At 37.7% G+C, this 144,179-nt stretch overlaps 1 protein-coding gene across 1 annotated transcript; it reads right to left on the bottom strand.

Annotated features, from left to right (window-relative positions):
- Positions 1 to 47,081: 47,081 nt before the first annotated feature.
- Positions 47,082 to 140,648, bottom strand: TMEM38B (transmembrane protein 38B). The gene is made up of 6 exons (XM_043978781.1): positions 140,417 to 140,648; positions 105,542 to 105,698; positions 62,061 to 62,245; positions 60,983 to 61,070; positions 56,852 to 56,969; positions 47,082 to 49,114 (listed from the first exon to the last, which is right to left on the bottom strand). Exons 1-6 carry the CDS (start codon positions 140,526 to 140,528, stop codon positions 48,905 to 48,907), a joined length of 870 nt encoding a protein of 289 aa, XP_043834716.1. The 5' UTR covers positions 140,529 to 140,648; the 3' UTR covers positions 47,082 to 48,904.
- Between the last annotated feature and the right edge of the window lie 3,531 nt (positions 140,649 to 144,179).

Raw genomic sequence — 144,179 nt, 5'->3', positions numbered from 1 at the left:
AGAAACAGACTTCTAGACCAATATCATTAAAGAATAACAATGAATAATGGAAGATAGATACACACATAGACAGACATGTAGACACATAGATAGATGATAGTACACACATGCATGCATGCATGCATACATGTATAGATTCTAATCACATTTTATTTATACTGGAAGGCAAGAACAGATCAATATCAAGAAAATAATTAGCATAATAAATCATATTTCACAATAAAATCATGAACACTAAAAGATTATTCCAAAAAAAGCCTTTGGTAAAATACAATAGCTATTTATTTTTAAAAACTTCTCAAAAGCATAGGAAGGTAAACATTTGTTTGAATTGTGAGCTAGTTATCTGAAAAGATGAAACATTAGAGCCATTTCCACTGAGCACAAGGATTAAGGCTGATTATTTTATATATATATAATATATATTATATCTTTCACAATTGTGGAAAGGGGATAAATTGTTTTTAAAGCTTTACATTATAAGTAATAAAATATATGACTTTGATTACATAAAAATAAAAAAGATGTTACACAACAAGCAATACAACCAGAATAAGGAAAGAACAAAAAGTTTTATCAAACTCTTCTGATAAAAGTCTGACATAAAAATGAATAAGTAATAAACAGTTATATGAATAAAAGCAATTTCCCAAGAGATTAAAGATCAGTCGAATTATGAGCAGAGTCCTCAAAAGAAGAAACACAAAGAATTAACAATTGCATTAAAAGTGCAATGTTTCTAATAATCAGAGAAATTTAAGTTAAAATAACTCAGAGATCCACCTGACACCAATGAAATTGTCCAAGAAAATAAAGGATAACAAAATTCAATGCTGAGATAGCTATGGTAAAACTAGTAAAAATTTAGCCAACATTTTGGAAAATAATATGGAATTATACAATTAAATGTACAAAATATATATATACCCTTTGACCCAATGGTACCACTACTGGGACCACTACTACAGGGAAATGTCATTTTTAAAAAGACATTTTTAAAAAATAAAAATTTCTACAAAGAATATTTATAATTTTAAAAACACAGAAATCTAGAAACATACTAACAGTCCAGTAACTAAGGAATGGCTGAACAAATTATGGAATGTGTTGTAACAGAACGTTATTTTTAGGTGAAAAAAATATTAAGAATTAAAAGAAATATTCTAAGACATAAAAATGAATGCAGAGTGAAAGATGCAAAACCGAAAGAAAAATGCATACAGTGAGGTTGACAACCAGTAAATAGCAGTTTATAAACACATGCACAATCATTTAGAATCTCCATTTCTTTTATTGATTTTTCTTATTTTCTTTTCTTATGCTTATTTATGTGTGTGTACTTGTCAATAGAAATAAAAACAAAACTTATATATGTTATAAATGTTATTTATGTTTAGCTGTTACTTGTATATGTTAAAATATATTTATGTATTCATATAACTATACATTAATATATTATAAATAGCATTTATATATTATAAATAAAATATTTATATGTTAAATATATTACAGGAGAGGATTTAAGACTAAATTAAGAAGCTATAAAAAGAAAATAGTCTTTCTGTGTAGCTGTGCATGCATTTTAAAGTAGTCGAAAGAAAAAAATAATGTAAGAAAAGATAACAAAGGTGTTATTTTTGTTGCTCTAAAGCACTTCCTACCTAATATTTCATTGTTTATTTAATAGACACTTAGGTTTTATATTTTAATTTTTTAAATCTTTGATAAAGAGAAAAGGAATCTGAAGTTCATCTGGATCTTTCAATAAGTACACAGTTGGTAAAGTCTCCAGAATTAGAGCCTCTTACCTCCACCTGATGGCAGTGTATGTCTATTACAGGAGCTGTAGCTAAAAGGTAAAATTTAATACCTAATGTGCTGCAACCTCAATACAGTGATCAAAAAATTGACAGTTTGTGACATTTATACAATTTGCTTATTTTTTTACTTCTTGGTCTCCTCTGTTTTCTCATTCATAGTTTTTACATTCTAGCCACTTCTGAAAATATAAGAGCATGAACTTGGATACAAAGTTTCTTAACACTTCCTTCACATCTATTAAACCAAAAAAAAAAAAAAAGTCCTGCCTAGTATTGAACCAAGCCACTCTATTCTAAAACCCCAAATAAATTCCTTTTAGCTGATTCCTCTAGACAAATCTCGGTAAAGTTTCAAATTCTACAAACTTGATGAACAGTGATTATGCTTTTTTTGTCTCTTCCTCTCTCCAAGCTCCACTAATCTGTTCTTGGGCCACTTCTGTTCATTTTTATCAGGTACTTAAATGAAAGTAATCTAATATAAGGGAAAGAATTCTAGTTCTGGAATCAGAGGACCTGGATTCTAATTCAAGGGTCTATGTTGCTTCACTGCTTTGGACCTCAGTTTCCTCATGTATAAAATTAAGTGGTTGGAGAAGATGCTTTATAATATAAAACCCCTTCCAACTCTTAATTAACCTATGATTCTAGAAACCTAAGGCCAAGATTCTGTTTACAAATTCTACAGGGACAGGAAGCTAAGAGAGACAGCTAATAATGCAAGATTGAATATAATTGGAATAAATATAAAGTCCTGCATGTAGGTTCAAATTATCAGTTGAACTGTAAGTACCAGATGGTGAAAAGAAAATAGTTTGTCTAAGGAAGAAGAAAAAAAAGACCTTTGGGTTTTAGTGCATTTGGGATAAATCAAGTGTGACATGGTCATGTAGACACCAAAAGAGATAACACAATCATAGGCTTCATGAAGAAGAACATATCAGCTCCGAGAATGAGGAAAATGATAGGCCTCCTGTACCCTGTCCTGGTCAGACCACATCGGAGGTGATAACCACTATGGTTAGCTATGAATGCCATATTTTAGGAACTACACTGACAAAGTGGGACTTGCCAAGAAGAGAGTTAAGTGGGTAAGGGAACTAGAGACCATGAAGAAGGGAAGCAGTGAGTATATAATAGCAGCCTTTAAGTATTTGGTGACTATCACATGTCATATCTATTTCCCTTGGCCCCAGAGGACGGATCTAGAAGCCATTAAAGGATGTTTCAGGGAGGTAGATTTAGATTCAATATAAGGAAACTCTTCTTTACTATTAAAGCTGTCCAAAAGTGGAATGAGATGTCTCTGGATACTATGGGTTCTCCATCACTAGAAATCTTCAAGGAAGGCTGAATGACTACTCTTGGGTAATGTACAGGTCATTTCTATGAAGGTACAAATTGAACAAGATGTTCTCTAGGATCTCTTTCAACTCTGAGATTCTGTGACACTTCTTATTTGGCTCCCTGTCTTCCTGTGTAGTCAACCTTTCAGCCTATATACTCCCAAACATACCAAGCCTACCAGCTTCCAAAGGTCATTGCAGAAGTTTCTTGGCAATATACTCATACTTCAATGGATGCCTGATATCCACAATGTCGGTACTCCTTCCAACACCACAGAGCAGAGACCATCCATGCCTTCTAATTTAATACAATTTTTGTTCCTGTTCTCCCTCCTCTGTAAGGATACTGGAGGCCTGCCTAGCTAAAGTACTTGAAACCCCTCTCTTGGCCTTTTAACAAGTCATGAGACCTACAAACCAAAGAGATCAAAAAAAAAAAAAAAACCAGGAAAAGGACCCACATGTATAAAACTATTTATAGCAATTCTTTTTATAGTGGCAAAGAACTGAAAGCTAAGAGGGTGACCATCAATTGGGGAATAGCAGAACAACTTATGATATATGAATGTAATGAAATACTATGGTATGGTAGTAAGAAACAATGAAAGGGATGGTTTTGGAGACACCTGGGAATACTTATGTGAAGTAATGCAGAGTGAAGTGAATAAAACTAGCAGAACAATTTATACAATGACAACAACACTGCAGAAAGAGTTTTGGAAGACTTAAGAACACAAGGATCAACCATGTTTTTGGAGGACCCATGATAAAGAATTTGTCTCACCTGACAGGTGACAGAGCCAGACACACAATTTTTGACATGGTTAATTTTTTTTGACCATGAATTTTTTGACTATGCATATTTGTTACAAGCATTTTCTTTTTCTGTCAATGGAGGTAGGGAGGTGAGAGAGAAAATAAATTCCTATTAAACTGGAAAAAAAATAAAACAAAATTTAAAAAATTAAAACAAGCTACGGGGGCTAATGCTGTATTCAGGCTGTGCACAATTTTCCATAATGCCAGCCAGCCTGCCTATCTTCCTCCCATTCAATCAAATCCGATGATTAAAGCCTTACCTGTCTTTCAGCAGCAGCATTTATAGAAGTTCAATAATTAAGCAACTAACTTGATAGGCTGTTCATTCAAATTTGTGTCTTCATCAAGACAATAGGCAGTCTTCATCTGTTTGGTTTTTCAGTGTGGATTGCCAGGTCAATCTCTCTTGAGTGACCACTGGAGATGGCCCTGTGATGTTCTGGGGTTTCCTGTAATCAGCATAATCTCTTCTGAAAAAAGAGACATAGGGAAGATTCCTCAACCTATAGCAGGAACATTTAATCTATCTTGTTCTATGGATCCTTCTGGTACTCTGGGAAAGTCTGGAGGCTCTCAGAATAATGTGGGGGTTTTTAAATGCATACAATAAACTACATAGGATTACAAAGGAAGCCAATTATATTGAAATACAATTATCAAAATATTATTTTAAAAAAAAGTTCATCAAAAATCCATGATCTACTTTTGTCGCTGTTCAGTTGTTTCAGTCATATCTGACTCTTCATGACCCCATTTGGTGTTTTCTTGGCAGAGATACTGAAGTGGTTTGCCATTTCCTTCTCCAGTTCATTTTACAAATGAGGAAACTGAGGCAAACAGGGTTATAGGACTTACCCAGGATCACAGAGGTAGTAACTCTCTGGGACTGGATTTGAACGCAGGTCTTCCTGACTCCAGGTTGAGCTCTCTATCTGCTGCACTACTTAGTTGCCCATGATCCACTGGGAAATCCTTCCAAATTTGATGCCTATTCAGGATGTCCTCAATGATGGTTTCAAATGCTTTTGGCCAGGGAAGGGGAAAGGAAACAAATATTTATATATGTGCCAGCATTGTGCTAAATACTTTCTATAAATATTATCTCATTTGATCCTCACAACAACCCTGTGAGGTAAATGTACTTAGCCTCATTTTATAACAAAGAAAAATAGACACGTGACTTGCCCAGGGTCACACAACTAGCAAACTTCTTTCTAAGCCTAGGTTTGAATGAAAATCTTTCTAATTCCAGGCCCAGTGATCTATCTACTGTGTCACCAGCTGCCACCTTTTGTTCAATCATTGTTCAATCACTGTTTCAATCACATCCAACTTTTTGTGACCCCATTTAGTATCTTCTTGGCAGAGATACTAGAGTGGTTTGACATCTCTTTCTTTAGCTCATTTTACAGGTGAGTAAACTGAGACAAACAGGGTCACACAGCTAGTAAATGTCTAAACCCAGATTTGAACTAAGGCCTTCCTAATTCCAGGCCCAGAGCTCTAACTACTGAGCCACCATCTGCCAGCATATATGTCCCTTTAAAATGGGAGATAATACTGAACTAAACTAAACAATATAAACAAACTAAACAAATGGTTTCTGGAAAAGGGAAGAAAATTTCCTGAACCAATGAGATTTCAAAATTTTCAGAAACTCAGGTCTCATGACACCAAATTCAGCCTTCTTTCTACTATAGGACAGTTTTTGAGAGGCTCCCAGCACAACTGAGAGGCTCAAAGGATCATGGACTTTGAGCCAGAGGAGACCTTGGAGGGATCAAAACCAACCTCTCCATTTTGCAAGTGAGTAAACTAATGCCAGAGTGTGAAGTGACTTGCCCAGGATCACATGGCTTAGTGTCTGCGGTAGGATTTGAAAACAGATCTTTCTGACCCAAAGTCTAACATTCTATCCACTACAACAGAATGCTGATGGAGTAGAGCACTAGCCTTGGAGTCAGCAAGTCCTGTATTCAGTTCCTACCTTTGGCCTTTATGAACTGTGTAACCATGGGCAAGTCATTTAATCTCAATGAACCTCAGTTTCCTCATCTGTAAAATGGGAATAATAAATTGTAGCAGACACTTCATAGGCTCAAATTAGATAGATAGATAGAGAGAGAGAGAGAGAGAGAGAGATTTCAGCCATCCTTCCAACATTATACTTTAATAATTTTATTCCATGATCTATTTGGTCATAGGTGAAGATTGTCCGATCTAGGTTAATACCCTCACTTAACAGAGTAGGGAATTCAGACCCAGAAAAGGCCATTAGTTTGCCCACATCTCATTACTGACAGAACCAGATGTGATTCTCAGGCCAATGATATTTCTCCTACAACATAAAGTCCTTTCCTCTGAGCTTTCTGAGGTCTTTTATAAGTCTCAAATTTCATGATATAATACCTTTCCCTGAGTTCTATTCTATTGAACTCCCCACCCCCTTCTCACTAGCATCTGATAGACACCAACTCACATTTTCTAAAGTAAACTCATGGGAAAATGGAAGTTCAAAGAGTTTCATTTTAGAGCCAATTTTATTAATTTTTTTTTTTTACATTTGCTCAGTCTGTGAGGTATATAGAAAAAGAGGTCATCTAAGCAGATTCTTGTGGAGGTAGGGGAGAAATAGATGTTCTAAAACCCTTTCATAGATTCATAGAGCTATAAAGGACATAAGAGCTTATCTAATAAATTTTTACAAATGGGGAAACTGAGTACCAGAGAGACTGAATGATTTATTCAAAATCACCCAGGAACAAGAAGGAGAGAGAGAGGTTAAATCCAAGTCATTTGATTTCAAATCCAGTGTTCTTTCGATTATACCACACTGCCTCCCCAATATCTTCTGAAGAAAAGAATACTGGTGCAGCGGCAAGAGTCTAAACTAGGGATCAAGAACGTAACTTGTTCTGTGATTGATCTCTTCCCCAACTAAGCTTTGATTTCCTTATCTGTATCTAAAAGGGATGTAGCTCTACTTCTACCATATAACCCTATGAGGGTTTTTAACTTTTTGTTTAAAGTAGATGTTCCTTCCAAGCTTCAACTGCTAAGAACACGCCAAAAGAACCAAAGACCGTGTTGAGTCGATTCAAACTGGAGTGGAAATGAACAAGAGTTTTCTAAGGCAGAGAGAGCAACAAAGATGGCCATTTGCTTAGAGGGAGAATACTCCTGGCCCTGCAATCACTTTCCCACAACAAAATTATCAGGGTAAGGCTACTCTTCACACTTAAAGCAGGCTCATAAAGTGAGTAATGAATATGTATGGCTTAGAGAAGCTGGAACAGGCAAAAATGGAATGGGTGGAGATAAGATCTACTGGAGAGAGGTGATTTGAGGAAGAATTAGCATATTATCCAGATTGACGGTGGCTGCCCTTAAGGAAGAAATTTAGATTAGGCCTGGTGGATACCAGGTGGATACCTGGTGGATACTAGGTCATCCAAGTAACTAGACTTGGATCCTCCAGGAAATTTTGCTGTGAATACAACAGCTTTTGGAAATGTCTGCTGGCTCCGTGTAGGAACAGCTGAGAGGAAATTTTAAATAGAACTATTTCATTAAACTCTAGAATTTAGAAGCTTGCTCACACAAAAGAGTTTGAACTGCCTGATCTAGGAATGACTTGTACCTATCCCCATGTAGGGAGTGGTTTTTGTAATGTATGTGGTTTTTATTCCTTTTTCCTTCTTTGGTTATAGGTAAAGAACTACATACATTTATACCATGAAGGCCTGATGGAGTCTATTTAAACGCTGCAGCAAAAGGAATAGGGCAGCATTTCTTGGTTTGTGGAGGCACCATGAAGAGGAGTCTAATTGAATAAATCTGCATACACATTGAATAAATCCACAAAGATCAGGAAACTTGGAGGTGGAGATAACTAGCTCTAGGAGAATGATAGAGTTTGGTGTTACCCAAGAATGCCCTCTAGTGTTGAGTAGAGCATATTGCTTCTGAAAAGCAATGGCCAACACTTGACCCTCCTCTCTGAAAAGGGTTAAATATTTGTGAGAGGAAGTTGGGGGAAATGTTCAATATAAATGAAGAAGCCTAGGACTAGATGAGCTCAAATTAATTTTCAATGCCAACATTCTATCACTATGTGATTCTATGACTCTCTGACCTTTCTATGTTTATATTAATCTCTGACTGGCTTCCTCCTGACCTGAAAAATGAGTTTTTACTCTGAATGTCCAAAGTGACTCTACAAGTCTAGGAATTTAGAAGCCATTGTCCATGTCTTTACGTTCACACCAGATGTAACAGGGGCTCTGTGGCCCCAGTTCTATCTTGATCCTGCCCAGAAATTTCTTCAGAAGCTGAAGTGAACTGAGTAGGGTAGAGGCTATAGGTCATACTTTCCAATACATTCTGCTTTCAACAACCTCTGCTTGAGATGCTAACCACCAATACAACCCCTCAATACAACAAAATTCTTCAATACTCTAGGTTGTTCAATAAATGTGGGAAATGCACAATTTTAATCAGCCTCTCAGATTCTTATGTGTAATAAAATGTACCAATCTTCCTGACCTGGATATATTTAAACCCTTTCTTCTAATATAAAATATAACAAAAGAGAATTGTAGTAACTTTGACAATACAAGAATCACTGTGTCTGCCCTTTCCCCCTTTTTTTCTTATTGTTTTTTTGGCATTCTTGGCAGCCAGTGAACAATTCTAGGATTCCACTGGGGGCAATTTACAATCCATTGTCCAGGGTCAGGCTGGCTCTCCCAAAATGTGATGGGAGGTATATTGTACCCCAAGCACTACTAGCTTGCAAGATGTATGAAAGGATGCTGAGCTAGACGCCATTACAGTAGCACAGGGTCTCCAGCTGGGTCTCCAGCATGCCCATATGGACTTATAAATACCTGCTGTAAAAAAGTAAATAAGGAATTCATTCCATAGAAAGTTAAAAAAAAAACAAAACTTCCCACAAAGTCCTGGTGATTGGGAAATAAACATTTAAAACAGTGCCTAAGTATGATGCAATTCACAGAGCCAACTGTAATGATTTCATATATATTCATGATCTGGTCTCTTCTCTCTCACCCTCTGTTTCTAATAATGATCATAAAAAAAATAAGGAAAAGTACAAAAAAAAGATAAACTTTAAAAGTCCAAATTGAAAACACAACCTATGGTTTCTAAATTGCTTAGAGACCTTAGGAGGGAATGTCAAAGAAATAAAAAGGATTACAAAGAGTAACATTCCTGTTGAGGAGCAAGACTCTAAGCTGGACAAAAATGTCTGTTTGGAGGTGAACAGTTGAGAGATTCAATACTGCCTACATCTAAGGTGGAATCATGTTACCTCTTTTTAGACTACTTTTTTAGGCTACTTTTTTAGACACTACCATGGTTCAGTGTGGTACAGTGGATTTGGACCTGTGTTCAAAGCCTGACTCTGTCACTTGCCACTTTTGGGACCTTGAACAAATCGCTTCACCTGAATCTTAATTTCCTCATCTTTAAAATAAGGTTCGCCTAGATGATATTTAAATCAAATCAGAAGATGTGAGATCTAAATCCATGATTCCTCGATCTAAATCCATGATCTGATGCTACAAGGCTTTAACCCTGAACACTTCCTATAACCTTTAACGATAAGATATTCATGAAGTCTACACGGTTTTGGCTAAACAGAGAAGGCAAAGAGGGACTGACTAGCTCTTTGTATTTGTACCCCTAGTTCTTAACATAGTGCTTGGAAGACAGCAAGTACTTAATAAATGGTTGTTGTTGTTTTTTCCTTTCATGCATTCATAACAATAATGTCTATTTCACAAGATTGTTGTGAAAGGCAAATGAGATCATGTATAAAACCCTTTATACTCATAAAATGCTATATAAATGCAGTAGCAATATGAAGCAATGTGTTAAAGAAGTGTGAAGATAAAAATATAATCATGGCCACTTCAATCTTCAAGACCTAAATTGTGGACTTACGTACAAAAATAGTGTAAAAGAGGGAAAGAGAGAAGACAATATTTTTCTTCCAAATCAAAGGCCACAAGATGAATAATTCTGTGCAAGTGTGTATTATATACACATGCTCACATGGGATTCTACCAGCATTAAGATAGCACTTTGTGTCAGGCATGCAAATAAGCCCTATCCTTCTTCATTCATGGAGGATATCTAGGGCATATGCACAAAGAGGGATCTGTTTCTGAATATAAGGAACCATGTGGATGTCAAGAAGAAGAGATGGAGATGCCAAACTCCACACAGGACCTGGAGAGAGGCCTGCATAACCATATGGCCCCAACAGAAAACCATATGCACTGAAGAATCAGTACCAGATGAAGAAACTGCAAGAAGGACAGAGCCATGAAGAAAAGGAAAACCTCAGTAGACCTTGCCCTGGCTAATGCTCAGGTGATGTGTATGGCAAGGGAACCATGGGAGCTGAGGGGCAGCTCATCTGATGCTTTCTCAGCATTCAAGGCCATCCACAACCTGGCTTCCACTTAGCTTTCCAGTCTTCTCTCACACACTTCTCCAGACAAGCAAGCCCTCACACCAGAGGTGCTAGTCCTTTCTGAGTACCTTATACACCCCAGGAGTGCTCATCCATCTTTGGTATCCGCCTCTCACCCGTGGCTCCAAGAAGCTGTGGCATGTGCAGCATCCACACCTCAGTGTGTGCCATCTTGGCAGAAGTGCTATACTAGGTTGAGGGTAACCAACAGGCCTCACACTCCTCAGTGAGTTAGGGGAATGTCTACCTGAAGCATGTGAAGACTTCCCCCGGAGGAATGGGCAGATGAGAATTATTTGTTCCAATGGCAATGAAGGTGGCTGAGGCAGGTGCTGTGGAGTACTTAGAGTTTGGTCAGACATCAAAGATGCCAAGGTCATCCTCTGTAGCCAGGGCCATTGCCGGTCATCTTGACTTTTGTCTTGCCACTGGACTTTGATGACTCTGTAAGAGTGAGGCTGGGGGGCAGCTAGGTGGCGTAGCAGATAAAGCACCGGCCCTGGATTCAGGAGGACCTGAGTTCAAATATGACCGCAGACACTTGACACTTACTAGCTGTGTGACCCTGGGCAAGTCACTTAACCCTCATTGCCCTACTTAAAAAAAAAAAAGAGTGAGGCTGATAACTTTGTGCAACTCTGCCTCAATTAAATCCAGTTCACATGCAACTCAAGATATCATGCCATCATGTCATTTGTCTTTTTCAAAAATGAAGGACAAACAACAACATTCCAGCCAAACTGAGCTACTCGCAGTCAGCCATTCTCATCTGGTTCTACCTGCTTTCTATACCTTTGTTCATATCATGTTGTTCATTCCTGGACTGGATTTTCACCCCAATCCCTAACATCCCCTCTATTTCAGTCCCTTACTTCCTTCCAGATCAAATTCCATTGCTCCCTCTGTGAAGCCTTCCTTAATTCTCCCAACTGAAAGTGATTCTCCATCCTGAAATTTCTCATCATCTTGTCCTTGGACCTCTCCTTTGCACTCCTTAACAACAAGTAAAGTATCCTTCATAATAATGCCTCTGTATACACAGTGCCTTGTATACAATAGATGCTTAATAAATATTTGTTGAATGAATTAATGATGGGCAGGAAACACTTTGCAGAGAAATCAGACACCGAGTAGACAAGGGATCAGAGCAGGGAGAGTATTGTCAAATAGAGAAGAATAGGACAAACCTAGGTGTGGTGGCAGAAATATAGGTGGCTTGTCGAGGGGATGGTGAGACCCCATGTCAGGTTTTCAAGAGGAAGCTGGATGAGCATTTGTCAGCAGTGTATTGATATCCCCATTTTATGGATTAGAAAATTGAGGTTCAGAAAGTTTTGGAGGGTAGCTAGCAAAGAGCGGAATCTTCTGATTGGATTCCAAGTCCAGCACTCTTTCCACTAACCTATTATGTCGCTATAAAGTCACCTATCAAAAGAAATCTAAGTTGAAAGAACCATTTGACTGCATTTCTAATGTAGCCCTCTATTGCAAATTAGAGAATAATAAATCATAATTGGGCAAAGTATAGTTAGATAATCATTTGTCTTTAAAAGATCTAAATATTTTCTGGGCTGCAAGCTCTATCGAACAATATGGTCATATCAATAGCTAGAAATAAAATTTGGGGTTGCTTTAAGAGTGGTAATAAGGAGGTGATAGTCATTCCACACTCTTCTCTGGTCTAGAGGACTGTGTTTGTTTCTAGACCTTATTTTAGGTAGGACATTCTCCAGGTCCCTTTACCATGCCTGGTGAAATGGATCACTCAGAGTCTGAAGGCTCAAACAAAAAATTCCTTTAATAAAAACATCCAATAACCACCAGGTAAAATCCCCAAGGCTGGAAAAAGTAGTCCAGGAAAGTAAAAACATGTAAAAGTAATCAGATAGGAATTTCCCTGGGGCCCCAAGGACTCTCACATCAAAGTTTTAAACCTGATTTGATATCCTCCCTGCCCAAAGGGCACACAGCTGAGTCTCAGATCAATCCACTTGAGGGCACAGTTAAATCAGACTGTTCCAGGCCTTCTCCACAAGCTTGGCTTACAACAGCCCTATTGATGTTGCAGGAGTATGGGGTGTTAACTCAAGCCTCCCCTGTTCCATCAGTGTCCTGGCCCACAGCACACAATTGATGAACTAGAAAATGTCCAGCCAGGTTAGGGGATGTTTACTCACTTTGAAAAGAAAGCTCAGGAAAAGCTTGATTTGTTGTTGAGTCATGTCCAACTGTTCATGACCCCATTTGGGGTTTTCTTGGCAAAGATATTGGCATGGTTTGCCATTTCCTTCTCTAGTTCATTTTATGGATGAGGAAACTGAGGCAAACAAGGTTAAGTGACTTGCCTAAGGTCACACAGCTAGTGTGATGCCAGATTTGAACTCAGGAAAATGATGTGTGTGGGTTTGTTTGTTTTTCACTCCAAGTCCACTGCACCATCTAGCTGGCTAGGTTAGGCAGACAGAAGTCTTCAAATATTTGAAAGTCTTTCATGTGAAACAAGGGTTACACTTATTCTGTCTGTCTCCAAAGGCCTAAATAATGAGTTCAGAGTTGTGAGGACTCAAATTTAGGATTTATATCAGGAAAAATTTCCTAATTAGAACTATCCCAAAGTAAAAAGGGATGCCTTGAGAAATCATAACTTCCTAGTCATAGGGTTTCAAAGCAAAGGCTAAATAAACATTTGTACATATCATTGAGGGGTTTCTTTGCGTGGAAATGGGTTGGACCAGATGATCACTGAGGCGCTTCCAAAATTTTCAAACTCTGAGATTCCATAGTGCTTTAAAGTTTACAAAGCATTTTCTTCCAAACAACCACATAAGGCAGATTGTCCAAGGACAATTAGTTCCATAATACAGATGAAGAAACTGAGGTTTAGAGAGGTGATATTTTAACTGGAGTCATAAAACTCATGAGGTCTTTAGCTAGGACATGAACCCAGACCTTTAGACTGAAAGTCCAACCTTCTTTGCACCCCTGTACACTGCTTCTTGTCTTTTTTTTTTCTGGAAGAAAAAAAAGCAGCTCAGTTTTTACCTCAGACATCACAGTTTCTTAACAATGTCAGTATGCTCCCATGATCCACCAGTCACCATCCCGAAAACAAGCTGACATCCTCAGTCCAAGCTGAAAAAGCTTCAGGAACACAGCAGAGAGGGATTAAGAAGATAACAGTTCTGCTTTATTCCATCTGAACACCATGGATTTGTACCAGAGGGAAAAGTGAAGTCGGCAAAGCTGACTTGGGTGTCTGACAGTTCAGTATGTGTTGCCCTTCCCTCTGAGTTAATACTGACCCCGTGGCCCCATCATGCTGTTCAGGAGCTCAGGGCTGCTGAAGGAGCCATCCGTCAAAGAGGATACAATTGGAAGGTCATAACCATTTTTGTTCCTTAGAGATCTCGTGGCAGTTTCACTGATACCTTGGCCCAAGTCCAACTTGGATAATTAAATTTTACCTGCCTCCAACTCTCCTGTGATTTCCTATAGAGCAGGTATTCCTGCTTCTCCTTCTCTCACTCCTCCCTCCTGTACTAGCAAGCAGCTGCCTTCTCAAAGACCTCTACATTTTACTGATGGATACCATCAGGTTTCTTCCCTCGTGATGCAAATCTCATTATAAATATTCATTCATCCTTTTCCCTAACCATGGCTTTTTTTTTTTTTTTGCAATGTCTATAGATTGAAGCATTTTACCAGGTGAAATTGAGAAGGATGTCACATCTGGTTGTTCAGGGAGACTTGGGGGTCTTTATGTAGATTCATGAAGGGCTGACCCAGGAGAAGGTCATCTGGAATATCTCCTTTAACCATCAAAGCTTCGTAAGGAGCTTCTAACCATTAAGTACAAAGGAGGCAGTTTGGTTGCTAATCCACTTTCCATGCTTTTTTTTCTTTTCTTCTTTCTCGCTAAATGATGACACAAGCACAACTTGGCATCTCTCTCCCACATTACCCTTTCTGAAGTAGGTTAGCTTACTCCATGACCAGAATCTTCCACATCCTATTATATCATTAACCTCCGACAGTCGCCTGCATCTGATTCCAAAATTCTGCCAGAGCATTGCTGGCAACAGCCGGGGAGTGCAATAATCATCATTCAGCTTCTCAACAACCCTTGAGCATTGAACACTCAACAGAATGCTCAACAGAACGGGAGGGTCAAGTGGAAGACAACGCCCTGTAGTCCTATGAATGTGTTGGAGGATTTTCTCTGAAACCACCTGGGGGATACATGGACATTCTTGTCCTATTAGAATATCCAAGCCTCTCACAACATCTGTTCCAACAACATCTCTAGACAATACATGCAATGTCATCTTTAGAACACAATTTTTAAAAGCCCTAAACAATTGTTAAGATTTTTTTCATTCAAAAAAAAAAAAAACAAAAAACCATATATTTCCCTAGAATTTACAGACAAGAAGGAATAATAATAGCTAAGGTTTATGGAGAGCTTTTAAGTTTGCAAATGCTCTACATATGCTATCTTATTTGATCCTCACAACAACCCTGTGAGATAAGGGCGATTATTACCCCCGTTTTACAGATGAAGAAACTGAGGCTGAGAGAAGTCAAGATACTTGCCCAGAGTCACACTGCTATTTGTTTCTGAGGCAAGATTTAAATTCAGATCTGACTCCAAGTCCAGAGTTCTATCCTCTGCACCACTTACCTGTCTCTCCACAGCTAATTGGCAAGTAACCAGAAAGAGCAACAAGATGGTTAAAATGATGCAGTCAGTTGGTAACACCAAAGGAAAAGAAGGAAAGCATATTCATAGCCAGAAAAGAAGATTCAATCACAGTGAATGAGTGACTGGCAGCTATTAGCATGTTCACACAGATTCTATCATTTGACTAATTTCTGCATTCAACAACTAACATCAGTCATTAACATGACCAAAACATTAAAAAAATCACAGATTTATTGCTACCCACAGCTGGAAGAGACCTCGAAACTTCAACTATCCCAACCCTCATCTGAGCAGAAATCTCTTCAAAATGATTTAGATGAAAAGAGGACCCTCATCCCCCATTGCCCAGGCTACTGCAATAGCCTACCAATTGAACTCTGAATTGCTTTATCTCCAATCCAGCCTCCACACAAATGCCAAATTAGCATACCTAAAAAATAGATCTGACCACATCCTTCCGTAGCTCCCTATTGCCTCCAGGATAAAATATAAATTCTTCATCTTGACATATAAAGCCCACTACAATATGTCTCCCTCCTACCCATCCAGATTGATTTTATGCACTCATCATTCCAGCCAAACTGCTGAAGCAATACAAAATCTTTGCATATCTGTACCTTAAATTGTGCATGTAAATCTGGTCTTTCCACCCAAGGAAAGGCAGGCAATAGATAGTAGAAAGAGCTTAGGACTTCAAGTCAGGAAAATTGGATTCTAATTATGACTCTGTGTGACCTTGAACTAATAACTAAAACTCTTTGGATCCTGTTTCTTCTTCCTTAAAATACTTAGGCTATAGGATGGCAAAAGTTCCTTCATCTCGAATATTTTATGATTTAAAATATAATAATAATCTTCAAGTGTTTGAAGGACTGTGACATGGAAGAGGGAATAAGCTTGTTTTCTGTGGCACCAAGGGGAAGCTTTTGAAGCAATGGGGAAGGGGCATGGTTGCAAGGAAATAAATTTAGGGTTTAGGTTAGAAAAAAAACCAAACTTCCTAACAATTAGAGCTATCAAAAAAATAGAATGAGTTGCTTCAAAAGGTGACAAGTTTCCATTTACTGGAGGTTTTTAAGTAGAAATTGGATAACTACTTTGGGGGTGTAATGTAACAAGGAATTTTTTCTTATGTGGGTTAGACTAGATAACTACTGAGGTCCCTTCCAACTCTGAAATCCTTTCATTCTATAATACATACTCAATTTTCAAAAGGGGGAAGAAAGTGCATTTTTCAAACTGTAGTCCAGTGAACTTGACAAGGATTCTTGTTAAAATATTAGAGCTTTTTATTAAAGTAATAATTTGTGAACACTTAGAAAAGAAGGAGGTGACCAGGCACCAACATGGGTTCATTAAGAATGCCATGCTCATGGGGGCGGCTAGGTGGCGCAGTGGATAAAGCACTGGCCCTGGATTCAGGAGTTCCTGAGTTCAAATCTGGCCTCAGACACTTGACACTTACTGGCTGTGTGACCCTGGGCAAGTCACTTAACCCCCATTGCCCTGCAAAAAAAAAAAGAATGCCATGCTCAGCTGACTTCCTTTTGCTTTTTTTTTTTTTTTTTTTGCAGGGCCACGAGGGTTTACCCTGCAAACATACCTTTTCTCAAAGCAGCTCAGGAAAATGTCATAGACATGGTATACCTAGATTTCAGCAAAACATTAGACAAAAAAAATCTCATGATAGTCTATTACAAGATGGAGAGATATTGATTATAAGTAATAGTATAGTTAGGAGGTTTCAGAACTGGTTGAATAACCAGGCCCAAAGATTCATGATTAATGGATTAATATCAAACTAGATGGAAGTTTCCAGTGAAATTTCCCAAAATATATCTTTGTCCTTATGCTATTGAACATTTTTATTGATGACTGCTTTTGATGAAGGCAACCTTGCCAAATTTGTAGATGATAGGATGGGTTGAATAAGAAAAAGCTGTTTAAACTCTGATGTATCACCTCACACCCATCAGAGTGGCAAATATAACAAAAAAGGAAAATATTAGATGTTGGAGGGGATGTGAGAAAACTGGGACACTAATTCATTGTTGATGGAGTTGTGAAAAGATCCAACTATTCTGGAGAGCAATTTGAAATTATGCCTAAGGGGCTATAGAACTGTGCATAACCTTTGATCCAACAATACTACTGCTAGGTTTATATCTCAAAGACATCCCCCAAAAGAGAAAAAGACCTATTTGTACAAAAATATTTATAGCAGCTCTTTTTGTGGTGGCTAAGAATTGGAAATCAAAGGAATGCCTACCAATTAGGGAATGGCTAAACAAGCTGTGGTGTATGATGGGGATAGAATATTATTGTGCTATAAGAAATGACAAGTAGGATGATTTCAGAAAGGCCTGGATAAACTTCTATGAACTGATGTATAGTGAAGTGAGCAGAACCAAGAAAATGTTGCGCACGGTGACAGCAATATTGTTTGATGAAGAACCATGAATGAATTTACTATTCTCAGCAATACAATGATCCAAGACAATCACAAAGGACTAATGATGAAGCATACTACCTACCTCCAAAGAAAGAACTGATATTGATGGAACTCAGACTGAAGAATGCTATTTTTCACTTTCTTTCATTTTTTTCTTTTATTCAAGTTTTCTTATACAAAATGACTAATATGGTAATGTTTTACATAATTGCACATGCATAACCTATTTGATTGCTTACCGTCTCAGAGAGGGGAGAGGGGAGGGTGGTAAGGAGGGATACAATTTGAAACCCAGAACTTGAAATAAAGGAGTATTTACTGAGATTTAAAAAAAAGAAAAAGCAGTTTAAACAAAAATTTGACAAAATCTGGAACAAAAAATACCTTAAAAGTTTAGTGATGAGTAGGATGTTATGAGATTGAATTTAATAGGGATACATGTAAAGTTTTAAGCTTCAGTTCAAAATACCAACTGCACAAATTCAAGAAGGAGGATGCATGGATAAACAATAACTTATATGAAGATGACCTGGAAATTATGATTTTGGGAAATAGATTGGAATTATGCAGTAAAAGCTAATAAAATGTTAATATTCAGAAATCTCACTTTTGGATATGTTTCCCAAAGAGATTGTCAAATGTGAAAACAAATGTCCAAAAAAGGCACAGAAGTTATGTGAATTTTGTTAACCCTGAAAATGATAAAGAGCTCATACAGGTTATCACAAACACAACCACTCTAAGAAATAAAATAAAAACAAAATAAAACCAAAGAGTTAACTGTGGTTGTGATAACCTGTATGAGCTCTTTCTTATTTTCAGGGTTAACAGCGTTTGCATAACCTCTGTGACTTTTTGATCATTTTTTTCCAGATTTGACAAGATCAAGACATAAAAGAGATAGATAAATACACACACATACATATATATATATATAGAGAGAGAGAGAGAGAGAGAGAGAAGGCAGCACTTTTTCAAAGTAGAAAAAATAGAAACAAAGTGAGTATCCAACGATTAAAGAATGGCTTTTAGAACTATGATCTATGGATGTAATGGAATATTAATACATTGTAACAAACAAGAAACATAAGAAATTAGAGAAATAGATTTATATGAACTGATGCTTAATGAAGTAGAACCATAAAAACAATTTACTCAGTGACAAAAGCATAAAAAAGAAACCCACTAAAACAAAGCCTAATCCTATTGTAGAAACCAATTTGGGACCAAGAGAAAAGACAGAAATATGTCCCTTCCTGCAGTAGAGAGGTGGCGACTACAAGATGCAGAATGCTGATGTCACTTTCCAATACATCACTGAGTTAGTTGGGTTTGCCTGTTTTTCTGTGTTCCATAGGAAGATTCATTTGGTGGTTGGTAGGTTTTGTGACTGTGCCACAAAGATAATGGCATAAACATTTTTTTTTTTCAAAGAGATCTGAGGGGGCAGCTAGGTGGTGCAGTGGCTAAAGCACAAGCCCTGGATTCAGGAGGACCTGAGCTCAAATCCAGCCTCAGACACTTGACACTTACTAGCTGTGTAACCCTGGGCAAGTCACTTAACCTTCATTGCCCTGGAAAAAACGAGATCTCAGAGTTTTCACAGACTGCAAACTCAACATGAATCAGCAATGACATGGCAGATACAAATGCTAATCATTCCAAACTGCATTAATAGAAGCACGTGTCCAGTATGACACTAGCATCCTTTTCTTGGACCTCATCCCATGATGAGGTAACCCTGGGTTCTCAAGCACTCAATGGAATGCAAATGATATTATATACTTCCTGACAAAATGGAGAAGCTTCAAGTCCAGACCCAGTAACAAACTGTTTATCTGCTATGTGTGAACAAAGTTTAAGGACATTCATCACCATGTTGGACACAGGCTTTACATGTCAGAGGAATTTATGTTTTATTCGAGTGGCAGTAAGGAACAACTGAAGCTTCTTGATTAGGGGAGCAGCATGGACAGAACAAGTCCAAAGGAGGACGACCAGGATAGTGAAGCAGCTCCAAGTCATACTAGACAAGCATCAGTTGAAGAAAATTCAAACATGTAGGATCATAGAACCATAGGTTTATACATGGAAGGGATCTTAGTGACCATCTCATCTAACCTTCTCACTTCATACTGATGAGAAAATGAGGCCCAGAGATGGCCAAAGTCACACTTGTAGCAAACAGCAGAATCAGGATTTGAAATCATGTCCTCTGACTTCCAGGCCAGAATTCTTTCCAATGGATCATGGTTTAATCTAGGGAAGAATGATACTCTGAACAAGGGTAGGAGCTTGGGTAGGGTTAAGAGTGGAAATGGGGGGGGGGGGGGCAGCTAGTTAGCACAGTGGATAAAGCACTGGCCCTGGACTCAGGAGGACCTGAGTTCAAATCTGGCCTCAGACACTTGACACTTACTAGCTGTGTGACCTTGGGCAAGTCACTTAACCTTCATTGCCCAGCAAAAAAAAAATTAAAAATTAAAATTAAATTTTTTTTAAAATAAAAAAAAATTTTTTAAAGAGTGGAAATGGAACATTCCAACTATATGTATTTGAAAGGTTATCATGTGAAAAGGGGGTTAGAATTATTTGACTGGACCCCAGAAGGTAAAGTGACAAGAAATGTTGGGAAAATGTAACGAGGCAGATTTCAGTTTAATATAAGGAAAAATGTACTAGTAATTACAGAACCAGAGAACGTGAGAGTTAGAATGGGCTTCAGAGGCTTTGGAATCCAACCTGTCCTGAGCAGTCCAGCCTCTAGAACCTCCCCAAGAAATATCCTTATAAACTCTGCCTAAAGGACTCTAGGAATGGGGGAGCTCACAACCTATTCCAGATGTTCCTATGTCCTACTTTGGACAGTTCTCTTCATTAGAGAAGCCCAGTGACGGCTAAAGAATATCCCTCAAACTTTAGATTCTTGAGTCTGTTTGAAAGTATAGAGATGGAAAGCTAAAGTTGCCATGAAGATATAGTGACCTCCACTTGAAGAAAAAAATGAAAATATTGATTGGTTAGATGAAGGCTGAACCAGAATATGACTGAAATGTTTAAAAGGACAAAAAGGGTACAAGTAGACTTATTAATCAAAGCCAGGCCTCTAAAAGTGGGGGCATCCCTTGAAGCCTGACCTAGGTAAATAAAATGGAGCACAAGAGTATTACACACAAAGTAATAAACTTAGAGAACTTATCAATGCAAAAGATGGTACAGGAGGAAAGAATGACAGACTCAAAAGGACTTGAATCAGTTTCAGGGCAACAAATGCCTAATAAGATACTGGGGAGATTTTAGGAACATTTGAGGCTAATGCCCAACTTTTTGGGAATCGATATCGCGAAGAAAATGTTACCTAGTCTTCCCCCAAATGCACCTTGGTGTCTCTCTCAGAGATAGGCTACTGAGTGGATAAGCCCTGGATCTGACCATATGAGACATTTCTTTTGTTCTTATTCTCTGCAAAAAATACCATTGGATGTGATGTGGGGACCAATTTTTAATTGGGGAGTGCTAGCTAAGCGGCTCGCCGCAATATTGGGGCAAGGAAGGAAACTGGCAGCCTCCCTCAAAACAGAACAAGATTTATTTTAACAAGAATGAACTTTAAAAAAAACACAAACAGGATCAGTAGGATCAGGGGAAAGGAAATAAAAATGGGGAAAGGGAAATTATAATACCTGAAAAATACCACCGCCCAGGAATCAGCTGAAAATACGCAGCAGAACGCCTGTCGCTCTCCAGCTTCCACCTAGAATGCCCAATTCTCCTCCCCCCAAACCTAGAAACCCCCACACAGTCCCAGCCAATGGGATGGCCGCTCTGACAGTCACATGACTGCCCTCACTAGGCTTCCAATCATTATAATTTTGCCAGGCCCACGTAGGCGTCGGCGAGTGGTGATGACGTGAGGTGCCAGAGTCCTGGCACCAGCTAAAACCAGTGGGTGGAGCACTGTGCGGTTTGCAGAGGCCCAGGCCAGTGCGCGCCAAGGCATAAAAACCTCAAATAACAATTAATTCTTTACAGTGAGTTCTAATTTTGCTACTGACGTTGAGCAAATCACATCAAAATCTTCATAACTGATTATTTATCTAGTGCTTTAATGTTTGCAAAATATTTTAGATATATTACATTATCTCACTGGATTCCCATAACCCTTTGAGATAGATTCTATTATTATACTATTTTCTAAAGTCAGAAACTGATGTTTCGAAAAGATACCACAGATTATAAATGCCTGAGGCAAGATTTGAATCCAAGTTTTTCTGATTGTGGGTACAACATTCTACCCACTATACCACACTGCCATTTAATTGTTCTAAAAAATGGTAAAATGACTGGCTGTGAAAATCCAATGAGATAATGGCTGGATAGCTATTTTAAACTCTCTCTCTCTCTCATATATATATATATATATATATATATATATAAAATCAGTTATGCTATCTATTCATTAGTATTGATACATGACAGTGACAAGCATCCTTATCTCTCACTCACAATGAAGACTGTCAAAGTTATCTCTGTTGTATCTTTCAAGGAAATGTATACTATTTTAACCCGTTTGAAAAACAAACAAAAAGGTTTATATTCAATAAATATACAAACAAACAAACAAGTTTATATTCAATAAATAGCTCAATGTTGTATTCTCTAAACTTTTTAGTGTAACTAACTGTAAAGGTGCAGTCTGCTTTTTGTTGTTGTTCAGTCATTTCAGTTGTGTCTGACTTTCCGTGACCCCATTTGAAGTTTTCTTGGAAAAATACTACAATGGTTTGCTATTTCCTTCTCTTAGCTCATTTTACAGATGAGGAAACTGAAGCAAACAGGGTTAAGTGACTTGCCCAAGGTCACACAGCTAGAAAGTGTCTGAGGCTGGATTTAAACTCTCATTAACTCCAGGCCTGGAGGTCTATCCACTGCAACAATTAGCTTCCCCTCAGTGTGCTATAGAATATAATTTATGAATGCCTACATAATACCTTTTCATATTATTGTAAGCCACAGGCCAGAGACCCTCAAAATCTGAGGCTCACTTATGGAATTTTTTTTTTAGTAGACAGCCTGACTCCAAAGAGTTGCCTTCTCTCTGTCCCACTCCACCCCCATAATACTCCAGGAAAAAAAAATCTCTAAATATCCTTAGGATGTCTAGATTTCCCTAAATGCAAGTCACAGTCCCCCAATCCCATGCATATACTTGATGTACCAAATGTATATCAAGTATGAACAGCCTTTATTTCACACCCACAGAAAATGTATAAGATGCAAAGGACTCCCAGGAGCCATGAATATAAAAACATATAAAGCACTCAAAAACATCATTACATATGGAAATGTTTTATATGATTCCACATGTGTAACATATATCAGATTGCTGACTATCTCTGGGAGGGGGGAAGGAGGGATGGAATTTGGAATTCAAAATGTTTTTAATGTTAAATTTTTACGTGCAATTGGGGAAATGAAATATTATTTTTTAAAAGATCATTAGACAAAAAAAGAAAGGAAAAAATATCATTAGACTTCAACATGTTAAGTCTACAAAATGTACTAGCTGTGCAAACCTCAGTAAGTCACTTCAGTTCTGAGTAGTATTTTCCTCATCTCTAAAATGAAAACGTTAATATTCCCAAGAGTATTGTGAAGAAAGCATTTTATAAAGTGTAATAGGAATGTGAATTATTAAGAATGATTCCGGGGCAGCTAGGTGGTGCAGTGGATAGAGCACCGGCCCTGAAGTCAGGAGTACCTGAGTTCAAATCCGGCCTCAGACACTTAACACTTACTAGCTGTGTGACCCTGGGCAAGTCACTTAACCCCAATTGCCTCACTAAAAAAACAAACAAAAAAAAGAATGATTCCAGGCTGGAAAAGAAGAGGGAATGACCAGGCTGAAAATGACCACCCTCAAGAATAAACCCAGATGAATACTCATTACTTTTTCTCAAACCCACGTATTTTTAAATTAATCCTCCTGGTCACTCTATCACACACAGCAAAAGAATGAATTACACTTGTGCTTAGCCCCAAAGATCGGAACTAACTAGCATCAATGGGTAGCTGTGTTACAATTTGTCAAAAAGGTGCCTAGTACTGAACAATCTTCCCTAATATTAGGGAATTGGGTTCACTTGTGAGGTATCAGATAGGAAATCGGAGGGCAGAATCTGCTAGACACATCAGTTCCCGTTAAGTTCCCCTCTGTTTCTTCGATCCTGTGCAATATAAGACCTGATCATGGGACATACAGGCCCCTTGGGAAAATAGAGATACCACACCAGCTCTTGACTGATTCTTTCCTTTTTTGTACTCTTTAGAGTCAAAATAGTTTGTTATAATTTGCATAAAGAGCTATTGCCATCGGGCCATGCATGAAAGTGTACACGTTCAACTCTACTCTGCCATTAGAACTATTTTTTTTTCAGGGCAATGAGGGTTAAGTGACTTGCCTAGGGTCACACAGCTAGTAAGTGTCAAGTGACTGAGGCTGGATTTGAACTCAGGTCCTCATGAATCCAGGGCCGGTGCTTTATCCACTGAACCACCTAGCTACCCCCCAATATGTTTTTCATTCTTCTCTTCCACAACTAAAATTTGCCCACTGGCCACATGCCCCAAACAGATGTACATTTAAATAATTTGTAAGGAGCCAAACGTGTGATATTCACTCCCTTGATCTTCTCACATGAGTGAAAGGTATTGACCAGATTTCAAGAGGCATCATTTTAAAGATGTCCAGAACCAAAACTATAAAAGGCCTTCAAAAAGTCTTCCCACCCAGTACCATAGAGTATATATAAATGTATATACACACATATATGCACACACATACACATATATACACATGGTATATATGTATACATATATAAACATATCTATACACATATCTATGTGTGTGTGTGTATATACATTCATACATACATACATATACCTGTCAATTCTAATTGCCTTTGGGCTGCATTGCCAGCCTACTGATTCTGGCCTCACCCATGTTATATGATTTCCCTCTTGAATCTAGTTACTTTACTCTGGCTGAGTGCCCTCCTACTCTTACTCTGCCCTTCAGTTCCACCTCCATGCTCAAACTTGTTTGTGCTCAGACCCCTGATTCATTGAAGTGCCTATGGTAGCATTTCCTATACCACAGGTGGAGGATTTTGTATGGCTCACTATAACCCACTGTTCTCATTCAAAAGCCCTCTCTCCCTATTAACCAAAGCATTTTCACCAGTCTTGTAAGAATCATGCTTGAAAGACCAACTGACTTTACCTTCATTGAACCAGAAGGGAAAATAAGTCCAGGATGTTCTACAACATTTTACTTTCCTCCTGACTTCCTCTGTAGTTCAATATTGATTATCTTTCACTACTGAAGCAGAGCAATAATAATAATACTCGTGTAACTATAATAACCATCACTGAGCCCATAGAGACTGGGGCTCTAGCCCTCTCTGTCTCCACTAAGAAGCCACTCTCAGCTTTAAATAATGTATGTGTGGACTGGGTTCAGTCCTTGGGGAGCCTGGCTTGTAAAGAGAGGAGTTAGGATCTTTCTTAAACTCTCTGCCTCAAAAACCTGCGTCCCATAGTCCTGGTGAAAATTATTTAATGCTTAGGTATTGGATCATATGTGGGGTCTCCCTAAATAAATGAGTAAAAAAAGTTCTCAATGTCAAATAAAATATGGGGCTGCTCTTTATTTCTTCTACACAAAAGAAATGCTTGACACACACAAGACCCCTAAGTGTATATTGACAGAAAAAATAAACAGTAATAGTAGCATAATGACAGTTATAATCTCTTGGGAAGTTGAGACAGAAACTTCAGAGCATGAAGCCATTTGTGGAACTGCTAAGAAGGCATTTTAGATTTCATCTGAGTTCTACACTAATTCCTTCCACATTTATGTCTTCTGACACATGCAAGGCAGAGGTTGGGCTCATCCTGTCACCAGTGGTCATATTCTCCAAGAATCACTGAGTCATTGCCAGGGTACCCTCCAAAAGAACAGTCAGAAGTGACAAAGGAACAAAATCTCTGTACCTCCAGAATTCACAGGGAAGCTTCCATGGCTGGATTTATCTTGGAATTACTATTTAGTTACCTATGCTCAAGAAAGAAAGGAAATAGAGGTAGCACAAAACCCAATCACAGGCTCATGTAAGCAGGAAATATACATTTGCTGTCATGTACTTGCAACCACCATATTGTTACATTGGAACAAAAGCCCTATCCCCACACCTCCAGATATTGGCTTGAAGTCGTATTATGCTCAATAGATAGGAAGAGGGAGAGGGAAGATAGGGTCATTCCCTTAAGAGCCATTGAGTAGGCCACTTCTCCTGACTCAATGACCAATCCTCTCTGATGGAGCTTTGATAAAGGCTTTCCCCACCTTCAACTGTTAAAAAGTGGGTAACCAAGGGAACCTCCAGGTTTTGCCGTGTCATTCCAGAGTAATAAGTCTTTTCAAACTGAGCATGTTTCCCCAGAAGTAGCCAGATCATAGTCTTAGCACTCCATGGGTGTACCCTAGCCAGACTGGAACAGGGGACCCATTGTTACCTGCATTACCCTCTCCCTCCAGTTAAACATTTGCCGCCCTCAGTGAATCAACCAGGGTTCATAGGTCATATCTGTCCAGACCTTTAGTTCTATAAAGTTCTCTAAGGTTTTAGGGAGGTTCAAGTATTGTTATTTCAAATGCCTACCCCAGTGCCTAGAACTAAAAATTCTCAACAAGAAAGTCCATGTGGTATAGTGCTTAATGGCTTTCTAAATGTAAATGGAAAAAATCCAAAATAATCCATTCAGCCTAGTTCTTATGGAATCTTCAAATTAAGTGTTGGGATAAGCCCATAACTACCATAGTTTGTGGGCCTAGAGTTTATCTTATCAATGTGGGCATTCATCCACTGTTACATTTCGCAACCCCTCCTTACCTAATCCTTCTGTGATATTTGTTTGCACATAAATAGTCCATTGATAATCTAACTGAAGTTCCAGAAGATTTCCTTTAGTTCTTTAAATGGTTCGTGGATACCAGGGGAACACTAAGGCTGTATTGTTCACTGATTATTCCTTATTCTCAACAGGAGTAGGCTACCTCTATCTTTTATGTTGCATCTTATGCAAATACTTTCATACAAGTATAAGTGGGGTGGGGAGAGTATCCTAGACAATCACCCCACTCCTACTTAAAGTATCTACCTTGATACCTTTGTCAGATGAGGATACATCTTGATTGAATCAATTAGTGGCATGAACTAATTAAAACATGAAGTCCATTCAAATTTGTTCATCTCTGCTTTTTCAGAATTTCCATTTGGTGTTGAATTTGGGGCTTTTAATGTACTGTTTTTCTAGTATTTCTAATTGAATTCCCAATTTATTGATCTGTTGTTTTTTTCTCTTTTTTGCTGATGAAAGTGTTTAGAGATATACATTTTCTCCTAAGGATTGATTTTTATGCATCTCTAAAATTTTGATATGTTGCCTTATTTTCTTGAATGAAATTATCTATCATTTCTATGATTTGTTCTTTGATACATCAATTCTTTATGATCAAGTTATTTATTTTCCAATTGATCTTAAGACTTTTTTTACTGGTCCTTTATCTTATATCATTTTATAGTAAAAGATGTATATAATATTTATTTGTTTTTTTTTTTATTTTGTTCATGAGGATTTTATGCCCTAAGACATGATTAATTTTTGGGAAGGTGATATGCATAGATGAAAAATCTGTATACTCCTTACTATTTCCACTTAACTTTTCTTTTTGTTAGATTTAACTAGGACTGATAGGATCGATTAACAGACTTAGTCACACACTGTGGGACTGGTATAAAACAAGGAAGCTAATTTGGAATTGACATTTTAAGCAGCTGGTAACTTAGGTTGGACACTTTCAAGCCAATACCTTCAGAAGAAATTGCTTAGTGAGGAGGGAAAGAGCTCTTTGGCCAAGGAGAACCTCGTGATCTTTGTAGGATGTCAGAGTTTGGATGTTTTCATCAGTGTCCTGGCAGTGTCTCTGGGATAGCATTGTATGAATCAGGAGTCAGACAGATTGGATGTGATGAGAAAAAGAAGATTCAAGGTTTTATAATAATCCCAGCAGAAAATCTACACAATATCTAAAGAGAACATCTTGAGAACTTTAAAGAGAGTACTTCCAAGGAGTTGTAGGTCATTCCTTTGCCACATTTTCTTTTAAACTTGGTTCCTTTCCTTTGGGCTGTTTTGAGAGAATGTGTCACACACTTTTTTCTTTTTTTTGTGGGGCAATGAGGGTTAGGTGACCTGCCCAGGGTCACACAGCCAGTAAGTGTCAAGTGTCTGAGGTCGGATTTGAACTCAGGTCCTCCTCAATCCAGGGCCAGTGCTTTATCCACTGCACCACCCAGCTGCCCCCGAGAATATGTCACACGTTTGAGAGAATGTGTCACAGATCTCTGCAGGAAGTAGGCAGGATGTTTTATACCAATTATACCACCATGATATATATCCAATTCTGAAAGCTAATTAGGTGGGGTTTTTTAATTTCTTCGTAGTTCAAGTTTAGTAAACTGAGTATGGCAAAAAACATTTGTTCATATATTTTTGCTTTCAGAAAAAATTAATTTAATCAGGAGAATGTAAGAAGTTAAGCACAGGCATACCCACCCCCACCCCCACCCCCACTCCCAGAAGCATATGTTGAAATTTCTTGCATTGATATCATTGATAAATGTTAGGTTAAGTCCAGGAACAAATATCCAAATTCAATGACATCCAACTACAAGAAATAAATGGCTTATATAGAATACAATTTATTCTGTTTAAAACAAAGTTTATATAAAGTCTTCCCTGTTTCTTTCGTTCTACATTACTGTCATCCCCTTGCAGAATAGATAGCTTGATTCCTTCTCTTAATTTTCTTTTGTAAGTGGTTTCCAATTTCCAGTTTCATCACTTAGTCCTTTAAAGGATTTCTCAGATAAGTTATTTCCTTCTTCTGATTCCTGATTTTCACTAAATGCCTCCACTTAATTTGTGGAATTCATTGTATCATCAAAAGATACTACCATGGAATCTGGTAAGATCCTGTTAGAGAAAAAAGCTAATTAAGTTTGCCTGATTAAGTAACATCAATTGAAAATCATGGGTAGAAGTGTACCAGTGAGGACTCATGAGCTATAGTATTAGAAAGACGTCCTAACACCTGGAAATGTTGGGGCACACAAAATAGCAAGCCTCTAGATGTTCGTGCTGCCAGTGCAAGCTGAAGTGGGGAGAGTAGCGCCCAAATATATCACTGTGGCTAATATGCCACAGTTTGCTTACACCAACTATGCATCTCTCTATCGCCCTCTAGGTCAACTAAAACTCTTATTTTTCTGAAATGCCACAGGGCACATACAATTGTGTTAGCCCGACAGACCAGTCAATCAAAGTTTGGGTCCAAATCACAGAGAAGAGAGAAGACTTAAGAGTGAAATGAAGTTTATTAGAAGAATGCATAAGAACAGGTCTCAATTATCTGCCTTTTGCACTAGTGGATACAACCTCAGCAGGCCTTAAATCAGCAACCCCAACAGCCATGAATCATGCCAAAGCCCAGAATTCCTATTACTAGGGTCCGGATATACCCTGTCAATATGAGCAATATGCATTCTTCCTTCATTTTGTTTTCCCAGTTTAGATTATTGGGTTTACTTAATCTCTTTGGAGGGGCTTCACTGAAAAGGCCTTTTCAATATCCAGGTATTGATGCAATCAGTACCTTATCATCCATGAACACATTATCCCCTGTAGGCTAATAAATGACAATACATTTTCCCAAAAACCAACATTAACATTAACAAAAAAACATACCGCTGCCAGAATATAGACATCTCTTTTTTGGCCCAGAAGAAGAAATCAGCATCATTTAATCTGATTAGTTCCAGATGTGCCTTAAAGTTGGTGAGAAGCAGGCTTGGATTTGGAAGGTGATTTTTGGCATTCTTCTCTAGACTGAATAGGTTTTTCTTTTTCTTTTTTCTTTTTTTTGCAGGGCAATGAGGGTTAAGTGACTTGCCCAGGTTCACACAGCTAGTAAGTGTCAAGTGTCTGAGGTTGGATTTGAGCTCAGGTCCTCCTGAACCCAAGGCCGTTGCTTTATCCACTGAATCACCTAGCTGCCCCCCAATACGTTTTTTCTATTAATGCATTCATTAAGTTTTATCCAAACTTAATCTCAGTACAAAGTATTCCCAGGTTTAATACACAAATCAGGAGACCTATGTGACCTCTGTTCAACACCCAAGTTTTTACCTGAAAGTCACTTCCTGTCGTGTGTGTGTGTGTGTGTGTGTGTGTGTGTGTGTGTGTGTGTGTGTGTGTGTGTGTGGTTCCTTGGTCTGGCTGTGGTAAAATGATCTCTCTCTTTCCTAAAATTTCTTCAAAGCACGTTGCCTGGACCTCTTTTTGGCACTTACAGGGCTTAGAGCTGGAAGAGACTAAGAAATATAGTCCAATTGCTCATTGTACAAGTGGGAAAACTGAATCCCAGAGAGATTGTCACTTATCAAAATCACTTCTCCCTTGTACCACAGTTCATAGATCAAAAGATCATAGATTTAGAGTTGTATGAGACTTAACAAGTCATCTTGGCCAAAGTGTTCCTTTTATGAGGAAACTGATGCTCAGAGAAGTTGATTTGACCAAGGTCATACAATAGCAAAGCCAAAATTCTAAGTTAGGTTCTCTGACTTTAAATTCATTACTTTACTGTACCATATTTTTGAAATTCTTATCCTTTTCCTCATTAGAATATAACTTTCTTGAAAGCAAGGTCTTACAGGATCAATATTTGTATTCCCAAAGGCTGGCACTTAGTAGGTATTTAATGTGCTTTTTTTTTTTTTTTAGTGAGGCAATTGGGGTTAAGTGACTTGCCCAGGGTCACACAACGGATTTGAACTCAGGTACTCCTGAATCCAGGGGCTGGTGCTCTATCCACTGCGCCACCTAGCTGCCCCTTAATGTGCTTTTAATTGAATTGCAGTAGATATATTGTAGATGTTTTCTGAAAACTGCTTTCTGACTCGGAATATAAAATTGCTGTTTGTCTGGGCTCCACAGTGAAACTAATGTAACCAATAGGTTTCCATCATTGGTTCCTATTTTTGGCATCTATTCATCCCATGTGCACTGAACAATTAGCCATCCCCATGTCTGCACCCCATCCCTTTTCTTCCACACATCTGAGAATGCGTTTTCCACCCTTCTCTACCAAGCTCTCAATCCCCTTTTAGTCATCTCTCAGAAAAATCAATCGACTTTAATCTGACACTTTGCCTCCTGGACTTTTCCACTATTTCATTCAATCATAGATGATCACAGGTTTAGGGCTGGAAGGGACCTTAAAGATCACGAAATCCAACACCCCCACTTCCCCCGCATTTCAGAGAACAGGAAATAAACACTGATTAAGCGCCTCTTCTTTCCCACTGTTACATGCTTCCTTGGTTGTCCTCACACTTGTCAATACTTCACAGGCTCAGCCACTTTAGGCACATTCAGTATCTGCCCACTGAGTTTGGTAAGAGCAGATCTAATGTCCCTAATTAGCAAGCAAGTTCACCCTACAGGGAACTCAGAGATCACAGGTACCTGGAGAAGAGCCAGAGTGGGAGGGAATCACTGACTCAATTTGCTTGGGTTTTTACAATAGGCTCAGAGTTGACTTAATTTGAAACTTAGATCAATTCTGATATTTTCCATATCATCCATATAGTTAACTTTGCGCAATCAGGTTGACTAAGTCCATAAATCAGTTTCCTACCTAAAAACAGATATAAAAAGAGCTCATCTTCACAGAGCACTTTCAGGTGTGCACTTTCCCTACCATGACATAGGGAGGGAGGGAGGACTACTACTAGTATCCCGTTACAAGTGAGGTCACAGGATCATAGATTTAGAGCTTGATAGGACTTTAGATATCAACAACAACAATCCAACTCCTTATTCTGGAGAGGAGAAAATATGAATCTCAGAGAAATGAAATGAATTTTCCAGGGTCACAGTTAGTAAGCATTTAAAGTGGGCATTCAAATCTCATTCTTATGGCCCTGGATTCAGGAGTACCTGAGTTCAAATTTGACCTCAGACACTTGAAACTTACTAGCTGTGTGACCCTGGGCAAGTCACTTAACCCTCATTGCCCTGCAGCACAAAAAACAAAAACAAAAGCAAACAAACAAACAAAAAAACCCAACCTGGTTCAAATCTCATTCCTAAACACCAAATCCAGTACTCTTTCCCACAATAAAATGGTGCCATATAAATATGTTTTTGTTTTTTGGTGAGGCAATTGGAGTTAAGTGACTTGCCCAGGGTCACACAGCTAGTAAGTGTCAAGTATCTGAGGCTGGATTGGAATTCAGGTCTTCTTGACTCCAGGGCTGGTGCTTTATCCACTGCACCACCTAGCTGCCCCAGTACCTTATAAATATGAATCCTCTTTATGTGGAATAATAATAATAACAACTCAAATTTATAGATGGTAATGGACGTACTGCTAAAAATTGTCAAGAACAGAAATTCAAGTTTAACTGCTAAATAATAGCCTATAAACAATCTAATCATCACTTTATATGGTTTCCATAGAAATAGCAGAGAACAGAGCCAACAGCTAGGAAAGGAAAACAGGTAGGTAACACAAACATATTTACAAAAAATACTGCATCCTGAAACCTGACACTGAATTGCTTTGTGCCTTTGTGAGAAAACCCTCCCCCTCCAAAATCACAGATGGTTGGAGATCATCCTTACATAACTAAGAATGGATGAACTGAAACATAATTAAATCATGAATAAAATAACATTTTTGTTGGAAAAGAGAATGAAAAACATTTTTATCAACTAAACAAACATTCCATAAGCTACTACTAGGTGCAAAGCATTGTGCCTGACACTATGGAAACAAAGGAAGTTCACAGTCAATCATGATGCAGATGTTATTGTCAATAACAGGGCATGGGGCAAACAACATGGCTTAAATTTATTACTACAGAAACTATTCTAGAAATTGCTGTAATATCAACCATGGAAAAATCAAAAGGTACAAAACTCCAAGGAGTTAAAACCTTGTACCACAAAACCCTCTAAAAATTTCTTAACATTGCTCCCCATATAATCTTTAGTTTTTTGGGTTTTTTTGCAGGGCAATGAGGGTTAAGTGACTTGCCCAGGGTCACACGGCCAGCAAGTGTCAAGTGTCTGAGGCTGGCCCAGAACCCAGGTCCTCCTGAATCCAGGGCCAGCACCCCATCCACTGTACCACCTAGCTGCCCTGCCCATATAATCTTTAAAGAAGTCTTTTGAGATTTAAAAGGCAAAGCTTTGGAGAAGGCCACCCAAGAGGGTAGAATAAGAAGCAGTACAGCTCAGTTCTCCCCAACAATTACCCCACAAAGATCTACTTTAAATCTCACCGCAGACACTTACTAGCTGCGTGACCCTGGGCAAGTCACTTGACCCCACTTGCCTAAAAAAAAAATCCAGTGTCATCTCCAGTCATCCTGATATATATTTTGCCATTGGACCCAGATGGCTCTAGAGGAGAGAGCAAGGTTGGTGACCTTGGTCCTCTTCGAGAAAGAAGGACAAATAACAACAACAGAAAACATACTAGACTGAGTCCTAATATGGAAATCCAAGAAAAAAAATTAAGAAACATTTTCCCAGCCCATGTCAACACAGGGAGAAAGAAAGGTCTGTGGATATTGCAGACTGGTTCTGCACACAGGAGTGTGCTATAAAGAGGTTTCCAACTTAGAAACTGAATAAGGGCCAGTGGCTGTATGCTATAGATATGGAACAGAGGTATTTGATGCTTTGAAGGGAGCAGGAACATGTATCCAATGACACCCCAAATCTGAGTCACAGATCCAAGGTGGATTAATGAGGGGACCTGTGCCTAGGAATGGAGGTCTTGAGCAAGGAGCCATTTCAGGCCCTTGACTGTGTACTAAGCAAGGAATAAGTACAAAAACAAATGGAATTTGTGACTCTGACACCAAGAATAGAAAGGGGTCTCACACTAGCCTCTAGCCCATTCCAAATCCGGTAGCAGAGTAATCAAAACAGAGAGCCTAGATCAAAGGGAAAGCCTACAATTTTGTCTCACTTGACTTTAAGAGCTTTCCAGCTAACAGCAGCTGAGTCTATCAGCAATTTACTGGCGCTCTAACCAAAGGCAAGCCCAAAGTTGTAATGCTCAGATCCAAACCTATGTCAGAAGCTTGCAGAGCTCAGACCAGGAAAGCAGTACTCAGACTTCACCCTGAATCAAACTACTTTGAAAGCACTGAAAGCTTACAAGTCCACAGCTTGAAAATTCTCAATAGTCTAAGAATGCAGCACCAAGACCCAAGAGCACACAAAACAGCACCAAGTACAATCCAGTCATTCCCTCCAGAAGTGCACAAAACCTGACCCTAATACAAAATCTTAAGCCAAGAGGTAAGGTTAGAAGAAAAAGCAAATAAAGAATCCCACCACAAAGAGTTATTAGGGTGATTGGGACGATCAATACATGAACCCAGACAAATGCTTTCATGTGAACAACTCAAAGGAGGGAAGAATATATACACACACAGCTGGGTGAAGAAATATATTTCACTTGATAGAAAGGAAAAGGAGATGGGGCAAGAGAGTGGGATAAGTTAGAGGGTAGACTAAGGGAGGAATTACTCCTAAGCAAAACTAACTCTAACCAACAGAGTGGATAAAGAAGCATTTGAAAAGGATGAGAATCTGTGGTTAGGTTCTGCGCAAAGGAAAGAGAAGAGGGGAAAGGGAACAGAAGCAAACTGTATCCAAATTAGACCAGGGGTGCTGAATACCTTCCTTTCTCAATTACCTTTTTCCTTTTTATAAAGAAGGCTCAAGAAACAAAATAAAACAAGGAAAAGTGTAATAAATGAGGAAAAAGGGAAATGCACAATTTTAACTGTGTTAAACTACATATTGCTGAAAGGTGCCATAGACAACTACTACATAGCATGACTGACGTATAACCCCCAAATGGTATAACATCTAAATAATTCAAGGACAAGTTAAATGAATTACAGGAAGAAATAGACAATAAAACTATAGTAATAGGGGATCTCAATGTACCCCCTTTCAGACATAGATAAATCTAACCAAAAAATTAATGAAAAAGATGTTCTGGACTTGAAGACTTTGGGAAAAGTTATGTATGATAGATTTCTGGTGAAAATTGATAAAAAGAAATATACATATTTCTCAGGTGTATGTGGTATATTTCTTAAAATTGACCATTTAGTAGGATATAAAAATCTCATAAACAAATGCAAAAAAAGCAGGAATATTATTTTTATGGATCACAATGTAATAAAAATATATTCAATAGTCACTTAGGAAACAATCAAAATTAAATAGAAACTAAAATAATTTAATCCAAAAGGATGTGAATAAAAACAAATCATGGGAGGAAACTAATCATTTCATTAAAGATAATGACAACAATGAGGCAACATTCAAAAATTTTGTGGATGAAGCCAAAGTATTCCTTAGAGGAAAATTTGTATCTCTGAGTACTTGCAATAATAAACAAGAAAAAGAACATATTAATAAATTGAACATGCAACAAAGAAAAAAATGAAAATAAAAAAATTTTGAAACCCAACTAAACACTAAAATAAAAATTCTGAAGATAAAAAAGGTGGGGAGGGGGAAGGAGATTGGCAAAATTTTAAGCAAACACCGAATTTAATTAATAATACCAGGAGCTTGCTTTAGGAAAAAAAAAAAGATAAACAGTTAATTTTTTTTTAAAAGGAAAAGGAAATTCAAATCATCAGCAATGAAAAATTAAAAAGTTGAATCCACAATAAGGAAGAAATAAATGAAATTATTAGAATTTATATTTGCCTATTTATGACAAGAAAACTAACAAACTAAAATGGATGAATATTTACAAAAATATAAAATGCTCAAATTAACAGAAGGAGAAATATTTGACTTAAATAGCTCAATCCTAGAAAAAGTAATTGAATAAGCTGTAAAAAACCTGGGATCATACAAATCTACAATTGAATTTTATTAAATATTTAAAGAAAAACTAATTCTGATATTACCTAAGCTGTTTGAAAAAAAAATAGGAACAGAAATCCTACTAAAAATTCTTCTATGATTCAAATATGAGCCTGATATCTAAAACAGAAAGAGTCAAAACAGAGAAAGAAAACTATAGACCAAAATCCCTAATGCATAATGATGTAAAAGTTTTAAATAAAATATCAGCAAGGAGACTATAGCTACATAGGACAAAGATTAAATACCATGACCTGGTTGGATTTGTGGCAAGCAGTGTAGTATTGGTTGATTATTAAGGAAACTATCAACATAAGAGAACATATTAATAACAAGAATGAAAATCATATTATAGCAAAAGATGCATAAAGAGCTTTTGTCAAGATATGAAGTCCATTCCTAATTTTTTTTAGTGTTCAAACTTCTTTTATTGATGTAATTTAGAAATTTCTTTTTTTTAATTAATAAAGTATTTTTTTTTCTGTTACATGTAAAGATAGTTCTCAACCTTTGTTTATACAAGCTTTACAATTTCAGATTTTTCTCCCTCCCCCCTCCCCTAGACAGCAGGTAATCTGATATAGGTTTTATATATATATATATATATATATATATATATATATATATACATACACACACACACACATAATAACATTAATCCTATTTCTGCATTAGTCATGTTATAAGAGAAAAAAATCAGAGCAATGATGGAAAACCTCAAAATAGAAAAAAAACAACAGCATCAAAAACAAAAGAAATAGTATGGTTCATTTAGCATCTATACTCCGCAGTTCTTTTTTTTTTTTTTCCTGGATTTGGAGATCGTCTTCCATCACGAGTTCCCTGGAACTCTTCTGTGCCGTTGCATTGGTGAGAAGAATATAGTCCATCACAGTAGATCAACACTCAATGTTGATGTTACTGTGTACAATGTTCTTCTAGTTCTGCTCATCTCACTCATCATCAGCCCACGCAAGACCCTCCAGGTTTCTCTGAACTCCTCCTGCTCATCGTTTCTTATAGCAAAATAGTATTCCATTGTATTCATATACCACAACTTGTCCAGCCATTCCCCAATTGATGGGCACCCCCTCAACTTCCAATTCTTTGCCACCATGTAAAGAGCAGCTATAAATATTTTCGTACATGTGGGTCCCTTTCCCCCCTCCATGATCTCTTTGGGAAAAAGACCCAAAAGTGGTATTGCTGGGTCAAAGGGTATGCACAACTTTATCGCCCTTTGGGCATAATTCCAAATTGCTCTCCAGAATGGTTGGATCAGTTCACAGCTCCACCAACAATGGATTAGTGTTCCAATTTTGCCACAGCTTCTCCAATATTTATTATTTTCCTTTTTTGTCATTTTAGCCAATCTGATAGGTGGTACCTCAGAGTTGTTTTAATTTGCATCTCTCTAATCATTAGAGATTTAGAGCATTTTTTCATATGGGAATACATAGCTTTGGTTTCTTCATCAGAAAACTGCCTGTTCATATCCTTTGACCATTTCTCAATTGGGGAATGACTTGGGTTCTTATAAATTTGATTTAGTTCCCTATATATTTTAGAGATGAGGCCTTTATCAGAAGTACTGGCCTCAAAAATTGTTTCCCAGCTTTCTGCCTCCCTTTTAATTTTGGATGCATTGCTTCTGTTTGTACAAAAATTTTTTAATTTAATGTAATCAAAATCATCCACTTTGCATTTTATAATATACTCTATCTCTTGTTTGGTCAAAAACTGTTTTCCTTTCCAAAGATCTGATAGGAAGACTATTCCTTTCTCTCCTAATTTACCTATGGTATCACCTCTTATGTCTAAATCGTGTATCCATTTTGACCTTATAATAAAACACTGGAAAGCATAGAAATAACTAAATCTTTCCTTAATATGAGAAGTAGTATCTATCTAAATCAAGAGCCAGCATTATATGTAATAGGTATAAACTAGAGACCTTTCCAAAAAGACCAAGGTTAAAAGAAGAATCTCTACTATCGACATTACTATTTGGCTTAGTACTAAAATACTAACTATATTAATAGGACAAGTGAGAGAAATTGAGGGAATAAGCATAGGCAAAATGGAAGCAAAATGATCACTTTTCTTTTTTTTTTTAAATGATCACTTTTTGTAGATAATATGATGGTTTACTTAGAGAATGCTAGAGAACTAACTAAAAAAATAAACTAAAACAATAACCAGCAAAGTTGCATGATATGAAACAAACCCACACCAATCTCTGTATTTCTGTTTGTTATTTACTGGCAGGGCTATCTCCGGCAGAAAGAAAAAAATCTATTTAAAATAACTGCAGACAGTTTAAAAATTTTGGCAATCTACCTGCCAAGTCACATGCCAAAACTATATGAATACAATTATAAAACATTCTTTATACACATAAAGACAGAGTAAAAAAAAAACTGGAGAAATAATCATTGCTTGTGGTTAGACCAAGTCACTATAATTTTTTAAAAGGTAATATGACCTAAATTAATTTACTTATTCAGAGCTATATCCAAAACAAACAAACAAAAACAAAACAAAACAAAAAAACTAACAAAGGCTTACTTTATAGAGCTAGAAAAATATAACAAAATTTATCTGGAAGAACACAAAGGCCAAGCATCTCAAGGGAAATCATTATTTAAATGGAAGGTACAGGGCCCAACAATATCAGATCTCAAATTATTCTACAACACAGTAATCAACAAAATGATTTGGTACTGACTAGTTAACAAATAGGTTGATCAGTGAAAAATATTAGGTACACAATATACAGAAAAATAAACACATTAGTCTAGTGTTTGATAATGAGACACTAAAAGTTCCAGTTTCACATTTTTTCTTTTTACTACATTAAATTCCTAATATAGGGAATGACCCAGGATATACTGAAGTTTTCCCATGAGATCTTTTCTGTTGTTAAATGGAATAAATGAAAAGCCTGAGTTTCTGGGTAATTAATAATCAAATTGTTAATTAAGCTAGCAAATAATCAATAAATTGATGGTGAGTGGTCTTAACTAAAGACAAAACCATGGACATCACTGAATGCTTAAATACCTTTAGAAAAGGGGTTGCCCCTGACAGATGAAAATCAATCCTGATTGGTTAATGATTAATGAGTGGGTAGACTTTTTCTAATGAGGGGGTGGTTAAGCTAAAAACTTGATCTTGAGAGTCAGCTGCCTCCAACACTTCAGAGAAAAGAATTCATCTACCCAGAGACCACTAAAGTAGAACAATGATGGGGTTTCAAGGGTGTGCGCTTAAAGTTTTAGGGCTGGAATTCACCTAGATAAGATTCTATTTGCACTTGAATCAGAAGTAAACTCCTATTTGGGTGGGGTCCTGCCCAAGATTGAGAAGGGATGTTCCAGAGGATTGGTCTCATCTCATCATCAGCCTGGTCCTTCAGAGGCTCAGCCTGGTCCTTCAGAGGTTGACTGACAGGGCCATCTCCAGTTATTCAGATCTATCTATATCTATCTATATATATTGCCACTGGACCCAGATGGCTACATAGGAGAGTGTGGGGCTGATAACTTTATACTGCCCTGGTTCACTTAAATCCAATTCACTTGCAAGTCATAAAGTCACCTTACTGATGTCTTCAAGAACAAAAGACAAACAACAATAAACAACAACAGCAAAGATGACCTACAAAGACTGGTCTCTGAATGAGAAAATAGAAAGGGGGGAAAAAAACCTCAATCCTAATTTGTTTATTGATATACAGAAAAATAATCACTGCTTTCATATCTTGATCAAGACTGCATGGTACCACACTTAGAATCAGAGAAAGCAATTTCCAAGGTTTGCCTTGAGGTACTGGCTTACTTCTGTACTCCTTGTGTAAGCTTGCATTTTAACCTCACTGGTCTACAATTTACTCATCTATATAAAGAGGAAGTTCAGCTAGCTCAGCTGCCAATCAAACACAAGTAATTTTTAAACATGGATTATATGCCAGACCCTTTGCTAGGTTTTGTGAATAAAGGAGATAATCAGACTGTCCCAGTCCTCAGGGGTCTCTCAGTAGTATCTCAGAGGAGACAACTATACACATGTTATATGCAAAAATAATTATATGTTATATTGTGCTCTCGATTTAGGTATAAATTATTTAGAATTATAGAATATATGATTTTTTAAAAATATTTTTTTCTTGATATCTTTTGTTTTATATTAATGTTTTTAAGACAAAAAAAGGAAAAAATAAGCATAACTGAACTAACTGAAAAAGCATAACTGAGAAAGTCTGAAGCTATGTGCTGTGTGCATTATGGATTGTCTGCCTCTGCACATGGGGTGGAGTAAGAGTGTCTTCTCATTTTCTTCTTGTGGGCCATGCTTTTTCTCCCAGAGAGAAATGGGAGTAGGCTGTCTCCCCATCATCAAAGAAGAAGCTGAATTACTGTTTATTTACTATGTGCTAGGCACTGGAAAGACTAAAGATTAAATGAAAATAGTCACAGCCCAGGAGTTAACATTCTACTGAGAAGATACACCGTTTATACAGACGAGTGAACAAAACGATGATGTAGAGGGAACACGCTCACCAACACTGCTCTATACCAGGGCTTCTTAAACGCTTTCCACTTGCAACCCCTTTTTGCCCAAGAAATTTTTACATGATCCCAGGTAAATAGGTATATAAAATAGGTACACATAATCTTTCACTGTTGCCAAGTTTTTTGCGACCCCCCCCACATTCAGTCACATGACCCCATATGGGGTTATGCCCCTCAGTTTCAGAAGCTAGGCTCTATACCATCAGATAAAGGAACCTCTTCTTTAGGATGCCTACCATCCTCTTTCTCCTTGAACCTGCACATAAATACTCAGAACTGAACCCATCTGCCTCCTGCCCTGCATCACTACACTCCATTGAGACTAAGGAAAAAGAACCTCAGTATGGGTTCGCAGGCTTGTCCTTGCATGGTTAGGATCCCCAAGCCTATACCATACGGCAACCAGACTCGAGCTGGATACTGTTCCCCAGATTCCTTGAGGCATCTTCTCCTGGGTTCTCACTACTCCACCCCACCTCCATCCTATGTAATCCCCCTATGCCCTTTCCCCCAAAAGCTTTCCCAGAAGTCTGTATCATCTCACAGCTAGTAACATCTGGCCGCTTCCTGCCCCAAGTACCCCAACTGCTAACTTTGTATATGTGGAGCTATATGAGAGGTGGTTAGCACTGAATGAAGCTGGAAATGCTTCAAAGAGACAAACGATGGTGGCAGAGAAATAAGGGAACTGTATTTTCCCCTTCTTAACATGAGTAACTCCATTTTAGAATTTCTCCATTTCAATGTGAATTAAGTTTTCTAATCCCTGACTGCATACCTGAAACTAAATGGAACATCTAGAGGAGGCCATAAACAGTCCAGAAAGTCTTCTTAAGAGAAAGGAGAGAAGAGAGACAGAAACAGAAATAGAGAGAGGGCAATGACAGAGACAGGAAGAGATAGTCAGTTTTCTGTCTTGTCCCCATGTCAATTGTTGCTCATTGTGCCACCTTAATATTCTTTGTTCTATGATGCAGTCCTGTGAAATCTATCTGACAAGTATAAAGAGGTAGTCATTACCAGTCTCTATGTTTTGCTTTTCTCTAACCCTGTTTTTATGCAAAGTTGATCAAAGACCCTGTCTGTGGATTCCTAAGGCCAATAATAGAATACCAGACTAAGAAGTCTCTACTCCTTTCCCAGAAACACAACAAACTGCCCCCAACCAGTGGTTTACCAGTTGTGAACGCAACATGACTCTGTTTCCTATATCCTATAAATACCCTTGTCTCCTTGAGACATTCTCTTGTGCCAACTGATGCTTCTCCCAGAAGTGGCTTATAAATATGGACTGAAATAAAGACTTTTGCTGACTTGTATTATGAATTGTAAACAGTGGATCTTTTTCTCCCTGTTTTCCATATACTCTTCAAGTTAAGACAGCAATATTACTTCTAAGATCTACCTATCACCTAAAATAATAACAGTCATTGACATTTAAGGATTACAAAGCACTTTACATATATCATAATAAGCCTGTTAGAAGACCTGCAGGTATTTCTGACTCACTTTATAGAATAGGAAATTGATACTCTGAGACTTAAGGGGCTTGCACAGGGTCACAAAACTAGCAAGAGTTTGGGACAGGAGTAAGAACCCAGGCTTTCCTAAATCCAGCTCTCCATCCACTATCAGAGGCTAATTGTTACTTCCTCCCTGGGAATATGTGACCACTATGCCCCCTCCCCTGAATTCACCAGCTCAACTTACCTGTAGCTTTCTCTAAAGAAAATGGATTCCTGGTCAGGACTTCAGTACAGTCATTCTGGGAAGCATGGAAAGATCTACATGAATTGATGTAGAGTGAAGGAAGCAGAGCCAAGAATTAGACATAATGACTGATAACAAATGTAAACAGAAACACACGCACACACACAAAATCAAAAGTGAATGCTGCAAAATTATAAAGAAAAAGCATGGTTCACAAGAAGAAAATGAGAAGACACTCTTACTCCACCCCATGTGCAGAAGCAGACAATCCATAATGCACACAGCACATAGCTTCAGACTTTCTCAGTTATGCTTTTTCAGTTAGTTCAGTTATGCTTATTTTTTCCCTTTTTTGTCTTAAAAACATTAATATAAAACAAAAAATATCAAGAAAAATATTTTTTAAAAAACCAAAATACAACTTTCCTGATCAGTGTATGAATACATAATTTGTTAATACTTCATTTAACCAGCACAAAAATATCCCTTTAAGCACCATAGTTTTTTAAAGGTTTTAACCATTTTGGATTAAATACTTTCTAATATCTGTTACACTTGAATCTTATTCTTTTAAAGCAAAGGTCATTAGACACAATTCCACCTTTTCATGATGATTCAGGATCATGATTTACATTAAGTATACATTAAGTATACTCAACTACAATAAATGTTACCCTCAGGGTCTGTTGAGATTACCAGGCCATTTTTTCTGATGCTAAATTACCCCAGTATGGTCATGGTTTGGAGTTGTTTGCTTTTCAAAGCTTTCCTTCCTTCCAGTCAAACTTTTAGTTGTCACTTCTTAACTGGAATAATTTCCTGCTTCTAACATCCCTCTCTTTCTATTGTTTAATCCCCTCCAGGCTAAGGAATCAGATAGGCAAGGTTGTTAAAATTATGAGCCAACTAAGAATCAATAAGCTCTGAGGCAGAACCTAAAGGGGTCTCTTAGGGAATAAACCTTGAGAGTTCTTCATGTGGTATTTATAACATCAGCTTTGACTATTCGGGTGTTTCTTGCTTCGTTCCTGGTTTTCATTATACTCTGGACAGCCAAGTCTGTTTAAAAAAAAAAGTGCTATCTGGATTGCTGGAGGTGGTTTTATATAGTAAAATACACTTTATTTCTATTTATAATCTAAATATTGCTCCTGACCTACGGAGATGGTAAAAATTACCTCTTTGATAAGACCACAAATCACTGAAGTACTTTACCTGATATCCAGATTCCCTTTTCCACTGGTCTTCCTTTGATGCCTCACCATGGAATGTGGATAACTTCAAGGTCTTATAGGCTGAGGTGGCAGACTACAGGCCTGGTTAAATTGGAAAGCCTTCAAGCCTTGCCCTTGTGACAAGACTACACATCTGTTTTCTCAGAACTAGCTAAGAGTATAGAGACTTGACAAAATTGGCCACTAATTAATCATTCTGACTGCAGCAGCTCAATACACCATCCAGTAAGGTATGGAGGAATCGCTATCTCTATGGGTTTGGGGTATGCCCACTCTAATGAAGTCATGAATCCTTGAAGCACTAAAATACTCGTGTTCCTCATACTGTTGGTCTAAATTTTTTTGGTTGTTACCAAGTTGCCCCAAAGCTACATACTAAATTCTAGGTGTGATCTAGCAGAGTTCTTTCTTTTTGTATGTAACAGAAAATAGCACTGGTCTTTTCTGCTATCATATTCCAAATCTATCTAATGATCTGTCCATTCTGTCCCTTGAGGTTAATTACCACTTTCCAGGTGTCTCCTAGATTCTGAATATTTGTGTCTTAAATCATTCTATTCTAAATTTACATTTTACAAATATGCTGTATCAGCCCTTTGAATTATACCACCCTTCACTTGTATTTCTAACATCCAGTGTCCTCTGAACATTTCATCAAGATACTGCATACTTCTTCATTCAGCTCATTAAGATGTCAAATATAGTAATGTCAAAAACCAACCCCTGTGATACCTAAACAGACAACTTCTTCCTTGGTGTATTTTTACTCTTCCTTTATTAAGGCTTTTTGGAAAAGGTTTCATGCCATTACTTTTTATGGAAGTCAAAATGAAATTTGAAGGCAAACCTTGTATTAGTATACAAAATATTTTATAAAGGTCCAAATACTATATCCTTTCCACTTTTCACTAACAATATGATTCAACAGTGTTAAAGCTAATTAGTTTGTCTGGCATGTTTTCCCTCTATTGCATACTCATGTTTTTGTAGTTGATTTTTTTCTTGATTTTCTACTAAATCTTTTCTCCTAGAACAAAAGGTTATCCATTTAGAATGGAAACGAGTGGAAAGTGGAGGTGTCCTGATCTTAGGGAGTCTTTTGTGCTTATTTGCAGAACTATTTATTCAGTAAAGTTACCATAGTCCATCTCAGGAAAATGGCGTATCATGTGTTTAAGTTTTAATTAGCATTCTTAACTTTACTTGTGATCATAATTCACTGAAATGGAAAAAGCTCTTAAAGCACAGTATTTACTACGTGCAAAGTACTATGCTAAGCCCCACTAAATTCATCCACCGTGGTATGGATAAGAACTCAATCTTGAAAAGTCTTCAAAAGGATACTAGCCATCCTACCAAGATGAAAAGGTTTGAATACAAGTCTAGGCATAGACTGTGTTGTCTGTGGACTAGTCTCAGTTCAGAAAGAGCCAATTTAGCCATCCATTAAGTCATTCACAAAAGCTTGAAAACACTATAATCTGCATGGATGGAAGGTGTACACATACCAATGAAATCACAGTTCCTTGAAGTGAGCCTATCAGTTCCACACATTGTGAACATGCAAGAGTCAAGGTGTGTGAAATGTAGCTACTTGCCAATCACCTTTTCCCACTCTTGGACATCCTTCACTGAGCTTTCATATTGATCTTCCTAAACCACAGGGTCTGGTCCTGTTCCCCCCTTCCACACCTACTCAATAAACTACAGTGGGGCACCCACAGCATGCCAAATATAAAAGCAGGTTTGGCTTTTCAAGGCCTTCACAACCTGAGCCCTTCCTATTTTTTCTAGTCTTCTTATATTTTACTCCCTTCCACATACTCTGGCCCTATCTCTAAAAGATTAAGTCTGGGATCCCATGACCCACACACAGATTAAGTGCTACCAAAACAAGTAGACCCCTATATATAAAGATCCAATGACCCGGCATAAAGCCCAAGCTGTATCTCCTCCCAAACCAGACCAATCTAGTAGGCCTCTCCTGAGGAATCCTCTTTGATCTCAGATTGGGCTTCCTATAATAATTGGTTCCTCTTGCTGAAGATAGGGAAGTCAATGGTCAAGGAAATGAAATAAACTAGACACCTTCTCTCCCATGCCTGCCCTATCTGTGTGAACATTTCTACATAGGTTTGTGCTTGTCTACTATCACAGAATTGCAGAATCTCAGATTTGGAAGGAACCTTAGTCCTCTGAGTGTCATCCATACCTGAACAAGAAGCCCCCTGCTCTTAGGTCTACCTTCTGGGAACATGCATTTCTCTCTGGAGTTCCAATTCACATCACCAACTAACTGCTAGACATCTCTAACTAGATGTTCCATTATCATCTCAAAGTTGACACATCCAAAACCTATCCCTCCTCTTAATTTCCTTATTTCTATATAGGAAATCATGATCCTTCTCATCAGCCAGATTTGCACCCTCAGAATCATTCTTGGCTTTTCAATCTTGCCCCTCTATGTATCCAATTATTTGCCAAATCTTATCTATTTTTTTTTTTTTTTTGCTGGGCAATGGGGGTTAAGTGACTTGCCCAGGGTCACACAGCTAGTAAGTCAAGTGTCTGAGGTCGGATTTGAACTCAGGTACTCCTGAATCCAAGGCCGGGTGCTTTATCCACTGCGCCACCTAGCCGCCCCAAATCTTATCTATTTTAACTTTGACATTCTCTTTCTCTCCAATGACACGGCCCCTGTTCTAGTTCAGGTTCTGATCACCCCTCACTTGGACTACTGCAACAGCTTTCCAATGGGCTCCTTGGCTCAGGTCTCTCTAATCCATCCTCCACAAAATGCCACATGATTTTCCTAAAAAACAAGTCTGACAACTTCAATCATCTTCTCAAAAAGCTTTAGTAGCTCCCTACCGCTTCTAGTACAAAATATAAACTCTTCTGGCCTTTAAAATCCTTCACAGTCTGGACCCAACCTACCTTTTCAGACTGATTCAGATTATTCCCCCTCACACTCGACAGTACAGCCAAATCATTCTATTTGCTGTTCCTCACATGGGATACCATCTCCTGACTCCTGGCATTTCACAGGCTATTCCAGATGCCTGGAATGCTCTTGCTCTTCATTTCCACTTCCCTACTCAGTTCAAAACTCAGATCTGAAGGTCTTTCTGGATTCCCCAGCAGTTCACCCTAGTACCTTGCCTCTGAATTCACTTTGTATTCACAGATGTATAGCTCTTGTACATGCATAATCATGTGCATGTTGTCTTACTCAGAATGAGAGTTCCTTATGGGCAGGGGCCATATTTTTAGCCATCTTTGTACCCCCAGCACTTAGCACGATGCCTGGCACACAATAAGTGCTTTCTAAATGCTTGCAGACTAACAGGAATCCTTAGAATTCCTAGGGTTTTACAAGGGGCATCTCCTTCAAGAAGTCTTGTCTCATCCTACCCCCAAGTGGTTAGTGGTTCTCCCCATGACCAAAATTACTTTGCATCTATTCTGTATGTATATGTTGTTCCCTCTCCAGCCCACCCACCCTTGAGCAGAACATGTAAGCTTCTTGAAGGCAGGCAGTGTGTCTTTTGTTTTTGTATCCCTAGCACCTAGAAAACTGTCTAGCAAGTACTTAATAAAAACTTGATGAATTGAATTCAGTCGTTCAGTTGTACCAGCAGTTTAACCAGGATTTGTATTCAGGTTCCCTGATTTAAAATCCAGCTCCTTTTACACAAATGCAATTTGCTTGTGATTTAGAGAAAAGACTGATAATGAAAAGACACCTAGAAGCACAGGAGTGTTTTCACACATTTAAAAAAAGAAAATGGAAAAAAAAATCTTTCAGCAAACCATAAGTGATGAATAAATTACTTTAATGGTAAAAAGTCTGTATCTAATACAAACATAAAATAGCACATTGTCTGTTTCAGCTACAGTAATTTTGCAAACTTCAAGAATAATTTTTAACACTTTGTCACACACTAACTTGGTATAAAAATGACCAGGTTATTTAGGCTGACAATTAGATCTTTTGTATTACTATGAAATGTTAAAATACAAAGAGTATCAAATGTCATACAGGACTCTTACTCAGTGTCTTTTTAAAATCACAATATTAAAAATATATTTCTTACCATTAGATACATATCAAAAAGCCATGTTGTTCTCTTGCAAGTGCCTGTTGTGTTTATATCTTGATAATAAAACATTCTGGCTATCTGTAAACCAGTTACTTGGATGGAATTTTAATGCTCCTGAACCATCCAAAAATACTACTTGTTAATCCTCTGGTAGCAATAGGTACATAGTCTTAGGAGATGAAACCACATCACTAAGCCTCAAAGTGTTAACTGGCACTTAAAACTGCAGTATAAAGCATTAGAAATCTAACATTACTTTAAAAAAATATTTCCAAAAAGGAATTAGATTTAATGCCATTATTCTGTGTTCAAATGAATTACTATGTGTTTTTATTGTTTCTGTTTGGGTATTTGGTTATAACCCCAAATCCAAGAACTACTTAAAAAAAATAACTGATATCAGAGAGGGGTGTGCTACATTTTCACACGGAGGTAACTCATTTTAATTTAAATCATATATTTACCTGTATATTATTAATACTCAACTCATGAAAACTGGTTTTGGAAACAGATAGTAAGGAACATTCAACTAAATATAAAAAGGCCACAACAGAAAAGAATATCTAAAAGGGATTTTTTGTACTGCTATTTTGAAAATAGGATGTATGTAAGGATTGGGATAATTCCTTTAAGATAACAACTACCACAAAGTACTCAGCTTAAATTCTTTAGCCTTTCTTTGTCCTTAGTTATGTGAAATGTTAATAACAATTAATGATTTCTCCTACAGATAGTACAAATGTCCTTTATAAAAGAAAAGGAGGAACAAATTTTTAGAGTGGAAAATAGGAGATTAATAGTTAATGAAAAATTAAATCCCTGATTTATTTTGGAAGAAAAAAATAAGTGTCTTTTTTTAAAAGAGAAGGTAGATTTTAGTTAGGGAGTTCACATTACTAATATCCAGTCTCGATAATATAAATATCTAAAATTTCAGATACATTTTATGGACAAGAGATAGAAAAATGTATCTGAAACAAACTGGTAATATAGTTTCACTCATAATGTGAAATACCTTAATAAAGTTTTATTCTCCCTCTTCATTGCTCAGATTAAATGGTTGACAAGCTTTCACACCTTTAAATTATAGAAGATAATTAGCAGTGCAAACTGAAGGTACACTTCATGTGCAAATAAAAAAGGTACATGAGCAATGCTAAGAGAAAATGAAAACATTTATTTTTTGTTATATTGTAACCATCTTTTAGGTTTATTTTCCTAATGCTTGTAAAAATGCTAGCCATATCTCACCAATACAAAACTATTAAAAATGATCACAATAGAATCTTTTATATTTAACTTAGAAAAACATTCTTACATGATACACTCATAGCATCCAAGAAATTACAATCTACAATGCCACTTTGAAAGGGCTAGCAGTATGCCTCTCAAGCAGAAGGCAATACTTCCTTTTTGTCACCTGTATTGCCTTAAACATCATCCTTACCTCACATCATTAACAACAGAAATGTTTGTCACAATTTGCTAGGCAAACAAGTAAGAAAATGTTTTTGGCAACCTAGAGTTCGCCAAGTGAATTTATTCTGTCTTCTTATTATGTTTCTTCTTATTTTCATTACTGGTTGAACCCGGCTTTGAGCTTGTGCTTGTACCATTGAAAGATGATTTCAAAGTATTTCTCAATAATGCTGAAGCCTCGTGCTGCCGTAAGCCAAACAGCAATCGACCCAATATGATCTCAAAAGGAGTGAGGGGAGAGGAGTTGCACTCGGTTAACATCATGGTTATCTGGGGGGAAAAAACAGTTAAATTTAAATTTCAACACAACATTCTGGCAGTTTACATAACTGAAAAGAGATAAGTAAAAATGACACAAAATGTGTTTCTTATCATCAATAGTAGTATAGTAAGAGCAAATATGTACTGTTGTATTGTGCACTGTATTAAGAGGCAAGCTCTAATTGGTGCGTAAGTACATTAGAAAAAGACACCAGTCCTGAATCACAGTGGATGGGAGGGATTTGGAGTAGATATGTGCCCTTAAGGAAGAGTAGGTCTTGGATAAGTGAAGATGCATACAAGTGCATGTAGGAAGACACTGTTGAAATAAAGAATCATAATTTTCTTCTTATAAGTGTATAGTTAAGAGTATAAATGCTTGTTCAAATTCTGTATTTTAAACTTAAAAATTAACCAGTTCCCCATAGTGCCCCTTATATTTACTTACTTTTTAAACTTTGTTAATTTATTTTATTTTATTTTTACACATACTGATTGAAAGGCAATGTGTTATAGTGGATAGAAAGCCAAACTCAAAGCAAGGAAGCCCTATATTCCGATCCCTTTTGTCCCATAAAAGTTGTATGACCCTGGCTCAGTCACATTAATCTCTTGGGGCTCTTAAAACTCTCTAACACAATAAGTTGTAGAGAAGGTAAAGTCCTGGAAGTTCCCTAAAGCAGTGGATGCACAGCTGCAGTCCTTATCCCTATAAACAGACTATAAGATTCAAAGGAAGGGAAGAAGAGAAAATATAATTTACAAATTACCCATCAGTCCTTAGGTGTTCAGGAATCCTTGGGATAGCCCAGGTGTCCTGTAAACACCTGGAAATAGAGCTAGATTTATATTCAGGAGACTGTATAACCCACTTTGTCACCCCTTAATATGTATTTTGCAAACATGGATTTTTCAGCATATCAAATTTTTCTAAAGAAGGATCCACTATTATACTTGTATTGAAGTTTCTCTTCCTCTTGAATGGTTATAGAGACAGCCCTTTGTTTTCCCATAGTTCCAGGTCTACTAACCAAACCTTTAGAATATCTCCTTTGAAGTCTAAGTTATGGAAAGAAAAATAGCCCCCAGATGCCATGAGAAAATAATGCGTTTTGGGGGTCCCAGAGGCCCCCCCATAGGGAGCCTTGCCCGATTTGTTTCAGAGCCAGCCCCAAATCAGTAAAGTTGGAGAGATAATAGAGATTAAAACCACACCTACCTGAAAGCCTTTCACCTCACAGGGTCTGTCCTCTGGACAGTAGAACTCAGCACATACTGCTCATTTTAATATGGACCACCCTTACATCCAGTAAACCAACAGATTTGAATGCTAGCCAATTAGCTTTGAGCAAGGCCGCCTCTCCTCCAGTCCGCAGGGAGTTTACCCTCTGCTTTCTCTTGGCTGGGACGCTGGAGGAGGCAGCCAGACCCCTCACTCTCTCTCTGTCCTAGGTAATGTAGGGCTTTTTCACTCTCAGAGGCATGTGCTCTCTCTTCACTAACATTTAATATGCTTTAATAAATGTTTAATGTCAAAGACTAGTGCTATAGCCTCTAAATCTATAAGTAGCAATATATTAGAAACCCCAGCTAAGTTCCCTGAAACCTAGAACAGAGATAGGCACCCCCATATAATTTCAATGGCCTTCAATGACACAATGCCTTCTTCTAAGGAAGCTACTTTAAATATCATATTCAGCAAATCATTTTATTTTCCCCCACCAAATAAATTACTCCTAGTCAGAGTTCTGAAAGGAAGTGGGGGGGGGGCAGTTTCACTATATTTGAAGAGTAAAAGTGGGAAAAGGTATCTTCTTCTGATTGGGGAAAGTTATATACTCTTTCCCTTCTTTGAAATAAAGGCTATAAAAAATAAATAAATAAATGAAATAATTTAAAAAAAAAGAAATAAAGGCTATAAGAGTTGAGTTAAAAGTAAAGAAATTCATTCTCTCTCTCTCCTCTTCACTTCTTTCTGGGGTAGCTGAGAGATATTAAAATAGCAGAAATCACTAGAAACTAAAAGAAGTTGCCCAGAGATAGATGCCCACGTGGTCTAGAGCCTCAGGAACCAGCAAAAGGAGCTCACAAGAGTCTGTACTCCACAGTAATATAAACAGTATGAATCAGAAAGAATCTGTGTTTAAGATCTGAATAGGAATAAACTATAAGCAAAATATTAAGGATTATCAGCAAAGTTGAAAGAATCACAGAATCTCAGAGTTGAAAGAGACCTAGTTTGGAACTGAAATAAAATTATTATATAACTTGCTTTAAATAATACTTTAACAAACACCTTTTAAACATTTAATTTCAATGAAGAACTATGCTAGTTATTATTTCATTTAAATTAAAATTTTATTTCTATAAAGTTCTATACTACTGATAAATAGGGTATTAAAATTCAGTATTATAAATCATTGATGGGAAAGAAGGACTTGTGCTTAGAGATACACATAAATTTTTAGTCTAAAAGTTCACCTTGTTCTTCAAACCAAGCATCTCTCTCCAACTCCTACCTACCTGTCACTCCTGGTTCTGCCCACCTGGGACTACAGAACAGGGTTAATCCTGCTTTCATTTGACAGTCCTTTAAATACTTTAAGACTATTCAATTTGCCCTAAATCTTCTCTTCTACAAGCTAAATAAATACCCTCTGTGCTTTTACCTAATCCTCATCATCCTTTATGCAAGTGACTCTGAAATCTCCTCTCTATCCCCAACCTGTCCCCAAACCTTTAATCCTACATTTCTAAATGGCAAGATGGTATCTTGACCTGGATGTCCTGCTAAGACTTCAAGAAAGGTAGGATGGACAGTCTATGGTAAAGTGTAAAGAGTGGTGGGTTTGAAAAAGAAATTGAACAAGCTATCAATGAACTTCCTAAGAAAAAATGGCCAGGAGAAGATGAATTCACAAGCAAATTCTACCAAACATTTAAAGAACAATTAATCCAAACACTCTATAAATTATTTAAAAAAATAAGTGAAGGAGTCCTACCAAATTCCTTTTGAGACAAATATGGTGTTGATACCCAAACCAGAAAGAGCCAATACATAGAAAGAAAATTATAGACCAATCTCACTAATGAATATTGATGCAAAATTTTTAAATAAAATATTAGTAAAAAGATTACAGCAATACATCACAAGGATCATACACTATGACCAGGTGGGATTTATACCGGGAATGCAGGGTTGGAGTTCAGTATTAAGGAAACTATCAGCAGAATTGACCATATCAATAACAAAACCAACAGAAATCATATGATTATCTCAATAGACTCAGAAAAGGCCTTTGACAAAATGCAGCTCCCATTCCTATTAAAAACACTAAAGAGCACAGGAATAAAAGGAGCTTACCTTAAAATGATAAGTACTATTTATCTAAAACTATCAGCAAGCATTATCTGTAATGGAGATAAGCTAGAAGCCTTCCCAATACAATCAAGGGTGAAGCAAGGGTGCCTGTCATCACCTCTATTATTTAATATTGTACTAGAAATGTTAGATATAGCAATAAGAAAAGAAAAAGAAATTAAAGGAATTAGAATAGGTAATGAAGAAACAAAACTATCACTCTTTGCAAATGATATGATGTTATACTTAGAAAGCCCTTGCGAATCAACTAAAAAGCTACTTGAAATTATTAACAACTTTAGCAAAATTGCAGGATACAAAATAAACCCACATAAATCATGAGCATTTCTATACATTATCAACAAAGTCCAACAACAACAGATTGAAAGAGAAATTCCATTTAAAATAACTGTGTCTACCTACCAAGAAAAACATAGGAAATATATGACCAGAACTACAAAACACTTTTCACACAAATAAAGACAGATCTAAATAATAGGAAAAATATTAATTACTCATGGGTAGGTAGAGCCAATATAATAAAAATGACAATTCTACCTAAATTAATTAATTTATTTAAGCTATACTAATCAGATTATTAAAAATATTTTATAGATCTAGAAAAATAATAACAAAGTTCATCCATAAATACAAAACTTCAAGGACATCAAGGGAATCAATGAAAAAAAATAGAAAAGAAGGTGGTCTAATAGTACCAGATCTCAAATTGTATTATAAAACTGTAATTATCAAAACAATCTGGTACTGTGTAAGAAATAGAGAGGTGGATCAGTGGAATAGAATAGGTAGAAATTACACTATAGTAAATGACTATAGTAATCTACTATATGATAAACCCAAAGATCTAAGCTTTTGGAACAAAAACTCATTATTTGACAAAAACTGCTGGGAAAACTGAAAAACAGTATCATAGACACTAGGTATAGACCAACATCTCAAACCATATACTAAAATAAGGTCAAAATGGCTACATGGTTTTCACATAAAGAATGATACCATAAGCAAATTAAGAGAGTATGGAATTGTTTATCTGTCAGATATATGGGCAGAGGAAGAATTTAGAACAAAAGAAGATACAGAGAGTAACACAAAATTAAAATAATAGATAATTTTGATTATATAAAATGAAAAAGGTTTTGCACAAACAAAACTAATGTAACCAAGATTACATGGGAAGAAGAAAACTGGGAAATAATTTTTAAAACAAGTTATCTCTGATAAAGGCCTCATTTCTCAAATACATAGAGAACTGAGTCAAATTTATAAAAATAGAAGTCATTCCCCAATTGATAAATGGTCAAAGAATATGAACAGTTCACAGACAAAGAAATCAAAACTATCTATAATCATCTGAAAAAATGCTCTAAATCACCATTGAGCAGAGAAATACAAATTAAAATAGATCTGAGATATCACCTCGCATCTATCATGTGGGAAAGCTAGGACATTAATCCACTGTTGGTGGAGTTATGAAAAGATCTAACCATTCTGGAGAGAAATTTGGAACTATGCCCAAAGGGCTATAGAACTGTGCATTCCCTTTGATCCAGCAATACCACTGCTAGGTTTATATCCCAAAAATATCCCCCAAAAGAGAAAAAGATATATTTGTACAAAAAATATTTATAGCAGCTCTTTTTGTGGTGGCTAAGAATTGGAAATCAAAGGAATGCCCATCAATTTGGAAATGGCTAAACAAGCTGTGGTATATGATGGTGATGGAATATTATTGTGCTCTAAGAAATGACAAGTAGGATGATTTCAGAAAGGCCTGGAGAGACTTGTATGAACTGATGTATAGTAAACAGAGCAGAACCAAGAGAACATTGTGCACAGAGACAGCAATATTGTTTGATAAAGAACTGTGAAAGACTTAACTATTCTCAACAAAACAAGGATCCAAGACAATCTCAAAGGACTATTGATTAAACATACTCTCCACCTCCAAAGAAAGAACTGATATTGATGGAACTCAGACTGAAGAATGCTATTTTTCACTTTCTTTCATTTTTTTCTGTTAATCAAGTTTTCTTATACAAAATTACTAATATTGCAATGTATTACATAATCATAAAAAAGTGCTGGGTTTGGAACACAGCAGAGCTTAATTCTGTCATGATCTCTGCATCCTTACACTAACTGCTTCATCTCTCCAGGCCTCCATTTCTGCATCTGTAAGATGAAGGGATTGGATAAAGCTCCTACCAGTTCTAAATTCCATCAAAGAAAGTGAGGAAGTACTCATAATAGAACACTACTGTGACATAATGAGGCAGCTAGATGGCTCAGTGAATACAGCCCTACGCAAGGAGTCAAAAAGACCTGGGTTCAAATCTGGCCTCAGATACTGTGTGAGCCTAGGCAAGTCACTTAATCTGTTTGCCTTAATCCACTGGAGAACGAAATGGCAAATTACTCTATTATTTTTGCCAAGAAAATCCCACGGACACCACTGGCAGGCTATGGTCCATGGGAGTCATGAAGAATCAGACACAACTGAATGACTGAACAAACTGTGCCATAAGAAAGGATAAAGGGGATAGTTTCAGAGAAACATAGAAAGACTTGTGTGAACTGATTCAGACTGAAGTGAGCAAAACAAGGAAGACAATATAAATAATAACAACTCCATTGGAAAAACAAATAATGTTGATAGTCTTAAGAACTCTGACCAATGCAATGACCAACCATGATTCTGAAGGACCAATGAGGGTATGATACCCACCTCCTAAAAGAGAGATGATAGAGTCAGGATGAAGAATTTGACATGCTTTTTGGATACGGTTAATGTGGCAATAATTTCTACCTGGCTATTTGCAAGGGTTGTTTTTCTTCTTTTTCCAATGCAGGGAAGAAAGGGAGATAAAAGAGATTTTTGTTCATTTTTTAAATTAACTTTTAAAAGAGACAATAATAAATCTATGTTCCAAGTACTAAGAATAAGAAATGAACCAGAGTAGATGACTTGTAAAATTATTTTATTAAAAAGGAAGAACACTTTAAACATGTTGTACAGATTGTTCATAGAAGATTTTTGGTAAAAGACAGGTAAGAACTGCACAGTATAGATTAAGAAGCTGTGGCAAGGAGAACACATTAAAAAAACCACAATTCTGTCTTCTAGGTACCTGGAAGATCCTATCCAGAAAGGCAGAACCTACTGTGATCAAGTGTTGTATACAGTGTCTGATGTGGTGTTCTCTATATCAGTGGGTTTTGCTTAAGGGCTATATCCAAAAATGTTTGCATTGTAAAAACAAAAGACATCAAGAAAACTCATTTAAAAGGGTTTATGTTGTGTATCACTGGAAGGAGGAGAAACAGACCATATTTCCCCAGTTCACGTAGATATGTCTTAAGTGTTCAGAATATTTGTGCCACAGACCATATCAAGGCAGAGATTACAAAAATCTTATGTCAATTGTTCCCTACTGTTACATACCAAACAATATAAAATGCATTCATTTTTCAGAATCCCATGGGTCATTTTTTAAATGAGAAAGACCATCTCTATCTGCGATATAATTGTGAAATTATTCTTAGTTTAGGCAAACTTCCTTACACAAAAATGTGCTCCCTGCTAATGAAGGATGGGGAATAATGCTTTCTTGCAAGTTATTCTACAAAAAGAGAAAGCAGGGTGAAGCACTGGAAAGAGCACCAGATTTTCATTCATTCACCTAACAAACATTTTTCAAGTACCTACTACATTCAAGGTGCTGTGGTAAGCACTGGGGATACAAGAAATCAGAAACAGTCCCTGTCCTTAAGAAAATTAAATTTTACTGGAGAGACTCAGCAACTGTACAGATAAGAAGCACAAGAAAATTTGTGGAGCTTGAGAGCACTGACAACTAAGGGATTCTGAGGGAGAGTATTTGCATTCAAATTCCAGTTCAGTTACTATCTGTACAACCTCTCTGGGTTTGAGTTTCTTCATTTGTAAAATAAGAGCACTAAAATAGACAATCTCTAAAGTTCTGTCCATCTGTGTGGATCTATGATCCAATGGTCCACCCCCAATAACTTTCTGGAGCTCCAGTGTTCTCTTTCCAAATGATAGCACATGTGCCTGAATGGTGTTGCTCCCTAACCCTGGACACCACTGCTCTTTTCACATTAGGCAGTGTGGACCTGACCTGTCTCAATCTACCCAGAACTCTTCCCTTCTGGTCCCTGCAAAAGCAGAAGGGTACTAAGGGAAGAGAATGTTTGGTACCCATGTTCTACTACCATGTCCTGATGGGCCAGTTCAGCCACAGAAAAATAGTGCTGATGTTTAAACTTCATGTAATTCTCCTAAGAGAGGGAATGGCTGATAAAAGATTTGTAACAATTAATTAGAAGGTATTTTGGATTCTTACCTTTGTGAAAACGATAAAAAATGTATAGCAAAACATAAGACTATGTTTTTCCATTGGCAGCTTCTCTGCATGCTGCAATGTAAAGAGAACTGCCCCCACCAGAGTTATCTTCACAGGGCTGAAAATAAAATTAATTTTAATTCAGTATAGAATAATATCTAGATCATAAATTCATCACAATTTTAAAGACTTGGTTGGTAGTGCTGCAAAACTTAAGAATAGAGAAATCAGACTAATAATTCACGGATAGAACAGAGATTTATACAGCACAATAAGATTTACCAAGCTCTTTCCCCCAACAATCCTGTGAGACAGATAGTGCAAGTGTTACCATCCCCATTTTATGAATGGGTACCCACAGGAGTGTCAAAGCTAGCCTAATACTTTCAAAATTGCCTTCTTGTCATATTTTTTATTTGTACAGAATTTTAATGATAGCACTATAATAAAATTTTATTTATCCATACTTGCAAGTAAGGATAAACTTTATATAAATAAGTAAAATTACCAAAACTACTAGAATACCATATTATATAAACACTAAATTATGCATGTTTTATTACTCTGTAAAAATAAAAGTTCGAATTGTTTTGTAATTTCGAGATTGAAAACTGAGATGTCAAGTCAAACAAAAGTTAGGTCTGGCCTACACTATCTGGATGGTGGGATACAGTAGTCATTTCTTGAAGACAGAAGTCCAAAGTATTTGACAAGAAGGGATCAAGGAGATCTTTTGCAGAGAGACCAAGGCACATGAGTTGAGTTAATTTCAATACATTGCAAGGACTAGTTAGGAGTCTCCAGAAGAAGCTAAATGTAGATCGTAAAAGTGATTATTTATAAATTAGTGTGAGAAGAAAGGTCTGACTTATTCTTTTTTTTTTTTTTTGCTGTTGTTTTTGTTTTTGCAGGGCAATGAGGGTTAAGTGACTTGCCCAGGGTCACACAGCTAGTTAAGTGTCAAGTGTCTGAGGCTGGATTTGAACTCAGGTCCTTCTGAATCCAAGGCCAGTGCTTTATCCACTGTGCCACCTAGCTGCCCCTAAATCTGACTTATTCTTGAAGTAGACACTGAAAATAATGTTTTTCTTTTGAAAAGCTTTATTAATTTCAACATATCTCCAAATCATTATTCCTTAAGTATCAATGGTGAACAGAATGGATATCCCTAATTTATAATTTGAGAAACAAATTAAGAAAAGTTACATGATCTACCCATGATCACATTGCTAAAAGCAGAATTGTAATTTGAACTCAAAACACTGAAAAATCTATATGGGGAAAAAAAGAGACCTGAGAGTATTAGAACTTCATACTATACTACTTTTATTCCAATGTAAAAATAACAAAGGCCCATACATGTTCAATCAGAAGGGACCCAGCCCAAATCATCTAAGAAGCGTTCATCAAAATAATCCAAGGATAGTATGACTCTAAGGAAAACAACACACCATTTTCCCAAAATTTTATATTTGCATATTTACATATAAGGTTTTCAGTCATCTTAAAGATCTATCAGAATAAACATAAAATTAATAGAAAAATAATTTTGTATTAAAATGCATTTGTGAAAAAGTAAATATAAAATTGTGGTAAAAATTAATAAAGTTTTCAGTTGCCAAAATAAATCTATAAAGTAAAATGTCTTTAAAACTGCTGACAATAGAAAGAAAACTCTCTATTTAGAAATAGCACTGCTAACATTTTTTGTCATCTTTTCTTACCAAAGACAACTGCATAAAAATGTAGGTCATGCCGAAATTACAGCTGATACTGTATATTTCAGCACTAACATATATGCATTTTAAGCAATCTAGATAGATAGATAGATAGATAGATATAAGCATATTGATAGTACTATAAGTCTTTAGATTTCTTAGGAATGATTTCAACTTTTCTTTTTTCTTACAACACTGATATTGGACTCTGAAAATAAAGTTTATGCTAACATATGATAAATACCATTAAATAGAAGCATGATAGGTATACAGCAAATTTATCCAATGATATATATAGATCGAGATCAAGATTGAAAGAGAGGGAGAGAGAGAGAGCAATATACACACATCTGGTCCAAATAACTGGACCACTGGCTCATTCCAATATTGGAATAAGCCAATGGTTCAATTATTTGGAGTAAGATGGAAACAGCTAGTGCAGAATTATAAAATTATGATTTTGATGTTCAAGAAATGCTGATTCCACTGTTACATGAAGATGTGTGACCACAGTTTTTAATATTAATACAAAAACAATGACAGGTCATATCTTGATATGTCTTACAAAGAATTGTAGAAATACCATACCACGTTATATCACCATTCTAGTCAACTTAATATTCTGTCTCTGATAGTGATATCAAAGTATATATTGTGAAATAAAAAGATAACACACTTTTGATCTAGTTATCTTAGAAAACAACCAAATGCAAATTATTATTGCAAAGCATAAGGTTGTTTTCTAAGATAACTAGATAAAAAGTTTAAGTTATACCCTAAATAACCAGCCCCAGTAATCCATTTTGGAAGGATATATTCATGAATTTTATCAGTCTTTTTAATATCACTTTATTCTTTCTACCAATACTACCTCTGCAGATAATAAGTATGCTGTGAATAGTAAACATATTGAAAAATAGCATATCCTTTTATTTATCCTACCTTCTATAGAGCTTCAGGGAGCTCCCTAATTCTGAAATAGTTTTAATACTGAAATGGTTTTCTAAAACACATTTACTCTGTCAACATGGTTTTTAATTTTATGAACTTCCATTTTATATCTCCTTATATTTCATTTTGTTTATATTACAGAGCCCGATTTTTTACAACTGTTTTCATTAGAAGCCCTCCACTACCTTGATTATTCTATAGTTAGCTTTTCTGAATCTTCTTTCCTCTTGGGGGTAAATCTCTAACATACATAACTTCATTTTGAAATGCACCGTAGTTTTTGCTTTTGCTTTTGTTTTTGTTTTTGTTTTCTGCAGGGCAATGAGGGTTAAGTGACTTTCCCAGGGTCACACCGCTCGTAAGTGTCAAGTGTCTGAGGTCACATTTGAACTCAGGTCCCCCTGGTACTTTATCTACTGCGCCACCTAGCTGTCCTGCACCATAGTTTTTATAAGGTTAGGGCCAACAGATGACAATGAAAAGAGCACTAAACTTAAGAACTCAAATGCTAGTCCTGACATTTACTAGTTGGTATGACCTTGAAAAAAATCACTTAACTTGTTTGAAACTCAGTTTCCTCATCTGAAAAACAAAGGTAATAAAATTTTCAATCTCTACCTCATGGGACTATTATGAGGAAAGCACCTGCAAAGCTTAAAGAGCTATACAAATGTGAGTTTTCAACTATTTTCTGATGATGCCCATTGGTCCTTTTGTCTGCAGCAGCAGACCCAAATCTTCAAAAAACATGTGACAAAGAATCTAAGTTTCCTTTAATGGGTTCAAAATGACTGCTCAAACACCATTTTATAAACACAATTGGGGTTATTTTTCTCCAGATGTGTTCATGTGTAATTGTCCACTATGAAATTCATCTGCCACTTATTTTTTAAACCAACTCATAATATATTATGATAATTGCTTGCTATTTATCTCACCAATTCAGTATCTGACTACTGGGAGAATTTCCTGGGTAATTTGTCATTGACATCACATATAAAAACATTTAGATGTCTTTATTTCCTATCTAATGACAAAACATTTTTTCCAATCCCACTGTAATTCAGGAGGTTTTGTCAGTTTGTTTTTATTTTAACAAATCTTTGTGTAAACCCTTCAAAAATTTTTCAAAGACTAAAAAAGTTATTTTTGTCATAGATCTAGAACTGTTACAAGAGACTTCAAAGGCATCCAGTCCAACCTCTTCATTCTGGAGACAAGGAACCTGAAGCCTAGAGAGGTTACACGAATAGCAAGTATCAGAGGTAGGATCTGAATCTAGCTCCTTTGACTTCAGGGCCAGTGCTGCTTCTAGCAAACCATGTTACCTCCTTATTCTATTTCTTAATGCTATATGATTTTAGTGCTTAAATTGCATAGATTTAAATTTCTCAAATTCATGTCTATGAAAGTCATTCCATGACTCCAATAATAACAAGATCTTATAGTTATACCAACTCACTAGGACATCTCCAGCAATTTGCCAGTTTCAGGTTTCCAAGTCCCTCTTAGCAACTGCTCCAGACTTATGATTACATTACCACCAGCACCTAAAAACACAGAAAGTAATGTTATTTAGTATTAGTCTATTGACATGATTGAGTATAACCAAATGCAGATAATTCTATAACATCTTCCAACTGAGAAATCTACCGAGAAGTTTCAAATAAGCAGAGTTAATTGCATCAGCATAAAATTATAATCCATAATTACCATACTTTCCAGATTATAAGAAGAGATCCTAAATTGCCCTCTAATTATGGTCCTGAGAAAATGGTAGTCTTATGTTTTCACTGCCATAACATTTGTGTTTCATATTCCATTAGCAGAAGTCAGGGCTACAAACCCAAATGTAAGTAGGGCTTTATAATTGACCAAAAGAATTGTCCATATATTTCAATGGGAAACTTCGTGTTGTTTATTTCAATGTGTGCCATGTTCTAAAAATATGGAAAAATGATAATAAGCTATTGTCATTCATGTATGTATACTTAATCACCTGATATGAGGTTGGAAGAATGTGCTAAATTAATTGTAACTCAAAACTAGTTGTAACTCAAAATTAGAAAACATTTGAGCAGAGAAATGGCACCCCTCCTATTAAAATGAAAAGCCCAAAAAGAAAATGCAATTTATCAAGGACAGTGCAAGTTATATTGCAGAAGAAATCAAGAATTTCAAGTGGTTGGTTCTAAATACATTATTTTCAAATTATTGGACACATTTTACTTGTTTAAATTGGTTTTATATCTACCACTGAGCCACAGACAGCTATAAGTTTTTGTGGTTGTGGGGATTCCTAATCACATCAACCCTAAAAGTTTTACATTATGACAATCAGCCTTTCAATAATAATTGATTATGGCAATTTCCAAAATAAGATGATGCTTTCAGGTCCATAGAGAATAAAGAGTCTAAAAGCAAAAATGTCTTATTCCCCAAACTTTCCCATTAATAGAGCAGGTGATTCCATTACTGTCACTAAAGGACTAATCAACAGTTGTAGTGTATTAGGTAATAATTTATAATGTTAATATTACCTCGGGCCCATCCAATAGCTACCAACACCATCCAGGCATCTGTGTAATTGCTACTAGCATGTGTGATTCCACCTGTGATTTTCCAAGTTCTGGTCACTTCCTTCATTCCTACAGCCATGAGTTGAACAGGCGGGAAACAATAGCACTCGCAAACTATGTCATATGGACAATAAAATACAATATACCTGAAATAAAATTTTAAATATTTTTATATGTGAATGAGGAAAGAAGCAGAAGAAAAAGAAAAATACAATGCATCATCATCAAGCAACATTTATTTAGTGCCCACTGTGGCAAAGCACTACACTCAGCATCTATTTGGAATTACAAAATAAATGGGGACAAGTGACCTACCTTCAAGAAGCTTATATAAAGAGGGAAATCTACCCCCAAAAAGCATTCAAGCATACATAAAACAACAAAAAATAATATTTATATAGGCAGCCAAAGCTAATAAATGACCCAAAAATCATAATCCAATTGTATGGGTAAATTTTGAGTTTCTACAGATTTTATGTCTAACAGAAGCATGTCTAAAAGATATATATGCACTGTCCTAGGAAACGAGAAAGACGAAAAATATAAAATATAGCTCCTCTCCTCTTGGGTCTTACAAATTGTAGGGGAGGGGGCTAAGGAAGCCCAGCTCTCCTACACAAAGACCCAGAAAAGGCAGCAGACAAAATCTGATCAGGAATTCCAAGGGAAAAAAAATCATAGTTAATTATTTTGTAAGGTCAGTTTGGCACTGGGAAACAAAGTTCTACAGACACTGGGGATGAGGTCTGATCATAAGCATGAGGCTGAGCAGAGCATTCCAGTACCTAGGGACTGAGGACCCAGTTCACTCCTGGTGCAGGAAGCACCAGAGCAGAAAATACAAGGAAGTTCTAGAACTATTAGTATGGGATGCAGGACAGGTACATCTACTAACACTGTCACTACCCAGTTCCTAAGATCCAGGTGGACTAAGGAGGGGATTGCACCTAGGGGCAGTGAAAGAAGTCAATAGTCCTAACTATATATTGAGCAACAAACAAGCAACATGTCTCCAATCCCAGAAGCACAACAGGGATTCAGTTCTAGCCTCCAGCCCTGGCTAAAGTCTGACCTGCAGAACCTCCCAGGGAGCTAATAATGGCTGAGTTCAGCAGTCTACAAAAACCTTCAACCAGCACAAGATCTTGCTCAGACCCAAATCAGGGTCAAGAACTGGCAAAGCTCAAACCAAGAAGGAAGTGAATAGACTTCACCCCAGATCACAACACTTTAGGAGCACTAAAAGCACACAGGATCCCCAGTAAGAGATCTCCTTGGAATCCTGGAATAACATAACATTCAAATATCCCAAGAAAACAGCATAAGAACTCAAGAGGACAAAAGCTTAGACCAAATATTCCCGCACCCCAAGAATAAGCAGAACCCAGGTATAACATAAAGCCCAAAGTTAAGAATTAGGCTGCATGAATGGGCAATTTCAAAAAGTATTATGGCAACAGGGAAGCTCAAGAAACAAAGTCCAAAGAAGAAAATGACTCCAAAATGCATATAACCAAAGACAGAGTAAAAACCCAGCTTGGGTACAAGTTTATCCGGAATTCCTAGAAGAGGTAAAGCAAGAATTTTTTAAAAAGAGAGTAAAGGAGAGAAAAATGGGGGAAGTTATCTCAAATAAATGAGGTGCACAAATAAAAATCTATACAACAAGGAAGAGGTGGGGAGCAGATGAAACTTGAGCCTTGCTCTCCTCTAAACTTATTTTTTTGGGGGTGTGTATGTGGCAACTGGGGTTAAGTGACTTGCCCGGGGTCACACAGCTAGTAAGTGTCAAGTGTCCGAGGTCGAATTTGAACTCAGGTCCCCCTGAATCCAGGGCCGGTGCTCTATCCACTGTGCCACCTAGCTGCCCCCTCCTCTAAACTTATTAAAGGAAAGAAGAATACATGCACACAATGAATTGGGTATGGAAACATATTTCACACAAAAGAGAAATAGGACTGGGGCAGTGAATAAGAGGAAGGATAGATTAAGAAAGAGATTAATCAGAAGCAAAACAAATTCTTAATGATCAAGTGGGAAACAAGGAGAAGATAAAGTATAAGAAAATAAGATGGAGGAAAATACACAATTAACTATCATAACCATGAATGTGAATAGGATGAACTCATCCATAAAAACACAGGGAGGGGGGCAGCTAGGTGGTGCAGTGGATAGAGCACCGGACCAGGATTCAGGAGTACCTGAGTTCAAATCTGGCCTCAGACACTTAACACTTACTAGCTGTGTGACCCTGGGCAAGTCACTTAACCCCAATTGCCTCCCTTTAAAAAAAAAAAAAAGCAAGGAGGGCAAAATAGATTATAGACCAGAATTCAAAAATGTGTTGTTTACAAGAAACACACCTGAGATAGAACCCACAAAGTTAGAATTAGGGGCTGGAGTAGAATCCCTTATGTTGTCTTTGCTCCTATGTATGTGCAGCTGATTGAAAGTGGAAAAAATCCTGCAACCACACAGACTGAGTTCACTGAAATTATAATCTCAGTTGAGTCTTCCCTGCTTCCAGGCAATCTTTTTACACCTCAATAATCAAATTACTATCCCACTCACCACAGCATTTCTTCCAGACTTTTTCATCCCTTCTTCCTTTCCTCCATCTTCTCAGCTGAGAACCTTACCTCATATTTTACTGAAAAAAAAAAAAAACTGAGGCCACGTGCCCTCTTCTCCCTTCTTCATTTCACATCACCCAGAAGATTCTTTCCATAATATCCTCCTTCAACATTGTCTTGCATGAAGAGGTGCCTTTCTCCTTGTCAAAGCCAACACCTTTATGTGTAAAAGTAATTCCATTCCACCCATCTTCTCAAGCAGATTGCTCGTTTTCTCATCCCCACTCTCACTTATTTTCAATTTCTCCCTGTCCACTGGCTTCTTCCCTACTACCTATAAACATGACCTTATTTCCCCCATCCTAAAAAAAACCCTCTCTTAAACTATATATCCCTGCTATTATCCCGTATTTCTCATGCCTTTGTAGATAAACTCACTGAAAAGGCATCTACAATAGGTGCCTCCACTTCTTCCTTCACTCTCTCCTTAACTCTTCACAGTCTGGATTCTGACCTCATCATTCATTGAAACTTCTCTTCTCCAAAGTTAATTGCCAAATCCAATGGCCTTTTCTCAATCCTCATCCTTCTTGACCTCTCTGCAGCCTTTAACACTGTTGATCATCTTCTCCTTGACACTCTCTTCTCTCTAGTTTTCAAGATACTATTGTCTCCTGGTTTTCCTCCAACCTACATGACCATCCCTCAGTCATCTTTGCTGGCTCTTCATTCATGTCATTCCCACTAACTGTGGGCATCCCACAGGGCTCTCTCCTGAGTCTTTTTTTCTCCCCCTATACTATTTCACTTGGTGATCTCATCAGCTCCCATGGATTAAATGATCATATCTATGCTGATGATTTTCAGATCTACTTATCCAGCCCTAACCTCTCTGCTGACCTCCAGTCTTACATCTTAAACTGCCTAGTGGACAAACTGGAAGTGCTGTAGCCATCTTAAACTCAAATATACCCAAAACTGAACTTATGTGCAAGAACAGAATTTGAACCAAGATCTTAGTGACTCCAAGGCCAGCCTTCTCTCTCTGCTACATTACCCTGCCTCTCTTAATGTTAGGCTGAGAGTGTGTAGATCATGTTATGTGATGGTTCCATTATATTCTTTATTAGAACATATCTGAAGTAGTATGTTCATTCCTGCATTTAAGGTGCTCCATTTAAGGAAAAGGACTTGGATTGGATAGAATTAGGTTAAAGTGCATCTAAGAGAAGAAGGCAAGCAGGCTGGTTGAATTGTAGTGAAGGAACTGGGAATGCTTAGATGGAAACAAAAAGACTACCTTTAAATATAAGAAGGGCTGTCATATGGAAGACAGGTTAGTTGGTCTTGTTGGTAGAAATTACACAGAGGTAGCTACTGGCTCCAGAATAAGAAGGAAACCTCTAACTAAATCTAAGAATAGTCCAAAAGTGAAGTGAACTTCCATTAGTGGAAGTGTATAATCAGACCCCAAATGACTGGGGGATATGGGACAAAGGATTTTTTTAAAGAATTGGATGGGAAGACTAGATGACATGAGGTACCTTCCAACAATTAAAACACTATGATTCATTCAACAAACATTTTTGGAAGCCCACTATGTGCAAGACACTGGTATGTTCTTTCATCTTCATAACTCTGAGCTTTCCTCAAGTCTCAGATAAAATTATACATTCTATAGGAAGGCTTTCCAACTGCCATTTAATTCTTGTACCTTCTCTCTATTATTTCCTATTTATCCTGCAATCAATCAATAAACATTTACTAAGTGCCTAGTAAGTGATAGTGATACCAAAAGAGGTGAAAGATAGTCCCTGCCTTTAAGGAGTTATAATCTACTGGGGGAAATTGCACATATCCTGTTTGTACACAGTTGTTTGCATGTTGTCTCTCCCATTTGACTGTAAACTCTTCAAGAGCAGGACCTGTCTATCCCCTTTCTTTGTATCCTCTGCAGATAGCAATGTCTGGCATACAGTAGGTACTTAATAAATGTTTACTGACTGATTTCTGCTGAAATTTTTTAAAAAGCAGGGATAACAATTACTATCTCAAACAAAGCAACAGCAAAAAGACATAGGAGATAAATGGGGAAATTACATTTTACTGAAAGGTACCACAGAGAATTAATATCAATACTACATATATATATATATATATATATATATATATATGCATGATATGTCACAACACCTATATCAATAAAGGAAAAGTTAAACGAGGTCCAGGTGAAAACAAAATTATAATAGTGAGAAAATAAATTTATCCCTCTTAGACCTAGATAAATCTAATAAAAAAAGAAACAAAAAGGAGATAAAGGACTTGAATAGGTTCTTATAAAAGTTGGATATAATAGACCACTGTGGCCAATAAATGGGAATAGAAAGGAGTATACATATTTTGCAGCTGTGAATGATGCCTTCATAAAAACTGACTGCATATTAGGGAATAAAAACCTCACAGACAAATGCAGAAAATCAGAAACTCTGAAGCAAAAATTACAATTAACTTGAAACTAAATAATTTAATCCTAAAGAATGGGTGTGTCAAAGAGCAAATAGAAATAATCAAAAACTTCATTCAATTCAAATTCATATTTGGGATGCAGTCACAACAGTACTTAGGGGAAAATTTATATCTTTAAACACTTTCACCAATAAAAAGAGAAAGAACAGATTAAAGAATAGGACATGTAATTTTTAAAACTAGGAAAAGCCCAACAAATTAGAAACCATCAACTACACACCAAAATAGAAATTCCAAAAAGCAAAACAGATGAATAAAATTGAAAGCAAAAAACAAAACAAAACACTGAAAAATAAAACTAGGAACTGTTTTTTTAATCAATAAAATAAGATATATCATTACCTAACTTGATTTTTAAAAGAAAATCAAATTATCAATATTAAAAATATAAAATGTTAATTCACAACCATAGGAGAATAAAAGAAATTACTAGAAGCTATTTCACCCAATTATATACCAATAAAATGAATACTTATATAGATTAATATTTACAAAAATATAAATTGCCCAAATTAACAGAATAGAAAATAGAGTAGTTAACTCTATCTTAGAAGTAGAGATTAAAACAATCCATAAATGAACTCCCAAAGAAAAAAATTCCAAAACCAAATGGATTTATAAGTAGATTCTATCAAACATCTAAAGAATAATTAATTCCAAAGATAGAAAAACTGTTTCGAAAAAATGGAAAAGGGATCCTACCAAATTCCTTCTATTATACAATTATGGTCATGATACCTAATCTAGGAAGTCAAAACAGAGAAAGAAAATTATAAATATCCCTAATGAATACTGACATGAAAAGGTTAAATAAATTATTAGCAAATTGACTACAGTAACATATGACAAAGATTTTAATCTTTGACCATCATGTCCAGTTTGGATTTATACCAAAAATATAGGACTGGATCAATATTAGAAAAGCTATTGTGATAAAATAATGGGATTTAGCAGATACTCAAAGACCCACCTGGAGATTAATCAAGACTGATTAAATCAAGTGAGAGTGATTGACTGCTGATTAAGCCTACTTCAAGTTAATTGGATTGTATCAAGTTAATTGGATTGTGATCATACCTGGTTATCCCTTAAGAAGGTGTAATTCTCAGAAACTAGACTGTGAACTCAACTTGAGAACACCTTCAAAGACAATGGATTTGGATGATGCCAACCAATAACCTTGAAGCAGTGTGTAAGGACCGCCTCTGTTCCAGATCTATAAATAAGTTTCCAAAAACAGCTTGGGGGGGAGTAGGAGTAGCTTTCTTTTTGCCTGCTTGGCGGGACTCCTGACGGCGCGGCACAGACTCTCTCTCTCTCCAAAGGTGGTCTTTTTCGGATTGGTGAGTTTTTATAATGAATATAGACTAAGCTTAGACTTAAGACGATTTGTATTGTGTTTCTACTTTTCTATCCTTCTAACCAACATCACCTTGTGACTATCATAAATATAAATAAAAAGGTCTATCTAGAAAATTAAAACCTGCTTCCATTTACTAGTTTGGGAGATAAATTAAGGGAAAGGTTAAGTAGGGGAGATTTATGATCTAATATCCAATTTTAAATCTCACAGTTTGGCGACCCCGAAGGGACCTTAAGGACCCTCCCACCCTCCCTAGTTTGGCCAAGCCGGCTAATTCGGTGGATTTTCCAAATACCCCCCCCCCACGGAATTTCCCTTTGTCTAATCTCCCTTAAAGACTTTAAGCCTCTAAAAGCCTTGTTTTAAAGGAAAAAGCCAGCCCAGTTTAAAATATGATCGAATATGTCATTTTCCCTTTGGTTTTTTCGTTTTTTTTGCATTGGAGCATGTTGGGGTACCATACTGTCCAAATTTAGACATCTAGTTTACTCGGTATTCCTTCATTGTGTTATAGGTCTCCTCCTCACTCACATAGCAAAATCTTTTTGGTATAATGGTATGAGTGTAACTGTCTCCACTGAAAATGTGTTTAATATTAGTAGGAATTTTTTGCCTGCAGTTGAAATAAATTGTAATACCATACTCACGATAGTTCACATGACTGTAACTCTCATTATGGGTATTATCATAGTTGTAATATGGAAGGAGATTAAAGGTAAACCACGTGGCGAGGGAGACACTAAGATGGCTCCCTCTGCTGAAGGTAACCCAGCCTCACCACGTGGCGAGGGAGACGCTAAGATAGCTCCCCATACTGGAGGTAACCCAGTTACAGAAACGGATATTGGCCAGTCTTTAGAATCAAATCAGCTGAAACTACTTCCCTTGCAGGAAGATATAGAATTTAATAAAAAGGGAGTATCAGTTCAGGTTAGAAAATATCACCCCTTTACAGCAACTGACTTGAGCTCATGGAAAACAATCTTCCCTAGTTTTGAGAAACATCCAAATGGTGTAGTTTCACAGTTAAGGACTATATTTAATATATATCAACCCACTTGGGCTGATGTTACTTGCCTTATGGAAACTTTACTGTCCCCAACTGAGATGACAGATATTATCTCGGCAGGAAATGCCCTTGTTGCGAAAGGTAAGGCCGATGTGGAATGGCCTCTAAAGGATCCAGAGTGGAATTATAATAATGACAGGGATTTCCAAAGATTAAAGGATGCTAGGGAAACACTTCTGAAGGGAATGGAATTATGCTCTAGAAAACCCGAAAACTGGACGAAATTTATGAGCACATTTCAGGAGGCTAATGAAAGACCAAGCAGATTTTACGATAGGCTTTGTGAGACCGCCAGGCAATACACCAGATTAGATCCAATTGATTCAAAAGATTCTTATATTATTCTCAACATGTTTATTTGTAATTCACTGCCAGAAGTACGCAAATATTTTCTGACCCAATGTCCAGATTGGAGGAGCTTAACAGCTGATAGACTTAAGGAACTTGCAAATTATGTCTTTGACTCACGTGAGACAAGTCCAGATCACCCCAAACAGAGCATTCTGGCACCGGTGATTCCTAGTCAGCCATGTGAAGACCAGAACAAGGGCACTAAGGTGTGTTGTTCCTGTCAGCCATGTGAACACCGGAACAAGGACACTAAGGTGTGTTGTTCCTGTCAGCCATGTGAACACCGGAACAAGGACACTAAGGTGTGTTGTTCCTGTCAGCCATGTGAACACCGGAACAAGGACATTAAGGTGTGTTGTTACTGTCATAAGGAGGGGCATGAATTGAGAGAATGTAGGACTTGGAGAAGAAATTCTAATTCTAATTACAGGCGAAATCAAAATAGAAATAGATCTTTTCGGAGGAATACAGAAAGGCAGTACCAGAATAATGGTAACCAAGGTCCCCCTCAGAAGAGGACACAGGAATGACGGTCTCTTGGGGAGGAATGGAACATAGATAATGAAAGCCATATATTCCCAGATCCAGATTTTTTGAATGCCCTTGTACCAGTCCATTCACCTCCCCAGAGTAAAGAACCACATGTCACCCTAAAAGTGGGGGAGACTTATTATGATTGTCTGCTAGACACAGGAGCCTCTAAATCAGTATTAGTAAGCAAACCAGATGCTGGGTGTAGACCTGTAGGATTTTTAAATGTAGTAGGAGTCTCAGGAAAGAGCCAGAGAGTGGCAAAATTGAATCCTCGCATGGTATCTATGGGGCCCTTAACAGTAGAACATTCATTTTTACTCATGCCTGATGCCCCTGTAAATTTATTAGGTCGTGATCTCCTTTGTAAGCTTAGAGCAACCATATCTTGTGCTCCAGATGGGGCTGTCTCCCTACAATTGCCAGAGGATACTGTTCATTTATTACCAATTTTACTTACAGAAGCTCAAGGAACAGCAGGGGAGGTATCCAAAATCCCCTCTGACATTCCTGAGTCTTTATGGGCCTCATCCCCTAATGAGGTGGGGCTCCTTAAGTCTGCCATGCCTGTTACCTTTAAAGTTAAGGGGGGACCACCCCCCTCCATTCCACAGTATCCATTGTCTAGGGAAGCAATAGAAGGGATCACCCCTATAATTGAGGCTTTGAAAAGCCAGGGTATTATTATTCCATGTCATCACTCTCCATGCAATACTCCCATTTTGCCAGTTAAAAAACCCAAGCCTGGGCCAGATGGTAAACCTGTTTATCGTTTTGTGCAAGATCTTAGAGCGATTAATAATTATGTTATTCCTAGACATTCCATAGTTCCAAACCCGACTACGATAATTTCATCGATTCCCTATGAATCTACATGTTTCACAGTGGTAGACCTTTGCTCTGCCTTTTTCTCCATACCAGTACATGAGGACTTCCAATATTTATTTGCTTTTACCTGGAAAAATAGACAGTGGACCTGGACTAGACTCCCACAGGGATTTGTAGACAGTCCCACATTATTTTCCCAAATTTTACAGCAGGATCTGGCCTCTATTACCTTTAAAGCCTCCACACTAGTACAATATGTTGATGACTTACTTTTGGCCTCTCCTAATGCTGAAATTTGTCAGGAAGATAGCCGTCACTTACTGCTGGAGCTGCACAAGAGAGGACACAAGGTTTCCAAGACAAAGGTACAATGGTGTTTGCCCCAGGTAGAATATTTAGGATTTATTTTGGCTGCTGGAACTCGCTCTGTCTCTTCTAAGCGAGTCCAGGCCATTCAACAACTCTCTGCCCCCACTACTAAGAGGCAGTTGAGAGCCATTCTGGGAGCAGCTGGGTACTGTAGACAATGGATACCCTCTTTTGGTGAAATTACTAAACCCCTCATAGCTCTTACAAAAAGTTCTGTTCCAGACATTTTACAGTTGGATCCCCAGCATCTCTCAGCCATAAAAGAATTAAAACGGGCCTTGTTATCAGCACCTGCCCTAGGACTACCAGATTATAGTAAGCCTTTCACTCTCTTTGTGCATGAACAAAGGGGGGTGGCTTCTGGAGTCCTGACTCAGTCACTGGGGCCTAACCAACGTCCTATAGCCTACTATTCAATTCAGCTGGACCCTGTAGCGGCTGGAGCGCCACCTTGCCTTAGAGCAGTGGCGGCCACAGCGCTTTTGGTAGAAAAAGCCTCTGATTTGGTCCTAGGTAACCCTCTAACTGTGCAATGCCCTCACGAAGTGGAGGCTCTCTTACTACGTCACAGGACACAAGCCTTTTCAGATCAAAGGCTGGCTAAGTATGAAATAACCCTGTTAGGTAATGAGAATATCACTTTAAAACGCTGCACAGTTCTTAATCCAGCAACACTACTCCCTAATTTACCATTCTCGGGGGAACCGTTGCATGACTGTGCTTCTTTAGTTGATATGGCTGAAAAACCCCGTGATGATCTTTTTGATACACCTTTAGAAAATCCTGATCTTGTCCTCTATACAGATGGTTCCTCATTTATGAGAGAGGGAACCCGTTTTACTGGAGCTGCTGTAGTTTCTGATTATGACACCCTCTGGGCAGCTTCTCTGCCTTCCCATTTTAGTGCACAGGCTGCTGAACTTGTGGCTCTTACACAGGCCTGTAATATAGCTAAAGATAAGAGTGCCACCATTTTTACTGACTCGAAATATGGCTTTGGCATATGCCACTTTATTGGTATGATTTGGCGTCAACGAGGCTTTCTAACATCCTCGGGCAAGGCTATTGCCAATGGGGACCTTATCAAGGACCTCTTAGATGCCCTAAAACTGCCTTCTTCCCTAGCCGTTGTACATTGCCCTGCCCACACAGGGAATAGTGATCCTGTTTCAAAGGGAAATGCACGAGCCGATTCTGCAGCCAAGCTTGCTGCATTAGAAGCTCCTGAACATGTATTTAACCTTTCACCTTCTGAGGATATTCCTTCCAACCTAACCTATGACGATTCTGAAGTAGAAAAGTGGAAAAAGAAATTTAAGGCGAAACAGATCAATGGCATCTGGGTGTCTCCGGAAGGTAAGCCATTTCTTCCCCGGAAATTCTACCACCAGGTATGCCTCTCTGTTCACAGAAAAGGCCATTTTGGTACACAAGGCATTGTAGACTCTATTAAGAGAACCTGGATAGCACCAGGTGTGACTAATACAGCATCTCGAATCTGCTCGGGCTGCTCCACATGTCAGTCTTATAATCAGTATGCTTTTAAGGCCAAAGCTTATGGAGGGCGTCCTCTAGCATATACACCTTTTGAGCACTTACAAATTGATTATATTACTATGCCAAAAGCAGGACATTATAAATTTTGCCTTGTTATAGTTGATCAGCTCACTCGGTGGGTGGAGGCCTTTCCCAGCCCCCGAGCCACAGCTGCCTTTGTTGCCAAAATTCTTCTTAAAGAGATAGTACCTCGTTTTGGCCCACCAGCCCGCATCGATTCTGACAAAGGCACACATTTCACTGATTCGATTTTATCCCAAATCTACTCTTTCTTGGGAGTGACTCCAAAATTCCACACGCCCTACCATCCACAAAGTTCAGGCCAAGTCGAACGTATGAATAAAGAGCTTAAGAGTATGATTGGCAAATTATGTACTGAAACCCATTTGAAATGGCCTGATGTTCTACCATTGGCATTATTCTATCTACGAAGTAGACCAAGAGGAGAACTTCATATATCTCCTTATGAAATGCTTTTTGGTCACCCTCCTATCCAAGCTAAAACTTTTTCCCCAGTTTATACATCACTGGTGGGAGGTGATACTTCTGTTGCTTCCTATATACAGGAATTACAGACCAGGCTACGTGAACTCCATGAGGCAGGAGCTGTGGTCCAGGCAGGACCATTAGACTTTTCATTGCATAACTTCAACCCAGGAGATAAAATATATGTAAAGAATTTTCAGAGAACCAGTGGAACTCAACCTGCCTGGGAAGGACCTTTTCAGGTATTATTGACAACTCCTACTGCCATTAAAATTGGTGAAAAAGACTCATGGATTCATTGCTCTCATATAAAGCCTGCACCATTCATAGGTGAAGAGATTTCAGATAAACCTGAGGTAGACGCTAAAGAGGTAAAAACCCTAACGATAGCAACTGTTAAAGAGCAAAGAGAGTTCAGAGGAAACAGGCAGTTCCCATTTAAGAATCCCACTGATCAGTTAAATGCTTTGGGACTCAGTCTTCGTAAAGTATCAGGAGACGGAAATTGCCTTTTTAGGGCTTTAGCAGACCAGCTAGAAGGTCACTGTAGAAATCATCTCAGACACAGACAAGAAGCTGCTTCTTATATGATTAACCATAGACAAGAGTTTGAGTCTTTTAGAGTAAATGACTCCCCTTTTGAAGAATATGTTGATGAATTAAAGAAATTTGGAAAGTGGGGAGGAAATGATACAATTGTAGCATTTGCTAAGCAGCATCAGCTGAATGTTGTGGTTCATCAATTAAATCAGCCTTTATTGAAAATCAGTGGCACAGACAAAACTGATGCTACAGAACTCCACATTTTCTACCATAAAGAACATTATGATAGCATTAGAAAAATTAACGACAAATCAGAAACCCCTGCCACTTTGACATGCACAGAATTGGAGAACCAGTTGAAACAATGTGGCATACCCCAAATTCTGACTGCTTAAATACTTTAACCTTAACAAGCTTTTCCTTCTGCAGGTAAACTGCTTTTTTGTTTGTTTGTTTTTTTTTGAACCATGAGTTTAATGAATCTGTTTATGGTATTATGTTTAAAACCTATTGCTTGATTTATCAATGGACATATTGAATATTGACTCATTTCTTTTTGATGAAATTGTTTATCACTTTAAGTATCTGTTACTGTCATACTAGATAGAGAATTCATGTATAAGATAATGTGTTTACTTGCTAAAAGATTATGTAATAATGTCTAATATTATCAGTCATTTACATTCATATATCATTTACATGTCATTGTGACTATGTACATTGTGGGTATGGTTTGGAATTATTGTATATATAACAAGTACATCATCAGTTATGCAGCATAACATGCATTTTTACCATCATACTGTCTTTGGTGAAATTAATATGAGATTTATGAATTATGGAAACTTATCATCTCAGAGACTAACTGCTCTTACAATGAGTTTGATATAGGCCCTGTAGAGAATATATGTACAACAGGAGGAGAGACAGGTACATGTAAGTCTATGGTTTGCTTATGATGGCAACTATATAGACCACAATTGCTGGACACAGTCCAGTTTCTTCCTCTCACCCTTCTAAAAGTTTTCTTTTTCTTTCACTAAGTCTGATGGCATAGTCAGAATCCATCCACCTATGGCCTACTGGATGTCTCGAAACCATGAGATGTGGTATGATAACCTTTCCATAACATTTTCAGATGACATAAACATGTTACTAAATTTGGCTTTGATCCAGACACATGGTGGTAAGAAGTGTTATAGATTGCATAACTACCTCAACTCTCTATTATATAAAGGAGGGAATGTAATGGAATGTACTAAATTTGATCATTGACAACGCTATGCTAAGGTTTAGTAAAAAATCCAGCAATTCAGTTAAAGAAGAAGAATCCAGCTTTCCAGACCAGAATCCAGCTTCCTCCTGACGACATCTTACCACTCCAAGAAGACAAGAGAACTGAGAAAAGACTTCCAAAGACTTAATTATTTTTTACTGTTTCATCAAGGAACACCTGTTCCTAGAAGAAACAAAGGGGGGAATGTGATAAAATAATGGGATTTAGCAGATACTCAAAGACCCACCTGGAGATTAATCAAGACTGATTAAATCAAGTGAGAGTGATTGACTGCTGATTAAGCCTACTTCAAGTTAATTGGATTGTATCAAGTTAATTGGATTGTGATCATACCTGGTTATCCCTTAAGAAGGTGTAATTCTCAGAAACTAGACTGTGAACTCAACTTGAGAACACCTTCAAAGACAATGGATTTGGATGATGCCAACCAATAACCTTGAAGCAGTGTGTAAGGACCGCCTCTGTTCCAGATCTATAAATAAGCTTCCAAAAACAGCTTGGGGGGGAGTAGGAGTAGCTTTCTTTTTGCCTGCTTGGCGGGACTCCTGACGGCGCGGCACAGACTCTCTCTCTCTCCAAAGGTGGTCTTTTTCGGATTGGTGAGTTTTTATAATGAATATAGACTAAGCTTAGACTTAAGACGATTTGTATTGTGTTTCTACTTTTCTATCCTTCTAACCAACATCACCTTGTGACTATCATAAATATAAATAAAAAGGTCTATCTAGAAAATTAAAACCTGCTTCCATTTACTAGTTTGGGAGATAAATTAAGGGAAAGGTTAAGTAGGGGAGATTTATGATCTAATATCCAATTTTAAATCTCACAGTTTGGCGACCCCGAAGGGACCTTAAGGACCCTCCCACCCTCCCTAGTTTGGCCAAGCCGGCTAATTCGGTGGATTTTCCAAATACCCCCCCCCCACGGAATTTCCCTTTGTCTAATCTCCCTTAAAGACTTTAAGCCTCTAAAAGCCTTGTTTTAAAGGAAAAAGCCAGCCCAGTTTAAAATATGATCGAATATGTCATTTTCCCTTTGGTTTTTTCGTTTTTTTTGCATTGGAGCATGTTGGGGTACCATACTGTCCAAATTTAGACATCTAGTTTACTCGGTATTCCTTCATTGTGTTATAGGTCTCCTCCTCACTCACATAGCAAAATCTTTTTGGTATAATGGTATGAGTGTAACTGTCTCCACTGAAAATGTGTTTAATATTAGTAGGAATTTTTTGCCTGCAGTTGAAATAAATTGTAATACCATACTCACGATAGTTCACATGACTGTAACTCTCATTATGGGTATTATCATAGTTGTAATATGGAAGGAGATTAAAGGTAAACCACGTGGCGAGGGAGACACTAAGATGGCTCCCTCTGCTGAAGGTAACCCAGCCTCACCACGTGGCGAGGGAGACGCTAAGATAGCTCCCCATACTGGAGGTAACCCAGTTACAGAAACGGATATTGGCCAGTCTTTAGAATCAAATCAGCTGAAACTACTTCCCTTGCAGGAAGATATAGAATTTAATAAAAAGGGAGTATCAGTTCAGGTTAGAAAATATCACCCCTTTACAGCAACTGACTTGAGCTCATGGAAAACAATCTTCCCTAGTTTTGAGAAACATCCAAATGGTGTAGTTTCACAGTTAAGGACTATATTTAATATATATCAACCCACTTGGGCTGATGTTACTTGCCTTATGGAAACTTTACTGTCCCCAACTGAGATGACAGATATTATCTCGGCAGGAAATGCCCTTGTTGCGAAAGGTAAGGCCGATGTGGAATGGCCTCTAAAGGATCCAGAGTGGAATTATAATAATGACAGGGATTTCCAAAGATTAAAGGATGCTAGGGAAACACTTCTGAAGGGAATGGAATTATGCTCTAGAAAACCCGAAAACTGGACGAAATTTATGAGCACATTTCAGGAGGCTAATGAAAGACCAAGCAGATTTTACGATAGGCTTTGTGAGACCGCCAGGCAATACACCAGATTAGATCCAATTGATTCAAAAGATTCTTATATTATTCTCAACATGTTTATTTGTAATTCACTGCCAGAAGTACGCAAATATTTTCTGACCCAATGTCCAGATTGGAGGAGCTTAACAGCTGATAGACTTAAGGAACTTGCAAATTATGTCTTTGACTCACGTGAGACAAGTCCAGATCACCCCAAACAGAGCATTCTGGCACCGGTGATTCCTAGTCAGCCATGTGAAGACCAGAACAAGGGCACTAAGGTGTGTTGTTCCTGTCAGCCATGTGAACACCGGAACAAGGACACTAAGGTGTGTTGTTCCTGTCAGCCATGTGAACACCGGAACAAGGACACTAAGGTGTGTTGTTCCTGTCAGCCATGTGAACACCGGAACAAGGACATTAAGGTGTGTTGTTACTGTCATAAGGAGGGGCATGAATTGAGAGAATGTAGGACTTGGAGAAGAAATTCTAATTCTAATTACAGGCGAAATCAAAATAGAAATAGATCTTTTCGGAGGAATACAGAAAGGCAGTACCAGAATAATGGTAACCAAGGTCCCCCTCAGAAGAGGACACAGGAATGACGGTCTCTTGGGGAGGAATGGAACATAGATAATGAAAGCCATATATTCCCAGATCCAGATTTTTTGAATGCCCTTGTACCAGTCCATTCACCTCCCCAGAGTAAAGAACCACATGTCACCCTAAAAGTGGGGGAGACTTATTATGATTGTCTGCTAGACACAGGAGCCTCTAAATCAGTATTAGTAAGCAAACCAGATGCTGGGTGTAGACCTGTAGGATTTTTAAATGTAGTAGGAGTCTCAGGAAAGAGCCAGAGAGTGGCAAAATTGAATCCTCGCATGGTATCTATGGGGCCCTTAACAGTAGAACATTCATTTTTACTCATGCCTGATGCCCCTGTAAATTTATTAGGTCGTGATCTCCTTTGTAAGCTTAGAGCAACCATATCTTGTGCTCCAGATGGGGCTGTCTCCCTACAATTGCCAGAGGATACTGTTCATTTATTACCAATTTTACTTACAGAAGCTCAAGGAACAGCAGGGGAGGTATCCAAAATCCCCTCTGACATTCCTGAGTCTTTATGGGCCTCATCCCCTAATGAGGTGGGGCTCCTTAAGTCTGCCATGCCTGTTACCTTTAAAGTTAAGGGGGGACCACCCCCCTCCATTCCACAGTATCCATTGTCTAGGGAAGCAATAGAAGGGATCACCCCTATAATTGAGGCTTTGAAAAGCCAGGGTATTATTATTCCATGTCATCACTCTCCATGCAATACTCCCATTTTGCCAGTTAAAAAACCCAAGCCTGGGCCAGATGGTAAACCTGTTTATCGTTTTGTGCAAGATCTTAGAGCGATTAATAATTATGTTATTCCTAGACATTCCATAGTTCCAAACCCGACTACGATAATTTCATCGATTCCCTATGAATCTACATGTTTCACAGTGGTAGACCTTTGCTCTGCCTTTTTCTCCATACCAGTACATGAGGACTTCCAATATTTATTTGCTTTTACCTGGAAAAATAGACAGTGGACCTGGACTAGACTCCCACAGGGATTTGTAGACAGTCCCACATTATTTTCCCAAATTTTACAGCAGGATCTGGCCTCTATTACCTTTAAAGCCTCCACACTAGTACAATATGTTGATGACTTACTTTTGGCCTCTCCTAATGCTGAAATTTGTCAGGAAGATAGCCGTCACTTACTGCTGGAGCTGCACAAGAGAGGACACAAGGTTTCCAAGACAAAGGTACAATGGTGTTTGCCCCAGGTAGAATATTTAGGATTTATTTTGGCTGCTGGAACTCGCTCTGTCTCTTCTAAGCGAGTCCAGGCCATTCAACAACTCTCTGCCCCCACTACTAAGAGGCAGTTGAGAGCCATTCTGGGAGCAGCTGGGTACTGTAGACAATGGATACCCTCTTTTGGTGAAATTACTAAACCCCTCATAGCTCTTACAAAAAGTTCTGTTCCAGACATTTTACAGTTGGATCCCCAGCATCTCTCAGCCATAAAAGAATTAAAACGGGCCTTGTTATCAGCACCTGCCCTAGGACTACCAGATTATAGTAAGCCTTTCACTCTCTTTGTGCATGAACAAAGGGGGGTGGCTTCTGGAGTCCTGACTCAGTCACTGGGGCCTAACCAACGTCCTATAGCCTACTATTCAATTCAGCTGGACCCTGTAGCGGCTGGAGCGCCACCTTGCCTTAGAGCAGTGGCGGCCACAGCGCTTTTGGTAGAAAAAGCCTCTGATTTGGTCCTAGGTAACCCTCTAACTGTGCAATGCCCTCACGAAGTGGAGGCTCTCTTACTACGTCACAGGACACAAGCCTTTTCAGATCAAAGGCTGGCTAAGTATGAAATAACCCTGTTAGGTAATGAGAATATCACTTTAAAACGCTGCACAGTTCTTAATCCAGCAACACTACTCCCTAATTTACCATTCTCGGGGGAACCGTTGCATGACTGTGCTTCTTTAGTTGATATGGCTGAAAAACCCCGTGATGATCTTTTTGATACACCTTTAGAAAATCCTGATCTTGTCCTCTATACAGATGGTTCCTCATTTATGAGAGAGGGAACCCGTTTTACTGGAGCTGCTGTAGTTTCTGATTATGACACCCTCTGGGCAGCTTCTCTGCCTTCCCATTTTAGTGCACAGGCTGCTGAACTTGTGGCTCTTACACAGGCCTGTAATATAGCTAAAGATAAGAGTGCCACCATTTTTACTGACTCGAAATATGGCTTTGGCATATGCCACTTTATTGGTATGATTTGGCGTCAACGAGGCTTTCTAACATCCTCGGGCAAGGCTATTGCCAATGGGGACCTTATCAAGGACCTCTTAGATGCCCTAAAACTGCCTTCTTCCCTAGCCGTTGTACATTGCCCTGCCCACACAGGGAATAGTGATCCTGTTTCAAAGGGAAATGCACGAGCCGATTCTGCAGCCAAGCTTGCTGCATTAGAAGCTCCTGAACATGTATTTAACCTTTCACCTTCTGAGGATATTCCTTCCAACCTAACCTATGACGATTCTGAAGTAGAAAAGTGGAAAAAGAAATTTAAGGCGAAACAGATCAATGGCATCTGGGTGTCTCCGGAAGGTAAGCCATTTCTTCCCCGGAAATTCTACCACCAGGTATGCCTCTCTGTTCACAGAAAAGGCCATTTTGGTACACAAGGCATTGTAGACTCTATTAAGAGAACCTGGATAGCACCAGGTGTGACTAATACAGCATCTCGAATCTGCTCGGGCTGCTCCACATGTCAGTCTTATAATCAGTATGCTTTTAAGGCCAAAGCTTATGGAGGGCGTCCTCTAGCATATACACCTTTTGAGCACTTACAAATTGATTATATTACTATGCCAAAAGCAGGACATTATAAATTTTGCCTTGTTATAGTTGATCAGCTCACTCGGTGGGTGGAGGCCTTTCCCAGCCCCCGAGCCACAGCTGCCTTTGTTGCCAAAATTCTTCTTAAAGAGATAGTACCTCGTTTTGGCCCACCAGCCCGCATCGATTCTGACAAAGGCACACATTTCACTGATTCGATTTTATCCCAAATCTACTCTTTCTTGGGAGTGACTCCAAAATTCCACACGCCCTACCATCCACAAAGTTCAGGCCAAGTCGAACGTATGAATAAAGAGCTTAAGAGTATGATTGGCAAATTATGTACTGAAACCCATTTGAAATGGCCTGATGTTCTACCATTGGCATTATTCTATCTACGAAGTAGACCAAGAGGAGAACTTCATATATCTCCTTATGAAATGCTTTTTGGTCACCCTCCTATCCAAGCTAAAACTTTTTCCCCAGTTTATACATCACTGGTGGGAGGTGATACTTCTGTTGCTTCCTATATACAGGAATTACAGACCAGGCTACGTGAACTCCATGAGGCAGGAGCTGTGGTCCAGGCAGGACCATTAGACTTTTCATTGCATAACTTCAACCCAGGAGATAAAATATATGTAAAGAATTTTCAGAGAACCAGTGGAACTCAACCTGCCTGGGAAGGACCTTTTCAGGTATTATTGACAACTCCTACTGCCATTAAAATTGGTGAAAAAGACTCATGGATTCATTGCTCTCATATAAAGCCTGCACCATTCATAGGTGAAGAGATTTCAGATAAACCTGAGGTAGACGCTAAAGAGGTAAAAACCCTAACGATAGCAACTGTTAAAGAGCAAAGAGAGTTCAGAGGAAACAGGCAGTTCCCATTTAAGAATCCCACTGATCAGTTAAATGCTTTGGGACTCAGTCTTCGTAAAGTATCAGGAGACGGAAATTGCCTTTTTAGGGCTTTAGCAGACCAGCTAGAAGGTCACTGTAGAAATCATCTCAGACACAGACAAGAAGCTGCTTCTTATATGATTAACCATAGACAAGAGTTTGAGTCTTTTAGAGTAAATGACTCCCCTTTTGAAGAATATGTTGATGAATTAAAGAAATTTGGAAAGTGGGGAGGAAATGATACAATTGTAGCATTTGCTAAGCAGCATCAGCTGAATGTTGTGGTTCATCAATTAAATCAGCCTTTATTGAAAATCAGTGGCACAGACAAAACTGATGCTACAGAACTCCACATTTTCTACCATAAAGAACATTATGATAGCATTAGAAAAATTAACGACAAATCAGAAACCCCTGCCACTTTGACATGCACAGAATTGGAGAACCAGTTGAAACAATGTGGCATACCCCAAATTCTGACTGCTTAAATACTTTAACCTTAACAAGCTTTTCCTTCTGCAGGTAAACTGCTTTTTTGTTTGTTTGTTTTTTTTTGAACCATGAGTTTAATGAATCTGTTTATGGTATTATGTTTAAAACCTATTGCTTGATTTATCAATGGACATATTGAATATTGACTCATTTCTTTTTGATGAAATTGTTTATCACTTTAAGTATCTGTTACTGTCATACTAGATAGAGAATTCATGTATAAGATAATGTGTTTACTTGCTAAAAGATTATGTAATAATGTCTAATATTATCAGTCATTTACATTCATATATCATTTACATGTCATTGTGACTATGTACATTGTGGGTATGGTTTGGAATTATTGTATATATAACAAGTACATCATCAGTTATGCAGCATAACATGCATTTTTACCATCATACTGTCTTTGGTGAAATTAATATGAGATTTATGAATTATGGAAACTTATCATCTCAGAGACTAACTGCTCTTACAATGAGTTTGATATAGGCCCTGTAGAGAATATATGTACAACAGGAGGAGAGACAGGTACATGTAAGTCTATGGTTTGCTTATGATGGCAACTATATAGACCACAATTGCTGGACACAGTCCAGTTTCTTCCTCTCACCCTTCTAAAAGTTTTCTTTTTCTTTCACTAAGTCTGATGGCATAGTCAGAATCCATCCACCTATGGCCTACTGGATGTCTCGAAACCATGAGATGTGGTATGATAACCTTTCCATAACATTTTCAGATGACATAAACATGTTACTAAATTTGGCTTTGATCCAGACACATGGTGGTAAGAAGTGTTATAGATTGCATAACTACCTCAACTCTCTATTATATAAAGGAGGGAATGTAATGGAATGTACTAAATTTGATCATTGACAACGCTATGCTAAGGTTTAGTAAAAAATCCAGCAATTCAGTTAAAGAAGAAGAATCCAGCTTTCCAGACCAGAATCCAGCTTCCTCCTGACGACATCTTACCACTCCAAGAAGACAAGAGAACTGAGAAAAGACTTCCAAAGACTTAATTATTTTTTACTGTTTCATCAAGGAACACCTGTTCCTAGAAGAAACAAAGGGGGGAATGTGATAAAATAATGGGATTTAGCAGATACTCAAAGACCCACCTGGAGATTAATCAAGACTGATTAAATCAAGTGAGAGTGATTGACTGCTGATTAAGCCTACTTCAAGTTAATTGGATTGTATCAAGTTAATTGGATTGTGATCATACCTGGTTATCCCTTAAGAAGGTGTAATTCTCAGAAACTAGACTGTGAACTCAACTTGAGAACACCTTCAAAGACAATGGATTTGGATGATGCCAACCAATAACCTTGAAGCAGTGTGTAAGGACCGCCTCTGTTCCAGATCTATAAATAAGTTTCCAAAAACAGCTTGGGGGGGAGTAGGAGTAGCTTTCTTTTTGCCTGCTTGGCGGGACTCCTGACGGCGCGGCACAGACTCTCTCTCTCTCCAAAGGTGGTCTTTTTCGGATTGGTGAGTTTTTATAATGAATATAGACTAAGCTTAGACTTAAGACGATTTGTATTGTGTTTCTACTTTTCTATCCTTCTAACCAACATCACCTTGTGACTATCATAAATATAAATAAAAAGGTCTATCTAGAAAATTAAAACCTGCTTCCATTTACTAGTTTGGGAGATAAATTAAGGGAAAGGTTAAGTAGGGGAGATTTATGATCTAATATCCAATTTTAAATCTCACACTATAAACATTACTGACCATACTAGTAAATAAATAAATAATGTCAACAGATGCAGAAAAGGTTTTCATAAGATACAACACCCATATCTGTTAAACATATACACGTACATACAAGAAAGCATTGGTATAATTGAAGCTTTTCTCAATATGATAAGTAGTATCTATCTGGAACCAACAGCCATTATTATGTATAATGGGGATAAACTAGGAACCTTTCCAAAAAAACTGGAATAAAACTTAAAATGTCCATTATCATCATTACTATTCAATATAGTGCTAAAAATGCTAACTAGGAACAAGACAAGAAAAAGAAATTGAGGAAATATATGTAGGCAAAGAGGAAATTAAAGTATTATTTCTGATGATATGAGGGTTTACTTAAAGAAACCTAGACACTCAAGTAAAAAGACTAGCCGCAATAATTAACTTCAGCAGAGTTTCAAGATATAAAATAAACCCACATAAATAATCTGAATTTCTGTATGTTACCAACCAAATCCAGCAGGAAAAGACAGAAAGAGAAATTCTATTTAAAATAACTAAAGATAGTATAAAATATTTGGGAATCTATATGTTCCAAAACATATATAAACTGTGCGACTCTGGGCAAGTCACTTAACCCCAATTGCCTCACTAAAAAAAAAAAAAAAACATATATAAAAACCATATGGGGGGCGGCTAGATAGCACAGTGGATAAAGCACCAGCCCTGGATTCAGGAGTACCTGAGTTCAAATCCGGCCTCAGACACTTGACACTTACTAGCTGTGTGACCCTGGGCAAGTCACTTAACCCCCATTGCCCCACCAAAAAAAAAAATTAAAAAAAAAAAACACATGAACACAATTACAAGATATCCTTTATACAAATAAGGACAAATCTAAATAACGAGAAATATTTATTGCTCATGGGTAGACTAAATCAATATAATAAAGTTTTGGGCTTTTCTTTGCATCTTCATCTTTAAGCATAGTGCCTGTTTGTTGCTCAGTCATGTCCAACTCTTCATGACACCAGGGACCACAGCATGGCAAGCCCTCCTATTCTCCACTATCTCTCAAAGTCTGTCCAAGTTCATATTCATTGCTTCCATGGCACTATCTATCCATTTCACCCTATGCCATCCCCTTTTCATTTTGCCTTCAATCTTTCCTAACATCAGAGTCTTTTCCAATGAATCTTGTCTTCTCATTATGTGATCACAATATTCAAGCTTCAGCTTCAGTATTTGACCTTCCAGTGAATAGCCTGAATTAGTTTAAGTATTGACTGATTTGATTTCCTTGCTGTCCAAGGGACTCTCAAAAGTTTTCTCAGCACCACAATTTGAAAGCATTGATTCTGTGATGCTCAGCTTTCTTTATAATCCAATTCTCACAGCTTTACATTGCTACTGAAAAAACAGCAACAACAACAACAACAACAAAGCTTTAACTATATGGACCTTAGTCGGCAAGGTGATGTCCTTGCTTTTTAATAAGCTGTCTAGATTTACCATAGCTTTCCTTCCAAGAAACAAGTATCTTTTAATTTCATGGCTTCAGTTGCCATCTGCAGTGATCTTTGAGCCCAAGAAGATAAAATCTGACACTGCTTCCATTTTTTCTCCCTCTATTTGCCAAGAAGTGATAAGACCTGTTGCCAAGATCTTAGTTTTTGTTTTTACGTTAAGCTTCAAACCAGCTTTTACACTTTCAGAATAATTCATAGTTCCATTGAGCTAACGTAAGCTCCTCTGCCATAATAAAGCAGTTATTTGGGGGTGGGGGTGGAGAGTCATAAGTGCTTCATAAATGCTTGTTGAATGATTGAATGAATGCAAATATTCTCTCCAGTTTACTGAGATCCTGAGACATAGAGTTTAGTAAATAACCATGTCTAGTTAGTGGCAGAGCCTGGACTACATTGTAATATTTCTTTCCTCTTAGGCAGTTCAGCCTTAAAATATTTTGTATCCTCATTGCAAAGCACAGTGGTTCTCAACAAATATGTGATAAATGAATGAATAAATCAAATGTGTATATAAAAACCATCTAGTGGAGAAAAGGGAAAATTGCTTCATAATCAGGTGAAGATACCAAGGAATCAAGTAATTCTCATTTCAAAGCAAAAGTTACACATATGTATTTCAGATTCTGAGGACACAAATAAAGATCATTTCTTAGAGTTGGAAAGAGCTGACCATAATGACGATAGCAGAAATGATAAAACTGAAGAATGGTAGAAGAAAAGAAGTGTAAGGCACAGTAATAAAGCATAAGAGAAGAAAAGGTCAACTTAGGACAAATCATTAGTGCACATCTTGTTATTATATAAATTACAAGTGTTTCTCATATGTGTATGTACATATCCACATCCACACACACACACAATACTGTAAGGAAGAACATCTTAAATTCCATGCTTTTCCTTTTAGGTTAATATTAATTTCCCTACTTTCAGTCTCTACCTGCTCCAGTTCATCCAGCTCACTCAGATTACTTTTCCTAAAATTCCCATTTCATCTTGTCACTTTTTTTCTAAACCCATTCTTCCTGCTCCCAAATTCAGTGCTTTACCACCTCAGTGGGTGCACGGTATGTTCCAGGAAGACCAGAACCTCTGATAAAAGGCCTTGTCAAGCCACGTTCTAGGATACTCATCCACCTTTGGTGTACACCGTTCACTCAACTCTCTCTCATCTGTAGCTCCGAGACACTCTAGCATATGCAGCAGCCACACTCTGGTAAGCCATCTTGGCAGATCAGCTAAACCAGGCTGAGGGTAACCGACAGGCCTCAAACCTTTCCATGAGTTATGGGGATGCCTATTCCAAGCATGTGAAGACTTTCCCTGGTGGGGTGAACAGATTAGAACAATTTGTTCCACTGAATGGCCATGAAGGCAGCTGAAGCAGGCACTATGGAAAGCTCAGAGCTTGGTCAGACATCGAAGACACTAAAGACATTGCATCTCGAGCCATCACCAGTCATCTAGACTTTTGTTCTGCCACTGGATTTTGATGATTCTGGAAGAGGGGGTGAGACTGAAGACTTTGTGAAACTCTGCCTCACATAAATCCAAATCCATGACTTAAGACATCACCCATGATATCACTGGTCTTCTTTAAAAATAGACAAATGACGACATCAGTGGCAGCAAACAGATAACTAAAAATTTAGCTGTGAACAAATCTCTATCCTATAAGCATATAACCTCGTATTCTCTCTTGGTCAGATCACATTTAGGATATTGCATTCACTCTGGGTTGCCATATTTTAAGAATATCATTGACAGTGGGGCAGCTGGGTGGTGCAGTGGATAAAGCACTGGCCCTGGATTCAGGAGTACCTGAGTTCAAATCCGGCCTCAGACACTTGACACTTACTAGCTGTGTGACCCTGGGCAAGTCACTTAACCCCCATTGCCCTGCAAAAAAAAAAAAAAAAAAAGAATATCATTGATAAACTGAAGATGATCCAAAGAAGGACAATCAAGATGGCTGATAAAGGACTCAAGTTCATGCCATAAGAGGAATGGCTGAAAGAACTGGGCTTTTTTGCCTAGAGATTTAAGGGGAACAATTGCTGTCTTCTTCAAATATCTAAAGGGATGTAATGTGGAAAAAATTATATACTTGCTCTTCTTGAGCCCAGGGAGCAGTGCTAACAATGAGAAGTAAAAGCTATAAAGAAGCATATTGAGGCTTCATGTAAGGAAAAACTTATAAACAATTAGAGTCATCCAAAAGTAGAACAGACTGCCCTAGAAGGCCACACTGGATTCTCCCTCACTAGAGTTCTTTAAGTACAAGCAAGGGGGTTTTGCCTAAAGATTCCTTGATTCCTAGTGATTTTTTTAAATTATAAAAGTATTTTATTATTTTCCAGTTACATGTAGAGATAGTTTTCAACATTTGCTTTTATAAAATTTCTAGTTTCACATTTTCCTCCCTCCCTCCCCCACTCCCCAAGACAGCAAGTAATCTGATATAGGTTATATATACATACATACATATATATATATATATATATGTATATATATATATAATAACATCAAACCTATTTCTGCATTAGTCATGTTATAAGAGAAGATTCAGAGCAAAAAGGAAAAAAACCTCGAAAAAGAAAAACAACAGCACCAAAAACAAAAGAAACAGTATGGTTCAATCTGCATCCATATTCCACAGTTCTTTTTTTTTCTGGATTTGGAGAGCATTTTCCATCACGAGTCCTTTGGAACTATCTTGGACCATTGTATTGCTGAGAAGAATCAAGTCTATCACAACTGATCAACACAGTGTTGTTGATACTGTGTACAATGTTCTCCTGGTTCTGCTCATCTCACTCAGCATCAGTTCATGTAAGTCCTTCCAGGTTTCTCTGAAATCCGCTTGCTCTTCATTTCTTACAGCACAATAGAATTCCATTACATTCATATACCACAACTTGTTCAGTCATTCTCCAATTGATGGGCAATCCCCCAATTTCCAATTCCTTGCCACCACAAAAAGAACAGCTATAAATATTTTTGAACATGTGGGTCCTTTTCCCTTTTTGATGATCTCTGGCAAAAAGACCCAAGAGTGGTATTGCTGGGTCAAAGAGTAGGCACAGCTCTATAGCCCTTTGGACATAATTCCAAATTGCTCTCCAGAATGGTTGGATCAGTTCACAGCTCCACCAAAAATGCATTACTGTTCCAATTTTTCCACAGCTTCTCCAACATTTATTATTTTCCTTTTTTGTCATATTAGTCAATCTGATAAATGTGAGGTGGAACCTCAGAGTTGTTTTAATTTGCATTTCTCTGATCAATAGTGATTTAGAGCATTTTTTCATATGGCAATAGATAGCCTTGATTTCTTCATCAGAAAACTGCCTGCTCATATCCTTTAACCACCATTTCTCAATTGGAGAATGACTTACATTCTTATTAATTTGATTTAGTTCTCTATATTTTAGAAATGAGGCCTTTATCATCAGAAGGACTGGCTACAAAAAAGTGTTTCCCAGCTGTCTGCCTCCCTTCTAATTTTGGATGCATTGCTTCTGTTTGTACAAAACCTTTTTAATTTAATGTAATCAAAATCATCCATTTAGCATTTCATAATATTCTCTATCTCTTGTTTGGTCATAAACTGTTCTCCTTTCCAAAGATCTGAAAGGTAAACTATTCCCTCCTCTCCTAATTTACCTATGGTATCACCTTTTATGTTTAAATAATGTACCCATTTTGACCTTATTTTAGTATAAGGTGAAAGATGTTGGTCTATATCTAATTTCTGCCATACTATCTTCCAGTTTTCCCAGCAGTTTTTGTCAAATACAGAGTTCCTATCTCAGAAGCTGGAGTCTTTGGGTTTATCAAAGAGTACATTACTAAAGCCATTTACTACTGTGTCTCCTGTGCCTGGCCTATTCCATTGATCCTCCACTCTATTTCTTAGCCAGTACTAAATAGTTTTGATGACTGCCACTTTATAGTAGAGCTGTTTAGACTTTGTACAGCTAACCCACTTTCCTGTGCATTTTTTCATTAGTTCCCTTGATATTCTTGACCTTTTGTTTTTCCAGATGAATTTTGTTATTATTTTTTTCTAGCTTTATATAATGATTTTTAGATACTCTGATTGGTATGGCACTGAATAGGTAAATTAATTTAGGAAGAATTGTCATTTTTATTATATTAGCTCTGCCTATCCATGGGCAATTGATATTTTTCAAATTATTTAGATCTGATTTGATTTGTGTGAAAGGTGTTTTGTAATTATGTTCATAGAGTTTCTGGGTTTCTCTTGGCAAGTAGACTCCCAAGTATTTTATATTATCTACCATTACTTTAAATGAAATTTCTCTTTCTCTCTCTTGCTGCTGGACTTTGTTGGTCATGTATAGAAATGCTGATGTTTTATGTGATACTTTGTTAAAGTTGTTAATTGTTTCAAGTAATTTTTGAGTTGATTCTCTAGAATTCTCTAAGTATACCATCATATCATCTACAAAGAGTGAGTTTTGTTTCCTCCTTGCCTATTCTAATTCCTTTAATTCCTTTTTCTTCTCTGATTGCTAAAGCTAACACTTCTAAGTACAAAATTAACTAATAGAGGTGATAATGGACATCCCTGTTTCACCCCTGATCTTACTGGGAAGCCCACTAACTTATCTCCATTACATATAATGCTTGCTGGTGGGTTTTGGTAGATACTGTTTACTATTTTAAGGAAAGCTCCACCTATTCCTAAGCTCTCTAGCGTTTTTATTAGGAATGGGTGCTGTATTTTGTCAAAAGCTTTCTCTGCATCTATTGAGATAATCATATGATTTTGGTTGGTTTTCTTATTGATGTGGTTGGTTATGTTAATAGTTTTCCTAATGTTGAACCAGCCCTGCATTCCTGGTATAAATCCCACCTGATCATAGTGTATTATCCTGGTGATCACTTGCTGTAATCTCCTTGCTAATATCTTGTTTAAGATTTTAGCATCAATATTCATTAGGGAAATTGGTCTGTAATTTTCTTTCTCTGTTTTGGCTCTGCCTGGTTTTGGTATCAACACCATATTTGTGTCATATAAGGAATTTGGTAGAACTCCTTCTTCACCTATTTTTCCAAACAATTTGAATAATAGTGGAATTAATTGTTCCTTAAATGTTTGGTAGAATTCACTTGTAAACCCATCTGGTCCTGGAGATTTTTTCTTAGGGAATTCATTACTGGCTTGTTCAATTTCTTTTTCTAATATGGACTTATTTAAGGATTTTATTTCCTCTTTAGTTAATCTGAGCAGTTTGTATTTTTGTAAATATTTACCCATTTCATTTAGATTGTCAAATTTATTGGCATACAATTGAGCAAAATAGTTCCTAATTATTGTTTTAATTTCCACTTCATTGGTGGTAAAATCACCCCTTTCATTTTTGATACTGGTAATTTGGTTTTCTTCTTTTTTTTAAATCAAATTAACCAATGGTTTATCTATTTTATTGGTTTTTTTTTTCATAAAACCACCTCTTAGTTTTATTGATTAATTCTATAGTTTTCTTGCTTTCAATTTTATTAATTTCTCCTTTAATTTTCAGGATTTCTAATTTAGTATTTAATTGGGGATTTCTAATTTGTTCTTTTCTAGCTTTTTAAGTTGCATGCCCAATTCACTGATCTCCTCTTTCTCTTTTTTATTGATGTAAGCAGTTAGAGTTATAAAATTTCCCCTAAGCACTGCTTTGGCCGCATCCCATAGATTTTGGTATGTTGTCTCATTATTGTCATTCTCTTGGATAAAGTTATTGATTGTTTCTATGATTTTTTTAATTTGACCCACTCATTCTTTAGAATGAAATTATTTAGTTTCCAATGATTTTTCAGTCTACCTTTCCATGTCTCTTTATTACATGTAATTTTTATTGCATCATGATCTGAGAAGGATGTATTTACTATTTCTGCCTTTCTACATTTGACTATGAGGTTTTTGTGCCCTAATACATGGTCAATTTTTTAATATGTGCCATGTACTGCTGAGAAAAAGGCATATTCCTTTCTATCCCCATTCAATTTTCTCCAGACATCTATCATGTCTAACTTTTCTAACATTCTATTCACCTCTTTAACTTCTTTCTTATTTACTTTGTGGCTAGATTTGTCTAATTCTGAAAGGGGAAGATTCAGATCCCCCACTAGTATAGTTTTGCTATCTATTTCCTCTTCCAACTCATTTAACTTCTCCCCTAAGAATTTGGATGCTATACCACTTGGCCCATACATGTTTAATATTGATAATACTTCATTATCTAAAGTACCTTTTAGCAAGATGTAGTTTCCTTCCTTATCTCTTTTAATTAGATCTATTTTTGCCTTTGCTTTGTCTGAGATAAGGATTGTTCTCTGCTTTTTTAACATCAGCTGAAGCATAATATATTCTGCTTCAACCTTTTACCTTTACTCTGTGTGTATCTCTCTGTTTCAAATGTGTTTCTTGTAAACAGCATATTATAGGATTCTGGTTTTTAATCCACTCTGCTGTTCACTTCCGTTTTATGGCAGAGTTCATCCCATTCACATTCACAATTATCATTACTGTCTATTCCCCTCCATTCTATTTACCCTCTTTGTATTTTCCCCCCACTTCTTTCACCCAATTCCTCCTCACCAACCTTTTGCTTCTTACCCCTGTCTCCCTCCATCTATCCTCTCTTTTATCACCCTCCCTCCTTTTTCCTTACCCTTTTCTTCCTTGCTTCTGCCCTCCCTTCTATCAGCCCCACCTTTCCCCTTCCCCTTTTATTTCCCTAAAGAATAAGCTAAGTTTCTTTATCCAAATGAATGTATGTTATTACCTCTTTGAATCAAATCTAGTGAGAGCAAGGTTGAAACAATGTTCACCCCTCCCTTCTTTCCCTTTATTGTAATAGAGTTTTTGCACCTCTTTCATATGATGTAATTCAACCCATTCCACCTCCCCTTTCCTCTTCTCCCCATAAACTCCTTTTTAACCCCTTAATTTTCTTTCTATCATCACATCAAAGATAATTTATATTTATAACCACTGTGTATAATCCTTCTGTCTGCCCAAATACATATACAGTTCTCAAGAGTTATAAGTATTATTTTCCCGTGTAGGGATGTAAACAGTTGAACCTTATTGAGTAACTTTTTCCCCACCGTTTACCTTTTTAAACTTCTCTTGAGTCTTCTATGTTAAGATCGAATTTTCTATTCAGTTCTGGTCTTTTCATCAGGAAATCTTGAAAGTCCCCAATTTTATTGAATGGCCATCTTTTCCCCTGAAAGAGAATGATCAGTTTTGCTGGGTAATAGATTCTTGGCTGTAATCCAAGCTCCTTTGCCTTCCAGAATATCATAATCCAAGACTTGCAATCCTTTAATGTGGAAGCTGCCAGGTCCTGAGCAATCCTGACTGTGGCTCCATGATATTTAAATTGAATGTGAATGGGATGAACTCTGGCTGCTTGGAATATTTTCTCCTTTACCTGATAATTCTGGAATTTGGCTACAATATTCCTTGGAGTTTTCCTTTTGGGGTCTCTTTGAGGAGGTGATCAGTGGATTCTTTCAATGACTATTTTATTCTCTGATTCTATAATATGAGGGAAGTTCTCCTTAATAATTTCCTGAAATATGGTGTCTAGACTCTTTTTCTGATCATGGCTTTCAGGAAGTCCAATAATTCTCAAATTATCTCTCCTGGATCTGTTTTCCAGGTGAGTTGTCTTTCCAATGAGGTATCGCATTTTCTTCTATTTTTTTATTCTTTTGATTCTGTTTGACTGATTCCTGGTATCTCATAGAGTCATTATCTTCCAACTGTCCAATTTTAATTTTTAAAGCATTGTTTTCTTCAGTGAGATTATACACCTTTTGTCCATTTGGTCAAATGAATTTTTTAAGGAATTATTTTCTTTACAGTCAATCTTTGTGCTTCCTTTTCCAAGCTGCTGATTCTTTTTTCATAATTTTCTTGTGTTACTTTCATTTCTCTCCCCATTTTTTCTTCTACCTCTCTCAACTGATTTTGAAAATCCTTTTTGAGCTCTTCCAAGAATGCTTTTTGTTGTTGAAACCAATTCATTTTCCTTCTTGAGGCTTCACATGTAGGCAATTTGAGAGTATTGTCCTCATCTGAGTTTGTGTTTGCCTCTTCCCTGTTGATACAGAAGCTCTCAATAGTAAGAGCTCCTTTTTTCTTTCTTACTCATATTGCAGCTTATTTTTTTTTTAAAGTTGATGTCTGCTCTGGAGGAACCAGGGTCCCTGTTTCGAGTTTCTTGTGTTGGGGTATAGGGGCTGTGTCACTGGCTTTCTCCACTGAGGCCTCTATGACTTGTAGATTTCTCACCACCCTGGGCTTGCTCATGGCGTGCTAAGATGGCCAGGCCTGGTCACGCCTGTCCTGTGGGTGGCCCTCTAGGTGGTAACCTGCCCTCTCGGCTGGTGCTGGTGGGTTTCACCACTGGCCTGCTGCGCCACCGGCTTGTTGAGCCAGGATCCAGGGGCCTCAGTTGCTCGGATGTGGTCTACAGTTTCCTACTGATTTGCCCCAACCCCTCCATGCTGCGTTGCACTGCAATGCGCTGTGCCTCCCTTTTGCCCGAGTGAGACCAACCTTTCCTGACGTCTTCTAAATTATCTCTGGTTGGAAGACTGTGTCTCTCTGTCTCTTTGCAGGTTCTGTATTTTCAGAATCTGTGCAGAGGCTTGATTTAATGTTCTTTTTGAGTGAACCAAAGAGAAGCTCAGGCAACTCGCTGGCTTCTCTCCACCATCTTCGATTCCTCATGATTTTTTAAGTCATACAATAGAGACTGGATCTAAGAATGAACCTCTTAAATAGTTCTGTGAACACATAGGTGGGATAAGTAATACAAGTTGGGAAGAAGTGAATGCCAAACTAATGGAACAGAGAGAACCTAGGCCATTATAAGCTGAAGTTGTAAGAAGCGTGGCAGTTAACTCTAAGAATTGGGATGGAAGATGGGTCCAGGGCTAGAACACACAGAATTAGATTAATCCAATCTTGGAGCCAAAAGGAAATTTTAAATATCCCATAATTGCAAGCTCTTTTCTTTAAGAATTTGTTCTTTAAGGTGTTTTTTTTTAACTTCCTTCACAAATTCTACTCAATTTCTTCTGCAAGTAATATCATTAAATCAGGTTTTCACCTTTAACATATTCTGGCTGTGTAACCCTGGACAAGTTTCTTAGCTGCTCAGTGCTGTAGGCAATTCTCTAAGACTATAAACTGCAAAGAAGGTGTTGATCTGCACTGGTAGAGGGAGCATCCTCATCTGAGAGTTCTCTATATTAATGAATTCATAGCTCTGTATCCCCCTATCCTACCCCTACATAGATCAGTCAGCCAAAAAGACCTCATATTAGTTCAACATAAAAGCCCTACTCAGGCAAATCATCAACAATAATAATTATAAATTAATAAATAACATAAAAGTCTAACTTGGTTACTACTATAGTAGTATTTATAATAATAGTTTCTTTGAATATTCTTCATTATGGGGCATCCTTCTTTATGGGGTAACCATAGAATGATGGGCTCACCACACATTTAATCCAACTGCAATAATAATGTTAAACATTACTAGTATGGCAGTTGAGAAAGTAGAAATGGTGTGATCGATAAACTAATCAATACATGGTATACAAACTAATAAGTAAAATATTTATGTTGTATGCACTGAAATATTCTTAATATTTCTCAGAAATTTAATTATAAAAGTCTAAAACATCACACATATATATAATCTTCCAAACATGAATTATCATACGTTATTGTTCCTCATTACCAGTAGATGGTGCTAGTCTACAAACTTAAGCCATATGATTGTTATTACTAAAGACAGTAATTAATATCTTTTTCAATCTGACCATATGGAGAATCAACTGGAGCTCACAGTCCACCATCCCAAAATGCCACATTACTATTCACAAGCTAGAATTAGATGAGGCAAAAAAATCATGATGTACTAAGAATAAAAAACAAGAAAGAATATAACAATAATATCATCATCATTAAGCAACACTTAGTGAGTGCTGTTTTACACACCAAGGATGATCTGAAGAGGTGTGTGACAGTCCCTGCCTCTGAGAAGCTTTAAAACCTAAACTTGCTTAAAAATAACTGTAATGTCCAAACTTTATGAAAGAAAGTAGATGTAGTTATGAAGAACTACAATGGCATAGAAACTTTTGTTTTAAATACTAATTGCAATTTAATTTTGGTCAGGAAGGTTTTTGAGAGATAGATATTGTCTCAATCTCACAACCTTCAACAAACTCTGTATTTGCAGATTGTTACAAAGACTAGTATTCTGAGAGAGAGGATCCATAAGGTCTGCTACACATAAAAATGTCCTAAGTTGATACCAAGATGGTACAAAATTTTGCAACATCATAAAACTATTAAGATCCCAGTTCACAATCTCTCTAATCTTATCCAAGTGATAAATTTTTATCAGAAACATAAATTAAAAATCAATATATACAATGACAAACTAATATATACAATGGACATCATGTAAATGAACACAACAAAAAAACCTCAAATCAATATTATTATAATTTTCATTTATAAGATTTTAAAATGAAAACAAGAAAGATACATAGTCTAATACTCTGTCCAAACTGCTTTAGAAAAATTATAAACCAGGGGCAGCTAGATGGCGCAGTGGATAAAGCACCAGCCCTGGATTCAGGAGGACCTGAGTTCAAATCTGGCCTCAGACACTTGACACATACTAGCTGTGCGACCCTGGGCAAGTCACTTAACCCTCACTGCCCCACCAAAACCAAACCAAAACAAAAAAATTATAAACCAACATACACAATTACAATTTGTGTAAATGGAAAGAACAACAATAATTAAAGAAAAATCTGAACCTTTTAAATTATAATAAGGAAGCTTGACATCAAATAAGAAGTAGGAAAAAAGGCATAAGGAAAAGAAATGGAGCAACATGTACAATAGGGAGAATATGGCAGGACCATAGAATGAATGAAGACAATTAATGTATAAGGTAAGAAAAGGAAGGTTGGAGCCAGGTTTTAAGAGGCTTTAAAAAGCAAATAGAAGAATTCAAATTTGCTCCTACAGGTAACACCGAGCTTCCAGAGTTTAATGAATGAAGGAATGAATGAATGATCAGTTAATGTTTACCATGAGCCAACAACCACTGTAGCACAGTGGATAAAGCGCTAGCCATGGAATTAGGAGGACCTACATTCAAATTCAGTCTTAGGCATTTACTAGATGTGTGACCCTACCCAAGTCACTTTTCTGTTTGCCTCAGTTCCTCATCTGTAAAATTAGCTGTAGAAGAAAATGGCAAACCACTCCAGCATCTTTGCCAAGAAAACTAAGTGTGGTCAGAGAGACTGACACAACTAAAACAACTCAACAACAAAAAATATCCACTGTATAAATAAAAATGAGGATACAAAAGAAAAGTGAGGCAGTCTCTGTGCTCCCGCGGACTTTACATTTTAATTAGAGATGACAGCACATATAGAAGATAGCTTCAGGATGAAAAGAATAGCCCATCCATCCTCAGGGTTCAGCAACAAAGCAAATGACAATGGTCAGGGATCTAAAAGATATGGCAGTAGAGGAGATGTTATTACCCCCCACTAAGAATGTCTTTTGCCTTTTTTTTTTTTGTATCCCTAGCACAGAGTACAGTGCCTGGTATATGGTAGGCACTTAATAAATGTTAACTGATTAATTGGTAACAGCAGGAAAGTAGAAAGAACACTGGTTCTGGAGTCAGAAGATATAAATTCAATCCTTTATTGGACTTTTACTTACCCATGTCACTTTGAGCAAGACATATTCTCTATGGACCATAGTTTCCTCATTTGTAGAATGAAGAAGTTGGTCTAGACAGTTTCTGAGGTCTCATTTCACGCAAGATCTATAATCCTATGATCAGTAAACCAGTTTTCAATAAACCCCAAAACATAAACTATGAGGGGAAGGATTCTCTATTTGACAAAAACTGCTTGAGAAAGTTGGTAAGCAGTATGGTGGAAATTTAGCTTCAAACCAACATCTTACAACCATATATCATAATAAGATCCAAATGATCTGAATGTAAATGATCTAAATATAAAAGGTCAAACTATTTTAAAAACTGAAGAGAATGAAATCAGGTACTTTTCAGTTATGAATAGGGCAGATTTCTTACCTAAATAAGGGATATGGAAGGTCACACAAGATAAAACATATAACTTTCATTACACAGAATTGAAAAGCCTTTGCAAGAACAAAATCAATATAGTAAGGATAAAGAGAGAAACAGTCAATTTGGAAAAAAATCTTCGCATTGGGGCAGCTAGGTGGCACAGTGAATATAGCACCGGCCCTGGAATGAGGAGGACCTGAGTTCAAAATCCAACCTCAGACACTTGACACTAGCTGTTGTGACCCTGAGCAGGTCACTTGACCCCAAATGCCTCACCAAAAAAAAAAAAATTTTTGCATTAAACCTCCAAGAAGGTTCTGATATCTGAGACATGTAAGTAATGAGCATTACATTTAAGATCAAGAGCCATTCCCCAAAGGATAAGTGGTCAAAGGAAATTAAATTCTCAAAAGAATTAAAATATATTAACAATTATTTCTATGAAAAATTGCTCCAAATCACTAATTGTAAGTAAAAAACAAATAAAACAATTTGAGTTTCACCCCACTCTATGCTAAATGATAAAGAAAAACTGGTGAATATTAAAAGGGCTAAAGGAAGACAGATACACTAATACAATGTTAGTGGAATACTAACATTAATGGCTGGGGCTATTCTTTTCATCCTGAAGCTATCTTCTCCTATATGTGTTGGCATCTCTAATTAAAATGTAAAGTCCATTATGAACTAGTCCAACCATTCTGGAAAACAATCTAGAGTTGTGGCTTAACGGCTAAAATATGCACACCCGAAGATGGCGGAGGAAAGGCAGGGAGCTCCCAAACTCATGACACGATCGCTCCAAAAAATATCCAAATAACACCACAGGAAAATACCAGGAGCAGCAAAACTCACAGAAGAATGTGCTGAAATCATCTTCTAACCAAGAATGGCTTGGAAGGTCAGAAGGAGGGAGCTGCTGTGCTAATACAGGAGTCGAGCCCAACCCCACAATCACCCTGACACAGATCCAGTCCCAGGAAGGCCTCACCAGAGAAGAAGACCCCCAAAGCTTCTGAATCAGCTGAAGCACCAGTGTTGTCTGGAACTAAGCTCACAGTCTGGTGAGTGGGCTGAGCCCTGGGCAGGGGGGAGACTACAGGGTTCTATGCTGGTGCTAAGGCAGAACTTGGGTTTTTCACCCCTGCTGAGAACCAGGAGGTAGGCTTGAGTAGCAGTGGCCCAGGTGGGGGAGGGACACAGGCTCCTCAGAGCTAACAATCACAACACACTAAGCTGGTTGATTAGCAAGTTGGTCTGGGGTCTTCTAGGACCAGGAAGGGCGCCCCCCCCCCCCAGAAGAACCTGATTCTCCTTAAATCATACCACCTGGGACTTCTTAAGCTTGGGATACTGCAGCCTGGAAACAGTGCCCCACTTTAAGGAGTTGAAAGTCTAGTAAAAGAAAGGCAAGATGAGCCGACAGAGAAAGGTGAGGACCACAGAAAGTTTCTTCAGTAACAAGGAAGACCAAGGGGCACCCTCAGAGGAAGATGTCAACATCAGGGCCCCTATATCTAAAGCTTCCAAGAAAAATATGAATTGGTCTCAGGCCATAGAGGTGCTCAAAAAGGACTTTGAAGATAAAGTTAGAGAGGTAGAGGAAAAAATGGAAAGAGAAATGAGGGTGATGCAGGAAAGACATGAGAAAACAGTCAACAGCTTGAAAAGTCAAATTGGCCAAATGGAAAGGGAGGTACCAAAAGCTCTCTGATGAAAATAATTGCCTAAGAATGAGGATTGAACAAATGGAAGCCAGTGACTTTATGAGAAACCAAGACACAATAAAGCAAATCCAAATGAATAAAAAAAATAGAGGGCAATGTGAAATATCTTCTGGGAAAAACTGCCAACCTGGAAAATAGGTCCAGGAGAGATAAGTTGAAAATTATTGGTCTACCTGAAAACCATGATCAAGGAAAGAGCTTAGACACCATCTTCCAAGATATTCTCAGGGAAAATTGCCCTGAAATTCTAGAAGAAGAAGCTAAAATAGAAATTGAAAGAATCCACTGATCACCTCCAGAAAGAGATCCCAAAAGGAAAATTCCTAGGAATATTATAGCCAAATTCCAGAGCTCTCAGGTCAAGGAGAAAATATTGCAAGCTGCTAAAAAGAAAGAATTCAAGTACTGTGGAGCCCTAGTCAGGATAGCACAAGATCTAGCAGCTTCTACATTAAAGGATTGGAGGGCATGGAATATGATATTCCAGAGGGCAGAGGAATTGGTATTACAACCAAGAATCACATATCCAGCAAAACTCATCATAATCTTTCAGCAGAAAAGATGGGACTTTAATGAAAAAGAAGACTTTCAGATATTTGTGATGAAAAGACCTGAACTGAATGGCAAATGTGACTTTCAAATACAAGACCCTAGAGAACCATAAAAAAAATTGGAGCTGGGGGACATACCTGGGGTCGTACAGTGGGCGACTGTCTTGTGTCTGAGGCCGGGTTTTGGCTGGGATCCCCCTGGGGCCAGGGGTGATGATTTGTCCACTGTGTCACCTAGCTAGGTGATGACATCTTTAGGGTTAAATCAAGGGATAAAAGGAATTCACTGGGGGAGGCAGAAGGGCAGAAGTGCAATCCTACACGAAAGTAACAGAAAAAGGCTTATGGAGTAGGGGAAGAGATGGGAGAGGAGCAGGACAGTAAATGAATTTTACACTCATCAGAAAAGGCTCAAAGACCTTAAACTCATCAGAGCTGCCTCAAGGAGGGACTAACAGACACACCCAACTGGGTGGAGTAATCTGTTTAACCTGGGCAGTAAATGAGCCTAACACTCCTCAGAATTGGATCAAAGACATCAACCTCATTAGAATTGGCTCAAGGAGGGAATAATGTACATACCCAACTGGGTGGAGTAATCTCTCTAACCCTGCAGGAAAATAGGAGGGGAAGGGGATAAAGAGAGAGGGGGCAAAAGAAGGAAGGGCAGAGTGGGGGAGGGGACAGACAGAAGCAAATCCCTTTTGAAGAGTGATAGGATTAAAGAAGATGGATAATAGAATAAATATCATGGGGAAGGGAACAGGATAGAAGGGAAACAGTTTACAATAGTAATCATGAAAAAGAGAAAAGGGGGCAAAATTGTACAAAAAATATTTATAGCAACTCTTGGTGGAGGCTAAGAATTGAGAATCAAGGGAATGTCCATCAATTGAGGAATGATGGAAAAAGCTGTGTTATATGATTGTAGTGGAATGGTCTTGTGCTATAGGAAATGACAAACAGGATGATCCCCGAAAAACCTGGAAAGACTAATGAACATTGATGTTTAGTGAAGTGAGCAGAGCTGGGAGGACATTGTGCATAGTGACAGCAGTATTGTTCAATGAGCAATTGTGAATGACTTAACTACTCTCAGCAGTGCAATGATCCAAGACAATCCCAAGGAACTAATGAGGAAGCTTACTATCCACCCCCATAGAAAGAACTGATAAAAAGAACACTTGTGGATTGTACATATATAACCTGATTGTGTTCTTGTGGAGGGGGGAAGGAAAGGGTGGGAGGGAGGGAGAAAAATCTAGAACTCTAAATCTTATTAAAATGAATGTTGAAAACTACCCTTACATGTAACTGGAAAATAAAATAAATGTTTGTTGCTAAAAAATAAAATAAAATAAAATAAAATAAAATATGCACACCCATTGATCCCAAGATCCCACTTCCAGGCATATACCCAAAACATCCAAAACAGTGTATTTTGTGGTAGCAACGAATTAGAACAAAATAGATGTTCATCAACTGAGGAAAGGCTAAACAAATCAATCATGGTATATGACTATAATTTTTTATTGTTATTCCATAAGAAATTATGGATAAATTATGGATAAATTTGGAAAAATTTTGAAAACTTATATATAAACTAATGCAAAGAAAATTAACAGTATCAGAAGAATTTACAATATGACCACAAAAATGTAAAGAAAAAAAATTTTGAATCAAATTTGAAAGACTACAGTACTCTTATCAATGCAATGAACAATCTTGACTTCAGAAGACTAATAATGAATGCTACATGCCACCCCACTTTGGCAAAGTGTTCACGAACTAAAAGTATAAAATGAGACATGGCAAATGTGCTGAACTGTTTTGCTTGTGTGGAAATTTATTTTGATTTGGGGACCCTACCTTTAGGCTGAGATTAGAAAACCTTAGGCCCTCAGGGTCTCTCCCCCTCCTCCTCAGCTGAAGCTGAGCGAAAAAGCCCCGTGGGCTATGCGAGACACCAGGTCAGACAGCTGGGGGGAAAAAAAAGCCCCCATCTCCCTCTGACCTGAGCAGATCCCGGATAGCCTGTGCTGAGGCACGTGAAACTTGGAGCACACCCCACCCCCACCACCAGCCGCAGCCCTGGCTGGTGGATTAGCTTGGTCTGTGGGGGCAAAGGAAGCCCCGAGATTTGAGTGAAGAGAAGAAAAGGTATATACAGACCTGGGAGTGAGACTAGGAGGAGGGGCTGACTAGATCGAGGATGGACTAGATAGAGAGACAAGATTAAGGAGGGGGGCTGACTAGAAGAGGACAGACTAGAGGAGACTCGAGGACAGACTAGGGGGAACGGCTGACTAGAGGAAGGAAGGAGACTAGAGGGAGACAGACTAGAAAAAGGAGGAGGAAGGATGGACTAGAGAAAAGGAAGGAGACTAGGAGGGGGGACGGATGGAGAAGATGGACTAGAGGAAGGAGACTCGAGGAAGGATGGACTAGAGAAAAAGGAGGAAGGAGAAAAAGGAGACGGTCTAGAGAAGGAAGCTGACTAGGAGAGACGGACTAGATAAAGGACAGACTAGAGGACGGGCGGAGGACGGACTAGATAGACAAGACTCAGGGGTTCAGACGGACAAGAAGAGGTCAAGAGGCGGCTAAGGAGACGGCAAAGATTGGAGACTAGAGATGGGGCTACAAGGACGCAGGAGAAGACGAGAAGGACTAGAAGCAGGCAAAAGAGAGGCCAAAGGGAAAACTGACAGAGCAGACAGACAGAAGGTTACAAGCCTTAATACAAACCAGGGAAAGTGTAACGTGCCCTGAGGCCGGAGGCGGCTAAGGCCCTTATTGTATTCAAGAAGTTCCAAGCTCAGCAGGTGTGAAAGAGATGCAGTGGAAAGAGACCGCAGGAAAACAGTCAGGTTGTACCTTATTTCCCTGTATTCCTAATTTGAAATAGTATCTCATAAATAAACTCTGCTTTGATTATTTAGTTAAGAGCCTTCTTAATCTTTAGTCTATCAGTTTGGGAGCAGTGTGGTGGAACTTTATAAACAGCCCATATTAAATTAACGAAGTCAGATAGCCAAATAGTCAAACAGTCCCCAGATTAGTCCTCCAGTCAGCTTCAGCCCCCAAATCAGGCCTGATCAATTTAAAAATATTTCTACATTTGAATGGCGACCACGAAGGGACTTATGGCCCAATTATAATTTTTCTAAATTTATCATTTTTCATGTAATCATAATTTTTCATAAATCCAATTATATATAATTTTCCAGGTTAGTTATAGTTATGAATAATTAACTTTTGTACACTTGACTATACTAGTTATATGGGAGACTTCAACAGAGGGGAAGAGGGTTGGTGGGAAGGGTTTTTTACTGGGTTGTGATAAAGATCAAAAGAAAGAAAAGAGGGTCAATAAAACATTAAGAATAAATGGAGGGGACAGCTAGATGGCGCAGTGGATAGAGCACTGGCCCTGGATTCAGGAGTACCTGAGTTAAAAATCCAGCCTCAGACACTTGACACTTACTAGCTGTGTGACCCTGGGCAAGTCACTTAACCCCCATTGCACCACAAAAAAAAAAACACCCCCAAAACAAGCAAACAAACAAACAAAAAGAATAAATGGAAAAGGGGGCAACTAGGTGGTGCAGTGGATAAAGCACCGGCCCAGGATTCAGGAGTACCTGAGTTCAAATCCGGCCTCAGACACTTGACACTTACTAGTGAGTGACCCTGGGCAAGTCACTTAACCCCTACTGCCCTGCCCAAAAAAATAAAAAATAAAAAAAAATAAAGGAAAAAACAAAAAAGTTCAGAAGCAAACTCATAGAAACAAGGCTCTTTTCTTATTAGCACGTAAAATTTAATATATGCTTTAAAAAACAAATTATATAACTGAAATTCAAGGATCCATATACAAGCCTCCTTTTTGTTGCTCATGTTTGTTGATGATTAAGTTCATAATAAAAATGCATTTTTTAAAAAATTACAAATATAAAGAATTTAGAAAAATTTGAAAGGACTAACCGATGCAGAGTACAATAAGCAGAAATAGAAAAACAAAATACACAATAAATACAACCATAGAAAGAACCAAAAAAGAAGCAATACTCTATAATACTCAAGTATGGCCCCATGGAAGAGTTGAGATAATGTACTTCTCTCCCTCCTTCAACTGAATAGGTGGGAGAGTATGGAGACTGGATTTAACAGATGTTGCCAGGCACAATTGATGAGTACATTAATTTTGCTGAACTGCCTTTTTTCTTTTTCTTTTAAAATCTTTGTTATAAGGGATGGTTCACAAGTAGGAAAGTGGAGGGAGAGGACATCTCTGGAAATGATTGTGATATAAAAGCAAATGACATTTAAAAAAAGATACATTATAAAAAGAATTAAACAGAAGGAAGACAGTGGGGAGAAATGCATATGGGAGGCTGTGCAACCCTTTCTACAATACCAGGCAGCTACTTGACACACAATTCCACCACATTAACACAAATATTTTCTAGGTAATGCTCTGTGGCTGTGAATCATGGTGAACACACAAAGCCCCAAGAAATCAAAATGATCAGTGACTAAAAGGGCAATGAAGAGATACATGGTAGTTATAAGCATGCTGAAACATGTTACTAATAATGAAATTATGTAAAATTATATAAAAGTATGATTAGAAAAGGAGGTGATTCACTCATATAGTGAGAGTCAGTGATAACTGATGGATATCTTAGGTATGTTTCCTCATAGCCATAAAATGTTAAAAGGCCTAGAAAAATCCTTCTTCATACTAGATTTCATTTCTATGGGGGGATTAGGGGAAGACATTAACAAAAATAGAACAAGATGAGAGAGAGTAAATGAGTTACTACCTACAAAACTGAAAGGTATACCAATATCAGTAAGATCCAAAATCCATAAAGTAGCAATTCTACTTAAGCAGATAATTAGTTTGGTATTTATATTATCTGAACACATCTGAAAATATTATTTCCTCTTCGCTTTCCCTGTTAAGAAGTTTTACTAATAAATACAGGAATGTACTGCCTGTCATCAATTGGATTTGAATGCAGTAGGAGCAAAACAATGCCATACATAAATAGACAATGAGCCAAACAATATTACTGTAGAATTTTATGATTTTATATTAGATTTTGACTATAATTTCTTAATGGGTACATTATTAAATTGTATTGGTCAGGGCAACATTATATGGCGTATGTTTACCTTAAGTAATGAGACAGTTAATGTGACTACTTAAACATTCAATTACAGAATCAATAAAATAGGAATTAATTCTGATGTATGTTGATATATTTTAACATAATGATCATACATTTGAATAAATTCATAAAGTACTTCCACAGAAAAATTAAATGAACAGACTTCAGACAGACAAAAATTATTGCATGAAGTAACTAGTGGAACTCTTAATCACAATTTTTCAATGCTTTCGGGATGTTCCAAATTTGAGATGCTTTCAATACAAGAGCAATTCTGAAAACATTTTTATGAATGTGTCATACTCTACCACGGTTGCCACTTACCAGATTGAAGATGCCAATAAGACATTAGTGCTATTTTCAAGGAATTTTGTTGGTGCCTCTCCAAGCAGAATGCAGGACAAAATTCCCCCTCCAAAGCAGTACAGCATGGCACTAAACCAGCTTGCTAAAGGATTCTGCCATGCCACTGTAACAGCACCTGAAATGAAAAAATTGAAAAGTGGTCTCATATAATTATACATTTTTTAAAATACAGACATGTCAAATACACTGAGTAAAACCAAGTTATAACAAAATGGTAGTAGCCAAATTACCAAGACAAATGTTGGTAACACTTGTTACATGAAGCTACAGTTTAAAAGGTACGTGGGTGTCTTATGAGCTTCCAGGGAAATGACCTCAGCAGAATGAATATAGCACTGAGACCCTTAGAAATTTATTTAATTCCATGGACAAAACTTCCTCAAGTATCCCACCTATTTTGTATATGGCTTTCCCGAAGTTTGCAGAGTAGGGTGATCAAGGACAGTATCTTCAACAAGATGCCAGTGAATCTTGAGTACAAATGATAGGAGTACTACAACAAAAACTGGAAGCTTTAGAAGGAGATTCTATTATGAAGACAGATAATGTATCATCAACTGTAGCAGCCCAAGCACTTTCTAAAAAGGAATGTTTAACTGATCAGTTCTTTGGTGTTGAGTTTGAAACTACCATGAAATGTACAGAGGCTGAGGAAGAGGAAGCCACCAAAGGGAAGGAAAATCAGCTCCAGCTCTGCTACTTTATCAATCAAGAAGTATATGTTTACAGGACTTATAATGAGACTTCAAGAAGACATCACACCAAGCAGTCTCCAACACTGCAAAGAAATTCTTTGTACGTAAAATCTTCCAAGAGTAGCCAGCTGCCCTATTCAGATAATTCAATTTTTTGTTGTTAAATAACAGTTAATAGTTTTCAAATATTCAGCAACTCTCCTTTATAGGTCAAAAAGTTAAATATACACATTTAACAAATGTATTTATTAAAATGTGATCTTATTAATTACAGTCGTCTGGAAAAACTACTTAACGACATTTTGTTCTCCAGTAGTTGTATTGCTAACTATAATTCATGTTTTTCTTTAATTCTAAGCAGACATCCTTCCAGTTCTACCAGTAATTCTTCTTGAATACCTATTCTGGGGTTAACAGTTAATGAGGTAAATGAATTCTCTTTAATTAGAGGGCTATGTTCAATGCCTCTCCAGAATGTCCAATTCCAATGCCTCCTAGTGGTATGGAGATGAGCTGGGATTCTCCAAGGGACACCAGCAGAGTATGAGCTGAAGTAGAATCTACTTTCTTTAACTGTGGCATCAGTGACAGAATGAGTCAGTTTATCAAGCATCATTCTATTCGAATACAGAAAGGCCATAACTTAGGCTATAACACTATGAGGCTGGGCACTTAAATTCACTGGCAGTCCACGAAATTTTTAAAAAAGTGAAATGATTTTGAAGCCTCTAAAGCCCTCTTTGACTTGTATAGGGTTAGAGACAGAGTGGAGGCAATGGTGGCAGAGTGCTAAAAATCAAGAAGTTTCCAGATAGTTTACAAATGCAGCTACTGGAACTTAAATGGGAGATCCTTGTCCAATGAAAAAAAGTGGACAAAGCATTAAAGGAAATTAATCTGATCAATCTTTACTTTCTCACCATAAACAAAGGCAAAGAAAGAAAAAACCTATAGCAAAATGTAAGTAAAGGTGATTCACAGGTTCTTATTGAAAAGGGAAATAAAGGAAATCCAAATCCCTCAAACCTGCTAGTATTTTTAATGAGTTTGTGTTCATTCTATATGTACATATATATGTGTGTGTATACATACATACATATATATATACATATATACATGTGATTCTTCCATAAAATGCCATTTCATAAGACATTTGGTGATCTCATATTACACTGCTTATAAGTATTAGTCAAAATAATTTAAATAATTGAAGTTTATGTACCAACCCATGTTAAATAAAGGGAGAGTATTTCCACAAAGGAGTAATAAGAATCTCCAGATTAAAATTTATAATTTTAATATTCAAGGACTTCAGTACAAAGGTATAAATAGATAAGGATAAAAAATATAAATAAAGAGTTCTCAAAAGAACTAAACTATAAACTATATCATGGGAAAAAATAGTTCAAAGTCACTAATATGATAAATGAAAATCAAAACAACTTAAAGGTTTCACCTGAAACCCAGCTAAATAGTAAGCATGACAAAAGATGGAAACAGTCAGTGTTTAGGATCTGTATAAAACTAACACACTGCTGCTACAGCAAAGATTCTAGAAAGCAATTTGAAATTACACTAAGGAAGTGACCATAACAGCCTTACCCTCTGACCTAGAGATTCCACTGCTTAATACATGCCCCAAGGAGATCAAAGATAAAAAGGCTCCATTTATACCAAAATCTTTATAGCAGCATTTTTTATCATAGCAAAGAAATAGAAACAAAATTGATGTCCATGGATTGGGGAGGCTAACCACACTGTGATACCTGAATGTAATGAAATATTATTGCTGTATAAGAAATTATGAATATAAAGAATATAAACATGAAAAAATTGTTAAGAATTGATGAAAATGAAGTATACAAAGCCAGGACAACAATATACATTAAAACTATAATGATATAAATAGAAAGAACTCAAAAGAAAGAGACTGAACATTATATAATTAAGACTAAGCTTGTTCCCACAGAATAGATGTAAGAATGTACTTTCTCCTACTGTCTGTGTGTGTGTGTGTGTGTGTGAGAGAGAGAGAGAGAGACGAAGAAAGAGAAAGATATGCAACAGTAAATACACCTGCTTGCTTAAAAATACATTTTCCATACTTAAATACAAAGTACAACAGCTTTCTTTAAAAACCAAATTAAAAAAAAAAAACCTAGCCCTATCCTCTATGAACATGACAATTGTGTAATCAAGTCAAGACACTCTAAAATAAACCGTAAGAAAGCTATATTCAAATACACACATTCAATCAAGTATTTATTATTGTCTTCTACATACTAGACTCTATATTAGACACTGGAAATAGAAATATAAAAGACAATAATCCTTGCTCTAAAGGAGTTATATTCTACAGGGGATGCTTTATGTTTGTAGGTAAATAAGTGTAGGATATATATAAAATAAATGTAAATATGTGATCTGGTTGTTGGTGAGTACCTCTAACAACTGCACAAATCACAATACGCCTCTTTTTAAATGGTCATACTTAAGCTGAGCCTTGAAAGGAGACAGGGATTCCAAGAGGCAGATGTAAGGAAGAAGAACTTTCCAGGTCTCCGTGACACAGAGCCTGTACAACAGCACAGGAGGAGATGACAAATAGGATAAGAGAAATAGCAAGTTGGCCAGTGTGACCTGTGCATAGGCTAGAACCAGAATGTAAATGACTTTGAATGTAAATAGTGGAGCCTATATTTCATCCTGGAGGCAATGGAGTGCAACTGTAGCTTCTGAGTGCTGGAGTGGCATAAATATTCTCCCCAAAAAAATGTTTACACAGGCCAAATGCCTAAATCCTAAAAATTGACTATAATTACAATAATGCCTCAAATGACACAAAGAAGCAAGAATAATAGGATGTTCTCTTTCTCCAAAGAATACTGGTATTGGAAGAAGGCATAAAAACAGGAATACACTTAAAATAGGGACCAAATAACAGTAAAACTTTGACTGTGGCTTTACCTTGAAAATGGAATTAGATCAGAGAGCAGAGAGATTGATCAAATAATATGAACAATTCTCAAAAAAAAATTGCTAAATATTAACAACTATATGAAAAAATGCTTCTAATTCACTACTAATGGGAGAAATGCAAATCAAAATAATCCTGAAATTTCATTTCATATCCTGCAAAATGGGAAATATGACAAAAGATAGAAATAGTCAATGTTTACATGAGTTGCAGGAAAACAAGCATACTACTCTAGTATTGTTGATGGAGCTGTGAATAAGTATACTACTTTTAAAAAGGAATTTGGAACTATGTAAATAAAGTGACTAAAATAGTGCATAGTCTTTGACACAGGGATTCCATTACTAGGCTTATACCCAAGAAGGACTTCAATAAGAAGAAAGTCCCCATATGTACCAAAATATTTACAACAACGAGACTTTTATGACAGCACAGAATTGAAAACAAAGTAGATACTTATCAAAAATGTGGCACAAGAATGTAGTACAGTAATCCCAAACTGTAAGAAAATATGAAAATGATGAAGAGAAAGCATTGAAAAATTTACACAATCTGATGCAGAGTGAATTAACCAGAGTCAAGAGACAATTTATACAATGACTACAGTAATATATATATATATATATATATGGAGAGAACCCCCAAAAAATCAAAAGTGAATGTTGCAAAATTATGAAGAACAAGCATGGCTCAAAAGAAGAGATATGAAAAGACATATCCATCCCACTTCTCTGTAAAGATGGGTAGTACCTTGTATATATTTTCAGATTTTTTGCAATATTTATCAGTTTTTCTGATTTTTTAATCTTTTCTTAAAATATTGTTTTATGAGATGGCTTTCTGGAAAGAGAAGTTGGCAGGTGAAGTTCTGGTGATGTAAAAAAAAACAAAATATGTCAATAAAAATTTATTTGATAAAAAGGTTTGATAAAAATTATGGAAATGAGTTTTATATGACAAAAATTAGGTTATAATTGGAATGATGGGATAATTTCACTGACCCAGACTAGCTATTAGACAATAGCTATTAGACTAGCTATTAGACAAGTCATATTACCATTGTCAGTGCCTCAGAAACTCTAAAATTGTAAGCTGCAAAACAGTTGCTGCTATGTATTAATATAGACAATTTCCTTCCAGGGAATTCATAACACCAATGAAATCACAGGTCTAGACCAAAACAAAAAACAATCTGTACCTCTGGAGATTCATATATATTAAAAACTGGATAAGGGGGGCGGAGCCAAGATGGCAGAGGAAAGACATTAAATGCACAGGGCTCCTGATACAATCACCCCAAAAATAGCAATAAAATAACCCTCAGGACAGAAAAATACACAAAAATACGGGCTGAGAGTTTTCTCCAGCTATAGATAGATTTCAGGGGGCCTTGCTGAGCCACGAATAAAGCCTAACCCCACAGTCGGGCCAACACACCAGACACCCACCAGAGGAATTTGCCCCAGTGCCTCTGAATCGGCTGCAGCACAGGCGTCTTCTGGAACCCAGCAGGCGGGTGGGCTGAACGGCTGGCCTGGAGGGTAAGTGCAGGGGTACCAGTGGACTGGGAGGAAGGATTCGACTGTCCCACCCCAGTGGGCAACCAGGAAGAAATCCTGATTGGCTGAAGGCCCAGGTGGGGGAGGGGAGCAGTCTCATCAGAAGCTGAGAACCACACCAGAGAAAGCTTTGCTGGTTGGTTTCTTAGTAAATAGGCCTCAGGTTATCTCCAACCTGAGAACAAGCCAGGTGAGATTAAAACCTGCCCCACCTCAACCCCAAACACCTGGGACCCTCTGAAGCTGAGAACAGGAGCAGAGCCCAAGAAGCAGCCCCAACTCCCCACCACCCCCCAGTGGAGAGTTTAAAATCAAATAAAATCGAGGCCAGGCAGGCTGAGAAGAAGCCCAACCATCTCCCAGGCCACGCTGTAGCTTGAACCGTGTGTCCTGGAAGCAGAGTCACACTTTAAGAAGGAGTTAAAAGCCAAGAAATAGTAAGCCAGGATGAGTAGGCAGAGAAAGCAGAAGACCATCGAAAACTTCTTTGGGGTAAGGTAGACCACAATACAACCTCAGAAGAAGAAGATAATAACAGGGTCAAAGCTCCAACATCCAAAGCTTCCAAGAAAAATATGAACTGGTCTCAGGTCATGGAAGCTCTCAAAAGGGACTTTGAGGGGGCAGCTAGGTGGCGCAGTGGATAGAGCACCGGCCCTGGAGTCAGGAGTACCTGAGTTCAAATCCAGCCTCAGACACTTAACACTTACTAGCTGTGTGACCCTGGGCAAGTCACTTAACCCCCATTGCCCCACCAAAAAAAAAAGGGGGACTTTGAAGAGAAAGTAGGAGAAATAGAAGATGTAGAGAAAAGGAGGAAAGAATAGAAAGGGAAATGAGAGCGATGCAGGAGAGTCACGAGAAAAAAGTCAACAGTTTGAAAAGCCAAATGGAAAAGGAGATTAAAAAACTGTCTGATGAAAATAACTGCTTAAGAATTAGGATTGAACAAATGGAAGCTAGTGACCTTATGAGAAACCAAGACACAGTAAAACAAATCCAACTGAATGAAAAAATAGAGGGCAATGTGAAATATCTCCTTGGAAAAACAGCTGACCTAGAAAATAAATCTAGGAGAGATCATTTGAAAATCACTGGACTACCTGAAAACCATGACCAAAACAAAAGCTTAGACACCATCCTCCAAGAGATTGTGAGGGAAAATTGCCCTGATATTCTAGAAGCAGAAGCTAAAATAGAAATTGAAAGAATCCACCAATCACCTCCTGAAAGAGATCCCAAAAGGAAAACCTCCAGGAATATTATAGTCAAATTCCAGAACTCCCAGGTAAAGGAGAAAATACTGCAAGCAGCTAGAAAAAAGGAATTCAAATACTGTGGAGCTCCAATAAGGATAAAGCAAGATCTAGCAGCTTCTACATTAAAGGACCGAAGGGCATGGAATATGATATTTCAGAGGGCAAAGGAACTGGGACTTCAGCCAAAAATCATGTACCCAGCAAAACTGAGTATAATCTTTCAGAGGCAAAAATGGGATTTCAATGAGAAAGAGGTCTTTCAAGCATTTGTGATGAAAAGACCTGAACTGAAAAGAAAATTTGACTTTCAAATACAAGACTCTGGAAAAGCATAAAAAGGGTAAACAGGAAAAAGACTTCATGAGGGATATTAAAAGATCAAACTGTTAACATTCCTATATGGGAAGATAATACTTTGAAATCATAAGAACTATCTCAGTAAGCAATTCACAGAAGACAGGGCTGAACTGAATATGAAGGAATTATATCTGTAAAGCATTTATGTTTTGTTCTTTGTAGGGCAGACAGGGTGGGATATCTTATGTCTGGGGCTGGATTTGGGCTTGGGGCCTCCTGGGTCCAGGGCTGGTGCTTTGTCCACTGTGCCACCTAACTAATCCATGATGACATCATTAAAATAGGGTTGAGGTGTAGGAAGAATAAACTGGGGGAGGGAGAAGGGGAGAGATGGTCTGGGGAGAGGTAGTTCACATGAAGGAAACAAGAAAAAAACTTATGGAGAGGAGGAGAAGGGGGGGAAGGAGTTGGGGAGTGAGTGAACCTTAATATCATCAGAATTGGCTCAAAGAAGGACTAAAATACATACTCAAGTAGGTATAGTAATATATTTTTGCCCTGCGGGAGGGGAAAGAAATGGGAGGGGGTGGAGAAGGGAAGGAGGGAAGGGCAGATTGGGGGAGAGAGCAGTAAAAAGCAAGATATTTTCAAGGAAGATGAAGATGTTCTGCATTACTGCACAAGTATGACATATTGAATTGCTTGATCTCATAGGGAGAGTTGAGAAGGGAGGGAGGAAGAAAAATTTAGAACAAAGAATTAGCTCAGGGACCCTGATCTCATTGGAGTGGGCTCATGGAGGGAATGGCTTTCATACCCAGTTGGGAGGAGCAATCTATTTAACCCTGCAGGAAAATAGGAGGGGAAGAGGATAAGGAAGGAAGGGTGAAAAAAGAGGGTGTAGAGCGAGGGAGAGGATAGTCAGAAGTAAAACACTTCTGAGGAGGAATAGGTAAAAAGAAGTGTTAAAGGCTAAAATTCTAGCTAGTCTGTCTAAAATATCTAATGAGTGGTCGCCAATAAATTATAAGCTTTAGCAAGAGTTAGGCTTTTAAGCATTTATTAAGGAGAATAAGAATTTGGTAAAGAGAGAGAGAAAGGCCTAGATTCATCTATCTATTAAAGGGAGAGAGCATTTCTAGCTCCACTCTCTGCCAGAGTCCACAGGAAAGAGCCAGAGTCAGAGCGCCAGGCTCCCCCTTCTTCCTCCCACAAGCAAACGTCACTTCCTGACGCCAAAGAAAAAGATGCATGGTCTTGCCCTCAAAGACCTTCACCTCATGGGTGGAGCTCTTCTACAGTAAGTCTCCAGCAGGTGGCGTCATTCCAATCGTTACAGAAGAGAGAATAAAAGTCATGGGAAGGGAGTGGGATGGAGGGAAATAGTTATGATGATTGATTATAATGGCAAAATGTATGGTACCTACTTTGCTGGGCTTTTATGAAGAAAATTCTCTGTCAAGCTTAAGGTACAGTTTATGATGAACAGGATACTATCAGAAAAACCTTTAAAGACCTACATAAACTGAAGCAGAGTGACATGTACTGTATACAAAATAACAGCAATAGTGGGGGATGATCTGCTGGGAAGCATGTGGTTATTTTCAGCAAGGCAATGATCCAATAAAACCCTGAAGGACTTATGAAGATTGCAGCCCATCTGTAGAGAAAGAACTGATAGTATCTGAAAACAGATGGAAACACATTAAAAAATTTTTTTTTTCTTATCCTCTTTGACAATTCCTTAATCTGAAGTTTTGGGGGTTTTTTACTGTTTTCTCTCACAACTAGCTAATATGGGAATTTTTCCATAACTACTCATGTATAACTTATTTTGAATTGCTTGAGTTCTTGTGGGTGGGGGTGGGAATGGAGGGGGGAAGAAGTTGGAACACAAAGTTTTTTAAAAATTGATGTTAAATTTTTGTTTTTACATATTTTGGAAAATAAAATTCTATTCACAAAACTAAAAAAAACCCAAAAAAACTGGATAAAGAGGACCTCTCCACGCCATGCAACCTGTACTCTTTCCTCTTTCTGATCCATCCTCCAGGGCTTGCCAAAATAATCTAAGATACATGTCAGACCATAGCCCTAGTCTACTGCTCAAGAAGCTTCCATTTTACCCTATTACTTTTAGGATAAAATACAAATTCTTCATGTTGGCATTTAAAGTCATTTATAATCTGGATCCAACCTATGTTTCCAAGCTTCCTGCATGTACACACTCTACAATGAAGCCAAAATATTCTACTTGCTGTTTCCCATAACATGGCACTCTATCTCCTGCCTCCATGCCTATAGAGAAGCTAACCTCCATACCCAGAATGCAATCCCTCCTTATCTCCACCTCCTAAGAAATTTTAGGTTCCTTCAAAGATAAATCTATATATAGCTCTTACCGCAATTGTTTCCAAATTTTATTTAGCACTCCACCTTTCTTAGACATAAAATTTTTTTGTGCCTATCCCCATTTTTCACAAAACAATCTACTCAAGTTTCTTAGCTTACATTTTGTCAAAATTAAGTATTTAAATTATGAAAAAGACAATGTAATATATAGATATGCATTAATAACATCATTGATAGTTTTCATATATGGACCATAAAAGTAATCATAATTATAATATTGTTAATGTGATAGGTAGGCTGGGGTTTGGTATAGTTTCTCAAAATGTAGTATCATTGATGATACTGCTACTTATATTTTTAAGTCACTAACCACTAACTTTGGCCTTTATAACAGCTGTAGCAGATCACCAAGTTTCACAGCAATAAAATGTAAGGATCACAGATTTAAAGCTGTAAGGAACATTATAGGCCATCCAGTTTTACCTTCTCATTCTATAAATAAGGAAACTGAAGCCCAGGGAGGTTACTTGCCCAATATTGCCCAAGTAGCAAATATCAGAGCTGGGACTGGAAGCCAAAGAGAGTGCTCTGTTAGATTTATAACAAATTATATGATAAGCCATATAACTCAATTCACCTATAGCCAAGTCATAAGATTTAAGTGTAAATGTTTATTTCAACATTCAAACACAAGACAAGTCTACAAACCATTGTTGTTCAGTCAGATTAAATTCATCAAGTATGCTTAAAGCAAAGGGTTTCCTAATTGATTCAAATTTACCAATATCTGGATCTTTAAAACAAAATAAGGGGGCAGCTAGGTGGCACAGTGGATAGAGCACTGGCCCTAGAGTCAGGAGGACCTGAGTTTAAATCCGGCCTCAGACACTTAACACCTACTAACTGTGTGACCCTGGGCAAGTCACTTAACCCCAATTGCCTCATCAAAAAAAAAAAAGAAAGAAAGAAAGAAAGAAAGAAAACAAAATAAGAATTATTTCTGAAGACTGGTTAAGTAATTAATATGCAGGGTTTTCTTTTACTTTCTTCTATTTCAAGTGCAGTACAGTCAGAAAGAAAATTTGACTAACGTTTTTTCATTTTTATATCATCACTATGAAAAATGGGAATTTCTTCTTTTAGATCAAATATGCTTAAAAGCATCATATGAGTGAGATGAGCAGAACCAGAACATTGTACACAGTATCGTCAACATTATGTGTTGATCAACTGTGATAGACTAGATTCTTCTCACCAATACAACAGTACAAGAAAGTGCCAAAGGACTCATAATGGAAAAGGCTCTCCAAATCCAGAAAAAAAAAAAGAACTGTAGAATATGGATGCTGATTGAACCATACTATTTCTTTCATTTTTGGTGCTGTTGTTTTTCTTTTTTTGAGGTTTTTCCTTTTTGCTCTGATTCTTCTCTTATAACATGACTAAGGCAGAAATATGTTTAATGTTATTATACATATATAACCTATATCAGATTACCTGCTGTCTTGGGGAGGGGGGAAGGGAGGGAGAAAATTTTGAAATTGGAAATCTTATAAAAACAATGTTGAAAACTATCTCTACATGTAACTAGAAAATAATAAAATACTTTTTTTTTTAAAAGAAGCATCATAGATTTACAGCCAGAGGAAACCTTAAAGATCACTTCAATTCTAGCCCCCAAATTTTATAAATGACTAAACCAAGGAAGGCTCAGAAAGGCTAAGCTATTTATTTGCCCAGAAGCTCATAGCTAGTAAGACTTTAGCACAAGTCTAAATCAATGTTAGGCAATGCCATATCCTATGTTTACACAACTTTGCAAAGACATTTTCTTTTAATGGGATTTTGGGAGGGGCTTACTTTTGTAATAATTGAAAAAACTACATATAGCTCCTTATTTCATATTTGCCCCCCAATAAAGCAGTTGTGAAGCATGTCTTATAATTGCCATGTTTATTACTTATGTTTGTAGACCTACATTTCATTCTGACATAAATTAAACTAGTAAAGTTTAATAACTAGTAATAACTTAATCATGTCAATTTTAAAATCTGTCAATTATACTAAAATTTCTCCTGACATGGCAATGCTATCAATAGGTTTACAAGGTAACAAACCACACGTCCCCAACAACAAGTTCAACAACATATCTTCAAATATGTCATTTGCTTTATCCACTCAAGCAATGACAAGCTAAGTGACTGGCCTGAATTCTCATTCCCACTGTGCTATCTCCAAGTCAAACCAACGTCAAGTGTCTTTTTAACTATGTTGATAGCTGCAAATAGCACCAGAATTTCTTCTATTAAATGAGGCTTTTCATGTTTAGCAATTCTGTAAGCAACATTATATGATGAAGTAATCCTTGTGATGTCACTAAAATGACTTTTGAACAAGTTTGGATTTTGCTAAGTAAAAGAATCTAATTTTCTCTAGAAAAAATATTCTGTTTTGTCACTGCATACAACATAGACACTTTCAAGATGTCATTTCCAATTATCATATTCCATGCTATCTGGAGCTAAAGCATTTGTACTAAGCTAACAATGGCTTTTCTGTCTCCATCAATAACATCACTTGTGAATGCAATGATAAATGTTGCATGCAATGATTTCTGGGCTTGGGCTTTTTAGTTTTTGTGCCTATTTTTTAGCTAATAATTCTATACTACCCTCCATACTAGTTTCAACTACTATGATAGACTTTCTCTTCAATAAGTTATACAATTATCTATCACAGAGATATTAATTCACTTTTAAAAGTTACACAGTAAAATGACAATTTTTAAATGTTGCCGCAGGGAGAAGTGGGAGAGGAAACCATTTTTTGCATATATTCTACTTACCAAAATGAATGATGTTGAGAAATGCAACATCAAATTTACAAATTTCACGCCTGAGCACCACAAAGACACTATGATATGAATGCCTAGTGATCACCTATGTAGAGTCTAAACATGTTAACTCAAATTTTACCAAGTTTCTACATACTGTATTATACAGTTGCTGTAAGAATTCAACGAATTTAGGTTTTACCTATGTTGGCTTTGATTTGATTTGAACTTTGTTTTCATTTTTAAAGGCGGATGAATTTTCCCCAGCCATTTTTTTAAATTGTCCATTGTTTCACTCTTTCCAGTAAGGGACTATACCTCAATATGAAAAACTTTGTTACTCTGTTCCACAAGACAAAGATAAGTTAAGTGGCTTGCCCAGGATTACATGGTTAAAGTGTCTAAGGCTGGATTTGAACTCAGTTCTTCCTGATTCCAGGTCAAGTGTTCTATCCACTGTGCCACCAAGTTCAAGATTTTTTTTCCATGATTTTGATATCTTTCATTTTTTAGATATGCTGTATATCAATCTTTCAATGTGCTCACAACCGTTATCTCCTGATGTCTTCTGTATATACTTGATACAATCCAGCTGTTTTTCATATCTTTGTTCACTATAGGGACATTTCTACCTCCTCTACCTGAGGGACAGTGATGTTACTATCCAAGTATTGTGGTTCAACTATTTGTGATGAATACATAGATAGATAGATAGATAGATAGATAGATAGATAGATAGATAGATAGATAGATAGATAGATAGATAGATAGATAGAGATATATGTAGTAGTAGTAGTAGGCCTCCACCAGTTGCGGATAACCATGGATCAGCGCCCTGAAGAGCCACAGGCCACACTGTGGCTGTGCAGTCTGATATGGGAGCCGCAGCTCCTGAGTGACTTATAACCCGTAACTGCCGCATCCTGTGTTGTATCTACCCCATGAGGAGTAACTGGAGTGTCCTCTCCAGGGTGCTGGCCTGGGTGGATCAATATGGAAAACAAGCTGTTGCCCATGCAGCAGGTTTTCCCTCTCCGTGACATTGGTGGATCCAAAGGAGAGGCAGAGCCAATACAGTTTGGCACCAGTGCCGCTGCAGGAGTTGCCAGAGGGATGTGATGTCCAACATCCAACTGCCTAAGGGACTCTGACTCCTGATTTTTCCTTGGGGTTAACTCCTGAAGCCTTTCCCATATATGGGTATAGCCGCAAGGCAGCGGAGGTTTAAAACCAGGATTTCCTTCCCCATGGCAGGTTGCCTGCACCTGCGGGCCAATCTTTTCTTTCCTCCATTTGTAGTTCTCTTTTCTATTCTCATTCATGAATATCCTTCAGATGATTTTTGTTTACTTATCTGGATATCTTACCAGGCTTTTAAAAAACTGGTTTTATTCTACTTTTTCTCGGCTTCATGACATAATACTGCCTATAACTGTCCACCATCCTTCTTCAAAAGATTTTACAGACATTTTACCACATCCTGACAATTATACTTCCACAAGATCCTTCAAATCAGTCCTCTCTCCCATGGCAAGGCAAGTATTCCAAATGAAGCCCCCATCATCTCTCTCTCACTTGGACTCTCACAGTGGGTCTCTCTCTATTTTCATGTCTTCCTTTTCCTTTTAAATTCCTCAGGGAATCTACCCACCACAGAATTGCGAAAACTACTCCTCTGCTCAAAATCTTCAGTAGCTCCCCCTTGTTGCCTCCAAGATAAAATACAAGTCCTCAGCCTGACACTGTAATCTGACTTCCTTCTATACCCTTCCTGACATTGCACACATTCTGCATTTCAGCCAAATTGACCTAGTAGTCCCCAACCTGACATTCGATCTCATTTCCATTCCTTTGTACCAGATATCTCCCACATTTGAACTATAATCTCTCTTTTCATTTCTACTTTTTGAATCCCATCAATTCCTTCAAGGTTCAGCTAAAGTCCCTTTCCTGATCCCAATTGTTAGTGCTCCCTCTCTCCTACCATTATCTTATATTAACTTCTCTGTGCACATGATACAACCCACCCACTCCTCAGTAGACTGTAAAAAGGGATTGTTGTTGTCTTTTCTTTTTGTATACTCAACACCTAGCACAGTACCTTGCACACAACAGGTATTTAATAAGTCTGACTGGTTTTTTTCAAAACCTAGATCAAATCATACCTTCCCTATGTTCTCAGTGTTGTTCAGCTGACATTGATCTCTCTTCTTTGAAATTCTTTAGCAGTTATGAACTATGCCACCTGACTTAACACTACCTCAAAACTTTTTCATAAAGCCATCATGAAATTTCGTGAAGAAAGTCTGAACTTGAACAAACTATGAGTACAGAGTATTGCATATGTTGCTAGACACAGAAAAGGTACTGCTTTGTTTTTAACAAACGTTAAACTGTCTTCTTCCCAAATTTTTAAAAAATCTTTGTTCCAAGGGATTGGCTTACTGGGTAGCAGAGGTAAAGGGACATATTTGGAAAATAATATAATGTAAAAACAAAAGATATCTATAAAAGGAAAAGAGAACTGGAAAGATGGGCTAATTTGGATAGGCACAGGAATGGGCAGGATAATGTAGGTAGTATTGTGCGATTTACATGCAGTGATACAGAACCGCTAGAGTTGCCGATAAGAATTTAAATTAATACTTCTAATTATTCCTGCTTCTACCATTAACACTGTAGTTAAATAAGGTGAACTGTGTATTTGACAAGATTGACAAAGAAGATAGCGATCTGGATGAAATTATCAGAGTTGCTTAATAGCAATAGTGAAGTGTATAAAAAGTATTACTACATTCAAATACTAAACAATAAATGAAACAGATTACAGTTAGCAGAGACTAAATGGCTAGAATTTTTTAAAATATTACTAGCTAGTGATTTATATATTTTTCTAATAAAAACTAACAAACTATTAAATCTGAAGAACTGTCTCTAAATATCCATTTAATGTAATGAATCATTTTCTCCATTGCAAGACAGAACTGCTCTCATTCACATGACTGAGTAGAATAGAAACAAATGGGAACAAAACCTTTGCAAGTAAAATTCTAAACTAGAGGCAGTGAGAAGGAAGAATTAGATTTATTGTACAATATTCCTCAGTTTAAAAAGCTAAACTGCCTATAGCTACAAGAGAATGTATATCTTTCTTCCATTTCTACAATCTACAGTGTGCCCAGCTATCCCCTTACCTCTTCTCTTATACCAACCACTTCCTAAAGATCTAAGGACTGGTGTGAAATCTTTTGAGATCAATCAGTTTCCTCTACCAAATTTCTAAGGGTTCCTGAAAACTGATAGATAGAAGGCTCAAACACATAGAGATTGAGTTTCTGTAGGAAAATTTGAAATTAATTTTATTTAATAATCTAATTATTGATTTAATTCATTTCAGTGATTTAATTATCCAGTCTTATTGTTATTAGGGGCAGCTAGGTAGTATAATAAATATCGTACTGGGCCTGGAGTCAGGAGGACTCATCTTCCAGATTTCAAATCTGACCTCAGACACTAGCTGTGTGACCTTGGACAAATCATTTAACCCTGTTTGCCTCAGTTGCCTCATCTATAAAATGAGCTGGAGAAGGAAATGGCAAACAACTCAAATATCTTTGCCAAGAAAAGCCTAAATGGGGTCATGAAAGGTTAGACAAAACTGAAAATATTTTAAATTTATTTTAATAATTTAATTTTTAGTAATGTATTCATAAAAATCCCCTCTACTTGAGTTATGCCTACATAAATTCTTAATGGCATCACACATTTCATATAAGCAATTAAGATACTAATGAATAAAGAACTAGAAATTCATTTAGGATTTCATTTCTTCCCAAAGAAAAAACACTTCTCAAACCTGAACATGCTCAATGTAAATTTCTAGTCTCAATCTCTCACTCATCATTCAGATTCACTGGTATTACTACTTGGAAATCTAGCTACTACCTGAAACTAGAATGCATCACTCATTTTACAATACCAATAGGAGACAGGTACAAGGGCTGGACCTGTAATTAATAGATATAGGGAACTCCCAGGTGAGGAAACTATTTTTGCCAATGCAGATGGACACCTTCTTTGCAACTTACAGTCTTAGAATGCCTTGATATTAAGTGACTTGCCCAGAGCCATACAAATAGTATATATGTCAAAACTGAGACTGTTACCCTACCCTACTGTTCCAACACTAGTTCTCTCTATTCTACCGTGCCTCTTACAAAATGGATATTTTGTAAAGAATAAAAATTTGCCTTACATGATACTTTTTGATATATGAAACACATAAAAACTATTTCTCATTCAAGTTTTGGCTAAGGGAAATGTCATATATTCAAAATCAATTTCACACTGATGTCCAATTGGGAAAATGGAAACTTGACTTGGCAGAAATGTTTTAAGTATTTGTCAGTACACATGCATGTGTCTTTTGAGATGGAAAAAATAAATATTTGTCCTATACTTTATCCACTTTTGTACACTGATTAACTTTCTAGAAGAGCTGTTTGTAATCCCTTTAAGAGAGACCCTTAGGTATGAGCACCATACCTAAGCTTTAAGAGATTTTCCCAAGAGGATCAAGGGCAGGAGCATAATGAGCCAGAAAGAAGAGGACAGTTTAACTCTCCTCTTAGTGGCCAGGCTCCCCTAGTACCCAATTCAGTCTTCATGAACCCCAAAATTAGACCCTTTGATGGGAAGATGGGAATCCTTGGTGTCATGCTTGATTGCTCACTCTTACTCAAGTCACATATCCAATTAGTTGTCAAATATTGTCGTTTCAGTTTCTATATCTATGAATTAGGTTCCCTTCCCTCCAAATAGCATCTCTTCTCTCCACTGGCATGGCCACTATCCTAGTTCAGACCCTCATTAAATCTCACTTGGACTATAGCAATAGTTTCCTAATCCATATGCTTGCTTCCATCTCTTCTCCCTATTCCAGTCCATCCTGCATGCTGCTACCCATGTGACTTGTTTAAATAAGCACAGATAAGACCATGTCACCCTTCCCTTCTCAATAAATTCCAGCTGCCCCCTATTACCTCTAGGATGAAATATAAACTTGTCTGCTATTTAAAGCTCCTCACAACCTGTCCATTCCTATATTTCCTGTCTTCTTATACTTTCTCGCACTCCGTGGGCCATCTGCTCTCTGATTGGCTGGTTCCATCCAGAACCTCCATTTTAAGGAAGATGCCCAGGCTTACCAAATTTTCATTCCTCTCCAAGCTGCACTTATACCTCACTCTGGGTACTTTTACCTCTTCCTCCATCCCCTCACTTTTGAGCTGCCTTCCCCCATTAGAACATATGCACTTTGAGGACAAGGATTATCCTTCTTTCTGTTTATATTTGTATTCTCAGTGATTAGTACAGTACCCAGCACATAGTGATTAATAAATGCTTGTTGGCTCAACTTGATATAACACTTAGGGTTACTAAGGGATCTATTTATCAACCTGACAAAAACAATAGAAAGGTCTGCCATTCTGAAGCAAGTATCTGAACTGTGACAAAGAACCTCCAAAGACTTGTCAAACAATGTTTACTACCAGCCTCAGGATCAATCAAATAGGGAATGAATGAATCAAGTAGAGACAAATGATACAATTAGAAGGAACCTACAATGTGTTACTAAGAATTTTAAAGTTTTAGGCAAAAAATAAAATAAAATTAAGCACTTAGTAGCATAAGTAATATATTTATTCACTATTGTGGTAGGTGATTAAAAAGAAAAACAATTACAGGAAGCCAAAAGGTGTTAGCTAAAAAGATGGTATCTGGGGGCAGCTAGGTGGCACAGTGGATAAAGCACTGGCCCTGGATTCAGGAGGACCTGAGTTCAAATCCGACCTCAGATGCTTGACACTTACTAGCTGTGTGACCCTGGGCAAGTCACTTAACCCTCACTGCCCCGCAAAAAAAAAAAAAAAAAAAAAAAAAAAAGATGGTATCTGACATTGAGTTGAAGAGGCCTACAGGAGATGTAGCTTAAGATGTCTAATGACAAGTTGATGTTGTGGAACTAGAACTCAGAAGAGAAACTAGGCTTAAACAGATATAAAGATCTGGAAATCACCTGCATAGAGATGAAAACTGCACCTGTAGGAGCCAAAGAGATCATTACATCAAACAAGAGAGAAGAGAGGAGAGAAAAGAGATGGGGGCGGGGGCAGGGAGAGAAGGATGAATAATCAAAGTAGACTGGGAAGGATTAGTCACTCAGGTAAAGGTACCTAGAAAGATTTTTAAAAAGCATGAGCACTGAAAGAAGGACATTAGTTGTGCAATTAAGAGATCATCAGTTGCTTTGGAAAAAGGAATTTTAGTTGAAGGATGAGATTTGAAGCCAAATTTCAGAGGATTCAGAATATAGTATAAGGAGTATACCACATTAAAGTGTAGACAACCTTTTCAAGGAATTTAACTGAAAAGTGGAGAAGAGATATAGAACAAATTGTTAGCAGACATGATGGAATCTGGACAGAGGGTTTCTCTGAGGTTAGGGGAGATTAGGGCATTTTTATAGACAATAAGGAAGAAGCCAATGGAGAGAAAAAGACTAGATATTAGAGAAAGAGTGGGGATGATAGAGACAGTCTACAGCAGATAAGAGAGTATATGATCAAGAGTAAGCAGAGGAGTTAAGCTTGGTAAAAAGAAGGGTTACCTCTTCTTAAGAGACTGAAGTGAAAAGTGTATAGTATGGGATGACGTCTGAGTTTTATGAGATGAGAAGGGGAGAAGAAAGATATCTTAGTGAATGGCCTCAACTTTTTTTGGTGAAATATGAGGTGAGATGCCAACCAGAGAAGATGAGAAAATGGAAGAGGAGGAAGAATAAAAGTTTTAAAACAGCTGCTGTTTTCAGGAGGACAGGGAACTGATTAGGAAAGAGAAAAGGGATCATCTTGCTGAAATTGAAATACAAGTCGACAAGATTAAATGGCATAAATTTGTAGTGAATCTAGGAAAAGGAGTGTCACTACTTCCTCCAATTATATACAACAGTGGAAGGGTAAGAGTGAAGAATCAAGAGTATAAACATCCCTCTGTGTAGCCAAGGTAGAAGGAAGGAATAAATCATGGAAATGAACTAGATTAAAACTTCTTAAACTGTGGGTCATGACCCTATATAGGGTTGTGTAAATGAATGTGGGAGTTGTGAAAAATTTGGCAATAGTAAAAGGTTATGGAAAGATGGCAGAGAGAAGCCAAGAAGTTGCCTGAGCTTTCCCGTGTTTCCCTCAAAAACAACATTAAATCAAGCCTCTAAACAGATTCTGGAACTACAGAACCTACAAAAAGAGAGACACAATCCTCCTACTTGAGATAATTAAGAAGATTTCAGGAAAGGTCTGTCTCACCTGAGTGAAAGGGGACGGAGGTTCAACACTGCTCAACTCAGCTGGAAACTCAGCTCTGCCTAGGCAAGCTCACTTGGCACCTTGCCACTGCTGCAACTCGACACAGCTGAGAGTGGGGTAGTTGAGAGCAGTAAGAAGCTTGCAACAGTGACCCCTGTGCCCCAGGAGCAGACTTCAACTTTATAAGTTTAAAAATAAGCTACAACATGAGTAAGAAACAAAAAAAAGGACCCTTACCATTGACAGCTTCTATGGTGAAAGTGAAGAGCAAAACTCAAAATCAGATGAGTTTGTCAAAATGCCTACAAGTGAAGACTCAATTGGGAAGATGATCTTGTCTCAAGACCAAAAAGCCTTTGAAGAGCTCAAAAAGGCTTTTTTTGTGAGGCAATTGGGGTTAAGTGACTTACTTAGGGTCACACAGCTAGTAATTGTTAAATGTCTGAGGCCATATTTGAACTCAGGTCCTCCTGACTCCAGGACCAGTGCTCTATCCACTGCACCACCTAGCTGCCCCTCAAAAAGGCTTTTAAAAACCAAATTAGATAAAAGAAAAAATGGAAAAAGAAATGAGAGTTACACGCAAAAATTAACTGAGTTAATTCCTTAAAAATACAATTGGTCAAATGGGAGAAAAATTTGGTCAAATGGAAAAAGAGGTGCAAAAGCTTACTGAGAAATATAAAGAGGTAAACAAGGGGGAGGGGGAGAGGCTATTCAATGATGTTAAACTGCCTGCATCCCAATAGGGAAGATAATTCTTTTAACTCTTGGGATCTCTATCTCTGTTAAGGTATTATTATTAAATTTCAGCAGTCATCAAAACTATTTGGTACTGGCTAAGAAATAGAGTGGTGGATCAATGGAATTGGTTAGGCACAGGAGACACAGTAATGTCTATGACTATATGTAATGACTATAGTAATCTTCTGTTTGATAAACCCAAAGACTCCAGCTTCTGGGATAGGAACTCAGTATTTGACAAAAACTACTGGGAAAACTGGAAGATAGTATGACAGAAACTAGGCATAGACTAACACCTTGCACCTTATACAAAAATAAGGTCAAAATGGGTTCAAGATTTAGACATAAAGGGTGATGCCATAGATAAATTAGGAGAGGAAGGAATAGTTTGCCTCTCAGATCTATGGAGAAGAAAACAATTTATGTCTAAACGAGAAATAGAGAATATTATGAAATGCAAGACAGAAGACTTTGATTACACTAAATTAAAAAGTTTTTGTAAAAACAGAAGCAATGCAGCCAAAATGAGGAGGCAGAAAGTTGGTAAACAATTTTGACAACCAGCATTTCTGATAAAGGCCTCATTTCTAAAATATATAAGGAACTGTAAAGAATTAATTGTTATTTGAGGTTTTTATGCCTCAGCAAGCACTGGCCTGGGGATCCGCAAACCGCACGGTGCTCCACCCACTGGTTGCAGACTTTGCCAGGGCTTTGGCACCTCATGTCATCATCACTCGCCAACACCTACATGGGCCTGGCAAAATTATAATGATTGGAAGCCTAGTGAGGGCAGTCATGTGACTGTCAGAGCAGCCATCCAATTGGCTGGGGGCTGTGTGGGGTTTTCTGTTATTGGGGAGGAGAATTCGCCATACCAGCTGGAAGCTGGAAGGGGACAGAAGCTCTGCTGTGTATTCTCAGCTGATTCCTAAGCAGTGGTATTTTTTCAGGTTGTATAATTTCCTTTTCCCCATTTTATTTCCTTTCCCTTGATCCTATTGATCCTGTTTGTGTTTCTTTTTAAGTTCATTCTTGTTAAAATAAATCCTGTTCTGTTTTGAGGGAGGCTGCCAGTCTCCTTCCTTGCCCCAATACTGCGGCAAGGCACTTAGCTAACACTCCCCAATTAAAAATTGGTCCCCACAGAACTAAATCAAATTTATAAGAATCCAAGTCATTCCCCAATTGAGAAATGGTCAAAGTATATGAACAGGCAGTTTTCTGAAGAAGGCAAAGCTATCTATTGCCATATGAAAAAATGCCCTAAATCACTATTGATCAGAGAAATGCAAATTAAAACAACTCTGAGATACCACCTCACCCCTATCAGATTGGCTAATATGACAAAAAAGGAAAATAATAAATGTTGGAGAAGCTGTGGAAAGATTGGAACACTAATGCATTGTTGGTGGAAATGTGAACTGGTCCAACCATTCTGGAGAACAATTTGGAACCATGCCCAAAGGGCTATGGGACTGTTAATACCCTTTGACCCAATGGTACCACTGCTAGGTATGTATCCCAAAGAGACCATAGAAAAGGGAAAAGAACCCAGATGTACAAAAATATTTATAGCAGCTCTCTTTGTAGTGGCAAAGAATTGGAAATAGAAGGAATGCCCATCAATAGGGGCATTGTGGTATATGAATGTAATGGAATACTATTGTGCCGTAAGAAGTGATGAACAGGAGGAGTTCAGAGAAACCTGGAAGGACTTACATGAACTGATGCTGACTGAGAGAAGCAGAACCAGGAGAACATTGTACACAGTAACAGCACCATTGTGTGATGAACAATGGAGATAGGCTTGGCTCTTCTCAGCAGTACAACAATCCAAAACAGTTTCAAAGAACTCATGATAGAAAATGTTCTCAACATCCAGAAAAAAAGAACTGTGAATTATGAATGCACATTGAACCATACTGTTTCTACTTTTGGACTGTTTGTTTTCCTTCTTTTTTGAGGTTTTTCCCTTGTGCTCTGATTCTTCTTTCATAAGATGACTAATGTGGAAATATGTTTAATGTGATTGTATATATACAACCTATATCAGACTGCTTTCCATCTTGGGGAGGAGGGAGGGAAGGGAGAAAAAAAATTGAAGCTAAAAATCCTGTGAAAACAAATGTTGAAAACTATCCTTATATGTAACTGGAAAATAATAAAATACTCTTTTAAAAATAGTAAAAGGTTATGTATACCTATTTTATGTAACTATATACACAGAGTAGTATAAAAATTTCTTGGGCATAAAGGGGTCAAGAGTGGAAAAAGTTTAAGAAGCCCTGTACTAGATTAAGGGAACTGGGAAGTTTGAGTTTTTGAAGTAACCCCAACATGTATGCTAAAGTCCCCTAGTATAAGTATAGGAATTGAGATGGAGAGGGAAACTCTGAACCAGGCACTGAATTCACTAAGAAAGAGAGGAGAATGTACTGGGAGGTGGTACATAACAGCTACCTGAATGTGGACTGAATGATAAAATTGTATTATATGAACCTCAAAGGAGAAGTTATCCAGTGACGGTGGTAAAGGAAAGGTTTTTTGGTTTTTTTTAAAGTAGTACCTGGAAACGGAATTTGGATTTCTGCATCACAGCTTGAAATATACAAAAAATTAGCTCTTGGCAAGGGACATAATGCACTTAAGGATCAGTAAAGAGTCTTGCAAATCTAGTCAAGAGACCTTTAAACTGAAAAGGGAGGCTAAAGAAGGAGAAAATTGTCCACATATGTCTGACAAGTGTAGTGCCATAGAATGCAACAGACAAACAAAGATAAAGAATAAAGGTGGGGGGGAATTCTCAAGAGATAACATCCAAGAAGAAAACCAGCAATAAAACTCATGGCTTCAATATGTCTATAATAAACAAGTTAAAAGAAATTTTACTTCCCAAATAACACTGAGTCTTGAAAGGGTCAAATGCATTCAAAAGAATTTGGCTCTGGAAGAGCAAATATCTCATTTAAAAGTATTATTGTTTGTCCTCCATTCTCAAAGAGGATCATGAATAACATCAGGAGGTGATGCCATGACTTGCACAGAATTGGATTTAAGTGAAAGAGGGTTGTGCAAAGTCACCAGCCTCACTCTATCCTCAAGAACCATCTGGGTACAGTGTCAAGATATTCATCAGAATGACATATATCAAGAATATTTGCAAATGGGAAGAAATCTAGAATTCTATCAGAATTTCTCCTCTATCATGGAAAAATGTTTCGATAAGGATCAGTAGAGTGTAAACAGAAGGGAGGAGCATACTGAAAACTACAAATCAGGACAGATAAACCAGGAGAGATACATTTGGTTCCAAATTATGTTATAATTAATGATGGGAGACTTTAGCTATACCTGCCATCTGCTACCAGAACTTATCTCTGTTGATAGGAGAGCAGCTGATCAATCTGAAACTTGCCTTCATGATAATTTCATTCTTCCAAAGGTAAAAGAAAAAAATAAAGGCAAGGGTTGGAAATGCAACATGGTACAGTGGAGAAAGTAGGTTAAACCTGGAGTTTTGAGAACTATGGTTCTTTGTTGTTTGTCTACCATTCTTGAAGAGGACCAAGGATATCATGAAGGTGATGTCTTGACTTCTACATGAATTGAATTTAAATGAGGTAGAGCTAAGTGAAGAAATCAGCCTCAATCTCTCATCCAGAATTGTCCACAGTGGCAAGACAAAAGTCAAGACAAATGGCAATAGCCCAGAATGCAATGGGTGACCCTAGCCTTTCTAAATTAGGTCTTTACCAGGTCTGAGTTTGTCTGAAGCAATGCCCATCCAGTGACTAAGGGCAAGGTAAAAATGGAAACAACAGATGGCCCAATTTACCATCACAAAACTATCAGTTCCAGACGGGAAGAGTCTTAGAGTTTCTGGCCAGAACAGAAAACAATTGCTATTTTACACTCATTCTAAGCCATCAAAACCTAAACAATGAAGCACAAAAGCTTGGGGGAAGGGGGGATATTATTGGTCATTCAATGAGAGCCAGAGTGATTTGGGTTTAAAGGCACAGTCAAGTAGCTCCACTTGAAATACAGTGGGCTTTATATATTTCAAGAAATTGTAAATGAAAACTGCACAGGACAAAAAGTAAATTATCCCACCTTTTTGAAAAGGAAATAGATGATGGATGGATAGATGGATAAATAGAAATAATTTTCATTATTTTTTTTAATCTAAGCCCCAAACCCCAAAATATCATACAAAATGTGACTGGGCAGGTAGATGGTGTGACAAATAAAACTAAATGTGTGGTCACCTTATTCCTGTCCCAAGTGTAGGGAAAGCTAGCTAGGGTTTACTTATAAATTAGAAGCTTTAGCACCAGTTTGAGGGCATTAAGCATTTATTAGAAGAGAGAACATCAGGGTCAAAAAGCCCAGGAAAAAACCTATCTGGCCTATCGTCCTGTGGTAAACATTATTTGTGGTAAAGATATATATTGGAAGTTTTAGCTAAATCATTTGAGAGATTGCGCATGCTACTGAAGCAGCTTTTGAAGGACCTCCTTTTTTGGGGAGGAGAATGCGAGGAACTTCCAGGACTCAGACTTAAAAGTGAGGGCAGCAACCGAAGTTCTCTCTCTCTCTCTGGTGACAGAGCAGGATTGAAAGGAGTGCATGTGGTTTGGTGTTCGGTCTTTTCAGGGGTTCACGGTCTGGCAGGCAGTTTGGGATTCAGTGAGTTTTATAAAGGATTAGACTAAGCTTAGATCTAAGATTATCCATTTGTATTTCTCCTTCCTTATTTCCCTAATTGGTTTCAACTCTTGTTGTCTAATTCATTCCCAAGCAATAAAATAAAAAAACTGATCCATCATAGATTAAAGCTCAGTGGCTCCTTTTTCTTAAGGAAAGTTAAAGGGGGAGATTAATGCTCTATATATCTAATTTGGCTTTCACAGTCCTCAATTCTCCTACCACCAGCTGTTCAAGAGAAGAATTGAGAGAGGAAGCTCTTCCTGTGTCCCCTGGAAGAGGCAGTCCTTACACACTGCTTCAAACTAATTGTCTAGTATCACCCAAATCCTTTGGTTCACTGGACTTGAGGGTCCAGTGTTGAGGTGAGCTGAGAACAATACCCTCTTCAGAGTCAGGCAGGTGTAGCTTCAATTGAATTAACTTTAAGTGGGTTAATTACTGAAGTCAATCACTCTTAGTCAATCCAATCAGTCCAAATCAATCTGGGGCCTTTGCAAGTTGGCAAAATCCATTATTTTCTTACAATGGCATAGTATATAGATAGAGTACCAGGCCTGGTACTCAGAAAAACTCATCTTTGTGAGTTCAAACCTGGCTTCTGATACTTACCAACTGTATGACACTGGGAAAGTTACTTACCTCTGTTTGCCTTAGTTTTCTTGTCTGTAAAACTGAGGTGGAGAAGGAAATAGCAAATCACTCCAGTATCTCTGCCAAGAAAACTCCAAATGGGTCATGAAGACTCAGACATAACTGAAGAACAAAGAAGCTGGATGACTATGGTTATGTCACTCAATCTCTAAATGCCTCAAATAATTCTTGAGGGCTTACTAAATCATAGTAAATTAAATATGCATTAATATAATAAAAATTATGTATGCAGATGATGAGAAGAAAAGGAACATGGATCACTTCAAGAGTAATAAGCATGCTGCCAATGCAATTAAGTTAGTAGTTTCAAAACTCTATATCTCATTTTTTAAAAATCATCCACACAAAGTATTTTTTAAGTTGTTTTAAATAGATGACCTACTTAATAAGTATATTACTACTTCTGTTTATCCAAAAGAAATCTGTACCAGTATTGCCCTTTTAAAGCCAACTGTCCCACACATGCTATTTTAAGTATAAAAGAAGCTGGGTTTTGCTAATTTTTTTAAGTATGCTATACTATCTAAAAAAGAGCCTCATCTTTTTTTTTGCAAGTGGGATGGGAGAATCTAAAACATGACAGTTATAGATACTACAGTTAATATAAATTCCTTATGATGAATCCAAATTATAACAGATTTAGAACAAAATATTTAACCATGACAAAATCTGAAATGTATATGCTAAAACAAGAAGAATCTGGACTATCATGATACTATTTATTCCCCTACTTTGTAAGAACTAAATATTCTCCACATTAATAATTTATTTTCCCATATTAAAGAAGCAAAGAAAACTGAAAATTATGCTGTTTAGATGTGAGGAAATAAGCAATGGTCTCCTCTCAATAAGGATATAACAGTCACCATTGAAATTTCACTCCTCTGGACCTGTTTGAGGACAAAGGTCTCAGTCCCCCTCCTTTCCCTCCAGCAAACAAGATCACATAGTTCAAGAAGCTAATTGGGTTCTCTCCTAGGCTGTGTCCACATAAGGGAAGAATGAAGAAATGTCCCTGTGTCACCTCTCCCATTGGCTAAGAACACAAAGAATAATTTTGGAAATTAGGATTAGGAATACTGCATTCAAGTTAGCTAGTTTTTGCAAAGAGATTGTAACCCTTGAGTAATTGGCCAGTGATGAAAAGGGAGAGGGTCCATTTGTATTGGGGACTAGGGGTTAAAACGGGGCCTTCAAGCCCCCATTCTTTGCACCCACTAGCTACACACTGGGTGACCATTCTCTGGAGAATGGCAGTAAATGAGCCTTTGACACATCACTGCTGCTGAGTTCCAGAGAATTACTGAGCATGAGTCATTTTCCTCTCATTAGCACAGTAAGTACTTCCACTAAGATCTAAAAATTTTCTAAATCATGTATATATTTGTCATCTCCCCTGTAGTGGCTTTTTCATCCATCTTATCCATATACCCAACTCCTAATAAATAGTGGGCTCTTAATTAATACTTGCTGATTGATTGACCAAGATTTCAATAAATTGCTTGTCCCAATACTTTAATAACAATGTATTTTAATGTTCTAGTTAACACAAATCATTCCATGAATAAAGATGATACACTTTAAAGATACATTTTGTTATAAAAAAAAATGTCATTAATTTGTAGAAACCATGCAGAAGGAATAGGAATTTCAGTAGTTCAGAAAAGGGGAGTTCTGACATGAAAATATACTAAAAAATAAAATCAATGTTAAGTAATGCTATGAATGAAATTCATTCACATTTTAATTATTCAATTCTAAATGCTGATATTGGATCCTCACGTATGCTTAAGGGGTAAGGAGAGCAGGGATATTAAATAGAAAATAATTTAGTTTTCTATGTGGCAGCTAAATGGCACAGTGGATGGATCACTGTGCCTGGAGTCAGGAAGACCCGAGTTCAAATGCAGCTTTGGACTCATTAACTATGACCCTGGGCAAGTCATTTAACCTCCATTTGCCTCAGTTTTCTCAACTATAAAATGGTGATAAATAGCACCTACTTTGCAGTATTGTGAGAATCAAATGAGTTAATTGTAAAGTGCTTAGCATAGTACCTGACTCTACAAAAATGCTCATCCCCTTTCCCTTCTTTATTAGTAGCCAATTACAACTACTACAAAACAGCCCTGAGTTTACAAAAGAAGGAAGGATGATAAGCAACCACTTCTTATTTCTTTTACCTTATCAGAGTCCAATTTGTATTGTGTCTACGTGTGTCCAAATATTATCACAGCAACTGAGACTATAAGTTTCTCTGGTGGTCAAGGCCTTGCCTTAATTTATCTCTGTACTTCTCCTAGCACCTTTCACATAGTTCATTGTACAGAGCAAAAATCAAGTAGGTGCTGGGTAAATGAATGTTACTAAGTTAAGCTCAAAGGACTGACATGAACTCCTTTTACCAACTGCCACCATTGCAAGAGGCAAGCTAGCCTAGAAGAAGCAATATGACATTCTAAGGCAAGAGGAAGCTGTGGGATACTCAAACTACTCAGTTCCCCTCAGACCTCAAAGAGGGAAACCCAGGACCCAGCAATCAAGAAATCCTGGGATAGCAGAGCCCCACACACCATCTACGTTGGCAAGGCTGTGAGAAGACAACACATTAACATTCTGTTGGCACAGTGACAAACTCATTACAACCATGCTGGAAAACAATTTGGAATTATGTGAGAAAAATAACCAATCTGTTCAGATACTTTAACCTAGCCAAAATGTTACTGGGCATTTACCATAAGGAGGTAAGAGAGAAAGAAAAGTTCCCATATATACCAAAATATGTACAAGCAAGCAGAATATTGGCACTTTGTTAAATTACATACTCTAAAAAAACTAGCTGTATTTAACAGAGATTCAGAATTTCATATATAACCCTCTTTTCTGTTCTCTGTATTTAGAAATATTTATGATTGCTATTTAAATTCATAATTTTTAAAAGAATTTTTAAAAGGTAACTCAAAGATTTTGTGTAGATAAGGTAGCACTCACATATGTCAGTAGTTATTGATGCTCTTAATCTTACCTTTTTTAATTTCGAGAAGACCAAAGATTTCTTCTACAACTTTGGTATCTTCCCCTCCTTCAAATATCTGATATAAATCCTTCAATACCCTCAAAAGTATGCTGCCTCCAATGCAGGTCTCTTCTATTAAATCTTGGTCTAATCTGGCTGCTTTTCCAGTCTTTGTTCTCTATAGTGCCATTTCTACATATTCATCATCGTTTTCATCACAGTAATAGTATTGATAACATTTATATAGTACTTTAAAGTTTACAAAGCACTTTACAAATATCTCATGGTATCTTCACTTCTCAATTATTTTACTATGCAGTTGAGAAGCCATTTGGTGTAGAATGAATAGAGCAGTCAAGTCAAGGGGGACCCTCCAAGGCCCAACTCAACTTGCTTTCCTCATCACCAAAACTGAAAGTGAACCTTCAATCCCCTTGAATAAATCTAAAATACTTCAAATCTTTCCTTTAACTCTACCATTCTGCCTTATATGGTACTTATCTAGGTAAATGTCACCTCCCAGCCAAAAGGAAAGCCTTTTGAGGTCAAGGCCTGTCATTTTTCCGTGGTAAATGCAAAGCTTGGCACAATACAGGCTTGGTGAATTGAATTCTTATCACCTCCATTCTTTGTTCTCCTTGAGACTTCCAATCCCTATACCCTTCAATATTTTCTCAGACCATTATCCCTACTCTGACTTCACTTGAATCAACTCTTAAAGGAGAAAAAGAACAAACCAATGAATTGGGCATACAACTAAAAAAAAAAAATTAGGAAATCAAGAAATCAAAAAACCCAAATCACAGAAGAAATTCACAAAATTGGGGGGAAAATCAAAACAATAAACACAGTCCCAGAAAAGCCAGATTTACAAATGAATTCTATCAAAAATACTATCAAATATTCAAAGAACAGTTAAATTCAATACTAATAGTTTTCAAATAAAAAAAAGAGGAAAATAAGGGATCCGAACAAACTTTTTCTAAAACACAAATGTAATCTTGATACTTAAACCAAGGAGAGACAAAAACAAAAACAAAAAAACCTTTTAGGCCAATACTCTTAATTAAAATCAATGAAATCCCCCAAAAGAGAAAAAAAAACTATCAGTACAAAAATATTTATAGCAGCTCTTTTTGTGGTGGCTAAGAACTGAAAATCAAAGGAATGCCCATCTATTGCGGGATGGCTAAACAAGCTGTGGTATATGATGGTGATGAAGTATTATTGTGCTATAAGAAATAACAAGTAGGATGATTTCAGAAAGGCCTAGAAAGACTTGTGTGAAGTTAGCAGAACCAAAAGAACATTGTGGGGGGGCAGCTAGATGGCAAAGTGGATAAAGCACCGACCCTGGATTCAGGAGTACCTGAATTCAAATCTGGCCTCAGACACTTGGCACTTACTAGCTGTGTGACCCTGGGCAAGTCACTTAACCCCCATTGCCCCACCAAAAAAAAATAAATAAATAACATTGTGCACAGAGACAGCAATATTGTTTGATGAAGAAATGTGAATGACTTAACTATTCTCAACAAACCAATGATCCAAGACAATCCCAAAGGACTACTGATGAAACATACTATCTATCCACCTCCAAAGAAAGAACTGATATCGATGGAACACAGACTGAAGCATGCTATTTTTCACTTTCTTTCATTTGTTCTTTTACTCAAGTTTTCTTGTACAAAATGTCTAATATGGTAATGTTTTATATAACAGTACATGTATAACCCATATCTGCTTCCCACCTCAGGGAGCGGGGAAGGGAGAAAGGAAAGGAGGGATAAAAATTGGAACTCAAAACTATGAATAAAAATATTTATTACTTTAAAAAATATCAATGCAAAAAAATAAATAAAATACTGGCAAAGAGGCTACAACATATCAAAAAAGTCTACACACTGTGACCAGGCTGAGTTAATACCAAGAATGGAGGGTTCTTTCAATATAGGAAAAAACTACATAATAAATCACATTAATAACAAAAACAATAAAATGTTATTACATGAACATAATAAATAGGTAAAATAAAAGGCCTTTGACAAGATACTTATTTCTGTTAGAAACACTAAAAAGCATAGGAATAAGTAGGCCTTTCCTTTATATGATAAATAGTAAATATCTAAAACAAAGCATTAGCATTAGTCTTCCCAGTAATAACTAGCATTTATATAATACTTTAAAGTTTGTAAAGCACTTTGCAAATATTATCTCATCTTTTGAGATAATAATAGGAAATGAGTATTCACTAACAACCTTGGAAAGTAGGTGTTATCTCCATTTTATAGATGAAGAAACTGAGTGAGAGATTAAATGATTTGCACAGGTCATAAAGTTAGTGACTGAGACTACATTTGAATTCTGATCTTCCTAACTCTTAGATCAAAGATAAATAATTGTACATTACCACATTATTATTTGATACATAGCTATAGGTGCTAGCTGAAGCAGTAAGATAAGAAAAAAATAACAGAACACATGAAGAAAACAAACATCGATTTTGCAGATAATACAATAGTCTACTTAGAGAACCTGAAAAACTCAACTGCATCAATTAACTGAAACCATAACGTCAGTAAAATAGCATAAAAACATAAAATAAATCTGCATAAGTCATCAACTTTTCTGTATGTTACCATTCCAAGACACAAATTCCATTCAAAATTACTACAAAATGTTATAAATATACAGAAAATACACAATATACCAAAATGTATGGAAGACCACCTAACAAAACACACACATCAGTCAGTTAACTAGCATTTATTAAGCACCTATCAGGTGTAAGGAACTGTATTAAGTGCCGAGAATACAAGGAAAAGCAAGGAGCTCACAGACTACAGACAACATGAAAAACATGTATGTATATATGTGTATATGTACATCAGTCAGTAAACATTTATTAAGTGCCTACTATGTGCCAGGGACTTCACTAAGCACTGGAAGATATAAAAAGAACCAAAAGGCAGTCCCTGCCCTCAAGAAGCTCACCATCTAATTGAGGAGACTACAAACAATCAAATATGTATAAATAGGACAAATAGGAAATAGTTAAGAGAGCAAAGATGCTATTATTAAGAATGTTCAGGAAAGACTTCTGCCCAACTGTGAGGTGACAGGGCATGTACTAGGGTGGTGGCAGTGGCAGTGTCAGAGGAGAGAAGGGGCCATTTGAGAAATGTTGCAAAGGTGAAATCCACAGGCCTTGGGAAGAAATTAGGTATGGGGAGGTAAAACAGAGTAGGAAGTGATGACACCTAGGTGGCCAGCCTGAGTGCCTGGGAGGAAAGTGGCAGTACAGTGAATAGAACACTGACCCTGAAGTTGGAAGGACCTGCGTTCAAATTTCACCTCAGACACTTACTAGCTGTGTTACCCTGGGCAAGTCATTTAACTCCAATTGCCTTAAACATCCAGTGCCAACTTCAGTTGTCCTGCTGTATAGCTTGCCACGGGACCCAGATGGCTCTAGAGGAGAGGGTAAATGAAGTCGGTGCCTTTACACAGCCCTGCCTCACTTAAATCCAATTCAGGGCAAGTCATGACATCGCTTCCCAATGTCACGGTCCTCTTCAAGAATGAAGGACAAACAACCACCTTACTCCTCAATATATACTTTTCAATCCAGTGAAACTGGTTTCCTGACCAATCCACAAACTAGATAGTCATCCCTGTGCCCCAGGCACTATGTGTGGAATGTTCTCCTTCCTCCACTTCAACTACTGAATTCTCTGGCTTCCTTTAGGTCCCAAATAAAATCCCACTTCCTACAAGAAGCTTCCCCCAAATCTTCTTAATTCCGATGCCTTCTCTCTGTTAGTTATTTCCTACTGATACCATATATTGCTTGCTTTGTGAGATATTTATTTGCATTTGGTCTCCCAAGTTAGATTATAAGCTCCTTGGTCAAGGACTGACTGTCTTTTGCCTATTTTTATAAACCCAATGCTTAATACAGTGCCTGAAACATAGTACGTGTTTAATAAATGTTTATTAAATCAAACTGATTATTTCCAATTTATCCTGTATATATCTTATCTGTAAATAATAATAATAATTAGCATTTACATAGAGCCTACTACGTGCCAGGCACTGTGCTAAGCCCTTTACAATATTATCTCATTTGATCTTCACAACAATGTTGAGAGGCAGGTGTGAGGCAGAGGTTAAGTGACCTGCCCAGGGTCACATAGCTAGTAAGTATCTGAGAATGAATCTTAGACTAAGTTCTTCCTAACTCCAGGCCCAGAACTCTTATCCCCTGCTACCACCTAGCTGCCTCTACTACTATATAGTAGTTTGCATGTTGTTTCTCCCATTAGACTTCAAGTTCCTGGAGACCAGAAACTGTCTTTTACCTTTCTTTGTTAGGCTCAGCACTTAGAACAGTGCCTGGCACATAGTAGGTATTTAACAAAATGTTACTGATTGACAATTGTACATGGCCCTCAGCCTTCTCAAGGTATTTAGCCATTAAAGGGAAGATATATGGGATGACAGCTAATGGGATGGGATGACAGCTAGTAGAAATAGATAAAGTGAGAGTTTATTTGAGGATTGGAGACATGTATGTGTTTGTAGGAAGAAGGGATGCAGCCAGTAAGTAGATAAGGAACGACTGAAGATTAGAAAGAGAATACAGATGACAGAGGGGGAAATCTGATGATGAAGAAAAGATGGAAGGGGATACCTTGTGCACAGAAAACAATCTGCCTTGGCAAGAAGGGCCACCTCTTCATATGAGAGGAGGAGGAAATAAGAGATAAGAGGAAGATGGCATCTGAGTGACATAAGATGACAGAGATGAATAAAAGGGAGTTTTAAGCAAATGCTCTCAATTTTTTCAGTGAGATTTTCCTCCCCATTTCCCACTAGTTTGACTGCTTTTGGACCTCTCCATCTGCCCTTCTTCCCCAGGAAAGGCATCACTGGGAAATCTCATTATGTTGCAAGATTCAATCGGCCTGGTTCTCACATCTCATCAGTGCTCTCTGCCCCTATTTGGACCCTTTGACTAGAGTGCAGGGCCATAGGCTCCAAGGCCTCTACTTAAAAGAAGGGGATCAGCACAGTTTTCTTCCTGATTTCCCACCAGCTCCACTCGTTTTTACTTCTCTATTTCTCCATCACCCTTCCTCTTCCTTTCAATTCCTTTAGTATGTGTTTTTCCCCCATTAAATTATAAACCCTTTGAAGGCAGGGACTGTCATTTCTATCTGTATTTGTATTACCAACCCTTAGTACAGTAGCTGGAACATAGCAGGCTCTTAATAAATATTTATTGATTCACAAACTGAAATATAAGGAAAAATTCTCAGCTGAGAGAGGGTCTGAAAAAGTAAGAAAGGGTTTGCAAAAGACAGTGGAGGGGGGGGAAAAAGACAGTGGAGAAAAAAACAAGACAGTGGAGAAAGGGACAACAAACCTGATAGTAAAATGTCACTTTCAATTCAAACCCTCTAACTTTTACTTTCAGACTGTTACTTTGAATACTTACAGAACTTTCAGAGTTGTAAAGTGCCTCACAACTTCACGAATATTGCAAGAGATGTCAATTTTTATAAATGGAGAAGAAAAAACAAATCTCATGCACACTTCTGTCAACTGTGAGCCTTGTGTGTCGGCTTTTAAATGCTCTTCAATAACATAACTTTAACACTGGGACAAAGACTTTAGATCCTTGGACTGCAACGGAAATATGGCAGCCCCAAGTTCTGGCTCTAGGTAGATCACTCAACCACCTGTCTTAAATGGCTATCAGAGCAACGAGCCCTTCCCCACAATCATGTGTTTCCTGGGTGGCCAAAGTTAATTATATACAGACTGGTCCACAAGGACCCATTTGCCAGTAATCCCCATAACTCATTTCAAGAACATAGTCATTAAGCACCATGTATGGTCAAGCCTCTCAGTTTGACCCCGAGGATTGGGGGGGGGGGGGCGGGGGCGGTGTCTGAAAGCGTGGGAGAATCATCTACAGTATCTTATCGGCACAGTTTACTTCCTGGGAGGAAACAATTCTTACCAATAAAATCGCTAACATTTCTATTGCCCCATGAAGGTTTGAAAAGGGTTTTACAAATACTATCAAATTTTACACTCACAACCCTGGGGAGGTTGGGGGGGGGGGGAGTGGTGAAAAATCACAGTCGCCAGTTTCAGGGTATTCACACTATCGGAGTATTTAAGCACAGGTAACAGGAGGGCCAAGGGAAGGGGAAGGGGACAGAAGAGACGTTAGAGGGAAACTGAGGCGGGGAGCGACGCTTTCCCCCGGGCGAGGTGAAGCATAGGAGGCTGCTCCCGTCTCCCCGCGGCAGCCCCTCGTAGTAGGGGTCCCGGGCTCTTGCCAGCCAAGGGGACTCACCGAGCTGCTGCCTCAGCGTCATCACAGACACCAGGTAGTGGGCGATGTCGAAAAAGGGGAACATGGAGATCCGGGAGAAGGCGAGGGTCAGCTCCTCCCACACACGTTCCATAGCGACCGTGGCGGGACCCCCGCGCAGCCCCGAGGCTTCGGCTCCAGCTCCTGCAGTTCGCTCGGCTCCGAAGGGGGCGTTCCTCCACCGCCTGCCCACTCCTCAGACAGCGTGGTGCGCATGCGCTCACTACCCCGCTTGGACCGTGGGGAGGGGAGAGTAGAAAAGGGGACTCCGGGGGCGGGGCGGGGGCGTTGCGCGCGGACGGGGGCGGGACACCAACAGTCGCGGGAGGCGGTTGGCCAGGCGGAATAGGTCCCTCCTCCTCACTCCCTTCACCGAGGCCACTCAAGGGCCGGCAGGCTGAGAAGGCGGACGGAAATCCTCGCTGGGCGAGGAGACTGCTTCTCACGGGAGAGTCCTTAACGTGTGTCCCGAGTGGGAGACTTCCCCCTCCCTCCCTTAGATCACCCCGTGAGAGGACACTGAGTCGGACCTTCACACTTGTGATTCCGCATCTGATTTCACACACACACACACACACACACACACACACACACACACACACCTGCACACCGCCATTCACGCCGGGCCCCGAGGTCTGCGGATAACCGAGACGCCAGGTGGCGTCATTTCATTGGCTTTGCGCGTCCGAGCCTGGGTCACTGGAGCCGAAGCTGGAACTGGGAGTGGGGGCGGCCTAAGCCTCTGGCTACCTGCCTGGCTTCCCTCCCTCCTGGGAACTGTGATTAGAATGATTTCTCGTTTCAAAACACCAGAATATGCCCTTCTAGAGTCGGGAGTTCCCGCAGGGGATTTCCACTTTCAGCTCATCAGCAGGTGTATTCCCACTGAGTGACGAGTCAAGAAGCATTTATTAAGTGACTGCTGTGTGCCAGGCCCCGTCCCAGGAAAAAACTCCAAAGGGCCCTGCCTGCAAGGGGCTCGGTCCAGTATCACACTGCTAAGCCCTGTAGGAGGTTCAAAGTTTAGATAAGAATGGTTGTCTTGCCCTTAGGGAGCTTAGTCGCCAATAGAGGGACAATCGAGTCAAATTAACATGCATTTATTAATATATTATCATGATTCTGGGTCCACCACCATGCCAAGCACTGGGGATACAAAGTACGAAAAAAACAAACAGACCCAGCTCCCATGGTGCACACAGTCTAATGGGGAGACAACATGCAAATCGAATAAATTGGATATAATCTTAAAGGAAAGGCACTGAATTTAAGGGAAAGGCTCCTTGCAGAAGGTGGGACTTTAGCTAAGGCTTCAAGGAAGCGGGGGAGCAATGATGGGGAGGGAGAGAAGCCCAGGCATGGGGGATAGCCAGTGAAAAGCCCTCTAGAAGATGGGGTGTCTCTTGCTAAGAATAGAATTTAAAGTTTGCAAAGCATTTTACACAAGTTATCTCATTTGATCTTCACAACTCTGTGAGGAAGATGCTATTATTATCCCCATTTTACAGATGAAGAAATTTACACTATTTGTTCAGGTTGATACAGCTAGTAAGTATGGTGGCAGGATGTGAACTCGAGTCTTCTTGCTCCAGCTTCAGCATACTCCACATGAACAGAAGTGATTCTTTAAGCAAAAGAGAAGATAACAGAATTGCTTTGAAAGTCAGTCAGTCTCTCTCTCTCTCACCTCCCCCTTTCTGTCTACATACATACATACATACATACATACATACATACACACACACACACACACATATATATATACATGTGCCTGTACTAAAAGACTTTATGGAGTGCTTTTATAAACAAAGTATATAAAAATGGCATAAAATAGAGAGTTCAGAATGAAAATAGGCAAAAATTAAAGCCTTTCCTGAGAAAATCACAATATATTGGTGATCCTCCTTAATTCTGGTGCCTTCCCTCTGCTGATTATTTCCGATTTATCCTGTACCTATCTTGTTTGTACAGAGATTGCTTTCATGTTGGCTCCCTCATTAGACAGTCAGTTCCCTAGAGGAGACTATCTTAGCTTTCTCTGTACTCCCAGTCCTTAGCCCAGTGTCTGGCCCATAACAGGTGTTTAATACATGCTTATTGACTATTTGATTTCTATTTGATGCCTTATTTTATTGGATCAACCAAATAAGTTTTGAGAGTTTGAGTTTGGTTTGCAGTTCTCTTTGTTTTTAATGATGTATTGTGGATTTAAGAATTATACCTGGAAGTCATTTAAATCCTAAAATAAATTGTAATAATTAAACGTCAAGATAATATTTGTTTCCTTCGAACATGGAACCATAGGATCATAGATTTAGACCTGGAAGGGACTCCAAGGATCACCTAATCCAAGCCTCTCATTCTACTGAGACCAAGAGAGGTTAAGGGATTTGCCCAGTCACACAGTCCCTATTGAATTTCAAAGTCCTGAACATGGATTCAAAACATTCAACTGCCCAAGTACATAGAATGTTGGAAATATTTAACATCAGCTCATGTCCATGTGCAAAGTGCCTGGATGCTTTGATGAATTAAAAGGTCAAAGTGTATCAAGTGACACTGATTTATTTGGAAAAGGCCTAGGAATTTTAGTGCAAAGTTCAATATAACATGAGTGTAACAGGAGAGCCAAATAAGCTAATACAATCTTGGACTTCGTGAATAGAAAAACTGCATTCAGAATAAAGGAAGCTAGTAATTATGCTGCACTCTGCTCTGGTCAGGCTACATTCCCAGGTCAGGTAACACATCCTAGGAAGTACATTAATAAGTTGGAATAAGTTCTGGAGAGTCTACACTTCAGTTCACATCCAACAATCATTTACACAGAGGTGCAATAGTTGTGAGATTCCTGTGGCCACTTTCTCCTTGACACATATTACAATAATATGATTCCTTCATTCACTTTTTAAAATAATTTTATTTTTTTCCAATTAGATGTAAAGGCAATTTTAAACATTTTTTTTTAACTTTTGGTGAGGCAGTTGGGGTGAAGTGACTTGCCCAGGGTCACACAGCTAGTAAGTGTCAAGTGTCTGAGGTCGGATTTGAACTCAGTTCCTCCTTACTCCAGTGCCAGTACTCTATCCACTGCGCCACCTAGCTGTCCCGACATTCATTTTTTATATACTTTTGAGTTCCAAATTTTCTTTTTATTTCCCCACCCTCCCCCTTTCCTAAGATGGTGAGGAATTTGAGATAGGTTTTATATCTATGAAATCATGTAAAACCTATTTCCTTTATTAGTCCTGTTGTGAAAGAACAGTTTGCAAAACAATTACAATTTGCAAAAGGAAAAAAATGAAAAAAAAAAAGTGAAAATAGTATGCTTCAATCTGCATTCAGACTCCATCAGTTCTTTCTCTGGATGTGGATAGTATTTTCTCTCATGAGTCCTTTGGACTCATCTTGGATCATTGTATTGTTGAGAAGAACTAAGTCAATTATAATTTTCATTCACTTTAATTGTGTAGAGTTAAACTAAAATTCATACAAGTTTATTCACTTTTAAAAAGTATATCCCTCAGGGGGCAGCTAGGTGTCTCGGTGGATAGAGCACCGGCCCTGGATTCAGGAGGACCCGAGTTCAAATCCGAGCTCAGACACTTGATACTTACTAGCTGTGTGACCCTGGGCAAGTCAGTTAACCCTCATTGCCCTGCAAAAACAAACAAACAAAACAAAAAAAGTAGATCCCTTATTTATTGACCTATAATTAATGTAATTGAACAAAACTTTTCTCTGG

This window comes from Dromiciops gliroides, chromosome 1 (genome assembly GCF_019393635.1).
Source record: "Dromiciops gliroides isolate mDroGli1 chromosome 1, mDroGli1.pri, whole genome shotgun sequence".
Taxonomy (NCBI): Eukaryota; Metazoa; Chordata; class Mammalia; order Microbiotheria; family Microbiotheriidae; genus Dromiciops; species Dromiciops gliroides.
This window is presented reverse-complemented; position numbering and strand designations above follow the sequence as displayed.

Coding starts and splice junctions, on each gene's coding strand:
- TMEM38B (XM_043978781.1), bottom strand. CDS start 140,528: ATGGAACGTGTGTGGGAGGAGCTGACCCTCGCCTTCTCCCGGATCTCC. Junction 105,699..140,416: donor GACGCTGAGGCAGCAGCTCG/GTGAGTCCCCTT, acceptor TTTTCATTTCAG/GTGCTGTTACAGTGGCATGG. Junction 49,115..56,851: donor TTTTTATCGTTTTCACAAAG/GTAAGAATCCAA, acceptor TTTTCCCCCCAG/ATAACCATGATGTTAACCGA.